Source organism: Henckelia pumila, chromosome 1 (genome assembly GCF_033568475.1).
Source record: "Henckelia pumila isolate YLH828 chromosome 1, ASM3356847v2, whole genome shotgun sequence".
NCBI lineage: Eukaryota > Viridiplantae > Streptophyta > Magnoliopsida > Lamiales > Gesneriaceae > Henckelia > Henckelia pumila.
In genome coordinates this window covers 161,823,736-161,967,914 of record NC_133120.1, presented here as the reverse complement: position 1 = coordinate 161,967,914, position 144,179 = coordinate 161,823,736, and the positions used below count along the sequence as shown (strand labels likewise).

General features: G+C 37.5%; 7 protein-coding genes across 10 annotated transcripts; 2 read left to right on the top strand and 5 right to left on the bottom strand.

The window, feature by feature from the left end:
• Positions 1 to 9,856: 9,856 nt before the first annotated feature.
• Positions 9,857 to 15,994, top strand: LOC140874345 (uncharacterized). The gene is made up of 12 exons (XM_073277630.1): positions 9,857 to 9,983; positions 10,077 to 10,273; positions 10,345 to 10,566; positions 10,614 to 11,213; positions 11,296 to 11,410; positions 11,474 to 11,577; positions 11,891 to 12,077; positions 12,169 to 12,245; positions 14,269 to 14,659; positions 14,834 to 14,998; positions 15,191 to 15,761; positions 15,883 to 15,994. The coding sequence occupies exons 1-12, from the start codon at positions 9,857 to 9,859 to the stop codon at positions 15,992 to 15,994; spliced, it is 2,868 nt and encodes a 955-aa protein (XP_073133731.1).
• A 2,207-nt stretch (positions 15,995 to 18,201) lies between these two features.
• Positions 18,202 to 20,944, bottom strand: LOC140875171 (3-dehydrosphinganine reductase TSC10A). Its single transcript, XM_073278763.1, has 3 exons — positions 20,353 to 20,944; positions 19,371 to 19,518; positions 18,202 to 18,801 (listed from the first exon to the last, which is right to left on the bottom strand). Exons 1-3 carry the CDS (start codon positions 20,887 to 20,889, stop codon positions 18,515 to 18,517), a joined length of 972 nt encoding a protein of 323 aa, XP_073134864.1. The 5' UTR covers positions 20,890 to 20,944; the 3' UTR covers positions 18,202 to 18,514.
• Positions 20,945 to 39,276: 18,332 nt separating this feature from the next.
• On the bottom strand, positions 39,277 to 50,203 carry LOC140874343 (uncharacterized). Its single transcript, XM_073277629.1, has 3 exons — positions 50,041 to 50,203; positions 49,370 to 49,926; positions 39,277 to 39,933 (listed from the first exon to the last, which is right to left on the bottom strand). Exons 1-3 carry the CDS (start codon positions 50,201 to 50,203, stop codon positions 39,277 to 39,279), a joined length of 1,377 nt encoding a protein of 458 aa, XP_073133730.1.
• Positions 50,204 to 58,340: 8,137 nt separating this feature from the next.
• On the bottom strand, positions 58,341 to 59,399 carry LOC140875916 (uncharacterized). Its single transcript, XM_073279748.1, has 2 exons — positions 59,142 to 59,399; positions 58,341 to 59,005 (listed from the first exon to the last, which is right to left on the bottom strand). The coding sequence occupies exons 1-2, from the start codon at positions 59,262 to 59,264 to the stop codon at positions 58,703 to 58,705; spliced, it is 426 nt and encodes a 141-aa protein (XP_073135849.1). The 5' UTR covers positions 59,265 to 59,399; the 3' UTR covers positions 58,341 to 58,702.
• A 6,359-nt stretch (positions 59,400 to 65,758) lies between these two features.
• LOC140883655 (NEDD8-activating enzyme E1 catalytic subunit) lies at positions 65,759 to 70,672 on the bottom strand. The gene is made up of 9 exons (XM_073290215.1): positions 70,513 to 70,672; positions 70,211 to 70,374; positions 69,678 to 69,880; positions 68,015 to 68,247; positions 67,863 to 67,925; positions 67,708 to 67,764; positions 67,384 to 67,505; positions 67,076 to 67,193; positions 65,759 to 66,330 (listed from the first exon to the last, which is right to left on the bottom strand). Exons 1-9 carry the CDS (start codon positions 70,606 to 70,608, stop codon positions 66,043 to 66,045), a joined length of 1,344 nt encoding a protein of 447 aa, XP_073146316.1. The 5' UTR covers positions 70,609 to 70,672; the 3' UTR covers positions 65,759 to 66,042.
• Positions 70,673 to 79,183: 8,511 nt separating this feature from the next.
• Positions 79,184 to 90,363, top strand: LOC140882596 (ATP-dependent (S)-NAD(P)H-hydrate dehydratase). Of its 4 annotated transcripts, XR_012150248.1 has the most exons (14): positions 79,559 to 79,865; positions 80,661 to 80,737; positions 80,899 to 81,008; positions 81,111 to 81,225; positions 81,577 to 81,639; positions 81,735 to 81,898; positions 82,158 to 82,219; positions 83,484 to 83,550; positions 83,995 to 84,174; positions 84,270 to 84,366; positions 84,637 to 84,738; positions 84,882 to 89,087; positions 89,184 to 89,265; positions 89,801 to 90,363. XR_012150248.1 is itself a non-coding variant. In XM_073288698.1 (11 exons), exons 2-11 carry the CDS (start codon positions 79,646 to 79,648, stop codon positions 84,298 to 84,300), a joined length of 1,089 nt encoding a protein of 362 aa, XP_073144799.1. In that variant the 5' UTR covers positions 79,184 to 79,267; positions 79,631 to 79,645; the 3' UTR covers positions 84,301 to 84,526. The 4 variants fall into 4 exon arrangements, 2 of the variants coding, with proteins under 2 accessions (XP_073144799.1, XP_073144791.1); XR_012150249.1 differs by lacking the exons at positions 84,637 to 84,738; positions 84,882 to 89,087; XM_073288698.1 differs by lacking the exons at positions 84,637 to 84,738; positions 84,882 to 89,087; positions 89,184 to 89,265; positions 89,801 to 90,363 and adding an exon at positions 79,184 to 79,267 and having other exon boundaries at positions 79,631 to 79,865; positions 84,270 to 84,526.
• A 1,517-nt stretch (positions 90,364 to 91,880) lies between these two features.
• On the bottom strand, positions 91,881 to 100,431 carry LOC140874342 (zinc finger BED domain-containing protein RICESLEEPER 2-like). The gene is made up of 4 exons (XM_073277628.1): positions 99,123 to 100,431; positions 98,291 to 99,039; positions 97,646 to 97,730; positions 91,881 to 92,062 (listed from the first exon to the last, which is right to left on the bottom strand). The coding sequence occupies exons 1-4, from the start codon at positions 100,429 to 100,431 to the stop codon at positions 91,881 to 91,883; spliced, it is 2,325 nt and encodes a 774-aa protein (XP_073133729.1).
• Positions 100,432 to 144,179: the final 43,748 nt, after the last annotated feature.

Sequence of the window (144,179 nt, the reverse complement as noted above, 5' to 3'; positions counted from 1 at the left end):
AACAACAATAGTATATCACAATATAACAATATGAAGAAAGATAAAGTCATTGCCATTAATAAAAGTGTAAATTATATTAAACAAAAGATTATTTATACAAAGAGTCATCAAAACCCTTAGCCACAAGTTGGCTCACCGGGCACCCACTCTTTCAATCTTCCACTTGCCCTATAGCCAACTAGTCATACTACGTAGACCCATTGCTTCGCGATGTTTGTCAAATAATGGTCCTGGCAAGGGCTTAATAAGTGGATCAGCGATATTGTCTGCAGAGGCCACTCTTTCGACAATGATGTCTCCTCTTTCCACAATCTCCCGGATGATGTGGTATTTCCTCAGTACGTGTTTGGATCTTTGATGAGACCTTGGTTCCTTTGCCTGAGCAATGGCACCCGTATTGTCACAGTACACCGGGACTGGACCAACAACTTCAGGAATGACGCCCAACTCTTGGACGAAATTCCTCATCCAAACGGCCTCTTTAGCAGCAGCTGATGCTGCAATGTATTCTGCCTCAGTGGTGGAATCCGCTGTGGTGTCCTGCTTGGAACTCTTCCAAGAGACAGCACCGCCATTGAGCATGAACACAAATCCAGAGGTTGACTTCGAGTCATCCACGTCTCTTTGGAAGCTAGAGTCGGTATAGCCTTCCAATTTTAGTTCTCTTCCTCCATATACCATGAACATATTCTTAGTCCTTTGTAAGTACTTAAGAATGTCCTTCACGGCTTTCCAATGCATTTTACCGGGATTAGCTTGATATCTGCTCGTGACACTCAGAGCAAATGCTACATCCGGTCTGGTAGATATCATCTCATACATGATACTACCTATGGCTGACGCATATGGTACATGTGTCATTTTCTCTATCTCTTCATCAGTCTTGGGACACATAGACTTGGATAGAGAAACTCCATGACACATAGGTAGATGTCCTCTCTTGGACCCATCCATTGAAAACCTTTTCAATATGGTTTCGATGTAAGTAGCTTGAGTAAGTCCTATCATTCTCTTAGATCTATCTCTATAGATCTGTATCCCTAGAATATAGGATGCCTCACCCAAATTCTTCATCAAGAATCTACCTGATAACCATATCTTTGTTGACTGCAACATCCCTACATCATTCCCAATGAGTAGGATGTCATCAACATAAAGTACTAAGAATGTCACAGCATCCTTAACTACTTTCTTGTACATGCATGGTTCCTCCGGGTTCTTGATGAAACCAAAATCCTTTATTGTTTCATCAAATTTTTGGTTCCAACTTCTTGATGCTTGTTTTAGACCATAGATTGATCTCTGAAGCTTGCATACCTTATGCTCGCTTCCCATGGATGTGTATCCCTCAGGTTGCGTCATATAGATCTCTTCCTTAATGTTTCCATTAAGAAATGCAGTCTTCACATCCATTTTTCATATCTCATAGTCATACCAAGCAGCTATGGCAATAAGAATTCTTATGGACTTGAACATTGCAACTGGTGAAAAGGTTTCATCATAGTCAACTCCTTGTCTTTGAGTATAACCTTTCGCCACCAATCGTTCCTTGTAGGTCAATACCTTACCATCAGGCCCAAGCTTTCTCTTGTAGATCCATTTACACCGTATTGGAACAATTCCATCGGAAGGATCTACTAAAGACCAAACTTGGTTTGTATGCATCGAATCTATTTCCGACTGCATAGCTTCAAGCCATAAATTTGAATCCGCATCAGAAATTGCTTCCTTGAAGTTTCTTGGATCACATCCAACGTCGGGTTCATCTTGATCCCCTTCAAGAAGAAGACCATATCGAATATGAGGTCTAGAAGTCCTCTCGGATCTTCTAGGTATAGGCGTGTCCATCAATGGTTCCTGAGGTGTAGGATCATTATTTTGTATTTCGGGTTCTTCTCAAATTTCTTCGAGTTCCATCATCTCGCCTTTCTTATCCAATAAGAACTCCTTCTCCAAGAAGGTGGCATTCCTTGAAACAAACATCTTTGTTTTAGCAGGATGATAGAAATAATATCCGATTGAATTCTTCGGATACCCTACAAAATAACATAAGGTGGATCGACTATCCAACTTATCTCCCACTGTCTGCTTCACGTAAGCAGGACATCCCCAAATCCTCAAGTACGAATACTTAGGAGCTTTGCCATTCCATAACTCGTATGGTGTTTTGTCCACTGCTTTGGTGTGGACGTTGTTCAACAACAACACCGCCATTTCAAGCGCGTAGCCCCAAAACGAAGGTGGAAGCTTAGTGAAGCTCATCATAGATCGAACCATGTCCAACAAAGTTCGATTACGACACTCCGATACACCATTTAGCTGAGGTGTCATAGGAGGAGTCCACTGAGAGAGAATCCCATTCTCTTTCAGATAGTCCAAAAACTCGGTACTTAAGTATTCTCCACCTCGATCCGATCGAAGTGCTTTAATACTTTTACCTAGCTTGTTTTCTACTTCAGCCTTGAATTCTTTGAACTTTTCAAATGCTTCAGACTTATATTTCATTAAATATAAATACCCATACCTTGAATAATCATCAGTAAAGGTAATGAAGTAGGTGTGGCCATATTGAGTACCAATTCTAAATGGACCACAAACGTCTGTATGGATCAAATCCAACAGATTTTGAATACGCTCAGGTTTCCCCTTAAAAGGAGATTTAGTCATTTTTCCTTTCAGCAGGACTCACAAGTAGGTAGAGAGTTAATATCAGACATATCAAACATGCCCTCTCCCACTAGCTTGTTCATCCTCCTTGAGGAAATATGACCTAGCCTAGCATGCCAAAGGTTTGCCGGGTTTTGACTATCGATTTTCCTTTTGTTTGTTGTTGCCGGTTTATCAACATAATTTATTGTAACGTCTCTCAATTTTAAGTTATATAGATCGTTTTCAAGTTGTCCATTTCCAATCAAACATTCATTCTTGTAAATATTGCAAATCTCATTCACAAAATTGCAAGAAAAACCATCTCTATCAAGCATAGAAACAGAAATAATGTTTTTAATCAAATCTGGAACAAATAAAACGTCTCTCAAAAGTAACTTAAAACCGTTCTGCAAAATTAAATAAACATCTCCCACAGCTTTAGCTTCAACTCTGGAACCATTTCCGAGCCTCAGCTGGGTCTCACCCATTCTAAGCCTGCGACTTCTTGTCATCACCTGCAAATCATTGCAAATGTGAGATCCACATCCGGTATCCAATACCCAAGAAGTAGTATTAAGTGAAACATTTATTTCAATATAGAACATACCCTTCGCAGTTCGCAACTGCTCTAGATATTCCTTACAGTTACGTTTCCAATGACCGGGCTTCTTGCAGTAATGGCAAACATCCTTGGACTTTTCCATGTTTGAAGCCTTTGTCTTCTACTTCTTCTCGGGTTCGGTTTTCTTTGGTGGGGCAGAACGTTTCTTACCCTTTGCACTTGGCCCCTTCTTAGCAGAAGAAGAGGAGCCCACCAAGAAAGCCGGTTTATCCTTCTTTAAAGTGGATTCATATGTTACAAGCATATTGACCATCTCTTCAAGGGAGGCCTCTATCTTGTTCATATTGAAATTCACCACAAATCCGTCAAACGAAGAAGGAAGAGATAGAAGTAATAAGTCCACGTTGACTTCATGCTCCAACACCAAATCAAGCGTTACCAACTTCTGTATGAGCCAAATCACTCGTACCCCATGATCACGGACCGAAGTCCCTTCACGCATGCGACACGTCATTAGCTCTTTTACAGTAGCGAACCTTTCAGCTCTCGATTGAGCCCCAAAAAGTTCCTTGAGTTGTACGTGAATGTCAGCAGCATTCACGGTATCCTCAAATCGCCTCTGGAGTTCATCAGACATCGAGGCTTGCATATAGCATTTGGCCTTGATATCATGGTCCCACCATGTATCAAGTTTGGCCAACTCTTCTGGACTTATATCAGCTGGTGCTTCCTTCGGAGGAGATTTTTCTAACACGTAGAGCATCTTCTCCAAGGTCAAGACAATCTTCAACTTACGGAACCATTCCGTATAGTTTGCGCCAGTCAGTTTATTTTGTTCGAGGATAGAGAAAAGTGGATTACGCGAATTCATCTTTATGAAATACTGAAAAGAAACAGACAAATATCAGTGATTCTTTAATTAATTTACTAAGACATAAAATAGGCGAAATTTATTTTATGAATCTCACTCCCACTATTTTAACGATTTCACTACCCTCTAGTGAAAACGGGAAACTGTTTTCCTTAGTGAGAACATGGAGTCCAATTGACAAACTATGGTCCCGAATAATATCAGCCAACCATAATTTTCAAAAGGTAGAGCCCAATTGCTTCCAAAGCAACCTCCACGTTTTTACCTCATGTCCAATAAGGGCCCAATAATATGACGCCGTTTATTGTGACATGTCAAGATGACCCATCAATATTAAGTTGTGATGGACGGTCGCCATGTGGATCCCCCAATAATATGAGCCGATCCCATGAGAGTTCCACCCAACTTACAACATGTGTCGATCCAATGTACAGCTTTCCGACGAACGGGCCCCCCCAATAATATGAGCCGGACCGTATCCGCGGGTAGCATCTCATACATTGATCGTTGATGGAAGGTAGGAATATTTAAACAATTTTAAATTTCCTTTATTTATCTTGATATTAATTTTAAATCATATTTAAAATGAGGGATTTTAATTTTGAAAATTTGTCTCATCATTTATAATTTGTATGCTTGCGGGATTCATACAATTTTGTCTAAAACATGCATACAACTATAATATCATATATTATATAGGATGATCGATTCCATTTCTAATCGACCCGTGGTTGCCAATCACGAGTCTTAGTCCAATCCTAGGTAATATGCAGTATGCAATGCAATCCTATTACATTGAGCTTCCAATTTACATTTCTTCTGTCTTTATTGTCTGCTGGGCCCACCTCCATCTTCAAATCTTCATCTCCCACTAAGTCTAATGTATTTACAATAAATAACCATGACAAGTAGGGGATACATTTCAAGGGGTGGGAACGGGCCATAAACCAGGCCCACTTTTATTACATATGACAATTCATATTGGGCCATAAACCAGGCCCATTAATAAATCCAACAACAATAAAAACAAATGTAAATTCCTAACATACACCTACAAAATTGGTCATGGAAATCGATCATCCTTATCCAATAATATTTAATTCAAAATTAATTTATTGGATAACATGCAATGGCAATTTAAATTAAAAGGATAAAATCATATTCCATATATAAAATCTTATTTTACATACAAAATCATATTTTATCTTTTTATCAAATAAAATCATATTTTACATATAAAATCCAATTTTATACATAAAATCATATTTTACTCAATATTTCCATAAGATCATATCTTATCATCAATTGTACCAAAAATAATTAATTTCATAAAATCTGATTTAACGGATAAAATATATAAATTTTCCAAAAATTCAAATTTATCCAAAAATCAATTTTAAAATTTTCGGACTCGAACAATTCGATCCGACGCCTCGTGGACCAATCAAAAACGATTTTCGATCGGACCAAAAATAGAATTTTAACATATTAAAATTTTAATTTTAAAAATTAAAAATTAATTTTTCGCGGGCCGCCCGGGACGCTCCCGGGCTGCCCGCGCCCCAAAAGGGCTCGGGCCGGGTAGCCCGGCTGCCCCTAGGGCAGCGACGATCCCTGCCCCCGGGCAGCGATCCAATCGCTGCCCGTGTTTTTGCCCGAAAAATTTTTAATTTAAAAAAAAAAAAATTATTTTGTTTCAAAAACCGAGGCTAAAAATTTTTTGTACAATCGATTAATTTAATCGCTTGATCTGAGCAACCTGGCTCTGATACCACTGTTGGAGAACGGCGATCAGATCAATTGAATTGATACCCGGTGCAGCGGAAGTTTAAAAATTTTATATGGAACGATTCCATAATGGGTATCAAAACTTTACGATTAAATTGTGTGTGTAAAAATTAAATAACAATTATAAATTTTTACCTTCAATCTCGAATCGAGATTATGGACACCAACAGATTGCTCTGCTCTTGTTGTATATCCCTGGAACTGATGGACGAACTGTTCTTCAATCAGGTCCACGAACAGAGATTTAATCCCTCTGATAGATTGCACTAGAAAATCTATCAGAAGTTTCTACGAAGAGAATTAACGAATTTGATCCGTTAAACCAGACTGTAATTCAAAATTCACAGGCTGGATTTTTCCCGAGCAGAGGGGAGGGGGGCGGCCACTTTTAGAGAGAAAACTAGGGTTTTTCGAAAATTGTGACATGTTGTATGTAATTTCTGTACTGCAATAACTTATTTATAATGTAGGCCGCTAACAGCTTAGGGCCCATTAGTCATAAGTTCAAGCCTGACAAGCAAAGCCCGCGTGTTCAGAAATTAATATAAAATTCATCGTGACTCTGATTGATAAACTGATTTTACCAATGTTCACAGAAACCATTTCTGCACCTTTTAAAGTCAAGATAAATTTTTCTGAATCCGAATTCAGTGATTTCCAAAAATGCCCATCCCTATGTCATTTTAGGAAATCTTACTCCTCTACTCTTAAATAAGAAGTCCCACTTCTTTGTTCATTAAATTTAACTCTTTAAATTTAACTATCTCAACGGGGATTAAAAATCCATTACTCTGTGTGACCCTCAATGGTTCAGGGATACAGCTAGCCGTGGGCTCACAACTCCTTGTGACTCGGAACAACAATTTCCGACTTGCCCATCGAATCATGGTAAGAGCGCCTAGCAACATCGCCCCATGATTCCCTAGGTATCACTGATAGTGCCTACAAGAACCAATAGATTTTGGTTAGCGTACAGTACGGTCCCTTCATCTATATATCCCGATCGAATCAACAACCATTGGTAAATCGAGAGTCGTTCGAGATTCGATAACTATGCAATACATCTTGAAGATCAAATAGTGACATCGCATGTGCTACTAAGAAACCATTTCTTAAAACACATCATGTACTCTGGCCAGAGATTCGTCACACTAATATCTCCTCAGATCGCATAGGATATCCACACTCGCAAGTATGTGGTGAATCCTTGACAACAAAGCATCGACTCCTATATGTGTTATAACTGTACCCAATCCCGACACCTGATGACCCCAATAGAGTCAGTAAATGAGTCAAAGCACAGAACTAGCATATAGAGTCTCAATGATGTTTCAAGTAGTAAGGACTAATGGTGTACAACCAAAACCGCACACTTTATCCACTCAATAAGTGATAACCACTTGGAAAGTCCGAATAGGGTAGTTCGATCATTCATCGTATGAATATCCATTTGCATGCTTCGAACATCTCTATGTTCCTTACCAACGAAACGTGGTACTCTGCATCGCAAATGCTAGTCTCAAACTCGAGCGATCCTTATCCTTATTAACGGACGGCTCAATCGACTAGGAACAGTTTAGAATATACAGTGACTATAAGATGTGTTTCATGATAGCCATCCCCATGTGCTACCACATCTTACATACACTATAGTATATTCAAGGTCTTTATCAAAACAACAATAGTATATCACAATATAACAATATGAAGAAAGATAAAGTCATTGCCATTAATAAAAGTGTAAATTATATTAAACAAAAGATTGTTTATACAAAGAGTCATCAAAACCCTTAGCCCATCTGATAATCAAAGGTTAGGACACAGGATATCTCAATCGCTGCAATTCGATGCCCTTGCAACCTCTCAGAATTCCGGATACAGGTTAAATACAGTTCATATCTCAAATAATTCATGCTTTACAATTCAAATCACAAATCATGTTATTCAAATAATTCTCAATTAATAAAGCATGCTCGCATGATATTTAAACAATCAATTTAAATAACTCAATCACATGCGAGAAATCAATTCATGCGGACTCGATCTACCCCGCTCACTTCTAATTTCAGTCCAAGAATCTTATTCTCTGATACCACTTAATGTGAGACCTCGATTCTAATCGGCTAATAACGAATAATCAATAAATAAACATCATTAATCAAAGCCAAAAGAAAAGGAAGGAAGAATTTTTTTTTTAAGTGAACAGTACTGCGCTCGATCCTAGGAAAATCCAGGATCGAGCGCACCATAATTATAAATTCTCTGCCGAGAAAAATAAAAATGTCGCGCTCGATCCTATAAAATTCCAGGATCGAGCGCACCCTGGGATAAGAAAAAAAAAATCAGAAACAGGGCAAGCTTTCCAACTTCCAACAACAATTCAACTCAATCTAACATGCTCAAATCCGAATCCAACAACATGTAATCAACATACAAAGGTAGTTCTAGAGTTATACAATCTCAAACTAATAGAACATGCATCAATCTAAGTTCCATAACCGATACAAAATGAGTTCGAATAAAATCTACTTTCGATTACAAATTCGACTTCTACAACAACTAGGCCTCACTCTATCAACTCTTCCACCTAGCCATGCGATCTCTGACTCGGTCCTGCCCCACCTGTTGCCAAGTACACATACAAACAAAGACAACAGCCGGATAATCCGGTGAGAATATAATTCCCAGTAAAAGAGACAAACATGCATATCATAAAAACATCTCAAACAAAATGCGTCAACTTCCAGATATTCAATTAACAACCATGCAATTCCAAAAGCATATATAAACTCAATTCAGATGCATAAATGCAATGCATGTCTTTAAATCTGGGATTATCAAGTCGGATAATCAAAAGAGTTGCTGCTTTTGCTTTTGGGATCCCGAGGACGAGATCACGTAAAAAACTCACCGACTCTCCCGATCGAGGTGGTGCTACGTATCTCCATCCTCTAGACTTTGGTGCGACTATAAGGAGTATGCTAGAACTAGGTGAAACGGCTACACCCTGGCCACTCACAATACAATCCCCAAAACGTCTATCATAAAAGGGCCATCCTGCCCGATGCTCAAATCAAGGATTCTTCGCTCAATATGAATGCAATGCAAAACATAACTCAAATAATCAAATAACATGCAAGTATGTGATTTTTCCGGAACACTCGAATCAAGTCGGATTCGAGTCACACGTTCCATTCCAGTCTAAGTCATCTTATACCTCTTTCAAATGTCGATGCTCCAACCTGGAAACAACCACAACACTCATTCAAGATTCAACCAAACTTCCTCAATCGATAATAAAAAATCGATACTATACCGGCTACAATCTTCAAAGCGATTCAACTCCTAAAATCTCACAACTCAAGGCCTTCAACGAATCTGCAAAAGAAGTAGTAAAGACTCGAGATAAATATCGATATTCAAACTCGACTGAAAACGGCTCAATACAATCCAAACCAAACTATAGCCCAAAATTCAAACCGACGGCATAACGGCTATAATATGATCAAACCGGAAATGCAGACATCATAATATCAATCCATTAGACTCAAATCAACCAACATTCCACCGTAACAATCCAATTCCAACAAATCATAAAACTCAACTTTCGAAAATCCCTTCAAAAATTCATAACAAATCCGAATGTCGTTGTAATTCAAACCCGACAGAGAATAAACGATCAGAACTCTGTCAAGAACAAATACTCGAATCTCGAACGATTCTAAAAACATCCAAAAACTAGAATGTATCCGATCGTAGAAAAACTTACGATATAACGGAGCTCTTGAACTTATAAATATCTAACAAATCCAATATTTGCATTTTAGTCCCTGAAATTTCTAAAATTTGCAAAAAGGACCCTGATCAAAATCAAGTCGGCTCTTGAACTCTGAAATCTCCGATTATCTGAAATAAAGTCAATTAAGATAATTTTGGGGCGTTACAAGTACTTTCAGGCAGAGTGATTTGGAGCAGTTATATGAAGCATGGGAGAGATACAAAGATTTGCTGAGGCGGTTACTAATCACAATTTAGCAGATTGGGAGCAAATTGAGTTGTTCTATAATAGGTTGAATGTGCGTACATGGATGTCGGTGGACTTTGCTACTGGAGGTACCATATTTTCGAAGGATCCTATTCAGGCCCATGATATGCTGGATCAAATGAAAATCAATAGTTTTCAATGACCGTCTGAACGTATGGGAGTCAAGAAATCTGTCGGAGTATATGCTGGTGATCCTCTCACATCTATATCTGTCCACTTATCTGCCTTGACTACACAAGTGGCTGCATTGAACAAAGTGAGAGTAGCGGATTCAGAAGGTGTATCAGAGGCCATTGAAGAATCTCATCCCCTAAGAAAGCTCAGTATATCAATCCTAATGGCTACAGAGGATATCGAGGTAATCATATTCCTAATACTTATCACTTTGGCTTGCATAATCATGAGAATTTTTCATATTACAATAATAAGAATGTCTTGAATCCTTCTCCGGGATTCAATACAAACAAGGGTGAGGGAAAACCGTCATTGGAAGAGGTCATGAGCATGTTTGTCACGAAATCTGGTAAGAGGATGGCGAGAACTGAGACTCGTCTTGATAGTATGGAGACGCACATGTGTAATATGGGTGTCATGATGAAATCCATGGAGACTCAAATAGGGAAGCTGGCGAATGCTTTGAAGGATCAAGAGGCCATTTTCCAAAAAATACTGAGGTAAATCCAAAAGAGAAATGCAAGGTTATTACCTTGAGGAGTGGAAAAGAAATAGGGGCTAAAGGAAGCAACTTAGATAGTGAAAAGTCAACAAAAATTGAGAATTCTATGGTTAATGAGAAAACTATTGAGGAAAAGAAGAGTGGAGTTGAGGAAAGGCCAATGTTTAATCCAAATCTTCCATACCCACAAAGGTTCAAGAAGAAGGCTTTGGATGAGCAATTCAACAAGTTTCTAGAGATTTTCAAAAAGATGCACATCAACATTCCCTTTGTTGATAACTTGGAGCAAATGCCGAATTATGCCAAATTTATCAAAGATGTAATGTCTAATAATAGAAAGTTGCAAGAGAATGAGGTTGTTAACTTGACTGAAAAGTGCAGCGCTATTCTACAGAAAAAGTTGCCACAAAAGCTCAAGGATTCAGGGAGTTTTACTATACCTTGTTATATTGGTGGTGACAAGGTAAATAAGGTTTTATGTGATTTAGGAGCAAGTATTAATTTGATGCATTTTTCTATTTACAGGGACTTGGAGCTTGGCAAAGTGAAGCCAACCACTATCACTTTACAGCTGGCATATAGAAGTATTACATATCCACGTGGAATTGGTGAAGATGTTTTGGTAAAGATGGATAAATTTATTTTTCTAGCTAATTTTGTAATTTTGGACATGGAAGAAGATCAAGATGCTCCCTTGATTTTAGAAACCCTTTTTAGCTACTGCAAGGGCATTGATAGATGTACATAAAGGAGAGCTGACCCTTCGAGTTGGTGGAGAAGCTGTAATTTTTAACATCTACCATGCCATGAGGGGACCAAGTGAGGTAAGTATTTGTAAAAACATTGAAGTTATTGATTCTTATATTCCTTTTTAATGTGCAGGAATTCATGACCCATTGGAGAGATGTTTGGTTGGGGATAAGGAAGCTGAAAAAGAAGATGAGTTTGAGCTTTGTGAACAAGAGGCGTTTCTTGATGAGGCTCCGGTAGAAAAGGCGATGAGTTCAAAGGAAAAAAGAAGTGCTGGAAAATAATGCAACTGAGGTATCTGTTGAAACTCATGATCTCAAGGAATTACCTGCACATTTATGTTATGCATTCCTAGGTGAAAATTCAACTTGTCCGGTAATTATTTCTTCTCATCTTACTGTAGCTGAAAAGGATAAATTATTGAGAGTTTTGAGAAAATTTAAAACTGCTTTAGGATGGTCGATTTCTGATATTAAGGGTATTAGTCCCACTATATGAATGCATAAAATTTTGATGGAGGAGTCATATACTCCTTATGTGTATCATCAGACGCGGTTGAATCCATCCATGAAAGAGGTAGTGAAAAAAAAGGTTTTAAAATTGTTGAATGCGGGAATTATTTATGCAATATCTGATAGTAGTTGGGTTTCTTCTGTTCAAGTGGTGCCTAAGAAAGATGGGATTACTGTAGTAAAGAATGAAAAGAATGAGTTAATTTCCACACGTACAGTGACTGGTTGGCGAGTATGTATAGATTATAGGAAGTTGAATAAGGTTACTCATAAGGATCATTTTCCACTTCTTTTTATTGATCAAATGTTTGATAGAATTGCAAGCTATTGTTTTGACTTTTGACAATGAATTGATAGCTATTGTTATTACTGTTTCTTATATGGTTATTCAGGTTATAACCAAATTGCTATAGCGCCAGAAGATCAGAAGAAGGCCACTTTTATGTGTCCTTATGGCACGTTTTCTTTCACGTGAATGCCTTTTGTTCTTTGTAATGCACCACTTATGATAAGTGCAATTTATGCACTTAATTTATATATGATTTTACTTGGCTTTTTTCATGTATCGAGTGGATCTTATGCATATTTATTGTTGTTTTTTTAAGATGAAAGGATTAGAAGAAAAGTAGCGAGAAGAAGGGGAATGATGAATTATGGAGCAGCAACTTCAGAAAATTACTGGGCATTTTTGAGACATTGAAATCCAATCTCCACCATTCATAATAAAGTTTAGGATGTTTTAAAGCTGCTGTAAAAATTTTAGCTCGATCCGACGGCTATAACTCTGGATACGATTTTTGAAATAATGCTGCGCACTAGAGACAAGCTGCAGCGCCCTACGTTTTTTCCGAGAATTTTTTATGCCGAGCAGCGCCCCAGCGCCTGAAATTGGCGCTCCAGCTCTGCTGCTGCGAGATATAAAGTGCAGAATTTTGGAAATTTAAAAGACTTTATCGTCGGGATTTATTTGACGGGCTTAGAGGAGCAATAAAAGGGGAAAGAGCTGCACACATCAGAGATAGACAACACGCAAAGGAAGCCGCACAAGAAACCACACACTTTAGAGAGAATCGAGAGGATAAGAAGCGGAAAACAAGAGAACCACACACAACTACGCATTCAAGTAGGCTTGGAACACGAATTTGAGACGTGAGAGCGAACAACAAGGGATAATCGAATCACGCGACAGAGAAAATTCATCTGGGGATGGACTGTGATTTTTATTATCTGTCTTGATTTATTATGAGATTTTTGAATATGTCTATGTGTTTAATTATTTCATTATAAAATTATTGGTTGTTTCTAGAGATTGACGGATCTTGATTTGATTTTCATGTTTTGAATATTATTTTTCCTACTATTATTTGTTCTTAACAATTTATTTGTGTGTTCTTGATTTGATTGCCTTTCAATTTACTGGTCATAGATTGAATGTTAAATTTATTTGAAATCTAGCACTCGAGAGAAGCGATTTTGAATAGGATCATAGGAAAACACAACTTAGGATTTTTGTAGAGTTCGAGAGGCTTACAAGTTCTTTTGAGGTCATTGAAAGAGAAACATAGAACTTGATTAAATTATTTTGTTGTTTGATTTCTGATAGGGATATTGAAATTAGCATTAGAATAATAACATTTACTCGGCAATCGAGAGAGGCAGTAAATAACAATTAAGGGTTCTTGGCCTATAAATTTGAATAGATGATATAATCAATTGATATGATTTGCATGAATGAAAATCGAGTGATATCTTGTATCTAAAATCCATCTCAGATCGTGTACCCAAATCCATCCTTAAAATTCTGGATTCTTTATTTTATTTTATTTTAGTTTATTGAATTTTAAACTTTGATTTTCTAAACAAAGTTGAGATTATTTTAATTACAGTATTTAGTGTGAATATAAATTTTAAATCCTCGTGGGAACGATACTCTATGCATCATATATTAAAACTTGACATCGTGCACTTGCGGGCACAAAATTATGCAACAACTACTTTTCAGCGGTGTATAATGGCAATTTTTGAGATATGTTAGAGGAGATTATAGAAGTCTTCATGGATGACTTTTCGGTATTTGGCTCTTCCTTTGATCATTGTTTACATAACCTTTCCTTTGTTTTGCAGAGATGTCAAGAAAAAAATGTGGTTTTTAATTGGGAAAAGTGTCACTTCATGGTCCAAGAAAGTATTGTCCTTGGACATAAAGTGTCCTCACAAGGATTAGAGGTGGATAGAGCTAAAGTTGTTGCAATTGAGAAGCTTTTACTACCAAAGAATATCAAGGGCATCCGAAGTTTCTTAGGCCATGCGGGGTTTTATCGTCGATTCATTAAAGATTTTTCTAAGATCACTAAAACCCTGTGTAATTTTCTTGAAAAAAACTTCACTTTTATTTTTGATGATGATTGTTTGCAGGCCTTTGAGAAGATCAAGAGGGCATTGATCATAGCACCTATCATGATAGTTCCGGATTGGAAAAAGCCATTCGGGTTGATGTGTGTCGCTAGTGATTATGCAATTGGAGCGGTTTTGGGCCAACACAAAGATAAATTATTTAGAGCAATTTATTATGTCAGTCGTACTATGGATGCAGCACAGCAAAACTATACCACAATTGAAAATGAGATGCTTGCAGTAGTTTTTTCTTTTGATAAGTTTAGGCCATATTTAATTGGTACTAAAGTGGTTGTTTACACTGACCATGCAGCTATTCGCTACCTGTTCGCCAAGAAATATGCTAAGCCACGCTTGATTACGTGGATTTTACTCCTACAAGAGTTTGATTTTGAAGTGAAGGATAAAAAAGGTAGTGAAAATCAAGTAGCGGACCATTTGTCTAGACTTGAGTTGGAGAATATCAAAGAAAAGGATGTTATCAAAGAAGAGTTTCCTGATGAACAAAAATTTTGAGGTAAATTCTTCTCTTTCATAGTTTGCTGATATTGCTAATTTTTTTTGTCTTGTGGTGCTTTACCTCTAGATTTGAACTGCCATCAAAAGAAGAAATTCTTTCATAATATCAAGTTCTTTCTATGGGATGACCCTTATGTGTTCAAAAGATGCGCTGATCAAGTGATCAAGCGATGTGTGGCGGGTCACGAAGCACAGGAACTTTTGGAGCAATGTCATTCAGCACCATATGGAGGTCACTTCGGAGCATCACGGACTGCGGCTAAGGTATTACAATCCGGTTTTTATTGGCCTACTATATTTAAAAATAGTTATACATTGGTGAAATCATGTGATAAGTGTCAAAGGACTTGAAATATTTCTCGCAAACATGAATTGACTCTCACCAATATTTTAGAAGTTGAATTTTTTGATGTGTGGGGTATAGATTTCATAGTTCCTTTTCCTCCATCCTTTGGTTATACTTATATTTTACTAGCTGTGGATTATGTTTCAAAATGGTTGGAAGCAATTTCCACCTCTACTAATGATGCTCGTGTTGTAGTGAAATTTTTGCAAAAGAATATTTTCACCCAATTTGGCACTCCACGAGCTATAATCAGTGACGAAGGTACGCACTTTTGTAATGAGATTTTTAATGCCTTGCTCAGTAAGTATGGTTTCAAACACAAGGTGGTATACGCCTATCATCCACAAACAAATGGCCAAGCGAAAGTCTCTAACTGGGAAGTCAAGCAGATATTGGAGAAAACCATCAAAACAAATCGAAAAGATTGGACTCTTAAGTTGGATGATGCATTGTGGGCATATCAAACCGCATTCAAGACACCAATTGGGATGTCCCCATATCGGTTGGTGTTTGGCAAAGCTTGTCACTTGTCATTGGAAGTGGAGTATAATGCGTTTTGGGTTGTGAAGAAGCTAAATTTGGATCTTGAAACCTCCGGAGATTTGAGAAAGCTACAGTTGAATGAGTTAGAGGAATTTTGCAATGAGGCGTATGAGAATGCCAAGATCTACTAATATGTCGAAACATATCATTATACATCTACTTTGTAACCTTGAAATAGCAATTAACTTGTCTTTTTTCTTGTGTGATTTTTGTGATTTTTCATTCAGTTATGTTTATGAATGGGGCTATTCATTGGATATAGTTCACTACAATGATGACAATGATGACACAGTTTGGGGTGTGGTCGCGCAAAGCTTGGCAACGAAAGATGTTTCTTAGAGTGTCGCACTTCCGTTGCAAAGTCGAGTCCCGCGGGCCTCTCTGCAAGTTTTGGGGGGCGTTTTTGTGTGTGTTTTAAATGTTTTTTTTTCAAATCAAGGTCTGGGTGATGAAAAAGTGTGGTGTGTAGGAATCATGGAGCAAAGTGTTTTGCTTGGATGAATCCAGGTTTAGGAGGGAACCTTTATTAGTCACGAAAGAAAGGGTTGTTACGACCAGAGTTTATAAAAGATTGACATCATTAATAATTTTTGAAATTGGGACATTGTTCCATTTTTATAGTGTGAATATGTTAACGGATACTACATATGCTGAGACCTTTGTGAATTCGATTATTAAACCATCGTGGAGAAATCGAGTAGGATTGAAAGAACTTCTTCAAGCCAAAAATAAATTTTTGTAGAAGTAGAGAGAACAATAATTGGAGTAAGTTGGATTCAAAGAACTTATGTGGGCATAAATAAATAGATAAAATATGTTTTCTTCCCAAGCACACATTCAGCTGCCACAATTATAAACACAAAGAACAATTATAAACACAAAGAAGAAGTCAAAGCAATAAGCATGCAACATTGACCACTGACCAGTCATGCACACTCATTAAATTAAAAGCAAACAAAAGATTCAATGGGCATGAATACGCTTATACAAAATATCAAGGGTATGAGGAAAACAATGGAGTAAATAAAATAATCGAAATGATCCGGAACACCAAAAAAAGTAATATCAATCATCAATGGAAAATATCGGTAATTAAAAAATGTCAAGGAGACAAAAGTGAAAACACAATTGAGATTTTATTCATTCTTTTATATTCACAGAATCTATTTTTTTATGAAATATATAATAAGAGAATCTTGGGATACGTATAAAACAGTTTTTCTATGATATATATGAGATTTCTATGAGATAGGATGACATAAGAGTTATATATATATATATATATATCGTTATCATTTATCATAAAAACATCATTCAAGAATTGTTTGTTATTTTAAGCCACAACTTTAATAATATAGTTTAAATATGTTTTTTAATTAGATGAAATTTTATATTTAAACAAACCTAAAACTCTTATGTCATCCTATCTCATAGAAATCTCATATATATCTATATATATATATATATATATATATATACATATTTCGTTATCATTTATCATAAAAACATCATTCAAGAATTGTTTGTTATTTTAAGCCACAACTTTAATAATATAGTTTAAATATGTTTTTTAATTAGATGAAATTTTATATTTAAACAAACCTAAAACTCTTATGTCATCCTATCTCATAGAAATCTCATATATATATATATATATATATATATATATATATATATCCATACTCAAATTACATTACCATGCAGTTTTTTTAATGAGAAATCATAAATAAAAAAAAAACTATTTTAATAAAAAATGTATCTTATCTAAACTATCATATTCTAATAAATTATATTTTATCTTCATCTATATTTTTGAATTTTAAAGAAATAATGAAACCGTAAAATTTAAAAAAAAAATAAAAATCATTACCAATAGTACTTCAAAGAAAACATTCGACCACTACTTCAATTTTCACAACACCAGAAATTATTGCTAGCAATTGGATTTTGTGTTCCCGTTTCTTGAAAAACAACGGGAACCCAAGAATCGAACCGTTTCGGAAACATTGCACATGACCTGATAATCGAAATTTTATTGAGACTCCTTGTGAAAATCTCTTCTCGGGTGGTTCATATGTGTTTCGAAATCATGGCATTCCCACATCTCCACCCCCAGAATTCAAAACCACATATCTCCAAGTTTCGACTACTCGCCCAAGACTCCTCTTCGACTCTGCCACTGCACTTTATACTTGCTCACTAAGCAATATCTTTGATGAACATCCTGCAGTAGATGATGTGCCGCTCGATTTCGCTTGGCATGTTTATCACTGATATGATAAGATTTAGATTGCGGGTTCTTGTAACAGGTTGGTCTGTTTAGTTTTTCTGGATTTTAATTATGGCGCATCTTCAGATTATTATAAAGTCGTACACGTTCATGAGCCACACATATCATATTCTAGAACTTATAGCTTAAGAAATAATTCGTGGAAGTCCTCATCTTGGTCTCATAGATGGGACCATCGCCATTTCCATTCAGGTATGATTATGAATGGAGCTATTCATTAGATAGTTCACTATAATAGTGACAATGACACCACGGTTCGGAGACATGTTATTCCCCTTTTTTCTGATATCATTCCCATCAAAACCAAAAGAAACAAATCTATCCCGATGAAAAAAAAAAGAAAGAAAGAAAAAAGGTTACATTTAAGCTAAGAATGTATACCAAGTGAGCCTTGAGCCGGGGACACAAATTGTGTACGAAATATGGCAAAAGAGAGAATTTCCTCGCTAACAAGATGTCACTCTATCCTTTATTTTTCTTTAGCTACTACAACCATTAGTCACCACAGAACGTCAAATACAACTGCTACAAGAGAACTTCAAAGCAAGATACCAATCTTCATATAAACGTTACTTCTTGGCATGTTTTTTAATGCTCTCGAACCAATTCCATTGAAAAAATAGGCCAGCGAGACGCACTATACCAGCGGTCATTACCTCCACAAACGCCATCAGATACGATCTCTGAGGCGATAGACCAGCGGTTGCTATAGAAAGCAAGAATCCCTCAAAGTTGCAGGGAACGATGAAGGTAGCCGACTTAATACCATTCAAAGATTTTCTGGCAACTTCATCAGCTTTCATCGCACCAGATGAAGCAGCTATTATACTCGTAAGTTGTGGCCTTCTTTTGGTCTCTGTAATTATCATATAAAAATTTCAATACCCCACAGGACAGGGAAATGCATACTATATATAAGGGTGAAACGGATGCGATTTTTTCACTTCTAGAATAGAACTCAGAAAAGAGACTTCAGGGCAATAAAAAGAACTCTCAAAGGGGTCATTATATCCTGACTACGGCTAATTCCAGAAAAAAAGTTGAAATGATAGTTGAAAGCTGCATTTCCTCGTATCACATAATATAATCATCCTGAATTTTAGGAACACAAATCATATGATTTATGAAATAACATCAAAACAAGATGACAGAAGAAGAAGCTAATATACTCATAAGTTGTGGCCTTCTTCTGGTCTCTGCTATTAGCGGATAACATTTCAATATAAAACAATGGAAATAGAAATTCCTACTATAAGGGCAAAGAAAAAGATGCAATTTTTTCCTCTTCTATGAGGAGGTGTAGAATAGATCTCAGAAAAGAGATTTTAATGCAAAAGAACTCCCAAAGGTATCATCATGCTTGAATTCCCTGTTGCATGCTACTAGAAAAAAATCTCATGAGATAACATTAAAACAGATATGGACCTTCCGCAAAACCAGGTGTTTCAGTGTCTGGAGGGAAGATCAAAGAGACATGAATGTTGTCTGCAATAACCTCTTGTTGCAATGCTTCTGCCAAACCCTTGAGGCCAAACTTACTGGCTGAATAGGCTGTGTAACCGTATATACCAACCTGACCAAAAATTAACGAAGCATAAGACAAGGGAAGATCAGAAAATGAAGCATCAAGAAGAACTTGCAATAACATCCATAACATCCTCCGTATTGTCATAGAAAATCAGCAAAATATAAGACAAGGGAATGCCAAAAAAGGAAACTGAAGAAGAACTTGCAACATCATCCATAACATCATAATTGTTGTCTCAGAAAATTAAACCCAAACCCCTTATAAAAAGCCTGGGGAAGATATTATCGCACGTCAATTCCATCACCTTTTCTTTCCGTATTTTTTAGGGCGTATACAGCAATGTTTGGGCAGAGCCAATATTGGTTTACAGAACATGGTAAATGTGTTGAAAATGCAAGTGTCTTGGATGTCCACGAAAACAAAATCGAACTTCTTGCTTAAGACAACCTGCATAAGCATGCTAGAATCCCAATAATGTCGAACATAATCATATTTCATTTGTTGTACTGGTAGAGCACCAGCTGATCCATACATCCCCTTTACACTCCTAAGCTAACATACAGACCTATAGATGCTAATCAAAAGCAATCATAAAAAATTGAATGCAGTGAAACCTCACAGATTAATTGAATCTGAAATGATAACATAAATCGGTGATACAAGAAGATGGGCACAGCATTAAGTTGGTGAAATACCTCACACACACAAAGAAACAGTCTTTGCGAGAAAAACTTCAAAACTAGGATTCTACAAATATAACTGACATTTCTAAAATTTCCTTGAATTGAAATCAGAAACCCGTCAATTAATTCAATGTTTGAGGTCCTATGATCAATCATAATTCCAAAACTGATAGTGATATCGATCTAGAGTTTATACCTGACCGGCCTGCGACGACATTATAGCAATCGAGCCGGGACCCTTCTCCGCCCGATTCTTCTTCATACCGGGCAAAGCCGCTTTAATCAAATGAAAAGTACCGGTCAGATTCACATCGATCATGAACCTAATCTCCTCCAGTTCCTGCTCCGCCAATTCTTGCGGCACGTACACTCCATGGTTGCACACAAGCACGTCGATTGGAGCCACCTCATCCACCACCCGCTTCACAGCCTCGTAGTCCCTGACGTCAGCGCTGAAGACTCTGACGTCGCGACCCGTGGCGAGTTTGATGGATTGCTTCGCCTCCTCGAGCTTGGAGACGCTGCGGGCTAGGAGTGTGACTTCAGCGCCATCCTGGGCGCACTGGTGCGCGAGGGCGAGGCCGATGCCGCTGGAGCCTCCGGTGATGAAGACGTGGCGGTTCTTGATTGGGACGCGGACCGGATTGGGGCGGCATATGAAGTAGAGGATTACGAGGAGACAGATGGGGATTACGAGGAAGAGGGAGAAGAAGGAGAAATACACTTCCGCCATTCGAGAAGAGCTGATGTTGGATCCCAGGTCAAACTAGACCGGAAATTGGGCTTCAGTAACCCCACTCTATTTTCTTTTCTTTTTCTTTTTTTTTAAATTTTATAAATTAATTTATCATTTTGCTTTTTTTTTAATAAATTAATATTATTAATTACTTATACCACTTTTTTTTCAATGAAAATATTTTCACATGTATTATGAAAATACTAAAAAGATAAATTTTATAAATTAATTTATCATTTTGCCTTTATTGAATGAATATTTTCATATGAAAAAAAAAAATTTATAAGTAACTAATAATATTAATTTATTGACAACGTGTCAATTTTAATCATTATGTATTAGTGTATGATATTTTTAGTAATGTATATTTCAATGAATCAAAAATAATCTTGTAATTATGTTCTTTTGATCAATTTTAATTTTTTTGAACCTAAAAATTTGTAATTAAATGACCAATATTATTGTTAATTTTTTGTAAATGCGCGGTTAAAAAAATTCTCGAGATATAGAAGTGTGTTTGAAAACATAGTTATAAATTTTAACAATAATATTATCCATTTTTTTACATGATTTTGATGATAAGGGCTAAAATTGATTTTAAAAAAATACACAGTTATAAGACTATAATTGATTCATTAAAACATATAGAACTAAAAATATCATACATTAATACATACATTGATATTTTTCCTAATTCATAGGGAGTGATGGTAAAATAGTAGGGAAAATAATATTAAATATCGAAACCGAATTATATAATTGAGGAAGATAAAAAAAGAAATTCAATTTATATAAGTAGGACAAATGGAATATTATAACCGAAATCATAATCGTTATTCTTTGATTTTATTTCGCAAAGGTCATCAAACAATTCTCAATCATGATTCTTGCGATGCAATCATCAATATAATATACAAAAATAAAGTCCAGATATTTGATATTTTTTCTTTTCGATAAGATCTTCATGCGTTCAGGTAAACTAAATGAGTATTTGCAATACATTGTGCTTTTGTAGAAGTGATTAATTTATAGATTATAAAAATGTTAAAAAAAATCAAAAGTTGGTAGTGTTTGGAAACAAATGTGAAAATCTAAAAAATATCAAAGTTGGGTAGTGTTTGATAAATAAGTGATTAGAATTATTTTAGCAATGACCTTCTTATTAGAATCACTTTTGGAGAATCATAATCACCACATGACTAGCTTTTGGATTTCAATTAAGTTAAGCATAAGCTAACACATAATCTAGGTTTAAGAAACACACAAAAATGATTTTTTTAAGCCAAAAACTAACAATCATTTTTTTTAATTTAGTGGTTGCAAACACTCCCTAAGAAATTGGAATTATTTTCTTAAAAAAATGTGTTTATTTAATAAAAAAAAGGCCATTAAGAAAAAATAAAATCTTTATTTTTGGAACCATGTGCATTAGTGATTAATTGCTTCTCATAATTTGTTTATTTGAGTATCGAATTGAGTTAAAGGATACATGTTTTTCGATCTTATGATGCCATTTTTTGTCATTTATATATGATATATCTCAATAAAGAGATCTCTTTAGATGAGCTAATTAGCCACACTAATAAAACTCCTCCAATAAGTGATGAGTTGTTGCTGACCTGAAATCACAAACAAGCGTGTTAAAGGGGGCCGAAAGATGTTCCGGCGTATCCCCTCCGACGCTCAAGCCAGATGCTAGGATAGCGAAATATGGAGAGTGGTGTCTGAGCACAAGTGAAGATTCAGATCCCAATAATGAAAGTAAACCTGGTATTTATAGGAGAGGCCTCCGGATCTCACGTTTACCTTCCTTACCAGGAATCCGAGAATCCCGGGATTAAGATCCCGAATATATAGGCGAAGATCTCGTCTAAATCTAACTTGACAACGGAAATATTGATATGTACATTTTATCCGAGCCGACCTGTCATCACTAAGATTTTACATTGCTGCTCTCCCTGGGGTCATATGGAAAGGGGCGAGTGAATTATTACTGAACCCTTGAACTCACCCCAAACACTGATCCTAACATCTTAGCTAGCTCACTAAGGTTGTCGAACACATTTACTAAGCTAACTCCCTACTAATATTGGGGCTAAGCTGAGCTTCCGAGCTCCCGAGCTGAGCTCCCGACCCGAGCTGGAAATCATGGTAGGGGAGCTTGGCCGATCTCCGAGCTCCCGAGCTGGAAATCATGGTAGGGAGCTTGACCGAGCTTCGAGCTCCCGAGCTGAGCTCCCGATGGGTGATTAGGGATGTTCTTCTTATCTTAGGGTCGTCGACGAGCTAAGGTGATTTCCTCCTCCGGATATCACAACTCCCTCCCATAAAAGTCGAATTGAGGTCAAAAACTCGAAATTCGTTTTTATTCTGAGATGACCCTAAGAGAATGCCGAGCTGAGGTGTCCCGCCGAGCCCAGCTGTCATTCTGACAAGCATTAGGTAACGGTAACTTTTTGAATTCCAAAAAATCTGAGCCGTACACCTGTTTAAATTCAACGGTTCGATTTAACCCGATCTCTCTATAAATAGCCCCTTGCTGTGAAAATTTCATTTTCACTTTTTTCACTTCTTACTTTTGTAAATTCTCTCTCGAATTCCTTTTTCCAAATTTTCTCGCTTTCTTTCCGAGCTTCTTAAGTAAGTATTCCTTTCATGGCTACTTCTTCCCGAGCTCACTCTGGAAGCTCAGATGAAGTATTCCGTGAGGTGGATCAATTTGATTCCCTCGCTCTTACTCCCGCAGGATAGCCTTCAGGCTAGGACCCTGCTCATGCTTCAACCTCTGCTCGGGACGATGACCTGGGCAATGACTCAGAAATTCCCGCGGTGTCATGGTTTGAGCAATACCCATCTGAGCTAGATGCTTCGGATGAGGACAGGATGAGAGCTCTCTCTCATGCCCCGGAGAATTATGAGTTCATCATTCCTGACCCTGAGGCCCGAGCTAACTGTCCTCCGGAGGGGTATTATACCTTTTATTTAGATCAGCTGGAGGTCGGTCTTAGGTTTCCTACAGTAGCCCGGTTCCATTTTACAAGATTAAGTGATTTTAAACATGTTAGAAAATGACATATAATTTTAAAAGTGTCAAAACATGTTTAAGGAGTCCTTATTTGGTTAAAATAAGTGGAAAATCAGATCCGAAACGTTCGAAAATGGTGGGGTAGGTCCTGCGGGTCCCGGAGGACCAAAACCAATTCGAAAGCATGAGAAACAGTTTGGAGCTACCGGGCAGATCGGAGCTTCCGATCTCAACCAGAAACAGGTGTCAAGGAGATTGAAACACGTGGCCAGATGCAGGAGATCGGAGCTTCCGATCTTGGCCATCCAAAACGTGGCAAACATGCACCGATCAGAGCTTCCGATCGTGGCCTATAAATAGGGGTCCGAATCCCTCATTTTTAAGTGCAATTTTTCCTCTCCTCTCCCGGTAATCGCTCTATTTAAGGGCTTTGGGACTCTTTCTTTAAGAGTTGGAGTAGTAAATAGTTTATTTTATAGCGGACAGTGTTCGCAGTAGCAGCCAGGCGGCAGAGCTCTGGCGAGGCGTCTAGGAGTCGTAGCTAGGCTATGCCCAGGCTCTGGGGCATGCGACATCAGCGGGCTGACGACGGACGAAGGTATGGCTTTGGTTCCCTATAGTAAATAGGGAGTAGGCTATAGTTTAATTAAGGCTTTTAGAGCCTAGTAGGTGATGTTTGGCATGCTAGGTAATGCATGGTTATTTATGCTGTAGTGCTGCATGATAGGCTTGGACCTAGAGGGGGAGCTTCTAGGATCTGCCTTAGTAAGGTACGGAAGTATTATTCGAGATATCCAGATTGAGTATGCATGTATTATGTGTTTGCATGAATTATGTGATTGCATGTTTTATATTCTTTTATATACAGCATGTCACGACTGTATGTTGCATACATGAACATATTGAGCCTTTACCTTAGAGGTATCCTGTAGTAGGGCGCTCACCCTACGAGTTTGTGGATGGTTGGATACGTAAGTCTTGTGTCAGGTCACCGTGATGGTTGGACACATGTACTAGTATCAGGTCACCATATCCACTGGGTATATGAGCCACCTCCTGATGCGACGACGCAGCGTGCTATATACCTTGGGCCCGGTCTTTGAGCTTGTTTCTTGACCTGAGTGTCTTGGTACCCAGTTCATTTTCATTCATGCACATTTAATAGTGTATACTCATACTCTCGTACTGAGCATGTTAGGCTCACTTCCGGTTATTTTCTGTTGGCTGGATGCCCTATTCCATGGGGCAGATGTAGGTAGTTCTCCCCGAAATAGGGAGGTTAGGTGGTGACCAAGGCTGGATAGCGGGGTTGACCACTAGGTTTTGCTTACCTGGTATTTGACTTACTTTAATTCCGCGGTTACTCTGATTAAGATTATTTCATTAATTAATTTCATGCTTAAGTTCTGATTAGTAGGTGATCACGGTGCGGGTCACTACATTTATAGTATCAGAGCATGCAATAAGATTCTTTGGGACATAGTATTGATTTTGGGTTATCCTTTGTAGGATTACAAGTTGGATTCAACAACGATACCAGTATCAGGAATTGGAATAGCGGGATGTCTAGGATTTTCCAATATCGTCATTGCCAAGGTTGGCAGCGGAGGATTGTATTATGTGGATCCCAGCAGGATGGAGCTGGAAGAGAAAATCCAGTTTTCAACGCCAGGCACTTCTCCAGGTTGAACGAAATGTGTGACATGTAGTCATCCATTCTAAGTCGACCAAGGAAGCCACCCCGGAAGACTCTTCACTACTAGTTGGAGAGATTGACGGGAAAATCTTGTCTCATCTACCAGATAAGGAACCCAACAATATTGGAAGGATCCGGTAGATTAGAAATATTTTATTCTTTGAGATCTTGTGAGGTAGAAGTTCTGCTGACATGAGTAGCAGACGGGAAACTTCACGTTCAAGATCAATAGACGGAATGAAAGACTTCCGCATGAATTTAAATACTGTATTTGGTTGTAAACAGTATTTCAATTGTAATCAGATTTATTAAAGATTTCAGTATTTGATGTACTCAGTTATTGTTGTATTGTACATCTTTCAGTGTAATCTTTTGATTAAGTTATGTATTACATGGGATTGTAATAAAGATTGTATTAGAACCTGGATTTGTGGTTCAAGTGTTGTAATCTTTGAGATTAACTTGGTTATTTTGAATAAAAGGCTGATCATTGTTTTAATGAGTACTTGGGATTTTGCATGTTTTCAGAGATGATGTGATCCATCAGGATGCATGAATGTTTGTTCTAGACGGATTTATTTAGAACAGTTGGTTGTTTTGATCTTTTTAGGTTGTTACCTAGTGGTAATGGATTTTCATCAGGATGACAGATTAACTAATACCAAGAGTTGTGGATTGTGACCAGTACTAGACATGAGGGGGCGCCACCCTTAGTCGATATTCCTCTGGAAGTTTATATACTTCGGAGATTGTTTGGAGGCCTTGGTGCTCCAGGGACTATATAGGGAAGACTACTCAGTTTAGAAATTTGGCAACAGTCACAACAGGGTATGACTTTGGATAGGACAGATACCAGGTATGGTATTAAGGTTTAGTTATCGTTTATTTGAGATAAAGATATTCCGTTGTCATAACAGTCTTGGAATGGATTTTTCCTTGACAAGTAATTGTTCTGAGTAGATAAGTTTTTTATCTTGATTTGTGATATCGGGATTTAATCCAGGAGATTATTTGAATTGATATTCAACAGGATTTAATTATCAGATGCTTGCAGACTCGGGATTTAAGTTGTGCCTCTACAGAGAATTTTCCTTGACCAATGATTTTGGTCCAGAAAGGAATGATTGCATAATATCAGAGACTCAGGGATGAGTTATGCCAGGGTGCTCTTGACTATCGGGTTCCGAGATGGTATAGTAAGTGCGAACTTATGCCGGTGTACTCTGGAAGGATTCTTTTGTTCCAGTTTGGCATTATAGGAAGACTTACCTCAGTCTCATTGTTTGTATAGTCATAGCAATAGGTATAATTATCAGGAGAATATTCAGGATTTATTTGAGTCTTTTGGAGTTATACTTGATACTGGATTAGTTCCAAGGGATTTGAGTTATCGTCTGACTTCATCAGAGATACAGACTTTCGTTTCCGTGGACATAATAGTATTGGAAACGATTCCTTGACAAGTGAATATTCTGGACGGGTAGTTCTTGCACGTGATACTGGGGGAGAACCAGGAGGTTTTACCAGTATTGTCTGATTCTATCAGAGGTATTTTAGTGATCAGGATCTTGATTACGAGATGAACAGGAAATTCTAAGTTATGAGTTTACTTAGGTAAATTTTCCTGTAAGAATTGGAATTCGATCGATGGATTGTCAAGCAAAGAAGAATTTTATCAGGGCACTGTGATGACTTATACTAGGAGACGTGAACTGTGATCAACGATAGACATGGGAGAGTATATTTCCATTGATATTCTGGAAGTCTTTTGTACTTCAGGAAAGGATGGAAAATTTACTCAGTCTAGAGATCATTGCAATAGTTACGTTAAAAATATAGTTTGGTGTCAGTTTGATAACCTTGAAAAGATACTCGATTCTATTGACAGATGTCATGAGCCTGCTAAGTTACAGCATGGATTCATCAGTATGAGAATTCACTTGGTTAGTGAAAGCTGGGCACTTAGGTGTTCATGTATGCTTTGAAATGGTCAGTTAAACTGGTGCAAGTTTGGTGCCCAGTGACTATTTGCAATTATTTGTCTGAGGTTGATACAGATGTTATAACCCGTGATGGGGGAGCTAAATATTTTTTTGCATAAAAAATGATTAGAATTATTCACTTTTTGATAGACTGAAAAGATGAGTAGAGTACTCAGATATTCAGTTCTCAGGAATGATTTGAAGTAATTCTCGGACTTCAGTGACAGAAATTGATCTAGCAAGCATTTGAATTTTAATGAATACTAACAGGATAACATCAAGTGTTTAGACATGGAAAAAGGACATCAGCTGAGATCTAAGGTTATCAGATCCAGCGATATTGTTGTCACTGATTTTTCAGGATGTCTAATGGATGCATTGATAAGTCTGATTCGATGAGATCGATTCAGGGGTTTTTGCTAGGTTGTATTGTTTTTAGGACTTTGCCTAAGAGGGATGAAATGGTTTTGTTCATCCAGTAGTGCAAGTCAGGATTCAACAAGAAATGATTATCCGTGAGAGGATAAACAATATTCTCATTTTCAGGTGTTATATGAAGTTATGAGATGGATGTCAATATAAATTGGCACTAGAGATTGCACTATCGATTTGTTAATCAACAGAATAATTGTATTGATTTTTTCCAAGAAGAGAACCTGAGAGGTTCAAGAAATCAAGAATTGTGTACAACGACGTTGTCACAGTTGTTATGACAAGTGTTAGTCATAAAGTATGTGAATCCTTTCGGTGTAGAAAAATTTGCATCTGAGGTTCTTTCTGGTGGAAAGGAATGAAGAAAAATGTGTATTAGTATGCTTCTATATGTTTGGTGTATCAGTAGGTCAAGGCAGAACACTGACAACTTGGAGGATTGATTCACAGTTTATCCATTCCTGAGTGAAAATAGGAGTTGATCATGATGGACTTCGTGACCCATTTACCGATGAGCTCAAGGAATTGTGATGCTATCTGGGTTGTCGTGGACCGACTCACCAAGTCAGCACATTTCATTCCTTATAACCGAGACTTCAATTTTGATAGGATGGCACGATTGTACATCCAGGATATTGTTCCATTGCACGGAGTGCCTGTGAGCATAGTCAGCAATCGAGATCCCAGGTTTACTTCCAGGTTCTGGGGGAGTCTTCAGCGCGCTATGGGTACTACTCTTAGTTTGAGTACAGCATATCACCCAGAGACTGACGGGCAGTCAGAGCGCACGATTTGTACTCTTGAAGACGTGTTGCGAGCATGTTCTATGGATTTTGGTCCAGCATGGCAAGATCAGTTGCCATTGATTGAGTTCGCGTACAACAACAGTTACCATCGCAGTATTGGGATGGCACCGTTTGAGATGTTGTACAGGCGATGATGTCGTACTCCACTGTTTTGGGAGGAAGTGGGGGAGCGACAGGTTGAGGGACCAGAGTTAGTCCAGCAAGCTGTTGATATTTTTGGACAGATCAAGAAGAGAATTAAGGTTGCGCAGGATCGACAAGCTAGTTATGCGAATGTCAAGCGTAGACCTTTACAGTTTGAGGTGGGTGAGAAAGTATTCCTGAAAGTCTCACCATTTCGCAGGATTTTTGATATTTGGTTAAGCTATCTCCTATGTTTATTGGTCCATTTGAAATATTGGAAAGTGTTGGAGATCTGGTTTACAGGTTGGCTTTACCCCCGTATTTGTCTAAGTATCCACGACGTGTTCCATGTTTCACTGTTACGACGGTATGTGACGGATGAGTCTCATATCTTACAGCCGTCTGAGGTACAGTTGGACTCGAATTTGACATAAGTGGAGAGACCTTTGCGTATCATAGGTCACAAGGAAAAGGTGTTACGCAACAAGACCATTCCTCTTGTTCTAGTTCAGTGGCAGCGCCGAGGCACTAAGGAGGCCACTTGGGAACTTGAGAGTCGTATGCGTACTGCTTATCCAGAGCAATTTTGAATTGTTGTATTTTCAGGTTGTAACTTGTAAAATGAATCAGTTTGAATAAAAGATGTTTATTCAATATTTTACTGCATTCAGTACTTAAGATTGTTCGAGGATGAAATATCTTAAGTAGGGGGAGAATGTAGTAGCCCGGCTCCATTTTACAAGATTAAGTGATTTTAAACATGTTAGAAAATGACATATAATTTTAAAAGTGTTAAAACATGTTTAAGGAGTCCTTATTTGGTTAAAATAAGTGGAAAATCAGATCCGGAACGTCCGAAAATGGTGGGGTAGGTCCCGGGGGTCCCGGAGGACCAAAACCAGTTCGGAAGCATGAGAAACAGTTCGGAGCTACCGGGCAGATCGGAGCTTCCGATCCGAGAACGGAGCTTCCGATCTCAACCAGAAACAAGTGTCAAGGAGATTGAAACACGTGGCCAGATGCAAGAGATCGGAGCTTCCGATCCTGCGATCAGAGCTTCCGATCTCGGCCGTCCAAAACGTGGCAAACATGCACCGATCGGAGCTTCCGATCAGGAGATCGGAGCTTCCGATCGTGGCCTATAAATAGGGGTCCGAATCCCTCATTTTTAAGTGCAATTTTCCCTCTCCTCTCCCGGTAATCGCTCTATTTAAGGGCTTCGGGACTCTTTCTTTAAGAGTTGGAGTAGGAAATAGTTTATTTTATAGCGGACAGTGTCCGCAGTAGCAGCCAAGAGGCGGAGCTCTGGCGAGGCATCTAGGAGTCGTAGCTAGGCTATGCCCAGGCTCTGGGGCATGCGACATCAGCGGGCTGACGATGGACGAAGGTATGGCTTTGGTTCCCTATAGTAAATAGGGAGTAGGCTATAGTTTAATTAAGGCTTTTAGAGCCTAGTAGGTGATGTTTGGCATGCTAGGTAATGCATGGTTATTTATGCTGTAGTGCTGCATGGTAGGCTTGGACCTAGAGGGAGAGCTTCTAGGATCTGCCTTAGTAAGGTACGGAAGTATTATTCGAGATATCCAGATTGAGTATGCATGTATTATGTGTTTGCATGAATTATGTGATTGCATGTTTTATATTCCTTTATATACAGCATGTCACGACTGTATGTTGCATACATGAACATATTGAGCCTTTACCTTAGAGGTATCCTGTAGTAGGGCGCTCACCCTACGAGTTTGTGGATGGTTGGATACGTAAGTCTTGTGTCAGGTCACCGTGATGGTTGGACACATGTACTAGTATCAGGTCACCATTATCCACTGGGTATATGAGCCACCTCCTGATGCGATGGCGCAGCGTGCTATATACCCTGGGCCCGGTCTTTGAGCTTATTTCTTGACCTGAGTGTCTTGGTACCCAGTTCATTTTCATTCATGCACATTTAATAGTGTATACTCATACTCTCGTACTGATCATGTTAGGCTCATTTCCGGTTATTTTCTGTTGGCTGGATGCCCTATTCCATGGGGCAGATGCAGGTAGTTCTCCCAGAGATAGGGAGGTTAGGTGGTGACCAAGGCTGGATAGCGGGGTTGACCACTAGGTTTTGCTTACCTGGTATTTGACTTACTTTAATTCCACAGTTACTCTGATTAAAATTATTTTATTAATTAATTGCATGCTTAAGTTCTGATTAGTAGGTGATCACGGTGCGGGTCACTACATTTCCTCTCCCCCTCCTCTTTCAACAGCTCAGCCATTACTATGAGCTTTACTTGGGGCAGTTCACTCCCAATTCCTTTCGCACACTATGTAGTTTTGTTGTCCTCTTTAGGACTTTAGGCTATGATGTAACTTGTTTTACTATTTGTAATTTTTTGCTTCCCAAACGTTCTGAGGAGGGCCCCTTCTACTTTTCCTGCCGACCTAATTGCAAGTTTTTCAAGGGCTCTCCCAGTTCTAACAAAAATTGGAAAAACTCTTTCTTTTTTGTTCATCCCTCCAATGATTGGGATATATGCTCAACTTGGAGGGATGCTCTCCCCCTCTTACCTGTTCCTGTCCCGGGATTCCGGCAAGGGTAATTGTTTACTGGAGCCCAAAGGACTATAGGGGGAAGGTGCTTTGATACCTCTGCCCTTCTGGCAAAAGATCTGCTCTGCCACCATGGGCTCAGCTCGGCCGATGTCTTGGTCCGAGGAAATTTACTTATGGCCCTTCCCCCACCCTTGCTCCAACTTATTAGCTATATTACTATCATTATTTCCTGAACTGACCTTCCTTCTTTCTTGTATAGAAAAAAGAATCATGGACGCTGCCATGAAAAGAATGCTGGAGAAGAAGAAAACGGCTGCCCTATCTGGGGGCAGGACTTTAGGGAGCTCAGCCAAATCTAAAGCCTCTTTGCCCCGGGCTGCTAGCAATCCTGAGCCTTCTATAACCCAGTCCAAAGGCTCAAAAAGGCGGGCAACTTCAAGCCCTCACCTTGAGGTGGTGGAGCTGGACTCCGGGAGGTCTTCTATCCCAGAGGTGGCACCCTTCCGTCAGTTCAGGGCGGAGAAACCTCAGACTACTGTGGTCCGGTGCAGGACCAATTTCTTTGAGATGTACCACGATGCCCTGTGTATCGTGGGGGTTGGGCCTACTCCAACGGCCGGGTCAGTCCTCCGGGATATGATCTCCCAGGCTGATGCCGATTATGTGCAGAGCCTTGGATGGGCTGAGCTGATGCAACGTTCTAACACTGCCTCAGCTGAGGTAACTTTCCCTTTGCCATTATTTTATGTTCCTTATTTATGTTCACATTTACTTATTCCTTTCTTAAGCCGCCGTCCCGAACGCCGAAATATCCCTCCGAGCTTCCATGGCTCGAAAGCAACTTTCTAAAGAGACCCGAAGTTATGAAACTCATCTTGCTGAGCTTAATTAGGAACCGGAGAACGCGAAGCTTGCTCACGAAAATGAGGTGGCCAATCTCCGAGCCCAAATGGAGGAGATGCGGATGGGCTCCCAAGCTGAGAGGCAGAAGTTGCAAAATGACCTCCGGGTTTCTGAGGTGCAGAAGGAGGCTTTGCAGGGGGAGCTCAAAGGCTCTCAAGATCAGCTTGCTCAAGCCCTCCAAGAGCTAGAGTCATCCCGAACCAAGCTGGTTAAGGGAGCTGAATGCTTCAAGGAGGCATTCCTGAAATCCGATGAATTCATGGATTAGGTGGCGTCCCAAGCCTATGGTTATCTAGCCAAAGGGTTCGAAGGTTGCACTCAGCAGTTCAGGGCGGCAGGTTACCCACCTGAAGGGATCTCCTTAGACTTTCTAGACCTAGATGGGTTTGCACTCTCCCTCACCTCAGGAGAGGCAGCCAAGGAGGGCAAGAGCAAGGCCGAAGGGGGCAAGGCCGAGGGAGGCGAGGGTGAAGGAGAGAATGAAAATTAATTTTTGTAAGCTGCGGATGTAAACACTTAGAATTTTGTCATACTATTCAAGTTCAGTTATGTTATTATTCTTTTATGTTATCATAATTTGAGTGACGATTACTGACGCCCTAAAGTGAGCTGAACTGAACTTTAGGTGACCGAGCTGATCTCCCTGAAGGGAGACAAAATTAACATTTCTAAATAAGTTAACACCCAAAGGTGAGCTGAACTGAGCTCCCTGAAGGGAGGCCAAATTAACAGTTAAAAATAAACTAACACCCGAAGGTGAACTGAGTTGATCTCCCTGAAGGAAGGCAAAATTAACACTTAAAAATAAACTAACATCCGAAGGTGAACTGAGCTGAGCTCCCTGAAGAGAGGCAAAATTAACACTTAAAAATAAACTAACACCCGAAGGTGAACTGAGCTGAGCTCCCTGAAGGGAGGAAAATTAACATTTAAAAATAAAGTAACACCCGAAGATGAGATAAGCTGAACCGTCGGGGCCGAGCTGAGCTTCTGGAGCCGAGCTGAGCTGCCGAGTCGAGCCAAGCTGAGCTCCCGATCTGACCTGACATATGTTCTCAGATCGCCTAAATGGACTCCCGAGCTCCCGAGCTCCCAAACCAAGTTGCCTTGACTACCAACTTATCTAAATGAGAGCAATATGAAGTGACCCCTCATAATTACCAAGTATATGTTGAATTGAGCTGCCAATACCATTTGTACTTGATTTTCTAAAATGAGCTAAGGGCTGAAATCAAGGTGTTGTAACTAGCTGATCCCAAAATCAAGGTCGAGGTGATGGCCTAAGAGGCGTGACTAAGGTGATGAGCTGAACCAAAGTCAGGGGCCTAAGAGGCGTGACTAAGGTGATGAGCTGAACCGAATTCAGGGGCCTAAGAGGCGTGACTAAGGTGATGAGCTGAACCAAAGTCAGGGGCCTAAGAGGCGTGCTAAGGTGATGATTTGAACCAAAGTCAGGGACCTAAGAGGCGTGACTAAGGTGATGAGCTGAACCGAAGTCAGGGGCCTAAGAGGCGTGACTAAGGTGATGAGCTGAACCAAAGTCAGGGGCTTAAGATGCGTGACTAAGGTGATTAGCTGAACCAAATTTAGGGGCCTAAGAGGCGTGACTAAGGTGATGAGCTGAACCAAAGTCAGGGGCCTAAGAGGCGTGACTAAGGTGATGAGCTGAATCCTGTTTACATCAATATTTCTGAAAGAGTAACTGTGTATAGATAAAAGTAAAATGTAAATTGCATGAATTACAACTTAAAGAAAAATTGTTCTGGCAACATTTAAGAATAATATTTGCGTAAATGGTAAGCACTCCAAGGTCTCTTCAGCATCTTCCCCTTTGAATCTTCCAAGTAATAAGCATCCGAACTGAGCCTCATCACCACCTTGTACTGTCCTTCCCATTTAGGGTCAAGCTTCCCTACAGCTTCCTCTTGAACTCTTCTGAGCACCAAATCTCCTACCTAGAATCCCTTCCTGCGCACCCTACGATTATAGGACCGAGTTATCCTGTTCTTGTACGCCTCCATTCTGATGGCAGCAGCTTCTCTATTTTCATCCAAAAAGTCTAAGTCCCTCATTCTATTCTCTCCATTTTCCTCATCATAATAAATGATCCTAGCTGACTCTTCTCCAATCTCTGCTGGCAATACTGCCTTATTTCCATACACTAAACTAAACGGAGTCTCTCCAGTCCCCATTTTTGGTGTAGTACGATACGACCATAACACACTAGGGAGCTCTTTCACCCAACTTCCTTGAGCTTTTCCCAAGCGTGTATTCAAGCTTTGCACCAAAGACTTGTTAGTCACCTCCACTTGACCATTTCTTTGAGGATAATGGATAGATGTGAAGTGTTGTTGAATTTTCATCTCTTTGCACCAGGCTTGTATCCGAGCTCCCTGAAATTGCCTTCCATTGTCAGAGATGAGCCTTCTTGGCACTCCAAATCTGCACATGATATTATTCCATAGAAATTTCAAGACTTCCCCTTCGGTGATTCGAGCTAAGGCCTCTGCCTCCACCCATTTAGAAAAATAATCAACAGCAACCAATAAGAAATTCTTTTGAGCTGGAGCAGGAGAAAAAGGACCCACAATGTCAATCCCCCACTGATCAAAGGGACATGTTTCCACTATCCCTTTCATTAATTCCGCTGGCTGGTGCTGAAGTCTGCTATGTCGCTGACAACTATCACAAGAGACCACCAAGGATAGAGCCTCTTATAGAATAGTAGGCCAAAAATATCCTGCTAAGAGTACTTTACGGGCTAAAGAATAAGAACCCAAGTGATTGCCGCAACATCCCTCGTGTATTTCTTTCAGGACATAATGAGCTTCCTTAGGGCCCAAACATTTGAGAAGAGGTCCAGAAAATGACCTCTTATAAAGAACTCCCTCCACCATCACAAAGCGGAGACTCTTCTGCTTCAACTGGTAGACCTTCTTTGGATCCTTTGGTAACTCACCCTTCTCCATGTATTCCAAGAACTCTTTTCTCCAATCACTCTCCTCCTGAGCTAATGGTGTGAGCTTAGTAGAGGGTGTTAATTCTACTTGCACGACTACCTCTCTGTTTTCCCAGTTATGAAGTGAGCTAGCCATCTTGGCAAGAGAATCTGTTTTTTCATTACTTTCCCTCGGAATTTGTTCAAACATTACCTCATCAAAGAGACCCCGAGCTTCCTCTATCGCCCTCATGTATTCCTTCAAGTTTTCATTTTTGACTTCATACGTTCCATTCACCTGCTGAGCTACTAACTGCGAATCAGAGTAGAGGTGCACCCGAGCTGCCCCAGCTTGCTTGGCTGCTCGGAGACCGATTAACATAGCCTCATACTCTGCCTCGTTATTAGAAGCTCGAAAGTCCAACCTAACTGTCAATCTGATCTCATCTCCATGGGGGGAATTCAAAAACACCCCCACTCCACATCCTTCACTATTAGAAGAGCCATCAACATATACTTTCCATAAATCCTCTGCTTCCATATGTCTTGTTTCGGCCAGGAAATCAGCCAACGCTTGAGCTTTGATGGCTGACCTTGGTTCATACTGGATGTCATACTCACTGAGCTCCGTAGTCCATTTCACCAATCTTCCAGAAATATCAACTCGAGTCAATATCCTCCCAATAGGGTTGTTGGTCAGTACCACAATAGGATGTGATACAAAGTAAGGTCTGAGCTTCCTTGCTGTCATAACCAAGGCCAACGCTAACTTTTCCACCTCCGAATATCGGAGTTCAGCCCCCTTAAGGGCGTGTGAGAAGAAATAGATAGGGTGTTGAGCTGCTCCCTCCTGCCTAATAAGTACTGAACTGACCGCCCCTTCCAAAGCTGACAAGTAGATGTACAACGTTTCACCTGGAATTGCCTTAGCCAACACAGGGAGTTCAGCTAAATAGTTTTTAGGTCATCAAAAGCCTTCTCACATTCATCATCCCATTCAAATTTCTTGGCTTTGCGAAGCACTTTGAAAAAAGGTAAACTTCTATGGGCTGACCTTGATATAAATCGAGACAAGGTTGCTATCCTTCCTGCCAACCTCTGAACTTCTTGCAGATTGCGAGGAGCAGACATGGATTGAATAGCCTGCACCTTCTCAGGATTAGCCTCTATGCCTTTCTCAATAATCATGTACCCCAAAACTTACCTCCCCTAACTCCAAATAAACACTTCTCCGGATTGAGTTTCACCCGATAAGCCCTCAAAGTCGAGAAAGTCTCCTCAAGGTCAGCCAGCAATCCCACATCATCCTGAGACTTCACCAGGATATCATCCACATAAAATTCCATATTTCTGCCAATTTGGGAGGCGAACACTCTGTCCATGAGCCTCTGATAAGTGGCCCCTGAATTCTTCAAACCAAAAGGCATCACTCTGTAACAAAAAGTTCTATGAGAGGTAGTGAAACTTACTTTGTCCTGATCTTCCTCCGCCAAGGGGATTTGGTGATACCCTTGATATGCATCCATGAAACATAAGTATTGATTACTTGCTGTAGAGTCAACCAGCTGATCAATTCAAGGTAGTGTATAGCAATCCTTAGGGAATGCTTTATTCAAATCTCTGAAATCAACACACATCCTCCATTTGCCTGAGCTCTTAGGGACCAAGACCACATTTGATAACCAAGTAGGGAACTGCACTTCCCTAATGTGTCCTTCATTAAGGAGCTCATCCACCTCTTTCTTAATAACCTTATCCTTTTCTGGTCCAAAGTGTCTCTTCTTCTGTTTTATCGGCCTCACTCCCACGAGAGTGTTGAGTCGATGAACCATAATTTCTTCGCTGACCCCTGTGAGCTCTGATATAGATGATAAGTGCATTTTGTATGCATTAGTTCATGATATTTTTATGTTTATTTTGTGTGCATTTATATTTATTGTGTGTTTTTATGTGTTTTATTGCATTCATGTGTATTTCATTCTCCGGGTTTTATTTGTAGGAACAATGGAAATTAAAAGAGTTTTGAAGGCAAGAAAAGAGAAAAGAAAAAAAAATAAAAAAAAATAATTGAAGCGCTAAAGAAAATTTAGCACAACATCTTGTGTTATCGCTCTAAAAGTTAGCACTACTTCTAGTGCTATCGCTCTAAAAGTTAGAACTAGATTTAGTGCTATCGCGCTAAAACAAGCGCTATAAACCTGAATAAAGAAGATGAAGATCATGCGCTGTTGGTGGTGGTTGGCGCAACAGATGTGCGCTATCGCACAGCAGGGTTCAAGGATGGCGCTGAACAAGGTGCTAACGCGCAAGAAGCTGATCTTTAGTGCAAAAGAAGTTGTGAACCGCGCAAGATGATGCGCTATCGCGCATGGAGGAAAATAAAGAATGCGCGCAGGCGAGATCCCTTCTCGCGCGCGCGCAGAAAGAAATTCCAGAGAATCAAAGGTGGGTCGCACGCGGGCGAGCTCCTACCTCGCGTGTTTATGAAGTTACTATTTTGTTGAATTGCGCGCGAGAGAGATACCTCCCAGGCGCGCGCGTGTTGCGAAGTCAGAATTTTCCGAGAAATTATATTTCGAGAAGGAATTTAATTGTACGGGATCCGGGCACTATAAATAGAAGTTTTTAATTATTTTTTAGGGTTCCGGAGATCCAGTTCGAGAATTTCAGACGCAGAGAACGTGGGAGGCGGCTACTGCTTGGGAGAAGATTTCTTCCTTTTTTATTATTTTCTTTTGATTATTCATGATTAAAAACTTTGTTTGAATTATGAATTTATTTCTTGAGTAGTTTTTCTCTTTCGATCAAGGCCACGTGATTGGGCCAGACAATTTATGTAGAAACTCGTTTGTTTATTTGAGATTTTCAGACATGATTTGATTTTATTGTTTATCGAATTTATATTTGTCTTGTGAATTTCCTGACGAGTTATTTGCTTGCATGTTAATTGATTCCAATTCTTCAGAGGAGGTTTTGATTTTGATCACTTTGATATTCAATATAGTGTAAAACTGACTAGAAATAGAATTCGATTTCATTATGCGGTTTGGGTGTAAACTGAATTTTCACATCTATTCATGCATTTAAATTTGATTAGAATTAAGAAAGATTAATCCGTCAAATTTGAATAGGTTTGATTGTTCTAGAAATAGTCCTTTGAACAAATTAGGAAAATTTCCGTGAATTAAAATTAAGTCTGATGCCTTAGATCGACTGCTTGTTACATGAATTGTCTGGTACCTACGTGAGTCCCTTGATCGAACTTTTCCCTAATTTGAGTTAAATCTAAATTTTTCAGCTGCATTTTAATTAATTTTATTTTAATTTCAATTTTTAATTATTAGTTTAAAATCTGAAATCCATCTTTTTGATTGGTCTAGATTAAGTAGGAATAAATATATTTTGGTATTCATATTTATACAGTCCCTGTGGGTTCGACATCTGGAATTTTGTCCACTATATTATAACTTGACCTGGTACGCTTTCCAGTTGATTTTTAATCATACCGATTTAGCCGGTCAATAGACCAAGCAAAAACGTCTTTGTTATTCTTCAAGCAATCAATCAAGCTCTGTTTCACAGGTGGGCTGAGATCAGCAGCTAAGCTAACGACCTGAGCTCCTCGGCTTAACTCCATCCTCTCATTACCTTCTTCTGACATCAGAAGTACCTTGTGACCAGACACCCTCGTTGCCCGACCTACTGAAACCATTCCTACCTCCCTTTTACTCATCTTTGCATCAACCTTTACCTCATTCACATAGCACAACCGAGCTGCCTTCTGATCACCCCTAACGATCCCCACTTCTCTCCCACTCGGGAACTTCAATTTTTGGTGATAGGTGGATGCCACAGCCCGAAAGTCACTCAGAGCAGGACGACCCAAAATCCCGTTAAAAGAAGATGGTGCATCCACCACCGTAAAACATGTCATTTTAGTGACTCGTTGTCCCCCCCCCCCCTCCAAGAGATAATGAGAGCACTATTTGTCCCAAGGGTTGCAAAGCATGACCCGTGAATCCATAAAATACTGTAGTGATGGGGTCCAGCTCAAAACCTTCTAATTTCATCTGGTCTAGAGTTTTTTTGAAGATAATGTTTACTGAGCTCCCCGTGTCCACAAAGATACGAGCCATATCATAATTAGTTATGGTCAAGGTGACCAATAAAGGATCATTATGAGGTACCACCACATCCTTTAGATCCTCACTTCCAAAACTGATATTTGGATCAACAGGAGAGCTGAACTGAAAATTCACTTCAAAATTTTTCAACCTTCGCCCGTGAGCCTTGCGATCTCTTCCTGAATCCCCATCTGTAGTGCCACCAGAGATCATATGAATTACACCCCTATGAGGGTGATTTGCAGTTTTTTCAACCCTCTCTTCACGACCATTCTGAGGGGCTCTCCCCTGGTGATCAACGTAATTTCCTCTGTCCTCATTCCCCTTATTCCTCCATTGTGAAGCTCGGCCTTGACGGGGAGGGTTTGCTCTTCGAGTTAGCTCAGCTCTGATTCGAGGATCTTCATACATGATCCTCTGAACCTCCTCGCCTAACCTCTGGCAATCATTGGTGACATGCCTATATTCCTGATGAAAATCACAAAACTTTTCAGACGGAGGTAACCGCGGGCCCTTCTCAGCATTCCGAGGTTCTCAAGTACCCGTATTTCCTCATATATTTGCATTGACTTTTCCAGGCTTACTGAAAGTGGCACATAGGGTTAAGGTCCCTTAACCCTGCTCACATCTTTTGTTGTCCTCTTTCTCCCTACCTCTGCCTTCCAATCTGTAAGGCCCGGGATTATTTAATTTTAATCCGAGAATATTTAATTTGGGAATATTTAGAGTTTAGAATTAAATTCTAATATTCTTAAATGAATAAGGATTGAAATTGAATTAAATCGCTTTTCCGGGGACTGAATTGCAAATAGCCAAAATTTCAGGGACTAAACTGCAAATATGCTTATATTTATCTCCTCTTCACGTGTATAATCAGAAGAAAGAAAGGAAAAGGCAGAGAACTTGATATCAAACTTCTGGATGCCATTTTCAGATTTTCATTCCGCAAAAGCTTCGATATCTTGCGATCCGGTAGTCAGAAATTCGAAAGAAATATCTATCTGCGATCACCGCTCCGAGAGCTTCGTTTTGGTACAAGTTTCATTCACTTTTCTCAGATTTTATTTTTATGTTGAAGATGGAAATTCATGATTTTAAGATATATGTGTATATGAGCTGTACCGATTGTATATTCGCAGACGATTCGGAAAAAGACTGTCGTTCGGATTTTATACGATTTTAGCAAGCAAAATTCAAACCCTATCCTATCTGATTATGATGATTTTGATGGTATTGAGATGATATTATGAGTTATCTTGCTTGTTGGATTGCTTGTGATATTGTTTGGATTGCCGGTTTTTAGCCGTTATGCCGTCGATTCGAAAAATTTCAAGACTTTGATAGTATTGATTGAAAGAAGCAAGGTTTGAGTTGCATCTGATCTTGTTAGTTATTCGATATGTTATTTCTCAGCTTTATATCGAAGTTTCCGAACTCGAAATCTCCGATTCGAATCGAGAAGAATTTGAAGCAAGGTTTGCTAGCATTTGCACTTGAGATTGAGTTGAGAAGTTGAGCAGCCTTTTGATATGAATTCTCATTGATGTCATTGTAGATTTGAAGTACTTTCAGACGTGTCATTGAAAGGTATAAATGACAGCTAATCTAGATGGGATAGAACACTCGAAATAGCTATTGTTTCGAGTATTCCCTTGTCAATCACATACTTGATTGCTTATGCACCTTATGTGATTACATGATTGTGTTGCTTTGTTTGCTTATGTGATGAGATGTTCAAGTTGTTTTATAGCATTTAGTGCATACAGAACATGTTGCATTCATCTTAAACTCCAGCCTGAAAAGCACAGAGGGTTGAAAGGCCTAGAGTGCATATGACGTTTGGAGGGCTGTAGTTGAGTGGCACGGATTGTAGACTTACTTCCGGAGTCAAAAGACTCACTATAGTTGCACCAAAGTCAGAGGAAATAAAGTATTTGACATCACCTCGATTGGGTGAGTTGGTGTTTGTTGAAGATTTTATTTCCTCGGGATCCCAAGAACTTATATTCGATTGATATCAGCTTGATAGCCTCTTTTGATATATGCATTGCTTTTACATTTATTATACCGCGCTTTATGTTGTTTATACTGGGATTTTATTCTCACCGGAGGTATCCGGCAATTGCTTTGTTTTGTATTTGTGCATGGCAATAGGTGGGGCAGGAGCTGGTCAGAAACGACAAGAATAGCTCGAGAGAGAGATTAGCAAGTGGTGATTTCGGGTATAAGAAGTAGAATTGATGTCAAACTTGTATCTTGAACTTGAGTTTGTTTAGTACTTGGAACATATAGACATGTATGTTGGTCAAGAACAAGAGGATGTAATGTCTAGTGAGTTGTATATCAAGTCTATGTTTTGTTACTTGATTAACTCATGGTTATGCATGCTTATGCTTATATTTTGAAGCATGATTCATGTTTGTAATGTTAGAGGATGTTTGAGATTCAAAACAGGGGAAAAACCTTCATTTTCCAGCTATTTTGGTGTGGAACCCGATTCCTAGGCGCGCCCGCCCAGCCAGGAGGCGCGCCCGGCCGCGCCTAACCAAGGCACCTTGGGTGCCTTGGCCTGAGCCTTAGGCACGCCCGCGCCTAGTTTCTTAAAAAATAAAATAAAATAAAATTTGTCGATCTTTGTGCGACGCGTTTTTGCATCGCCAAATGTAAGGTTATGCGTCGCCAAATGTCCGGTAGTGCAGATTAGCTATTTTTAGTTATTAATCGCCCTATAAGATTTGATTAGCACCCGAGGTCCCCACAACAGGTGGTATCAGAGCATAAATTTCTGGATTTAGATAGAAGTTGATGAGCGGGGTAGATTGAGTCTGTCTGATTGATTGATATCACATGAGATGACATGTAGTATCTCATTATGTGCATTATATGCTAGCATGTTTTATATTGCAATAATTATGTGATTGCATGATTATGTGCTTTTATTGCTACTGCATGCTATATATGCAATTGTATTCTAGATTATCCTCAGTCAGAACCTGAATTCTCATGAGAATGCATGAGAATCCTTATCAGAGAAGGATGGAATAAATTGCTGCATATGATATTGTTTATGCACTAATCTGTTTGACAATCAGATATGCCTCCCCATAAAGCACCGGCCACTAGATATCCATTAGCGGTTCTTCAGGCTGAACCAGCACCAGTACCACCATCAGTTGCTGAATTTCAAAATGCACAGGGTAGTACATAGGCCTACCCTATGGATCCTACTGCTACTCCAATGGAGACTTTGTTGAAGCGATTTCAGTCATTCAAACCGCCAAAATTGAAACGAACAGAAAACTCAGTTGATTGTGAAAATTGGCTTGAAGATATAGAACAGCTGTTTGAATCACTTGATTATACCGATGATCATCGTATCAGATTGGTAATACATCAACTTCATGACGTTGCCAAAAGTTGGTGGATTACAACAAAATGGGCGTTAGAACATCGAGGTACGATTATCACCTGAACTGTCTTTAAAACTGAGTTCTATCAACGTTTCTTTCCAGTCTCCTACAGGAAGGATAAGGGTGCCGAATTTGCCAATCTGAGGCAAGACAACTTGAATATTGAAGAATATGTGGCCAAATTTTCAAGTCTTTTGAAGTTTGCTCCACATATAGCAGCGACTGACGAAGCAATGGCAGATCAGTTTATCAATGGCCTCAATCCAGATGTGTTTACTTTGGTGAATAGTGGATGACCCAATACTTTTGCTGACGCCTTGAATAAAGCTAAGGGAGCAGAAGTGGGGTTATTGCGACAAAGAGGAGCACCGTTCATTTCACAGCCAGCCCCACAGCTTGTATCAGCATCAGTTCCACAGAATCCTCCACAGTTTCAGCAACCATCTCCCAGATTTGAGGGAGGAAGCAGTGGCAGAAAGGATTCTAGATTCAGGCCAAAAGGTAAATAGTTCAAGAGGACAGGCAGTATTTCTTACAGTTATAGTGGACATAGATAGTGTGGTATAGGTCAGAGAACTGGTGAGTCAGGGGTATTTTGTGGAAAATGTGGGGGACGACATGCTATTGAACAGTGTAGAGGTGTATTAGGGAATTGTAATATTTGTCGTCAACCAGGTCACTATGCCAAAGTATGTCCCCAACGAGCTATTGGTGCAAGTTCTTCTCGACAAGCACCTCAGGTAGAAAGACAATCAGTACATTCATTCCAGCCTCAACAACAGACCAAAGCAGGAGGAAGTCAGACTGTTACTCAACCTCCTAGACAACAGGCTCGAGTATTTGCACTTACTGAGGAACAGGCTCAGGCATCACCTAACGATGTCATAGCAGGTAACTGCTCTATTTATGGTTATCCTGCCTATGTTTTGATAGATACAGGTGCATCACATACATTCATATCTGAAAAATTTGTTCTGATGCATTCTTTATCGTCTGAGCCATTGCCTACTGTTGTTTCTATTTCTTCACCTTTGGGTGAAGGTATTATCTTTGTTCGAATGATTCAAAATTGTACTTTGCAATATGAAGGGAATGTGATTGATATAGATTGTATAGTACTTGGATTATCAGATTTCGATTGTATTGTCGGTATAGACATGTTAACCAAGTACAGGGCGACTGTAGATTGTTTCCAGAAAGTGGTCAGATTTAGACCAGAAATGGCATCTGAATGGAAATTCTATGGTAAGGGTTCTCGAGCTAAGATCTCTTTGATATCTGTGTTATCTATGACCCGTTTATTGCAGAGAGGGGCGGAAGGATTTTTTATTTATGCAGTCGATGTATTGAAATCCAGTCCAGCAGTAACAGATATTCCAGTTGTGCATGAATTTGCTGATGTATTTCCTTATGAAATTCCTGGTTTACCTCCAGTTCGAGAGATAGATTTCAGCATTGATTTAATGCCAGGTACACAACCAATATCCAAAGCTCCTTACAGAATGGCACCTATTGAATTGAAGGAGTTGAAAGATCAGCTGGAAGATTTGTTGGCCAAGGGGTACATTAGGCCGAGCGTTTCACCTTGGGGCGCTCCGGTACTATTTGTACGAAAGAAAGATGGTTCAATGCGCTTATGTTTGATTATCATCAATTGAACAAGGTAACCATCAAGAATAAATATCCATTGCCTAGAATAGATGATTTGTTTGATCAGCTATAAGGTTCGATTATCTATTCTAAGATTGATTTGCGATCCGGATATCATCAGCTGAGGGTACGAGATGAAAATATCCCTAAAACTGCTTTCAGAACAAGGTATGGACATTATGAATTTATCGTCATGCCTTTTGGTTTAACCAATGCTCCTGCAGTATTTATGGGATTAATGAATCGGATATTTTAGAAATATTTGGATGATTTTGTTATTATTTTTATCGATGATATCTTGATATATTCCAAGAATGTACATGATCATGCTGAACATCTCAGAATCATTTTACAGACTTTGCGAAATGAGAAATTATATGCCAAGTTATCGAAATGTGAATTTTGGTTGCAGAAAGTTGTGTTTCTTGGGCAAATTATTTTAGGTGATGGGATTTCAGTGGATCCAAGCAAGGTCAAGGCTGTCCTGAATTGGCCTAGACCTACATTAGTGCCATTAATATGGAGTTTTATGGGCTTGGCAGGGTATTATAGACGCTTTATCAGAGATTTCTCCAGCATTGCGAAGCCTATTACGCAATTGACTCAGAAAAATATGTCGTATGTCTGGACTGAAGCATGTGAAACTAGTTTCTTGGAGTTGAAGAAAAGGCTTACAAGTGCACCTGTCTTGACGATTCCATCAGGTACGGGTGATTTTGTTGTATATTGTGATGCTTCTCACAAGGGTCTGGGTTGTGTGCTTATGCAGAGAGATCATGTTATCGCTTATGCTTCGAGACAGTTAAAGCCACACGAGACTCGATATCCTATCCATGATTTGTAGCTTGCCGCTATTGTCTTTGCATTGAAAATATGGCGACATTATCTTTATGGTGAGAAGTTTGAAATCTTTTCTGATCATAAAAGTTTGAAATATCTGTTTTCTCAATCAGAATTGAATATGAGACAGCGTAGATGGCTTGATTTACTAAAAGATTTCGATTGTGAGATCAAATATTATCCAGGAAAATCTAATGCAGCTGCAGACGCCTTGAGTAGAAAGGTATATTCCTTATCCTTGTCTACGATAGGTGTATCTCAATTGGTGGAAGATTATTGTATTTCTGGATTAGTATTTGAAACAGATATACAGCCCATTCGTGTTTGTGCTATAAAAGCTGAGCCAGAACTGTTAATGAGAATCAAAGAAGCACAGAAAGAGGATCCGAATATTCAGAATTCGATTGCTATGGTCAGATCTGGACATCAATCTGAATATCAAGTCAGTGCTGATGATGTGTTATATGTGAATAACAGACTTGTTGTTCCAGATATTTCAGCTTTGAAACAGCAGATATTGAAAGAGGCTCACAGCAGTCGATTTAGTATTCATCCTGGTGGCAGAAAAATGTATAATGATCTGAAGACACAGTATTGGTGGAAACAGATGAAAGAAAATGTCACAGATTTTGTGTCTAAATGTTTGAATTGCCAACAGGTAAAATAAAAAAGAAAGAAATCAAGTGGTCTATTGCAGAGTCTATCAGTTCCAGAATGGAAATGAGATCACATTTCCATGGATTTCGTTACACAGCTACCACGTTCATCCAGAGGGTGCGATGCCATTTGGGTGATTATTGATCGTTTGACGAAATCAGCATGTTTCATTCCGTACAGAATGACGTACAGACATGATCAGATGGCAGATATTTACGTCAGAGAATTGGTAAGATTACATGGTATGCCTAAATCTATTGTTTCAGATCGAGACCCTAGATTTACATCACACTTTTGGTATAGCTTGCAACAAGCTCTTGGTACTCAATTGCATCTGAGTACAGCTTATCATCCTCAAAAAGACGGACAGTCAGAGCGGACTATCCAAACACTTGAGGATATGTTGAGAGCTGTAGTACTAGATTTTGGTACTCGTTGGCAAGATTCATCACCACATGCAGAATTCTCTTATAATAATAGCTATCAGACGAGCATTGAGATGGCTCCTTTTGAAGCACTGTACGGGAAAAAATGCAGATCACCGTTATATTGGGATGATATCTCAGAAGTTCCTGATGTTGGGCCAGATATGATCAGAGAAATGACTGAAAAGGTAAAGCTTATACAGAAAAGAATGAAAATAGCTCAAGACAGACAAGCAAAGTATGCAAATATCATACGACGACCTCTATCTTTTGATCAGGGAGACAGAGTTTTCTTGAAGATTTCTCCGTTTACAGGTACAGTCAGATTTGGCAAGAGAGGAAAGTTATCTCCGCGTTTTATCGGTCCGTATGAGATTATCGAGAAGATAGGCGATCTTGCTTATCGACTCGCTCTTCCTCCATCTTTGTCTGGTATTCATGACGTATTTCATGTCTCTATGCTTCGGAAGTATCAGCCTGATTCTTCCCATATTCTTCAGCCTGATGAAGCTGAACTTGACGAGACTCTTAGTTATTTTGAGCAGCCTATTCAGATTCTTAATCATAAAGACAAACAGCTCAAAAACAAGATTATTCAGCTAGTCAAGGTTCAGTGGAGTCGACATGGCACAGAAGAAGCGACTTGGGAGACTGAGTCAGACATGAGACAGAGATTTCCAGAGTTGTTTCATTGATGTGAGTTCTTATTCTGTTTTCTGTTATTTCATTATCTTATGTGTATACAGATTGTCTATACAGCTTACTTATGATTTCGAGGACGAACTCATGTCTTAGTGGGGGAGAAATGTAAGGCCCGGGATTATTTAATTTTAATCCGAGAATATTTAATTTGGGAATATTTAGAGTTTAGAATTAAATTCTAATATTCATAAATGAATAAGGATTGAAATTGAATTAAATCGCTTTTCCGGGGACAGAATTTCAAATAGCCAAAAGTTCAGGGACTAAACTGCAAATATGCTTATATTTATCTCCTCTTCACGTGTATAATCAGAAGAAAGAAAGGAAAAGGCAGCGAACTTGATATCAACCTTCTGGACGCCATTTTCAGATTTTCATTCCGCAAAAGCTTCGATATCTTGCGATCCGGTAGTCAGAAATTCGAAAGAAATATCTATCTGCAATCACCGCTCCGAGAGCTTCGTTTTGGTACAAGTTTCATTCACTTTTCTCAGATTTTATTTTTATGTTGAAGATGGAAATTCATGATTTTAAGATATATGTGTATATGAGCAGTACCGATTGTATATTCGCAGACGGTTCGGAAAAAGACTGTCGTTCAGATTTTATACGATTTTAGCAAGAAAAATTCGAACCCTATCCTATTTGATTATGATGATTTTGATGGTATTGAGATGATATTATGAGTTATCTTGCTTGTTGGATTGCTTGTGATATTGTTTGGATTGCCGGTTTTTAGCCGTTATGCCGTCGATTCGAAAAATGTCAAGACTTTGAAGTATTGATTGAAAGAAGCAAGGTTTGAGTTGCATCTGATCTTGTTAGTTATTCGATATGTTATTTCTCAGCTTTATATCGAAGTTGCCGAACTCGAGATCTCCGATTCGAATCGAGAAGGATTTGAAGCAAGGTTTGCTAGCATTTGCACTTGAGATTGAGTTGAGAAGTTGAGCAGCCTTTTGATATGAATTCTCATTGATGTCATTGCAGATTTGAAGTACTTTCAGACGTGTCATTGAAAGGTATAAATGACAGCTAATATAGATGGGATAGAACACTCGAAATAGCTATTGTTTCGAGTATTCCCTTGTCAATCACATACTTGATTGCTTATGTACCTTATGTGATTACATGATTGTGTTGCTTTGTTTGCTTATGTGATGAGATGTTCAAGTTGTTTTATAGCATTTAATGCATACAGAACATGTTGCATTCATCTTGAACTCCAGCCTGAACAGCACAGAGGGTTGAAAGGCCTAGAGTGCATATGACGTTTGGAGGGCTATAGTTGAGTGGCATGGATTGTAGACTTACTTCCAGAGCCAGAAGACTCACTATAGTTGCACCAAAGTCAGAGGAAATAAAGTATTTGACATCACCTCGATTGGGTGAGTTGGTGTTTGTTGAAGATTTTATTTCCTCGGGATCCCAAGAACTTATATTCGATTGATATCAGCTTGATAGCCTCTTTTGACATATGCATTGCATTTACGTTTATTATACCACGCTTTATGTTGTTTATACTGGGATTTTATTCTCACCGGAGGTATCTGGCTATTGCTTTGTTTTGTATGTGTGCATGGCAATAGGTGGGGCAGGAGCTGGTCAGAAACGACAAGAATAGCTCGAGAGAGAGATTAGCATGTGGTGATTTCGGGTATAAGAAGTAGAGTTGATGTCAAACTTGTATCTTGAACTTGAGTTTGTTTAGTACTTGGAACATATAGACATGTATGTTGGTCAAGAACAAGAGGATGTAACGTCTAGTGAGTTGTATATCAAGTCTATGTTTTGTTACTTGATTAACTCATGGTGATGCATGCTTATGCTTATATTTTGAAGCATGATTCATGTTTGTAATGTTAGAGGATGTTTGAGATTCAAAACAGGGGCAAAACCTTCATTTTCCAGCTATTTTGGTGTGGAACCCGAGTCCTAGGCGCGCTCGCCCAGCTAGGAGGCGTGGCCACACCTAACCAAGGCACCTTGGGTGCCTTGGCCCGAGCCTTAGGCGCGCCCGCGTCAAAGGTGGCGCGCCCGCGCCTAGTTTCTTAAAAAAAAAAAAAATTGTCGATCTTTTTGCGACGCGTTTTTGCGTCTCCAAATGTAAGGTTATGCATCGCCAAATGTCCGGTAGTGCAGATTAGCTATTTTTAGTTATTAATCGCCCTATAAGATTTGATTAGCACCCGAGGTCCCCACATCATCTATCTTTGTTACTGATTTATTGCTAGACTTACTTTCCGACGTTCCTTCATGTCTTCTTTGCCTCCGCGCATCCTCAAGATTCACATACTTCTCATCTCGACTAAGAAGCTCATCATAAGTCAATGGAGGCTTCTTGACCAAGGATTTAAAAAACTCTCCTCCCCTCAATCCCTGAGTGAAAGAGTTTACCAAAGTGTCAGCAGTGGCAGCAGGCACTTCCAGAGTTGCTGTATTGAAGCGCTGAACATATTCTCTCAAAGGTTCGACTTCAGATTGCTTCAGATTAAACAAGCTGAGAGAAGTTTTCAAATATTTCTTGCTACTCGCATATTGGTATAGAAAAGCTAAACTGAAATCATTGAAGCTCCGGATGCTACCAGGCTGTAAGAGGTTGAACCATTGTTGAGCTAACCTCACCAGAGTAGTGAGAAAAACCCGACACTTGATTGCATCTGAATATCTATGCAACAGAGCTGCATTTTCAAATCTTCCCAAATGCTCTTCCGGATCTGAGCTCCCATCATACTCCCCTAAAGTAGGCTGCTTAAAATTTGCAGGGAGTTCTTCATCTAAAATAGCCCGAAAAAAGGGGCTTTCCCTCTGTATAGGACCAGGCCGACCTCCAACTTACCGACCCAAACTCCGGATCTCCTCCCACATCACATCCATTTGATTTGGCTGACCTCCGGGTGGGGGAGGAGGAAGTGGCTGTTGATTCTGACCCATGGCCGCTAGTACCGTTTGAGTGATGAATTGACTGAGTTGATCTACAGTCATGTCCGCCACATTCCCTACTCCTCCTCCTCTTCCTCTTCCTTTTCCTCTTCCTCTTCCTCTTCCTGACATATCTACTCCTTAGCTCAGAATTCCCACAGACGGCGCCAATTGATATACCTCAATAAAGTTATCTCCTTGGATGAGCTAATTAGCCACACTAACAAAACTCCTCCAATAAGTGATGAGCTGTTGCTGACCTGAAATCACGAACAAGAGTGTTAAAGGGGGCCGAAAGATGTTCCAACGTATCCCCTCCGACGCTCAAGTGAAATGCTAGGATAGCAAAATATAGGGAGTGGTGTGTGTGCACAAGTGAAGATTCAGATCCCAATAATGAAAGTAAACCTGGTATTTATAGGAGGGGCCTCCGGATCTCATGTTTACCTTCCTTACCAGGAATCCGAGAATCCCGGGATTATGATCCCGAATATATAGGCGAAGATCTCGTCTAAATCTAACGTGACAACGGAAATATTGATATGTACATTTTATCCGAGCCGACATGTCATCACTAAGATTTTACATTTCTGCTCTCCCTGGGGTCATATGGAAAGGGGCGAGTGAATTATTACTGAACTCTTGAACTCACCCCAAACACTGATCCTAAAATCTTAGCTAGCTCACTAAGGTTGTCGAACCCATTTACTAAGCTAGCTCCCTACTAATATTGGGGCTGAGTTGAGCTTCCGAGCTCCCGAGCTGAGCTCCCGACCCGAGCTGGAAATCATGGTAGGGGAGCTTGGCCGATCTCCGAGATCCCGAGCTGAGCTCCCGACCCGAGCTGGAAATCATGGTAGGGGAGCTTGGCCGAGCTCCGAGCTCCCGAGCTGAGCTCCCGATGGGTGATTAGGGATGTTCTTCTTATCTTAGGGTCATCGACGAACTAAGGTGATTTCTTCCTCCGGGGATCAATATATATTTATATTTATTAGTTAAATATACTACTCCAACTTTGATATTCCCAATCAATTTTAACCTTCGGAACCATGAGGCTGCGTTTTTTCCCCCTAAACAACACTTTGGTATTTTTTTCCCACATAAATAAACATACTTGAGTTTGCTGTTCAAAAGCGTGGAAAACAAACCCACGTCACCACCCAATACTAGAATTCATTTATTAATCATACACGTTGATTCACGGAATGCCCATTACCCAAGGGTCAAAAAGGCCCAACAATAAGCACTCTAAGGGTGTTCATTCGGTTAAAATTGTCCGAATCGAACCGATTTTCGGTTAAACCAAAATTTCGGTTCTTTGAAATTTCGAATCGAATTGAGCAGTTAGGTTTGGTTTTTAACCGAAATTACTTCGATTTTTCGGTTCAATTTTTCGGTTAACCGGTTTTTTTAAAAAAAAATTTAAACTTTTTTTAATAAAAAACTAAATATTTTAAGTTATTCTGTTAATGAATAAATTTTTGAAAAGAAATAACAATTGATTCAATCAAATATGTATGATTTACTGCTTCAAAAAATGTATTTGAAAATAACTATACTGAAAACAAAGAAATTGCGCTAACATTTTAAATTTCAATAATAATAATTTATGAATTTATAAAAATAGTATAATATATAATACAAATGCGTATATAATGCAACACTGATCCATACCAAATATTAATTGATTGATAATAAATACAAATACAAAAAAAAATGATTTTTCGGTTCAGTTCGATTAACCGCGGAAAAAACCGAACCAAATCGAAAACCAAAAATCCGAAAATCAAACCGAATTTTCGGTTCGGTTCAGGCGGTTATACGAACCATGAATACCCCTACCCAACATTAGAGCACACGTTAGAGTAGTTATAACTAGAGAAGTCGATTTGGCTAACTCCATCCGGTTGGTCTGTTCCACCATATAATTTAAGTTGATTGAGTTGAAATTTGTGAGTCTATAATATATAAAGATGGGCCTAAATGGGTCAGTTCATGCGGGTCAATGTGTGTCGGTCCGCGGCGGGCTTGGGTTGGCTCACGGGCTTGAAAGTGATTTTTTTTATATATTATGGATTTATGGTGATATATGTTTTTTTAAGAGTTATTTGCACTAAACACCCCTATGAAATATTGAAAATGCACATTTTCTCCTGTGAAATTTTAATAGGCATCTTCAACCCTAATCTTTTAAAAAAATAGCATACTCATCCCTTCAGATGAGTGATTGTTGCGCACGCGCCCCTCATGCGACTGGGCAAATATTGTGATATTTTTTTGCACCAAATACCCCTGTGAAATATTAAAAATGCATATTTGACCCCTGTGAAAATACTTTTTAAATTTATTCAACTCATAATAGACAATTTTTATTAAAATCTAATTATAAAATATTTAGCAAACATTTTTTGTTTTATTAATTTTATTTTTAATTTTAAATTTATTATGATTATATAATTATTTTCTAAAAAATATACTTATTTTATCTTGTTATCATTATTTTATTAAACTTTCTTCTTGTTTTCAATTTTTCCATTAAACATCCATTCATAAAAAATATTTAAATAATTTCAAGTACCAAAATATTAAACTAAACCGATAAGTTTAAACATATTACTTTTTCGATTTAGGACTATATATTATTGAACCAAAATTTAAATTTTTCAAGAATATGCATTGCACAATTTGTAATAAATAATAAAAAAAAATAGCATGCTTATATAATTCTAAATCGAAAAAGTAACATTCGTGAACTTATCATTTGGTTCAATATTTTGGTATTTTTAGATATTTAAATCCTTATTTATGAATCATGTTTAATGGAAAAGTTGAAAACACGAAGTGATTTGATAAAATAATGATAACGAGATAAAGTAATAATTTTTTTAGAAATAAATTAATTATAAATTTAAATTAAAATTTAAAAATAAATAAAATTAAAAATGTTTGAAAAATATTTTATAATTAGATCTTAATAAATATTGTGTATTATTATTTAATGCAAATTCTGCAATGCATTCTAAAAAAATTTAGATTTTGGTTCAAAAATCTATAATCCTAAATTGAATAGTAATACGCATGAAATTATCATTTTGATTTAATATTTTGGTACTTTTAGGTATTTAAATCTTGTTTATGAATGCATTTTTAATTGCAAATTCTGCAATGCATTCTAAAAAATTTAGATTTTGGTTCAAAAATCTATAATCCTAAATTGAATAGTAATACGCATGAAATTATCATTTTGATTTAATATTTTGGTACTTTTAGGTATTTAAATCTTGTTTATGAATGCATTTTTAATTGAGAAGTTGGAAACAAGAAGAAAGTTTAATAAAATAATGTTAACAAGATAAAATAATAATATTTTTTAGAAAATAATTATATAATCATAATAAATTAAAAATTAAAAATAAAATTAATAAAACAAAAGTGTTTGCTAAATATTAAAAATTGTGTATATAGTTTGAATAGATTTAAAAATTATTTTCACAGGAATCAAATATGCATTTTTAATATTTCACAGGGGTATTTGGTGCAAAAAAAATATCAAAATCTTTGGTCAGTCGCATGAGGGGCGCGTGCGCAACAATCACTCATCGAAAGGGGCGAGTGTGCTAATTTTTTAAAAGGTTAGGGTTGAAGATGCCTATTAAAATTTCACAGGGGAGAAGTGTGCATTTTCAAAACATGCAAAGGTTACTAGGTTAAGGTAGCAACAAGCCAACAAGAACAATATATTCTGTGCCTGAAAAACATATGACACCAATTTATTATACACGCCATAAATCAAATTTCATCAATGCAAAAACTTAAACGTACACAAATCCTCCTTTCAAGGAGCATTCAACAGCTCTAACATTCAACACTGTATAGATAAATCTACCATCAAACTAACATTTGTATAATATTTAACTAACAAAGAATATATCACGATATCTCAACCTCAATGTTCTATAATAATTTGAGTTCGAAGAAGATCAAATCCAAATTAAATCTTCTTCAGAGATTTATGTGTATCACAATATTTATATTCTGATTAAATCAAAGATGTGAGAGTTTTACTTGATCAGAAATGTCTGATGAAAATAAAATATTTTGATGTTTAAACAGTTCTAACATGCATGGCAAACACTCGTACTATTTTTAGTTGAAAATACATGAGGCTGCTTAAATAATACGTTGTTGTAATTGGAGACTTGGAGTGATTAGAGACGTTAAACCAAGATCGGAAATTGTCAATATATTTCCATTATAATTGTTGGATGAACTTAAGGCTTAAGCTATTAGGATGCAACAATTGCATGTATATATCAAGAAAGTTGTTGACATATGATATTTGAGTTGTTATCAAGTTTAATATTATGAACTTCTTAATTGTTTCTACTTGATAATTTGAAGAAATAATCGAATCTAATATTTAAAACTATGGAAAAAATTAAAATTATTCTATAAATTATAAACTGAAAATTCTAATATTTAAAAATATGGAAAAAAATTAAATTATTATATATATAAATTATAAAATGAAAGAGTGGAGAGAATTCGAGAATCGAGAGACTCTATTCCAAATTTCCAATTGCTATACTAGCTCCATTATAAAGGGTTTTAGTATTTGTAATGTAACCTAGATTTACAAATAGGGGTGCAAACGAACCGAACATGTTCGTGAGTTTTACGAGTCCGCTCGATAAATATTTGATTCGTATTCGAGCTTATCGAACTCGAGCCGAATTCGAACATGTTCGAACATTTTTTCGAGCCGAGCTCGAGCCGAAATTACTCTGTTCGATAGTTCGCGAATAGTTCGCGAGCCTTAATATTTAATTAATATAATATAATTATATAATAATATATATACATTTCGAGCTTTTGAACCATAATATCCGAATAGTTCACGAATAGGTTCGAATATTTCGAACCAAACTCGAACTCGAACTTCAATTCGAGCCGAACTCGAGCCAAAATATTTGAAATTATCGAACTTCGAATCGAGCTCGAACTCGAATATACTCTTATCGAGCCAAATTCGAATCTTAAAATTTTACCATTATTTAACTCGATTCGGTTCGTTTGCACCCTAGACTTCCAAATCATATGAGTTTAAAATTTTTAATATGTTATAGTGAAAACAATTAGAAAAATTATATAAAATATGTGCATTGCACGAGTAGAATATTAGTTAAATAAACATAAATCAATGTTTTAGTTTACTTTTTTTAAAAATATATATTTGATATAATAAATTATAAAAAAAACACAGGAAACATGGCCAGACATACGATAAAGATAAATTCCCGTGTTAATTTATTAAGTTTTAGATCCAAATTTATGTTTTGTTAATTTAAAAAGCTTAAATTTTTTTATGCTTTTTGGTGATAGGACAGCGTGTGTGCATACTGCATCGTCAGCTATTAAATATTCGATGGGGTCATTCACCATTGAATCTATATTATTTATTTTGGCGGACAACAGGAAACAAATGGCTGTCACACCAAATAGTATAGAAATAATTATATATATCTATACCTATATATTAACTAAAAAGGCATTATGGTCTTTTAATATGGGCCAATAAATTAAAAATAAAAAAATTTGTTCCCTCCATTATTTTAATTTTTTTCCCACCATTATGATTTAATTTTTTTAATTTAATTATTTCTTTTATTTTTATCTCAATTTTTTTATTTAATATATAATACAATCATTTTAATTTAAATATAATTTTATTATAAAAATAAATTATTTAGCACGCATTGCGTGCAACAATTTCGCTTGTATATATTAAATCAGAGAGTAATAGTTGTCTCTTGATAGCTTAAACTTAAATTATAAAACAAACTCAAAATTAAAAAAAATCGTCAAAAAACTAAAAAAATCAAAAAATAGTTCTAGTTTTGGGAACAATACTTCCAAAATATTTAATTTTTAATCTTCAAAAAATATTTAGTTTTTAGCATCTATTTTTCATTAAAACTTTATGGAAAAAATTATTAAAAATCAGAAAATTTCATTTAATTTTTTTAAAAAAAATTAACTTGACATGCACGCTATACGTATAAACATGGTCTAGAGAAAATCGAAAAATGAACTTAACTAACTGATATTTTTTTAAAAAAAATAAATCTAATTTCCAAATGAACTTTTTTTTAATTAAAAATCGATACTCAACCAATTTAACTGATATTTTTTAAAATTAAAATCTAATTTTCAAATAATTAACCGAAACGAATTTTTGAAATAATTAGATTTGATCGAACCGAATTAATGTTCATCCCTAGCTACATCCCAACATATCATCCATATATTTTAAAATACATAATTATCAATTCGTAGAATAAAGTACGTACCATAGGCTGAAATCTGAATTATATATAACGTTTGTGATGAAAAGGGAGGAAAAGAGAAGGGTGATTTTTATTCCTACGATTAATGGGGCAACTCATGATGTTGATTTTGAAACCAAATAGATCGGTTTATGTTTTTGTTTTCTCTAATACAATCTCTTTAAGTTTGTTTAGTTTTATTGTTCACGTTAAAATAAAGAGTAATATTTTTGTGAGACGGATTAACCCTACCCATATTTATAATAATAAGTAATACTTTTGACATAAAATGTAATAGCGGATAATTCATATAAGAGACTCGTCTAAAAAAAATGACCCTTGAGACCGTCTCATAAGAGTTTTTGTCTAAAAGAATATATCGAATCTTAATTAATCTATATATTAATTTTTTCATCAATACTATAAATTAAATCTCAAATAATACAATTATTGATTGAACTTAAAGCCCATCCTAATGTATACGAAATATCTTATAAGTACAGTAAGAGGTGAATTTGAAGTTTATAGAATTAATTTTTTAAACAACAAAAATATATAAAAATATATTTGAATCATTAATGAATTTGAAATTCATCAATTCAAGCGAAAAGTTAATTAACTAAACAATAATAACATCAAAATTTTCTTAATCAATAATGGTAAGATCACATGCAAATCAAATAAAATTGGCTCTCATTTAGGTTATATTCCCCGATTGAGATTCGAAATTGCAAGTGACACTCACTCACGTTATCCTCCAAATACTTTACTATTACGTCGTGTCGATGGGACAGCCAGCTTGCCGGTTAATATCGTTATGTATAATAAGGGTTTGTATTAACTTTTAACAATTAATTTCGACCTATTTTGAGCAATGTACACTTCAACAGGAAAGAAGGTGACAAACAAGGATTCCATCGCTAATATATATATATTCTTTTGTAGCCCCAATTAAACACTGTGTGTGTCCCACCCCACCGGCCTTCATCCAAAACTTTAGTACCATTTATTTATATATTCATAAGCATTAAATTAAACACCAAATATAATATTTTTTATACAATATTTTTAAATCAATAAAGTGAATCTCAAATCAAGTGTCACCGATGCATAGCTATCTTTCCAACTCCAAATGGCCCCAAAAACACCCATTGCTGACAAGATCAGTCCCTACTTTTTTAGTTGATCTTTATCGTATTCACATAACGCATAATGTACATTTAACTAATATCATGCTCGTAGTAGAGTGGTCAGACTTATCAATTCATGGCGGGACGAAACGATTTATCAGAAACTCATATCGTTTTGACGGATTAAAAATCTTCAACTCAACCCAACCCAATTTAAAATGGGTTGCGGGTTAGGCATGTCAGCCACTTCACGACAAATAAAAATAATTAATAAGAACAAAAATCATTATAGTTAATTATAAATTTCATTTCATAAATAAATATTAATAGAAACATATTAATAAATTTTTCATTATTGATTTCACACGTATAAATTTTATATAAAACAATTAATACAAAAAAAATTCACAATTTTCATTAAAAAAAATACATATATAATATAAAGTAAAAAAATAAAAATAAAAAATTATTCTCCAGGCCCGCCAAGCGATCCGCGCGGGAATTGGTCTGATTTAGTTAAACTCACTTAAATTATGTGGTGAGACGGAACGAGCCGATCCAGCAAACCAAACCAAACCCAAATTGACGGCTCTACTCGTAACACTGTGTTTAGATTGATATATACAATTAATCATCGTAGATGCATTAATATACACTGTAATTATCGAAATCTATTGACTTGATCATCAGTAGAATTGTAGAAATAAGATCTACTTGAATATTATTGATGTGAGCAAGTCAAAGAATTTGAAAACCATCTATCCAAACAAAATCGTAATATATTTAGTTACCCAGAATAAATTTGGGCAAGAATAAGTATAATACCGATATTTTGCATTAAAATCATGAAAATTACAAGGTAGCTAATTAATAATACTACAACATATATAATTGTACGTACCCTCTAAAATTAACAGGAAACAACACAACCTCCAATATGTATCACAGATATTTAGAGGCACTCATCATCACCTTAGGTGAAAGTTGAAACACCCCTCTAGCCTCTAGCCAATTATATATAACAATTATTACACAGATCTTTAATTATAATCAATTCCTTAGCTTGCACATAAATAATCTATGTACATACACTTTCTGAATTATTCAAGGTAGTAAATAATCGATAATTAAATCATTGCATCACATGATAATGATATTCTCTTGCAACATGATGATCATACTCCAAATCTTCTTGGGTTAATCGCATCATACGTCGACGGGTTAACGTTGTTATTATCGTACTTCAAATGAGGAACTATCCCTCTCGAGTTGTGGTAATCAAGATTAGGCCTTTGGTACTTGTAATTGGCATTGAATCTTCCTTGCTTGGAATTGACGTTGTTCCTCCTCGCATTCGACATCGAACGGGGGATGAAAACTCCGGTCCCTTTACTCATTTCTCTTCTGATTTGTGACTGCTGATCTTGGCCAAGAAGCGTCGCTTGTGTTGAGGGTCTGATTGCTTGGGTAAAAGCTGCCTGAAAAGTTTCAAGAGAAAGTCACAAAGTGAGTGAACATCACGCCCACAAACGAAGCTAGCTAGTCATGTAGTGCGCGCAGTCTGTAGCAGCTCAAACGTCTATGTTTCGAATGTATACAAGACGTGGCTATTACCTGTAGATTTACGGAAGGACAGTGGACCAAGGATTCTTCGTCATCATCCATGATGAGTAGAGAGATTTGTTTGCTCAAATCTGCAAAGAACACATCGTCCTCTACTTCGAAAGACGCCTCCATGTGTGTGTGCGTGTGCGCGCACTAAAGATTAAAGCTCGAAGAAGTTGCTCAAGTGGTTCACTTTGTACATTGAAAAACAGAGATAATATATGAGGGAATTCTCTAGCTACCACACCCTTTCTTGTTTGTGTATTGAATGGGATGCTTGAGTGTTTTAAATAGACGAGAAAAGGCTAAGAGATGAGATTAAAATAGAGTAGTGTATGGGGCGGGGCATGTGGGTTGGTGGGGTCATCAAATTCAGTTGGCCATTCTGTCCCAAAGTTCATAACTCGCTTTGGGAGGATCCCAAAATGGGTGATGCTGCATGTATACGGAGGGTTACACGTTGGGTTACACGTTGCACTTGAAATTACATGTATTTTGGAAAGATTTTTTTCAAATCAAGTAGAGGGATAATTTTGTAATTTCATGTGTAGTGTGTAATCCAATGTGTAAATCAATGTGTACATGTAGCATTTTCCTCCCAAAATTCACATAATCTGATTGTTGGATAAATAAAATAACACAAAAACTCTCGTGATATCCTCTCACATAAAAATCTATTGAGATAAAAAAAAAATTTCTCAATGATTAGAATCTGGAAAAGCTTATTAATTTGAAACTGTCAAAAGTGATAGACCCGTTTTACAAATAAATATATTTGAGATCGTTTCACAAGATATCTTTGCATTGACACAAAAACTCCTACGAAGATCATCTTACATGTAAATTTTGTGAGACAGATCTATGACCCAACTAAACTCATGAAAAATCTTACTTCTCACCGCATATGTAGATCGGTCGATCCGTCTCACGAATAAAAATCCATAAGAGTACGTCCAAGGTTGGATATTTAACAATAGAAGTGTACTCCAAAATCTACATGAATCGATAAATGTACACCATTGGATGTACCTTTAGGATACTACCCTAAAGATAACATCTCATTACCTCTCACAAAAAACCTAATCATTTGTTAATGGGAAAATAATTTTTTTGTCCATTAACTTGTCCATGTTTTGGTTTTGATCCATTAACTTTTTCGATGTGGGTTTTGGTATACTAACTTTTTATTTTCAGTCATTTTTGGTCCAACTGCATATGTGTCAACTTCTGATTGGTCCAGAATGATGACGTGGACCAATCATAAGCTGACACGTATGCAGTTGGACCAAAAATAACTGAAAATGAAAAGTTAGTGTATCAAAACCCACGTCGAAAAAATTTAATGAACAAAAATCAAAACATGGACAAGTTAATGGACAAAAAAAATATTTTTTATTTGTTAAATGACGTAAAAATTATATTTAATTTTTTTAATTTAATGAAGCAATCAACGTCCCTCTCCTTCACTATATGCTCCACCCCGACCCCACATAGTATGTGCATACATGAATACACACACATGCAAGTGTATGAATTGGTAACATGATAATATTATTGTTATTATTATCTTACTTGTGGGGATATGAGAAGGGGCTAGCAAAGAAAATGACCCACGATCCAGATATCTCATCCAAAAGATAGATTACATTATATGTACACTTGGTTGTGAATTTGCTAGCACTTTTTTTCTTTCTTTCTTTCTTTCTTTCTTTCATTCTTTCTTTTTTTTTTTCCTTTCCTTTTTAATTATCACATCCACTAGTTTCACTATTCATTGGAATAAAAAAACGGAAATTTCGGCGCACATTATCGTATTAAAATCAAATTTAGAAAAGGGTACTTATAAAGAGAAGTTTTAAGCTGCCCAACAATTTTTGCACATCTTGTTTCCTACTATTAAAACTCGATACCGGGTTTTAATTATTTTTTTTATTTTTCACATCACTAAAACACGATACTGAATTTTAATGATCGGAACGAGTTGAGCATCATTGGTTGAACACATGAAATTTTCTATACTTATAAAATAGTTTAATTATATATATATATATATATATATATATATATTTCAAGTATATTTTTGAGTCATCATATTATAATTTTGACTCGGCCACTTGAAAACTTGAGGACAACAACACATGGGGACAAAGAAGCTGACGAGTTGTTTATGTCTTAATCTTGCAGTTGGGTGGGTCAGTTTGGGGTATCATTAATCATTTCATCTTTAGACCAAATTTAATGATACGTTTATTTACTCAAATTAAATTACTTAATTGAGTACAGCTAGTTAAATTTCTCTTACATAGATTTTTTTTTCTACTATATAAGTTTTTATTATATTTAACAATGTTTTTTGTATATTTTATTAATATATTTTTATTAACTATGTCTAGTAAAATGTGCAACTATTTTTTGAATATATTTAAATAAAATGAGAAATTTGAATATCTAATTTTATTTTTTAATGATTTTTCTTCGTATGTGGAAAAAAAAACAAACCTATATAATTAGGATGAAGTATAATATATATACTCCTTGTTGTAATTAAGCTGGGTTTTTAGCAGTTAGCACACATATAAAGAAAAATCATTAAAAAATTAATTTAAATACTAACTTCATATTTATCTCCATTTAACTTGTTCAGAAAATGATTAAACATTTTCAAGACTTAACTAATATTGTTAAACGTGATACAAGCATATACATATTATAGACAAACGAAAAAAAAAAAAAAGAAAGAAAAAGAGAGTGAATCATACATAATTGAGACGGAGGTAGAATTTGGTAACTATAAATAGACTAGAAACATAAGTTGTAATCAACTTGTTTTTGTTAAAAAAAAATGTTATAGGTTAGTGGTAACTAGACTCGGGAACCAAAATCAAAACCGTATTTCATATCCAAACTCATTTCTCTCTTTTGAATTGAGGATATAATAATTTTTCTTGGATCTGTCAGTCTAAGGAGGAAATTCTATGCCATCTTTCGGGGTAGTGCCCGGAGGGTGATTTAACGGTCCCGGGCCGTGACACATCACCATGATGTGATGTGCAAAATGGCCCGAGGCCACTGGATCTGGCAGATCGGGAAGTACCAGTCTGCCAGCATAGAATTCTTCGTATTTCAAAAACCAAAAAAAAAACAGAAAAAAAGTCTGATTTTGGTTTAAAAAACAAACGGCGGAACCGTAACAAAAACCGTAAATTACTATTAAGGAAGTGTTTGGTAGAACTTCTACAAAGTGCTTCTTAGCTTCTAGCTGCATAGAAGTGATTTTGAGTGTTTATTAATTTTAAATTCTACTTTAACTTCTACAACTTTTACCCAAAAGCAAAAAGCTAAAATTTGATGCTTTTTTTTACTTCAACTTTTTTGTTTAAGGTATAACATTACAAATTGACATATATACCCTTAATAAACTTATCATATTACATATGCTTTTATAATTATTTTTAAATATTTTTTTAATTTTACATTATTATTACAAATATTTTTTAAAAAAATATTTTTAAAATTTTACATTATTATTACAAGCATTTTTTTAAAAAATATTTTTTAATATTTTACATTATTATTACAAGAATTTATTTAAATATATATATTTCATTTTCATACATTTTTGTACATATCTTGTATATTTATACAATTTTTTTTTATTTTTTATGTTTATTAATCTTATATATTTTTTCAAATATTCATCTTATAAAAAATAAAATATTTTTGATACAAAATTCATAATGTAAAATAATATATAAACTCATTTTTTATAGTGTGAGTATCAAAAATTAAATAATCAAATAAGGGTATGGTTGTCATTTAGATAAAAAAAAAATTAAGTTTGAAAGCAATTATTCTCCAAACACTAAATTTTACCTTGTATTAGTTTTCAACTTTTATTTTCAAACATTCCCTACTTTAGCTTCTCACCAAGTTCAAAATAATCTCTATTAGAATCATTTTTAAATAATTAAAAGCTTTCCAAAATACTCCCTATATTTTAAAATTTTGTTGTATACATATATACGTTGACTTATGCAATTAAAATATTTCATCTATATTAATTAAATTTAACCTCTAATTTTTATTTAATTTTAGATGAAAACTAAATATTAATATTATTTTATAATATAATGATTGAACGATTAGTTTAACTCAAGTGTCCCACCTATTGTGACATTATTTTTCTTTCTTGATTTTAACTTTAAAAGAATAAATTTTACTTTAAATGGAGCTCAATTCGTAACCCAGACATTAAAAAAATAGGGGTTACTGTATCCAAAGAGGGATTGTTCGGTCCTACCCCATGAATTTTACCTCGTGGGATACGTGTAGGCATGTGATTGGCCAATTCATGTGGCCCACATGAATTGGCCAATCACATGCCTACACGTACCTCATGGAATAAAACCCATGGGGTAGGGTCGAACGAACCTCCAAACAGTTTGATGCTAGTCTCAATTGCCTAGTCTATGCTGTTGTTGATAACCACCGGGCACTGCCCTGTTTGGTAGCAAAGACTGCTCCTTCAATTGCATTAGAACCAGAATCGTGAGTTTTGGAACAGTGGTCGGACCACCACCAACTTTAGTATTATATTGTAATAATTCGACCTAATTGTGCGGATGATTGAATAAGAATCTAGTCACGTGATATCTATCTACACAAATAGCCTAACACCGGCCTAAATTCAGATAATATTTCGTCCATCAAATTTCCCAAACCAAATTAGTACAAAATCGAAGTTATGGTTTCTTTTGGATATTTACTTTAAAATATTTTTAGTGTGTTATAAGTGGAAAAAAAAAATTAAATATGTGTTTAGATAAAAGTTTTGAAAAACATTTTTAAAAAGTGTTCTCCAAGTATAGTTTTTAAATAACACGCGAAATATGTTTTTAATGAAACTATAGAAGCAAAAAATGAACAACATTACATTTCAAATATTAAACTGTTTTTTATAGAATAGGTGTTCAAACACATATTTATTCTTAAAACAACTTTAAAACATTTCATAAAAAGTTTTTTAAAAACACTTTTATAAAAACGTTTTATAAGTACATGCATGTCCAAACGGATTGATGTTTTGGGATGATTTTTTTTTATATTTGAATTCTTTCATATTTTTGGTGAGAAAATGGACAAAGCTTTGGTTTTTGAGGATATAAACTTGATTGACCAACAAAATGACCCGCAGAATTGTTGAGTGTATGGGTGGGGTTAGTCTATGCTACACCGAGAGTGTTTTTTCCTTTATTTTAATACCATTAAATCACGTGGGACCCATATATTTTTATGGAAAATGATATATGTATTGATGATCCAATGATTGATATTTGACCACATCATGAGAGAAAAATTACTCCATGTGTAGCATAAAATAATCCGTATGGATGGAACTGTGGAAGTGGTTAAAATTTGCCTAGAACACAAAATCTCGTATGAAATCGTTTTTCGGATCAAATTTGTGAAACAAATGTCTAATCTATAAGATGAATAAAAAAATATTACTTTATATCCAAAAGTATTATTTTTCCTACTCTGCGTAAAATAGGAGGCATGTGGAGGTGACAAATGAGGGGATGAGCAGTAGAATCAATAGGCTCCACTCCATTTGGATAGAGTAGAGAGTCATGGGAATCCCTTCGTATGGATTGAGGATCACCGCCAGATTCAGCCCTGGTTCTCAAGATTTGGAGGGTCCTCTTCCTTTTCACAAAAAAATCTAAATTTCAAGATTAAAAACATGATTTTTACGATATTTTGAAGGGATTAAAAAATAAACAAACATAATAGTAAAGAATTTCTACTTTCACTTTTTTTTTTAAATGAAGCTGAATTTTTTAACTTTGATTTTCTTGAAATTAAGATCCGAACCCCAATATTGAAAGGAAAAAAGAGAGGATTTTGAAGTATATATAATATCTCAATTCAAGTAGTTTTTTAATTTCTCTATATAGACTGAATTTATTAAAAAAAAAAAAAGAAGCATCAACCAAGTTCTGACAGACATTATTGCTCAATCTTAACGTGACCGTCGTATTCTTTGCTGACTCTTTGCATCATAATAATCGCTACAATACCTTTTATTGTGATTGAAAGCTAATCATATGCTTTATTAGGGAACATACGACCCACATTCACACACAATATCAAACTCATGACCATAATTAAATGAACCCAAGGATATATACATATACTTCACCATTCGGTACGAAAGCAACTTGTACAATCTCGTGTTTGACTTAAGTTTGACCATAATTGGAATGAGAGAAAAAACTATATTGTACTTACTTTTCAATTTATCATTTCTTCTCACGAAGTAAACGATTATATTTCAATGTTTCATCTAAAAAAACTTCGAACATCTTCTTCCTAGAAGTCTAGAACTGATGGTACAGAAGCCACAGGGGTGCTTGCAGGTTTACTGCAGAAGGAAGATCATGGGGCTGTTATCTCCAACATTTTCACAGAGATGGGAAAAAAAAAACCATCACAGCAACTCGGATTGAACACACTGGTGATTTCACAAAGGGTTTCGAGTTCAAGAACTTGCGGGTATGATTCATTTGGCTTTAGCCCTGGGACCATGTTGATGGTAACATACAAAGGTATTATAACACTGTATCATAAATAGATAATAGCAAACCCGTGACCATGTTTAATTAGTGTCACAAGTGGAGTGGAGAAAAAAATCAGTTTCATTGACAAGATATACCAAATTCACAGGCCTCCAACACAGAGACGAGAAAAATAAAGGTACAAAGACAAGCCATGTCTCTATCTCACTGATTCCTCTGGCTCCTGAGGATGGACTATACGTGCAAAAGATCTGAGATTAAGTAGTATGTATGCACCGGGTTAAACAATTCTGGGGTCAATTAACATTGAAGTGTCAATGTGGTTTTGAGAGCTATGCACCACCAGCCATATCGATATCTGCAACTCCATCGACCCCTTTGAACACGATACGTAATTTCCTCAAGCATGACTGTTTCTTGTCGCCTTTTCCAGACAAACCATTAACATGGATAACATCTTTGGAGATTTCACCCATTAGTTCAAATAAGGGCAAATCTAGGTTTGATCTGGTCATCTCTTCCAGTACAGGAGGCGCTTGCATGTACAAATTCTTCCCTCTATGAGTTACACTTACTCTAGTGAGTAGAAGTCGAGGATGGTCTTCGAGTTGATCAATGAACTGTTGCAACACACGAAGAGAATCAACTTAGGAGCTAAAAAAATGTGGTGTCTTAGAAGATCAGAGAAGTTTGGCAGACAAACAAATTTTCAGTCTATACCGACTAGATTTGCTTAATGTTCCACACGAAGAGTGGGAAAAAAATTTATTTAGCAAGTTTGGACTGCATATAAAATAATACTAGATGTCATGTAGCCAAAATCATACCGGTGGATCAACATCTTCTAAGCAATATATAACAGGAAAACTAGTGTTTTTTTAATGATGTGAATATTATAACGAGTCTTGGCCGAGAAATGCTTTTGCCATGGAGTATTCATTTTGGAGAGGAATGTTGGAAACGTGTTGACAAAAATAGGGTCTCAAAAATTCACAAGGCTGGGCACATCATTGTTGCAGTCTGCAGGTCAAGAAGATGTAAACAACAAAACAAAAACATAACTGTAATAATCAGGACCTGGCAGCTAGGCTACCAATTAAGCATTTAGATCCAATATAATGTTCAAAACATGACATGGAATGAACTGAATTTAGCCTAGCTGGGGACACAATGGGTTTAGAATAAGCTATAACAGAAAGAAGATGCATGACTTAAAGTGGGTTGAGCAATTTCTTGGGCGCCTTAAAACATGCAGCATCAGTTTTATCGAACAAGCTTAATCGCAAAATGAATTAATGTGACACGTACAACCATCATCATTAAGATAAATGTAATTAAGCAGGCCAGAAGCTACAGAAGGCCCACCTTTTTTAGAGTAATAGACCTCTCCAACTCAATAAGAACACCAGGACCACAAACAAGACAGTCTTTGTCCTTCACAAACTCCGTAACTTTGGTATGGAGACCTTCAACTCCATTATACCTATGACAAACATAGTTACCAATTAATAGGTCTCAACAATGAAACCAGATCAATTCAAAGAAAATAACAAAAAACCACGTCATAGCCAATGGACATTGGTGGATCCGGTTAACTTGTAGAAGGCATTTCAAGCACTATAATAAATTGTCACTTTAACTAGAACAGAATCCTGAAGTCAAAGATGTCATACGTCAAGTAATTTGACAATGTTTTGCTACATCCCGAAACAATCTTTAAGGTTTCCAAGGCACATGCAGCAGAGATAATAGCATTTGTAGAAGCTATGGCTGGAATTATATTCTTCACCACACCCTGTAAGAAAAATAAATAACTAAAGAACTGATATAACCTAAATAGCTGAAAACACATAAGAATTAGAACATTATATGCAAGACAATAATAAATCATTTTCTCACAAGCTAAAAAAATGATTCGAACTATGCAAGTAACCCTAATAGCATTTAAAACATGAAAACGTGCAGCTAATGTAAAGGATGTAAATCAAAGTGCTCACCTGAGTCAAAGAATAGGTAACCCCAGGAATTCCAAAAAGCTCCGCCCTCTTGACAGCCTGTGAGATTGGATTATGCGAGTCAAAGGAGCAGGGGAAGGAAATCACGAAAAACAATTTTCAATTTTGCTAGTCAAAAGATATGCACCGATTTTTACCTCTGAATAGACCCACTGCATGTGTTCAGGATTATCTGGATCAAAACTATTCCCACTATGAACCTGATTGATAGTAAAATATATGCTCACAATGTGATGCAAAGGTATACACAATAATGACTAAGATGAAAATACATCGCCAATATGCTCACCTCATCCCATTTTATCAAATGAGCATATTCGATACAATGTGCAGCAGTTCTAGGCGTTTCTGCTAGAGTACACAAAGGAAATTTGACTTGAGGCGGAAACAGCCATATGGTACACTCAAAACAAGGTGTAGCTCCAGGGATTATAATCCTGGCATGACCCTTGAATCCTTCAGTTCCACCATCTACCATAGGTTTGACAGTTTCTTCGACGGGTTCATCATCCGAGTTATACTCTTGGCAATTAAATAAGAACAAATTCAAGTTCAGTCCAACAGGAAAGGTAGCTTTCCTTTTGTGCACAACATATTTTGCAAACAGGTAATATACTCCTAGGAAACATCAAATACCCTACATGACAACCAAATTTAGTGGAATATAAGAGTGGAAAATTATCTGGTGCCCATGTCTGAGAGTGAATTTCCGTATCAGTAGTACCAAGTATACCAGGGATACAGGGAGAAGGTAGGCGTGATTCAATGGGGCTAGAATGCATTGAGACCCCAATTTTGCTATAAATTAAGTTCAAATTTCATAAATATGCCATAAAATTATTGTTCAGAGTTATATTATAAAGGTAGGAGAACCACAGTTGTTGCGGATTGCCTGGAGAATGTAATTGCTTAGAAATCGCAAAGATGGATCACCATGGAACCCATGTCCATCAATAAAAAGCACTAAGACGAGCCTCAGACTAGTCCAAGTGTCAGCAAATTCATATTTCTCATTTCCAGCATTGTTTCCTTGACTATTTGCTACATATCTCGTTATTTGAATAGAATAGAAAATGTATGGTAACTAAAGGAGAAAAACAACAAAAGCAATATAAAAAAATAATGGCATCTGAAAAAACCATGGTATTCTAATTCTGAAAGATTGCATGCAATATTTTGCCTCAACCAAACAAGGACTTACTTTATCCATGAATGGAAAACTTCAGCCCAAAAACACATGGATTTTACTTAGTAACCCCAAAATTGCACATCTATTTAGCCTCTAACGAACCTAAAATACCAAATTCACTTAAAATCAATGCCACCGGAGCTAATCACAATCATCGTTATCCACAAGCCTTAGTTCCAAACTAGTTGAAGTTGGCTACATTGATCTCTTCTCAAGCATCACAAGTCACTTAGTTCATACTTAACACATACGAAATTACGCGCACTGAAGTCATCAAAGACAGTTAAGACTTAACATGCTAGGAAAATATGCTCGTCGTAGTTCATCCAATGCTAGACAACGACAGTCCTAAAGAGGAAATACCTTTTGGACCTACGTCACTTTGTTCTAGATATTGCATATTCTCTTTCTGGATTTTAGTGGATAACACTTTACCAAACATGGACTACCAGATTAACCTTGCAAATTGATAATAACAGGAGGCCTAGATTCCAATTCTAAGAAGGGCAAAACATTTCTCACCCACTCATAGATTCCATCAAAGTATGAATTTTTAACAATCAATAATTAAAAATGAGAGGATGAAGATTGAAGACATTGGCAGAATGAGCAAAATAGGGAAAGGAATGAGTTTAGAAGATAGAGTACCCCTGAAGCTTCTCATTTTATAATGCAACTTTAAGGAAACAGCGTGAACATAAATGTTCACAGCTCCTAATGTCTATGAGTACAAGTATAGCTGAATGTACGAATAGAGTCAAACCAAGAAAGCCGCAGGCCACCGAATTGATATAACTACGAGCCTCGATTGAATCAAGACCTAAGACAATTATGCTGAAATCACTATAGAAGTCCAATGGTTTATCCTCAATGCGACAGAAATGTGGTGTGATATTTACGTCACCAACCCTTTCCATGACTCGTTTTGCAGCAACTTCAGCCTTTGGCTTTCCCACATCTTCAAGCCTACATAAAAAATAACAAAACTGTCGAATAATTTTCACCAAAATGAACTTAACAACATAAACTCAATTGAATATTGCTACTTAAGAATGAACTCAATATTTCAGAAGTCAAAATAAGTTCCCCAATATACACTTAACAGTTTATATCACCTGTCCAACTAACACATAATCACTAACAAAACAATATTTACATCCCTCAATCAAACAAACAACTGAAACATAACATCTTCAGTTGACAAACTTCACATTAGTTTCTTGCCATGCTTGACCAGTTAAGTCCACGCCACAATACTACAACAAGCTTTTGCAATTAAACTAACATCAAATGCACCTGAAGAGGAACTGGCGATTCAGGTTAGTGACCTCGATACGGTCCATATCAATCACGTCCAGATTACGAAACCCAGTCAAAGCCAAGTCCTTCAACAACTCGCAGCCCAGCCCACCTGCGCCAACTACTAAAACTTTCACATACTCTTTTATGTCATCTCTTAACTGCACCCATTTAACAAAAAAACATGAAATCACAAACCATCAGATAGATATTACATTTGAAAAACTAAACACACACCAAATGTTTGTGAAATTACGCAAGAGGAAAAAAACACAAGAAGAGGCTAGAAAGAGATTTACTTCAGAGCCGGGCTCAAAGGTGGAGCCAACAAGATGTCCGGGCCGGAGGAGGAGCTTATCCAGATCTCTTGATCGGCTGGGCTGCGACACTGCCATTTTTGTTCAGTGTGTGAAGCTTAATGCGCTTTCTTCCTTTGGTTTTGATGAAATCAAATGTCTCCAAAATAATTTACCCATTTAATTTTTTTTCCTGCGAGTTTAATAGTTGTTAATATGTCGCGCAATAATCATAATAATTTAATTATTGTTATTTAAGAGAACAAAGCGCATGTATAATTTCGATTATAATTTTATTTTAATCAATGAACAATATATCGAATTTTAAATTCATATATTCTTTGTTTTATTAATTAGTTATATATATAATGTAAAATAGATTTTAAATGATATAAGAAGAACTTGAAACTCATCATAATTAATGTTAAAAATAATTTTGTAACCAAACACAATAATTTTTAAGAAACATGTTTTTTTTAAATAAAAAATGTTTTTATCCTCCGAGTTCTCTAATCAAACGAATTTTAAGGAATAACAAAAATTCATTTTTATATTCTAATACATTAAGGAAAAACGAAAAGTTCAAAAACTATACCTTTTTTTTCTGAAAGAATATTCTTTTTTTTTTTTCAAAACATTTTTTGCAATTTTCTTTGGTACAGATGTAAATGTAATTTGTAGTTACTAACAGATATAGTATGTATTAAAGTATATGAAAGAATGCTATTTGTTTTGGGAAAGAAAAAAAAACAGGAAAAAGAAATACACATAAGGATATTCAAAATTTGATTTAAACTACGTCAAAAAAATTGATTTAAATCCAAAAAAAAAATCGAAAATCCAAAATATATCGAAAATCGAATTTTTTATTTTGAATACAAATATTAAAGTCAAAGTTTATATGTTTCAGTTTCGCATTATATATGCCAAACTAAACCTACCAAAAAGATGAAATTTAATTAGATTAGTAATTTTATTTTAATTTTTAATATAGATTATATATTTTATATAAAATTATATTTAGAATTAAGTATAAGTGATTGATATTTATTTAATTCATTTTACTTTACTATATTTAAAAGGTTTTATAAAAAAATAATAAAATATACATTTGATCACAGATTTAAATCATTATCGAAACCGAATAAAATGAGCTTAAATAACCGAGACGAAGTATAACAATTCAGATCGATTTATATATTTTTAAAATCATAAACCCACATAAATTGAGTCGAGCCGAACCGACCTAAGAATACCCCTAAGCACGGTAAAAGACCTTTTATACGAAGACGGTTTTTTGATGGAGATTCCTAAGTTAATTGGAATCGCACAAGGATCACAACGGGAGAAGAAACAAGAAGCCTTTAAAGCTGAGGGTGGCTTGAAATTTACGCTGCATACAACACTAGTACCTTTTTTTTTTCTCTCTTTTCATTTATTTATTTATTTAAATTGCACATGATAATAATTTGAGTTCAATTTATCAATAATTAGCCATTAGCTTGCAAGTCTCAAACCCGGTCTGAAAAAGGCCACTCTCAAGAATTTGATCAAGCACTCTCCTACATTCACAACTCATCAAACTGCAGCTTTCTTCAGATTCCAAAACTTTTTATACAGGCAATGTAACATTTTTTCGCTGAGAGACGTAATCGTGTAATCGACTCACCAGAGTTGAAATGTCAAGCAGGTCCAATCACGCATTGCATGATGGTTCAGCCAATATTTGCTGAGGTGTAACAGAAGCAATCCAGTGATCATTTCCATAAACTGGGAGAATATGACAACTCAAATTGTCCTCCAGTTCAAGTTCTTGATCCATGTAAACGCGATATATCTGGCTTTGCTGTCGTTTTTAGAGCAGTCCAGCCTCCAGGTCATGTATGGAACATTTCACAGAAGATGTGGCCACAATTCTAAAAGCAGGCAGTTAAAATATCACAAAATTTGCCGTCTAACTGCTCTAATTATTGAAAATCATCTACAACTCCAGCATGATATGAGATGGATAATCACGCCAGTGAAGTGCCTTTGTGTTACAATATCTCACGTTGAAATACCAAACTAATAAAGAGTTGGTTATAAACCCTTGAGGCAACCCCACCCAATAAGCAAGCCTTTTGGGATTGACACCTCATTTGTTTATAACCTAACACTTAGGATGATTATATTTCATGATAGAAGCATTAATGGTCACTTAAGTGGCTAAAGCAATCAGCAAAATCATTGGAAGTACTAAACTATAGATGCTAAAGTCCAAATTGTTGAAACAGTTAAGGGCTTTCTCAAGTCTGGCTTAGAACTTAGAACATTGTGGCAATATTTCCAGAAAATTCGGCTATAAAGGAGCTAAAATTCAAAGTTACTTGAATATATGGACAGATATTGATGCTTTCGTTGGAGAACTCCACAGCTAAATCAATAACAGGAGAAGGAGCAATTATCGGTTTAGTATCGACGTTGATGCTCATATTCACATTACAAAGTTGGTTTAACATGCATTCACCGGCACTGTATACTACAGGATTAAGGTGACTAATGAGCTTGGAAGTCTTTTCCACCTAAAAAAACTAACCATTGGCGATTCAAATCTACTCCATGACATGTATAACAGGACACAGTTCATCATCAACTACTATATCAATATATCATCAACATAAAGGTATCAACTCCTTCCACCAAAGCGGTGTTGCATTTATATAAAAGAACTAATATCCCGAATCTGAACATTAGCATATCACTACTCCTTAATCATTTTTACAATGAAATGCACTGACACAATGCTCATTGGAGCTAATGTTGAAAGCTTTGTTGAACAAACTCTTCATTTGGATTTATAGCTTTCCTCTTTCACATTAATGGCCATCTTTTGCACATCAAAATGGGATCCAAAACTCATAGCTAAAATGCCCAAACACTCTTCCTGGATATGCCTCAATCAAGAAATCTTTAGTAAATCCAATCAGCATAAAACAGATATCACTTCGCAAACGTCTTGATCAAGTCGAGTAAAAGGAATCACAAAGATTGTTAAGCTAAAACAGTGAGAGTAAATGTTAACCATTTGAAAAACCCATAACAGATCCTAAAAAACATGAGAAGAAAACTGCATTTACATAGCTAATCATCGGGGTTGTCTTTGGTCGTGGAGGGAGGGAGGAGGGGTTGGCGGGGATCTCCTTCACTCTGTTGCTTTAAAAAGTGCTGGCTTCCGTACACCAGAGTCAGGTAACCGAATGAAAGAGCTCCGGCGACTACCACCGCCGATCTCATGGCGTTATTCATTGCCGTTCCGGCCATTTTCTTCTCCTCTGGAATCCTCTTTCTGTGGTTAGTTTGACCCTTGGGAGAAGGCCAAAGTTTTCGGGATATTTAGGGAGAAGGGAGTGAAATCTGTTCAATTTAAAAAAAAGGATTGGACATGTAATTTATTTGTATGTCCCTCTGTTTACTTAATAAAAAATAAAAAAAAATTAATAAATTTTAAAAACCAAAGTTTCGTAAGGTGACCCAAGATTGCTTATGCTTGTGTCGACCCAACTTGTGCTGCGGAGCGCGCTGCAGAAAGAAGCATTGTGTGCCGCAAAAAAATCATATTTTATTAAATTCAGTATGCGATACATAAGAGACTATGCTAATTATCAATACCATAATACATTTTTGTTTGTAACCCATTTATTTGTATTTTTAACATTTCTGTTTGTAAAAAAAATTAGGCAGTTAAATAATTTTTTCGTTGCTAATTTTACAATTTTGATCAAAATTTACATAATTTTGACATATAATCGTATATGTTGCAACATATTGATCCACTAATTTCACAAGTTTGTTCAATAATCGTACAAATTTTAACATATGAATTCATTAATTTCACAAGTATTTTGACATATAATCGTATATGTTTTAACATATGAATTCATTAATTTCTCAAATATGTATAATCGTACATGTTTTAACATATGAATCCGCTAATGTCACAAATATATTATATAATCATACATGTTTTAATATACGAATCCAGTTATTTCACAAACTATAACATTAGTTAGTATAATATATATATATATATATCCATTATTTTTCAAGATTATGTTGTATGATTATAAATATTGTAACATATTAATCGATCAATTTTACGATTATGTTATATTATTATACATATTGTAAAATATTAATCGACTGATTTACGATTATGTTATATGATTATACATAATGTAACGTATCAATCAATATTTTCACGATTATGTTATATGATTGTACATATTTTAAGATAAGAATCAACTGATTTCACGGTTATGTTATATGATTATACATATTGTAAAATATTAATCGACTGATTCACGATTATGTTATATGATTATATATATTGTAACGTATCAATCAATAATTTCACGATTATGTTATATGATTGTACATATTTTAATATTAGAATCAACTGATTTCACGGTTATGTTATATGATTACATATATAAGAATCAACTGATTTCACGGTCATTGATAATTGTACATGTTTTAACAATATATCCACTAATGTCACGAGTATGTTCTATAATCGTACATGTTTTAACACATGAATTCGCTAATTTCACAAATATGTTCTTAAATCGTATATATTTTACTATATGAATTTGTTAATGTCACAAGTATGTTGACCTATAATCGTGTATATTTTAACATATGAATCCGTTAATTTCACAAATATGTTATATAATCGTACAAGTTATAATTTATGTACTTAAATGTTATAATAATCATTTCATCTGTAATATATAATTATTAAACTTAAAACTTACAACATCCTCTCCGTGGATCGATCTCGTACTTACGGATATATTACTTGCAGACAACCTACACTTGGGTGAATTACAATTTAAGTTGTAGCATATGTTGACCTAGAATCGTATATATTTTAACATATGAATCCGTTAATTTCACAAATATGTTATATAATCGTACATGTGTTTAACATATAATCTGCTAATATCACAAGTATGTTCTATAATGATACATTTTTAAATATATGAATCCAATTATTTCACAACTATATTATATAATCGTACATGTATTAACATATGAATCCGCTAATTTGACAAGTATGTGATATAATCGTACGTGTTTTAACACATTAATCCGCTAAATTCACAAATATATTCTATAATGATATATGTTTTTACATAAGAATCCGTTAACTTCACGATTATGTTCTACAATGATACATGTTTTAACATATGAATCCAATAATTTAACAAGTATGTTATATAATCGTAAATGTTTAACATATGAATCCAATAATATCACAAGTATGTTATATAATTATACATATATTAAAATATGAATCCGCTAATTTCACAAGACCCAGACTTAGATCAACCCAAATATCAATTGTGTTTGGTCGACCCAGCATAAACTTGGGTCAACCCAACTAACTTGTCTTGGGTCGACCCAAAAAAAATTGTTTGGGTCGACCAAGCATATGCTTGGGTCAACTCAAAATGCTTGGTTTGACCCAAGCATACCAGAAACCTTGAATGCTTGGGTCAAACCAAGCATATCCATATGCTTGGATCGACCATAAACTTTGAGTTTATGGTCGACCCAAGCACTTAAATGCTTGGGTCAACCCAAGCATATTTATATGCTTAGGTCGACCATAAACCCAAATCATATGCTTGGGTGACCCAAGCACAATGTGGGCTTGGGTCGACCAAGCAATTTTTTTAAGTTTGGGTCGACCAACTTTTATGTTTTGGTTAGTCGACCTAAATTTTTGTTGGTTTATTATTTTTTGTTTTGGAAAAAGTGTACAGGACAGTCAACTCCCTTTTTCTTAAAAAAATAAGTCAAGATCCTTATTTTTTAAAATATACCCATGAGAGTCCTATTTTTTTAACCAACCCAAAGTTTTCGAACTAGGGTAAACTCGCGTTTCGTCATTTTAACGACTTTAAGAAACGTGTGTACGCATGAAATGTTTCCCGAAGAATCGCTCTCTAATACACGACTTCCGCCGGCCAAACATACATTGGGCATGGATCAGTTAAAAAAATAGGAGTGAAGTAGAAAAGATTTAAAAATAAAGGATCTTGACTTTTTTTTAAAAAAAAAAAGGAGTTAACTGTACCTTTACCTTACCCTTATCTGATAAAAAAAAACTTGGGTCGACCATCTAAAAAACAAAACTTGTCGACCCAAAAGTATGGTCGACCAAGCTTAAAAATGCTTGTGGGTCGACCATGCAAAGTGAACCCAAGCATATCACTTTGCATGGTCGACCCAAGCATAATATATGTTGGGTCGTGTTTGGGTCGACCCAAGCATAGCAATTATAATTGCTTTGGTCGACCCATGCTTTGGTCGACCCAAGCATTAAATGCTTGGGTCTACCCAAGCATATAGACCCAAGCATAATATATGCTTGGGTCGACCAAGAATTATATTATGCTTGGTAGACCCAAGCATATATTATGCTTGGGTTGACCCAAGCTTTTGTTGGGTCGACCAAGCACAATTGATTGCTTGGCTCGACCCAAAAAGCTTGGTCAATCAAGCTTGAAAATGTTTGGTCGACCCAAGCTTGATATTGGATTGACCAAGCACAATTGATGTATAATTATATAACATAACTGAGATATTAATGGATTCATATGTTAAAACATTTATGATTATATAACATATTTGTTAAATTATTGGATTCATATTTCATTACATGTATCATTGAAAAACATAATCGTGAAATTAGCTGATTCATATTATAAACCATATATCATTATAGAATATATTTGTGACATTGACATATTCATATACTAAAACATGTATCATTATAGAACATACTTGTGACATTAGCAGATTCATATGTTAAAATGTGTACGATTATATAACATATTTGTGAAATTAACGGATTCATATGTTAAAATATATACGATTATAGGTCAACATACTTGTGACATTAGCGGATTCATGTGGTAAAAGATATACGATTTTAGAACATATTTGTGAAATTAGCGAATTTATGTGTTAAAACATGTACGATTATAGAACATACTCGTGACATTAGTGGATACATTGTTAAAACATGTACAATTATCAATGACCGTAAAATCAGTTGATTCTTATATGTATAATCGTATAACATAACCGTGAAATCAGTTGATTCTTATATTAAAATATGTACAATCATATAACATAATCGTGAAATTAGTTTATTAATATTTTACAATATGTATAATCATATAACATAATCGTGAAATTGATCGATTGATATGTTGCAATATTTATAATCATACAACATAATCTTGAAAAATAATGGATATATATATTATACTAACTAATGTTATAGTTTGTGAAATAACTGGATTCATATATTAAAACATGTATGATTATATAATATATTTGTGACATTAGCGGATTCATATGTTAAAACATGTACGATTATACATATTTGTGAAATTAGTGAATTCATATGTTAAAACATGTACGATTATAGTTCAAAATACTTGTGAAATTATCGGATTCATGTGCTAAAACATGTACGATTATAGAACATACATGTAAAATTAGTGGGTTCATATGTTAAAACATGTACGATTATCGTCAACATTAGTGGATAAAAACATGCATGTGAAATTTGCGGTTTCATACGTTAATATGTACGAATATAAAACATACTCATGAATAGGGGTGAGTTTTCGGTATACCGTATAAAAAATATTGGCATGAAAAAAATTCATACCGGTACCGATATCAAAATTTTGAAATGTTGGTATGGAAAAATCCATATTGGTACCATATAGATACCGAAAAAAAATTCAATATACCAAAAAAATGTCTATATTTCGAAAAACGTTCGGTACGATGTCACGAAAAATCGGTATTTTAGCTCGATATCCCAGCCCTACTCGTGAAATTAGTGGAAAAATTGTAAAAAAATGTACAATTGTCAATAAACATTAAACAAAATTGTGTAATTACATGTCAAAATTATGTAATTATCGGTCAAACTTGTGAAATTAATGAATTCATATGTTAAAATGTGTACGGTTATAGAACAAACTTGTGAAATTAATGGATCAATATGTTGCAACATATACGATTATAAGTCAAAATTATGTAGATTTTGATCAAAATTGTAAAATTAGCAACGAAAAAATTATTTAACTGCCTAATTTTTTTTACAAACAGAAATGTTAAAAATACAAATAAATGTGTTACAAACAAAATGTATTATGGAATTGATAATCAACATAGTCCCTTATGTATCGCATCCCGAATTTAATGAAACATGATTTTTTCGCGGCACGCAATGCTTCTTTCCGCAGCGTGCAAGTTTTCCACAGAGCGCAACGCGCTGCGAAAACATCTTTTCGCAGCACAAGTTGGGTCGACCCAAGCATGAGCAATCTTGGGTCGACCCCAAGCAGGTCGACCCAAGATTGCTCTGGGTCAACCCAAGTAAGATCTTGGGTCGACCCAAACATAAAGAAAATTTGATTTTTAAAATTTGTTAAACTTTTTTTTATTTTTTATTAAGTAAACACGAGGGCATACATGTAAATTAAATATCCAATCTTTTTTTTAAATATGATAGATTTCACTCCCTTCTCCCTAAATATCCCCATTGACATCTGTCTATATGTTTTGATCACTTTCTCGTTTCTTCCCCGTTTGGTTTGGTTTGGTTTGATTTGATGCAAGACACATTGCACAAAAATGCATTTTTTATTCTTAATTAACGCAAAACGCAAACATTTTATTTGAAAAAGTACGTGTCAGCTATTTGTTTTGGGCTAATTGCATCCACTACCCCGTGAAAAGTCTAAAAGACATAAAATCCCTTAAGAAATATTAATAGGCTAATGCATCCCTCAATTTTTTAAAATGTAGCACATTTCACCCTATGTTATACAAACTCGGACACATTTATACCCTCTCATAGGGGTTTTATACTAATTTTTTTAAAACATAGGGTCTAACATGCTATTAATTTTACGGGTTTTATACCTTTTAGACGTGGATGCAATTAGCCCATTTGTTTTCCCTGTTTTCTACTTGGTCTTGCACTAGTTCTATATTTGTCAAGGTTGAGCCTTTTTGTTTTCTTGACTCTCTCAGTCTCACTCTGCAGTTTTGAGGGAAATATATGGTGGGTTTGTTGGATGCTGTATTAAGGAGGCAACAGTTATTGATAAGGTGTTTAGGACAATATACCAACACAAGCAACAATAAGGATATTCGCAGTACCACCGTAAAAATGCAATCTTTATTGAGTGGCGGCGTCCCTCTATCGGAGTCTGATGCTATTCTTATTCTGAGATCAATTACTCCGTCTCTTGAATCTTCTAGGCATAAAGGCCAAGCTGGTGATGCTACCAATTTTTCGCATTATTTATTCTGTTGAGATATTTGGTGCTTCGTTTTTTGCCCTTGAATTGTTTTTAGTTTCGTTGTGATTTTTGGGTAGAGCTTAAATTTTTTGCGAGTCATGTTTTGGTTATTAGGCGTCTCTTATCATCAACACGAGCTTTATAGAATTTATTGGATTGTACGAGGGCAAGAAAAAGGAAGTACAGTGGAAAAGTTTCTATTTCAAACAATGTGCCTTGATGTTGACAGTGACCTTGTTCTTCAGTTTTTTTTCCCTGTTTTTCAACTTAAAACAAATTCATCCCACGCTTTAAGCGCTTGGGTTGTTTTGGAGAGGAGATGAACTATCCAATTTTTGTGGGCTTTAAATTCTTTAGCCATGATGTAACATTAGAAAAATTAACAAGTTGTTTGAGTCTCAATGAACCTGTATAAATCGTAAATTAATCCAGCAGATGCCATATGTCATAATTAAGCCAGCTCAAATTGTGATGTTAAGACTACGATTTAGTGCTATGCCATGATCTGGCACCGTTTGCACCTGGTTTATTTTTTGGGGTGCCAGACAGTTTTTACTGATTTGAGGTGCAGTATGATCTCTAAGACTTGGTGAAAACTTATTTCCTCTGAGCTGATTTGGTACTCTAGAGTTTATTCTTTTCTATTTACTTCGTAAAATTGAACAGACAACAGAGTATGTATGACAACTCACATTTCACACTATACTTGGATGATGTTATCTGGGTAACTGAATACTGACTCATACCATGAATTCCTTAACTGCTTACCAGGAAAGATAGCAGTGGTCGGTGGTTGTCGTGAATACACTGGTGCCCCATATTTTTCTGCTATTTCAGCTCTAAAAATTGTTAGTCCATCCTCATGGTGCTTTGTCTTCTCTACTTTTCTTCATTTTCCTAACCTCTGAAAGTTCAGTTACTTCTGTAGTTTAGGGAATTGAATATTTTCGTTTTTGTATACAACATTTATATTCCGTATTTTCGAACCAAGTATGTTTACGTTTTGCAGGGTGCAGATTTGTCCCATGTATTCTGTACACAGGATGCTGCTGCAGTTATTAAAATTTACAGCCCTGAGTTAATTGTCCACCCGATACTTGAGGAATCATACAACGTTAGGTGAGCCTGATAACAACAATAATTTTTAGTTTAGTTTATACATGTTTTTTTTCCCTTGTCTTTTTTCTGAGTGGCCTCAAGGTTATGAAATGCTTTACTCAGGGACGAGGATCGGAGAGCAACATCAGCCAAAGTTGTTGCAGAGGTTGATAAGTGGATCGAAAGATTTGATTGTCTCGTTATTGGTCCAGGCCTTGGGAGGGACCCGTTTCTCTTGGTGTGTCACTTTAGAGAAAAATACTTTGCGCATAATATAACTCCAGGATGCTAATTGAACAATCTGCTGATATATTTTAATCCTTAACCCTTAATTTAGAGATTGCTTCTGTTCAATTTCTTGACTTTCAGTGTGGCAGAGAATATGATGAAATTTTTAAATCAACAGAGTTCTCTAGCTCAATGTCTTTGAGTCAGGCCCATTATACTGTCTCAGTGTTCTTGGAAATAAAAGATTTGCTTTCCTTTTCCTTTCTCTTTGACCATTTCTTGCTTCATGTTTCCTCCTTTCAGTCATCACATCAAACTTTCTCTGCACGACCAATAAAAATGGTATCACGTCTGTTTGCAGGATTGTGTGAGTGATATAATGAAGCATGCTAAGGAATCCAATATCCCAATGGTTATAGACGGAGTACGTGTTAAAAAAAGACTAAATCACTTCTTTGAAATACTCATTTTCAAATCTTTACTATTTTAACCTGCCCTTGTTTCCTTTGGTTTCCATAGGATGGACTTTTTCTTGTAACTAATTGTCTTGATCTGGTCAATGGTTTTCCCTTGGCTGTCCTGACCCCGAATGTTAATGAGTACAAGCGCCTAGTTCAGAAGGTTTTACAATGTGAAGTAAATGATGAAAATGGAACTCAACAATTACATTCTCTCGCAAAAGGGTCAGTAATAAGCTCCCATTTTTTTCTTGTTGTTGGTCGTTCTGTAGTATTGTTAATATTAGGATAGCACATAGAACATGGGGTAAGAGATAAATTATCATGCCTATTTACAAACCTTTTATTTGTCCCTCCCTCAAGATTTATTATGCATATGCATCATCTATAATTGAACAAATACAGGATATAGTTTTAGTGAGTGATTTTAGGAGATGAGAAGTGGCATATCACTAACAAAGAAACAGAAACTCTTCTTGTTCAGAATAGGTGGTGTGACGATTTTGAGGAAAGGAGGATCTGACTACATCAGCAATGGCCAAACAGGTAATGTCAACAAATAATTCTATCCTGAACAAAGAAGAAAATGATGCCGCTATTCCCAATATTTCAACACTGCTATTTTAGATAACACTAGAGGATTCTCTTGGTAAGTGTAAATTGGCAAATTTATGGGGCCTTAATTGGCTTCAGAAGCTAAATCATTATAATCCAGGTTATTTTGGTATTACGGGCTTGTTAAACTCCAATCGGCTTCATGATACTTCGTTATTGCCCTTTCTCCTGATAATCAAACGGTAAATTTGACTAAATCCACCACATTCGCACCTCCTTCCCATTTTCCTCTACTTCATCTTTTCTGTGCGCTACTCAAGCGTCTCGTATGTTGCGGTCCTTTCTCTTCCATTTGTGTTCAACTTCTCATTTTTTGACTCTCTAATAACTTATTGAGTGCTCTCTCGTGCTTAAATTTCTTCGCTGTATAGCTTTTGCTGCATGTCCTCATTGTTTTGTAAGAATGGGTAGCGTAATCATCATTATCCATGCCTCTGTCTCAAACTTGTATTGGTTGGCTGGATGTCTTTTCTACTTACATCTCGGGTTAGCCCCCAAACCTGTTGTGCCATAGAAGTGGTACAAATCATGGGATCCTATCGGAGGTGGGACCCAAAAGATTTCTGTTATTTGAGTTTACTATTAGTTTAGTGCCTCTAGTATTTCTTAAATGCACGATGATGGTTCTTGAGCTATGAAATTTTATGTTTGTGATACATATTGTGATTGAAAATTATAATGAACAAATTGTAGTAATATTTGTGCTGGACAGATTATTATAGTTAGATAAAATTGGTAGAAACAGTGGTTTGTTATGATGTTAGAGAATACGACTATATCAGTGTTAAATTGTTACATTTGCAGGGCACCGAATATTTGCGAGTTCCCCTTTCCCCAAGCTTTCTTCCCTCTTATGCTGTTTCCCCACCTTGTTCTTCTTCAGTCTCCTCTTCTACATTTTCTGAGAGTTGAACACTCAATTGAAGTTGTGTCTATTGTTACGATTTCAGGTCCTGTCAGTTTCTTTATTTTTTCATGACTCGTGTTGCTAACATTCTTCGGTAACCATTATGTAAACATGTCTGCTTCAGTTTAGCCCCCAGTCTTAACATTTTTGAGTATCGGGTTTGGTCAAATTTTGTATGGCCTAATCTTTTTTAACTTGTTAGATCCATTCCTGTGCTACTGTCTGTGTTATGGTGGAAATCAAAATTCTCTAGTACAAGGGATTTTAATTCTGTTGTCATCTGTACAGTTAGTGCCGTTGACTTGTATGGTTCTCCCCGACGCTGTGGTGGCCAAGGTGATATACTTTCCGGCAGGTAAGCGTCTGTCATCATCTCTAGCATTCTCATATTAACGTATTGTAATTTCCTAGGTTTTCCATTTTCCTAGTATATTCATTCATAAAATCTTGCAGTAGTGTAAATTGGCTATATTTACCTTTATCATTCTTTTTTTTACTATTATTGTTTTTTTTTTTTTTAGGTTCGATTGATAAAACTGATTCTCATTCTCCCTTCTTGCAAGTTTTGCTCATCACCTTTACATCCCTTTTGAAAACCATATTTTTAACTGCATTAGTTGTAAAAAATCATACTTCCCCTTTTTTCACATGAAGAAATCAATCCGGAAGTGAAAACTTGACACAACGGTTGGCCAGCGTATACACGTATAGCTTCCTCATCTAATGCTTGAGAAGTTCAAAATTTTCCCCCGGAGTTACCGTCGAAAGAGTTCACAATCATGTTTGGTTTTGTTTCCAGTGTTGCAGTATTTCTTTCATGGGCACGGCAGTCTGCGGCCGTAGAGAAGCTGGGCGACAGTCCGATGATACTGGGGTGTATTGCTGGTTCTGTTCTAGTAAGAAAAGCTGCTTCACTCGCATTTGAGAGTAAAAGAAGATCTACTCTGACTACTGATATAATCGAACACTTGGGGACAAGGTAACCTTCCGCTGAAATGATCGTAAAAACTTTTCGAAACCACTGAGTAACTGAATGCACGAGCTGATTATCTTCATGAACTTTCTGTTCTGCAGTTTGGAGGGAATCTGTCCGGTGGCTCGATGAGCTCACCGTGGAGTTTCTGCGACGTTCCTTGATCCTCTTTCTTCAATGTGGGACTGGAAAAGAGAGGTTTGGACATAGTTACTGTAGAAAGTTCTTGTAATAAATTCGAATTTGAACACTTGGGATACAAAAACACTTTGGGACAATAATTCAACGGACAAATTATAATGGTAATATGAGACGTTGTGGCTCAGCTTGTTTGGAGCTTTGTTATCCATTTCCCTTTCCCGGCTCTTGTTACTACATCAAAATATTATGGGACTACTGCATTTCTTTATTTGTGATATGTACTAGTTTAAAATAATTAAATTTAGTAGGATGGCCATATTAAATTAGGGGCAAATTCATTTGGAGCCCAAGAGAGAGACCCATATTTTAGGAGGTCCATGACCCATTCAAAGATGTCTATAAATAGAAGACTCACTTTCATTCTTGAAGGTACACTCTCACGTTATCTTAATTTATGCTCTAAAAGCTTTTTAGTTTTTCTGAGTACATATTTTAGGTAGATCGCTGACTTGAGCGTCGGAGGCTTTTCGTCGGGCATCTTCCGACGCCTCTAACCTCATTTTGTGACGCAGGTGACCACCCTAGTTTTGATGGATTGGATACGTATGGAGCGCTTGACTTCCTAAAGTTGTGGTTTACTCTAATTGATTGGAGCACGCGGAAGACCCTCTTCAGGGTAGCAAGGTTTCGTGTAGCATCAGTTTGGCGCCGTCTGTGGGAACAGTCACCTCATCACTGAGAATGCAAACGGGATCGCAAGCAACCCGCAACACTCGAGAGGAGCAACCCCCTCCAGCCCCTCAGCAGAACCAAGAGTTCTTAATCACCCCGGAGGGTCTGAAGGATTTGTTGGAAGAAGCAGCAGCCAAGGCTGTAGCAGAAGCTGTGACACTGTACTTGGCAGCTCAGCAACAGGGTGGCAGGAAGTCGGGTACGCCCGACAGAGGGGTGCATTCGCATCACTTGGAGAGGGTTCCACGAGAAAAAAAAGTTTTCGAAACTAACGATGAACCGCTTGTGAACATGAAGAAGGGAACAAAACTTCGAGAGGATGAGGCGAATAGTCACGCACCACCCCACCGCCAGGACTTGCGCTGCACCAAGGGAGATGAGGGCCTTGTAGCCATTTTGCCCGCCCGTCGCAGTCCGTTCACCACAGGTATCTTGGCAGAGGTACTGCCTATAGGGGTCAAAATAGCAAACCTGCTGGAGTTTAATGGGACAGGGGATCCGCAAGATCACCTGGACAGGTTCTACGCAAATGCTGACCTCCATGACATCAGCGACGTAGCATATTGCAAAATCTTCCGAACTATCCTGTCAGGACAAACACTCACATGGTTCAACAAGCTACCCCCTAGGACAATAGGAAGCCTTGAGGTACTAACCAAACGTTTCCTTCACCAATTTTCCATGAATGGGAAATATCCAAAAATTGTGGCATACTTGTTCTCGATAGTTCAGAAAGATGGAGAAAGTCCAAGGGAATTTGTATAGCGATTCACTCAGGCCGTTCATGAGGTCCCGCACGTTAATCATGACTTACTGGCAGGGATCATGCAGCAAAATCTCCGTCACAAGAAATTCAGAGAGTCAATAGAAGGAAGACCTCCAAACACTTTGGAGGAATTGCTAGAAAGAGCGGAAAAAGTACATCAGAATAGAAGATGTTATAGAACCGCGTTAACTTATAAAGAGAAAACGAGAGGATGAAAAACTAGGCAGAGGTAAGAGAGAGGAGAAGCGAGTGGCGCATAGCCCTCGTCCCCAGAGCATCCTGCTCAACGCTCGTCTGACAGACATACTAGCGGTAGCTGAGCAGCAAGGGTTGCTACAACCCCCTCGCCCTATAAAAGAAACCCGAAAAGGCAGCAATCTGAAAAATACTGCAGGTTTCACAAAGACAAAGGACATGCCACAGAAGATTGTTTTAGCCTACGAGCGGAGATAGAAAGACTAATCAAGCAAGGGAACTTGGGCAATTTTTAGACAAATCTCGGTATCAAAGGAATAACAACAAGCGTCCAGAGCACCAACGCGAAACGGACTAGCAGAAAGAACGAAATGATCGAGGAAAAAGACCAGAAATGAACTTACCTACCGGAGGTGTAACCGCCGTAATATTTGGAGACCCGGCATGCGATGACTCGAACAGGGCAAGAGAAACCTTGATCCGTGCGGCTGCGCAGGATTTTCCTTCCGCCTATAGAGCCCAGACGCACACCGTATTTGAGGCAAGTGCACCAAAGGAAAAGGTGGCGTTCGGAAACCTTGACCTCGAGGCCCATCGTGGAAAACACAATGACGCCATGGTCATTTCTGCCACAGTTTCTAATTTCTGGGTAAAGAAGATATTGGTGGATTCAGGAAGTTCCGCAGATATCATATTTCATAACGCTTTTGTCAAATTGGGATTGACAATGCTTCATTGACTTCAGTGAACACCCTGTTAGTCGGATTCGCGGGAGAAGTCATCAAAACATTAGGAGAAGTCACTCTCTTACTTTCGTTGGGTTCTTACCTACGAAGGGTTACCAAAATGGTGAAGTTTCTTGTTATGAAATCTCCATTTGCATACAACATTATTTTAGAGCGTTCTAGCTTGAATCTGTTTAGAGCAGTGGGTTCTACATAGCATCTGAAACTCAAGTTCCCCACGCCTGAAGGAGTTGGTGAGGCTACGGGCGACACTAGCTTGGCAAGGGAATGCCATGCCATCACTTTGCAAGCAACTGCAAGTGATCGAAAAAGACAAGCTGCTACAGAAAACTCTTCACAGAAAACAAATCAAGAAATAGAACATCGTCCAGATCACAACGAAGTTCATGTAGTCGAAAACGAGTGCGGAGAGAATGAAAGAATTAAGGCCACCGAAATTCTCAAGAATATAGTAGTGTTACCCGGAGATCCTCAGAAGTTGGTCAAAATCGGGTCGGATCTGCCAACCTTATTAGAAGAATCCCTAACAACTTTTCTGACCTGCCAACCTCATTAGAAAAAGCCCCCAACAACTTTCTGAAAGAAAACACGGATCTGTTTGCTTGGAAAGATGAAGCATTACATGGTATACCGTCGGATTATGCACTTCACCACCTCAAAGCAGATCCAAAGAGTAAACCGGTGAAGCAGAAGAAAAGAACATTCGGACAGGAGAAGAGCAGACACATCACTGAAGAAGTAGAAAAACTATTGATAACTAAGTATATTCGATCAGTCGTGTACCTAGAATGACTATCAAATGTAGTACTGGTTTCAAAACCTGGTGGGAAGTGGTGCTTGTGCATAGACTTTACTGATTTAAACGAAGCGTGTCCTATAGACCCATTTCCACTACCTAGAATTGATGTGTTGGTCAACTCAACATCTGGATTTGAGATGCTCAGCTTCTTGGATGCCTACCAAGGCTATAATCAAATACAGTTGGCACCTGAAGATCAAGAAAATATGTTGCGTATTTATGTGTCCGTAAGTGCACAATGTCAAGTTTTAATAAAGTGATTAATATAGTATCGATCTCACGAGGAGTAATATTGAAAATTATTAAGTACTTGTAATTAAAATGATCTAAACTTTATCTTGAAAATTAATTATTGAGAGGTTTGCAGAAAAATAAAATAAGCAATGAATTTTTGTAGCACGCACACAATTTTCAGAAATTGTCAATCAAAGGAAAAATGATATAGAGATTTAGATTTCACCTGGTTTCAACAACAATCACTCCTAATTAATTTATTTTCATGAATTCCTTTTAATTAATAGCCAAGAACACTTAGATTATTCTATTTCCCTCTCCCGAGTGCCAAATAGAGTGTATCAACTGCAGTTCAATTCCAATATCCATATTAAGAATCTAATTGTAGTGATATGTGTAAAACGATGTTCTTTCTAAGACTCTATTAAAGTTATATACTCTCCCGAGCTATATAAACAATCAACAGTGTTATTTCTATCAGTCCTATTCAAAATCCCCTTTTCTGAGTGTTGGATTCAAAATAAATATAACAAATCAATTATTGATCAAGTAATTGAAACAATAATCAATACTAGAAAAACAATTAATCTAAAAAAATTCAATTCAATAAAATTAAGAATTTGTAAAAGTGTCTACACCAGGTTCCATCCAATCCCTAAACTAAGAAATTTAGTTCATAATAAAATTCTGATAACAATACTTTATGTTCAGAAAAGTAGACATCAATTCAGAATTTAATAAATATAAAAGAAAGAAACAAAGTCAAATATGCGATGCCGTGTCCGAAAAACGCAATCTTGAAACTCTGTTCTTTACGTTAAGTGCATATTTTCCCTTCAAAATTTCACGATCAATCTCCTCCCAAATTATGTTTGAGTTATGCGGCGGCTTCCTCCAATTATCACTCTCAAATTCCTTTTATACGTTGCAAGAAAAGCCCAATAAGCAGCCCAAGAACTCTAAAATTTCCTTCGCGAGAAATAAAAACTCGTAGGGTCCGCTTGGTTCGTGTGATGAGATGAAAGAATGATGTATTATCCTAGTGATTAAAAGAGAGAATATATTGATATGTTATATGATGAGATAAATTATACCGTGTTTGATTTGTTGGGATTGAAATCATAATTTAATATTAAATTAATGTCCATTACCGAAAATACCCTTTGCAATTGGGAGAGAAGGACGCAAAAGTTAGTCAGCATCATTCACGCATATCCACTACCACAACTGCATCTTCCTACCTACCACCATCAACAATTATCTTCCTCTCGTCAAAATCACTCCGATTAATTTAGAACAAAATCCGGTGAGTTTATTTTTTGATCTGCAAAATATTTTAGGGTTTGCATTTTTTAGATTTGTCCGCCCCTGCTTCATATTTTTGATTCATCCTCATTTTCAGGTTTAAAATGTTTTAGCTTCGGACTCATCTGAAAAAAATTCAAAATTCAGCGTTCTTATCATTACCTTCCTCAAATCTGCAGGTAATGTGTTTGATTTTTCATTTTTTCGTTTTTTACATAATATTTTATGAGTTTTGGGTTACGACTGTGCGTTCATCAAGATCAATATGGTTTATCGAAATTTGCATTCATCTTTGAATATCGTTAATATTTTTTAAATTCATGGCAAATTTTCATAAAATTACAAGATTTAGAAGTGCATAATATTGCTTAAGGAATATTGTGTTACACCATTCTCAGTAAACAAACAATTTCTGACAGTGTAAAGTATATATTTTGTTAACACTTTGACGAATCTTTGATTGTTATGTTAGTGATGAAAGCTTTATTTGTTGTCAAGGTTGCAGCAAGAACCAAGATTTGTAGTTAAAAATTGGAGATAAACAGATGGTTCTTAATGATAACATGAGTTGTGTTCAATTTATTCCCACCGTCTATGTGGTTTTTTTTTTCATATTATTTTTTCACGCAAAATATAATTTTCTTGATTGGATAAAACTCATTGTTCCTCTATTATATTTTAATGTCTCTAAGTAACCTACTTTTAACATTGCAGTTGATATGAACTCGCTACATCCACCAAAATGTGAATGTGGAAATGGTTTAATGGTTTTACGACAAGCTGGACAATTTTCTACTCAACCTGAAAAATATTACTACATATGTCCAGCCTCTCTTAACCATCCAAAGAAGTTTTTGTGGCAGACGAATACCATCGACTGAATGAGGTATCAAATTTCCAAACAATGTACAATGAAAGTGTATCGGTCGGTGGACCGACGACCAATTGTGTTAATAGAAAAACAGTAAACAATGAACCACGCTACGAGGAATCATCAAACAATGTCGAGAAATCCACTGCCACATCTGAGCACAATTCAGTCCCGCCCTTGGACATACCCATACCCATCCGTCCAACTCCAACGCTTACCGGAGAGGAAATATGTTGTTGCTTCGGTTGCATTTCCATAATTCTTTGCCTCATGCTGCTACTAATCTTACTGATTGTTATCTTGTTCAAGTAATGGTAGAATCTAATGGTAATGATTTGTGTAATGCTAGTATGCAGTATTAGTTGTGTGTAAGATTGCCTATAATGTCATAAACTAAGTTTGCTTTCGGCCGGGTCCTCGTTTGTATGTTAAACAGGGTGATTGTTAAATGTCCCTGTTTTTGTTTTAGATGTCCACTGTATTTATTTTGGTATTATATATGTAAGTGGACAAGTGTTTCCATGTACGAAGTAAGGTAATAATATATGTTTGCATTTATGTTCTCCAACCACCTGCTTGGTATTAATTTTTAATTTCATGCATTGAATAGAAAACTCAAATTACTGTTTCTGTTGTCACTGTGCATGCTTCCCATCAGTCTAACTCAAAAGTTGATGGGATATGCACTGTAGTATAAAATTAATGAGGTAGTTGTAGAATGTGATGGAGGTTGTAAATACTACATTTATTAATCTCCAATCTCAAACGTTCTATATAAGGCAACTTGGCATCCCTGTCGTTGCTCAAGTGAATATTAAAAACATTCTCTTGTGTTTAGAAATATAGCTTTCGCATTATTTTAAGCTGCAGGCATGAGTGACTCGGAGAAACTATCTGATGATGCTTCTGTCGACTCTAGTTGGGGTTTCGTTCTTCCAATGGACTCCAAGAGAAATTTGGAGTATGTTTACTTGACTTCGGATGATGAAATAGAGGTTCTGGAATCACCTCCTAAACGAAAGACTGTTAGCAATTTTAAAGCTGCAGGGACAGGTCATGCAACAGGGAATCTGGCAATTACCCCAGCCTCAGCTGGGGTACTCCTGGCAGAAGAAAAGGAAGCAGAAGAAAAGAAAGATGTGAGAAAACTTCATTGTCATGTTGATGGTAAGAGGTCGGTGGGAAATACTTCAACCATGGAAAGTGAAACTAAGGAATATGCAGTCAAGGAATACCAGATTGAGAGCTCACAGTCAAGCTCTTCACCGAAAACAGAAAGTGGCTAAAGTTTTTGGATGTGGTATGTAATTGTGTAGGGGACCTCACTTTTGCTGGATGTAATCTAAATATGAACTTTTTTGTTGGTTTTTGGTAATTTCTATGCATTAGGTTGGTCGAATGTATAAAATAGGCTTATGTAAAGGTTTAGTTAAAATCTTCATCATCAAGTATTTGTCAAGAAGGTCCCGCTACACCATATCAATGATAATGTTTATATATGTATTGTTATCTAATTTTAGTTTCATTTTCGTAACATGATGCGCAATAATATATATAATAACAACCACCATATTTGTGAATAATAATATATATATATATATATATATTATTGATATATAATACTACTACTACTACTACTAATAATAATAATAAGTGATCGTGTCACTTTCAAAATAACTAAGTGATCGTGTTACTTTCAAAATAAAAATAACTAAGTGATCGAAATTTAGGTACATGAAAAATGGATTTTTTACTCATAATTTTATATCATAATAAGTGATCCAATATATCTGCTTTCAAATTATCACATCTATTATGACAATGTAAAATTGAATTTAATGATCTTCATATATCCACAAAAGAAAAGGTTTGGAGTTAAAAATCTGCTGTGAAATGATTGAAGACAAATGGAGTTTTACAAATTCATTTTGTGGTGCAAAACAAGCAAGCTATGACTGTAATAGCGTGGAAAGCCAAGGAATGAGCGGCCATCAGGTATTCAGCATACTGGACATCTGATATCACCCCGAAAGAAACCAGTGGTTGCCTCCCTTGAGCGCTTACTACTCCATTTGCATAACCCATTGAGCAGGAAGAAAAGAATCCTGGACAATGAAAATGATGATTAAATTATTTACAAACGTTCTATTTAAAACCAAAGTGGTAAACCATGAACAAGGACCTGGAATTCCATATTTTGCCCAAACACTCTTGTTACGCCTTAAACGCATATAAATCTCGATTGTGAGATTAATGTTTTTAATGCATTAACAAGGCCCTTTTGTTTATGTTTTGATGATTAACAAATCTAGGTTTAAATGTTATTAATGTTTACAATGAGCTTATTACAGAGTTAAAATTTTCAAAGCTCAATTTCGTACAAGTTTATTCAAGATCAGAAACAAATTTCAAAGACTTATACTACTACGAGTTCGGAAGTTCCGATTCGAGTTCGGAACCTCCGATCAGGATCAGAAGGATCTTCGGAAGCTAAGGGACGATCGGACGTTCCGATCATGGTTCGGAAGCTCCGATCTATTTTCAAGGAATTTTATATTGTTCGGAAACAGAACGGAAGCTACGAAGTGACGAGATCGGAAGCACCGATCATAGATCGGAAGTTCCGATCTACTACGGCAGCCTGATAATCTTGTCCGGAAGACTTTTGCCCGACAACATATTTAATGCGCCGATCGGAAGCTCCGAAGTGGGATCGGAAGTTCCGATCCTGTACAAACCGCGTGACTCAGAATTCAAATTTCAGAAGCTCCGATGCTGGGAACGGAAGTTCCGATCGATGCCGAATTTTCAACTATAAATAGAGGCATTCCGAGACCATTTCAAGCATCCCAACATCTTCAAGTCTCTCAATCCTTTTAATCATTATTTGAGCTATTTGTTGAGCAATTTGTAGCCCCTTTGAGCTTTCAAAATATATTCATATATCGAGTTGTATCCGGGGTTGTGAAAATCGTTGGTGTAAACACTTGAGTGTGAAACCAAGTGTTGTGTGATTGTTGAGGCTATCCTTGGAGCCCTTAAGGCCAAGTGTTGAGTTGTATCGTTGAGGTGATCGTGTCAAGTTGTAAGGCTATCCTTGGAGCCATCAAAGCCAAGTCGTTCGAAGTGCTAGTGGATCCTTGGTTAATCGATCTTAACCAAGAAGGGGAGACGTAGACGATTTATCGTCAAACTTCCATAAACATCTCTTATCCCTTTTACTGCTTTATTTACATTACGCATTTATTTACCGCACTTATTATTAATTGCTTTAAGTCTTCCGCTTGCGTATTTGCATAATCGCTTTAAATTGCTAAAGTTGCCAATAGAACCTAAATCCCCCCCATTAGGTTCTTACAAGTGGTATCAGAGCCACCTTTTTCAAAATATTTTCAAAAAGGTTCTTATGGCAAATCTAGCGAGCGACTATGCTCAAGGGCAATCAACAAATCGTCCTCCTCTTTTCAATGGCATAAACTACGGATACTGGAAAACCGAATGTCCCTATATATCCAATCCATAGATTATGACCTTTGGAAGGTTACTGTGAAAGGTCCCTACATACCTACTAAAGAGGTTGAGGGTGTCAAAATTCCTAAGGGAATGGACGACTTTTCTAAGGAGGATATGAAACTTATATCTCAAAATGCTAAAGCCATGAATATTCTTCATTGTTCCTTAGATATGAATGAGTACAACCAGATCTCAATGTGCTCATCCGATAAAGAGATATGGAACAAGTTGGAGATATGCCATGAAGGGACTAATCAAGTCAAAGAAACGAAGATCGATCTACTCCAACTCAAATACGAAACATTCGAGATGGAATCAAATGAAGATGTAGATACTATGTTCCGAAGGCTTACTCAAATTATCAATGAGCTAGCCCAACTCGGGGAACAATATCCAACCAAACAAGTGTGGAGGAGAGCTCTACGCGCCTTACCCTAGGAGTGGGATGCCAAGAGTACGGCTATCATAGAATCCAACAAAGGCGACACCGCTTCCTATGACCTTGATCAACTTCATGGGACTCTAAAAACCCATGAGTTGGAACTATCAACAAGGAAGGAAATAAAGAAAGAAGATATCAAGGCAAAGGGGATTGCTCTATCTAGCCAATCCAAAGAAGATGAAGATGATGATATGACACTCTTTGCAAGAAAATTCAAAAGATTTCTGCGAGGAAACAACTTCAAAAAGAAGACGGACAAAGAAGTTACCTGCTACAACTGTCAACAACAAGGTCATTATGCAAATGAGTGCCCTCTCAAGAAAAAATCTGACAAAGGAAAGAAGAAAGCACTTCTAGCCACTTGGAGCGATAGCGACGATGACGAGGAGGAAGCTAACATTTGCCTCATGGCTAAAAGTGATGACATCGTCTCCGACGACGATGACGAGGTATATTCCTATGACGAACTACTACATGCATATAAACAAATTTTTGATATGGCTAAGTCACTTAGAAAGGAAAATAAAAACTTTAAAAGTGAATTAGAAACTAAGGGGCATGAAAACGTAAGATTAAAGGATGACATAGCCCACTTAGAAAAATCTTTTAATAAGTTCAATGTCAGTAGTAATAAATTGAATAATCTACTTAGCATGCAGAAATGTAGTTTTGATAAGGGTGGACTAGGGTATGGTAAAAAATCAATTGACTTTACTAGCCTAATTGCTAAAGCAAAAATGAGATTACCCCCTATATGTTCTTATTGTTGTAAAATAGGTCATGTTAGACATAAATGTAGATCTTTAAAATTTCAATATGATCAAAAGAGCTATATGAAATGGAGGCCTAAGAGTACTTAACAACTCATCAGTTGGCATTATGAGATCATGATCTAAGGGAGTTCATCATAGACCGGTTTAAACTGCCTTGACTTGCGACTGGTCTTCCTGATGAACGCTGCTCTGTCCAAGAAAATAGGTTTTTAAAGAGGCCATAGCCCTACCTACTACTGGGATCACTCTTAGAAAGTCGCGATGATGTTGCTATGAGAGACTGAACTCTTAGAAGTCTATTTTGTATCTCTCTTTTCTAACATTGTGGACCCAAAAGAACTAAAGGGTACCAAAACCAATTTTTGCAGGGAAATAGGAAAACTGTTCTCCCTAGCATATGGTATCTAGACAGTGGATGTTCTAGACATATGACGGGAAACAAAGATCTACTCCAATCCGTCAAACCAAAGGAGAAGGAAACTGTCACCTTTGGAGACAACAGCAAAGGAGTAATTGAAGGAATCGGCTTAATAGGTATATCTAAATCCTGCTTGATTGATGATGTACTCCTAGTGAAAGGGCTTAAACATAATCTACTAAGCATAAGTCAATTGTGCGATAGAGGTTATGAAGTCAAATTCACTCCCCAACACTGCACTATATCACTCATGACTGACAAATCCATAAATTTCAAAGGATATAGAAGTAAAAATGTATACAAGGTTTCTTTAAACAATTTATCTTTATCAAATATTAAAATCCTTGTATCCTTGAATGTTGATGACAACATTCTTTGGCATAGACGACTAGGTCATGTTGGTCCTAGTACCATAGAAAAACTTTTTAAACTTGATTTAGTTGTTGGTATGCCAAAACTCAATTTAAAATTAGATTCTGTTTGTGATGCATGTAAACTTGGCAAACATACAAGAGAATCTTTTAAAAGCAAAAATTTTTATATCTACTTCTATGCCCCTTGAACTTCTTCACCTAGATCTATGTGGTCCCTCGAGGAACGCTAGCCTAGGAGGGAAGCTTTATGCATTTGTCATTGTGGATGATTTCTCACGTTACACGTGGACATTGTTTTTAGCCCACAAAAATGATGCCTTTGATTATTTTAAAACTTTTGTCAAACGATTTGAGAATGAGAAAAATCTTTCTATAAAACAGATCCGTATTGACCAAGGAACTGAATTTCAAAATGAGAGTTTTACAATTTTTTGTGATGAGAAAGGCATCGGTCACAATTTTTCTTGTCCTAGAACTCCTCAACAAAACGGGGTCGTTGAGAGGAAAAATAGAACACTTGAATTATGGAGAGGGAGAAAGCCTAACATTTTATACTTTCGAGCTTTCGGTTTCAAATGCTATATTCATAATAACGGTAAGGACAACCTTGGCAAATTTGATACCAAATCTGACAAAGGTATTTTTCTCGGATATTCTACCACAAGTAAGGCTTTTTGAGTATTTAATAAACGCACTTTACTTGTTGAAGAATCAATGCATGTAATATTTGATGAATCTATGTCTATAGTTCCTTGTACTACTAACTATGATGTAGAATTACTCGAAGAAGAGATGGCCTCCTCAAGCTTAAATGATATAGATGTTTCTGTTGAGGAAACACCACTTTCGAAGGATTGGACGCTTCACAAAGATCATCCTATGGATCTTATCATTGGAAGTCCTTCGAAGGGAGTAACCACACGCTCTTCAATTAATAATATTTGCAATCATCTTGCTTTTGTTTTACATGTTGAACCTAAGTGCATTGATGATGCTTTATTAGATGATTCTTGGATTATTGCTATGCAAGATGAATTGAATGAGTTTAAACGTAATGATGTTTGGAATCTTGTTCCTAGGCCGCATGATAGATCTATTATTGGAACTAAATGGGTGTTTAGGAATAAACTTGATGAGCATGGCACTATCACTAGAAATAAAGCTAGGCTTGTAGCTAAAGGATATAGTCAAGAAGAAGGTAGGGATGTAAACGAGCCGAGCCGAGCCGAACAGTATCAGGCTCGGGCTCGGCTCGTTTGGTATATTTGGAGGCTCGGGCTCGGCTCGAGCTTCAGCCGAGCTTTTGTAATAAAGCTCGGCTCGGCTCGTTCACTGAATATGTAAGCTCGGGCTTGGCTCGGGCTCGGCTCGGGCTCGGCTCATTTATCATATGGAACGAGCCTGGCTCGAGTTTGGCTCGTTAAACAAGCTCGTTTTCAAGCTCGCTGGCTCGTTTAACAGGCTCGTTAAGCAAGCTCGTATTATGGCTCGTTAAGTGGGCTTGGGCTTGGGCTTGGGCTTGGGCTTGGGCTCGGGCTCGGGCTCGGGCTCGTTTTCGAGCTCGTGAAACTTAAATACAAAATATAAATCTCTATATAAACTAAAATTAATTTTTTCTTAAAAAAATAAAATGAAAAACATAAATAAAACCGTAAAATTAATTATCAAATATATGTCATATGCAACAGTCCACTACAACGATACGCAAGAACAATATAACATCATTACATTGTATATAAACAACCCAAATTAGAAAAACCATTAGAAAAGTGCAAACTGCATCTCAAATAAAAATTAAATCCATCCTGCAACCACCATTCTTCGCAACATCATCTCTAATAAAAATTAAAAATCATTATGCAATATAAAAAATAAAGTCACTATCACAAAGTAATATAAGCAAGCAAAAAATTGAATGCAATCACCATTCTATGTCATCATAATTTCATAATTGGGTATATGGAACCAGGTAATTCAAATTAATTTAAGTATCATGTTATTCAAATTAATTTGTTCCATTTCGATCCACCTCTACTACTTTCTTGCCTCAAGTAGCATTGTTAAGGATTAGTGTTCCATATTGTTGAGATGGAATATATCGTTGCCACCACTGCCAAATGAATACTTAAAATTAACCAAACAAAAGAATCAAAGAAACTATGCATCACCTAGGAAAACTGATATGGTGCACGTGTCACCAAAATTGCTCATACAGTCATACTTATATTTTGAACTCATTATCTTATTTTGTGCCTACAGATTATTTTAAAATTCAGTATGGAAACTTTGAAGCAAAATCTGCATTTGTTTGTGCAAATTTACCATTTTGTTCAGCTCATTTCTATTGGAAGCAATCAGAAACATAAGACCAACTCCAACTCCAATATTGAAAGAGGCCCTCTTTTCCAATTCCTTCAATTTTTGATGATTTTCATGACTTTTTTAAGATTTTAATACTCAGTACTGACCACACATGTATATATATTACATGCTATACTTTTACATACATGATTATATATGTCAACAATACACTCAAAAAAATTAATTAAGGGTTTCTAAATTCATAAAAAAGCGTATAAAATAAATAAATTCAAAAAACAAATGAACTTCACCTCTCAAAGACAATGAGCATTGTGAGCTTATCGCAGTTGATGATAATGTCATTAAGTGAAATGAATCTCTTTAAGTCCTGAATTTTCCTTTTGCATACAAGTACAAAAATTCAAAATGTTAGACATGAATAATATAATTTAATAGAGCATAACAAATAATTAATAAAAATACACAATAAAATTAGAGATTGATCTACTCACCTTTTCTTTTCTCTTGATTTGGTAGCGGGCACGTAACCAATCTTCTGCACAAAGCAACATTTGAACCGTCTCTACTCCCAAATTGGCACGATATGTATCAATCACTCTACCACCCGCACTGAACGCTGATTCAGAAGCTACAGAAGTTACTGGAATTGATAGTACCTCACACGCCATCCTTGACAAAATCCTAAACTTTAAGTTGTTCAACTTCCACCATGACAATGCATCAAATTCATCATCTTCACAAAATACAACTCCTTCCTCAAAATACACTTCAAGTTCAGATTTCACTTGCTCCACACTATCAACATTCTTAATATAGTTTGCAAATTGAGTCCTCACTTTACCCTTTCCTTTTCCACTAACAATACTTAGACCACTAGAAATTTCTTTTTGAGTACCACTTGAGACATCATTTTCAGTGATATTTGTTTTGTGAGCCTCAACATATTCACTATATAGTGAACGCAATGTCTCACGAACTGTAATGATGTTCTCAATTGCATCAACTTCAGAATATATCTCTGGAAAACACCATTCAATCAACTTCATCTTATTCCTTGGATCTAATACAGCTGCTATAGATATTAACAAGTTACACTCACCCCAATACTTATCGAATTTCCTCTTCATCTTATTTCTCATATCATTCATGAAACTGCCTTCACCCACATTTTTCTCGTTCAACAGCTTTTTTATGTTATAAAGTTCAGGAAGAAACAAATTCGAAGTTGGATATTTTGAACCTGACAAATGTAGATAATTATATTAGACTTTCAAACAATAATTTTTTTTTATTAAGAAACAAGTTTCAAGTTGAAAATATTACCTGAAATGATGTGGGTAACTTCATTAAATTCTTCAAGAAAAGAACAAACGACACGAACTTTCTCCCAATCATCCTCACTTGGCAAAGAGTTATAACTAGCATCCCTTTGTTGATATCTTGGAAAGATATCTTTGAACTCTAGAGCAGTAGACAACATGCAATATGTCGCATTCCACCTAGTGCAACAATCCATCACTAGTTTCTTTGAAGATAATTGCAACTGCTTTGCAATGTCACTGAAAATATTAATACGGGACTCCGAGGCAGATATGTGTTTCACACTCTCACGCACATTGGAAATTATATTTTGGATCTCCGAAAGTCCATCTTGTACCAAAAGATTCAAGATATGCGCACAACATCTGACGTGAAACAATTTTCCACCAAGAGGAAGACTGTTTTTGTAAGAGAGATTCTCTTTGAGCATTCGAACAGCTACATCATTGTACGCAGCATTATCAACTGTGACTGTCCACACCTTGTTTTCAAGTCCCCATTCAACCAAACACTTGTGTAACACATCACAAACAACAATTCCTGTATGAGGTGGAGGGACTTCACAAAAATTCAAATTTCGTTTCTGCAAATTCCAACTTGAATCCACATAATGACAAGTGACGACCATATATGAAATTTTTTGATCAGACCTCCATAAATCAGTAGTCACACTAACCCTGTTTACATCCTTTAGTTCTGCCAGTAATTTTTTCTTCTCTATTTCATAAGAACTGATAACATCTTTTTTGGTTGTGGCACGACTGATCTTTTGATAATGTGGACTAGCATTTTTCATCAATAAGTTGAACAATTCATATTCTGCAAAGGCGAATGGTAATTCATGAACAATAATCATGTGAGATACAATTTCTCTGATTTTTGCTTGATCATATTTGAAGTTATGCACCGCACTAATAGATTCTGTCTCCGATATGGTTGTCACTATACTTAGATTTTTCTGCCCTTTCTCACTAAGTTTCTTCTGCAAACAACCTTTACCATGCCTAAGTAAATGTGATGTAGGACCAGCCTTAGAATATGACATTTGACGTTTGCAATAAATACATTCAACCTTCAGCGACCCATCTGGAAGAACAATCTCTTTAAAATTAGTCCATACCGTAGATGTGCGTTTCCTTTTCTTTGGTCCATATGGACCGTCGTCCCCATCTTCCCCATCTTCATTATTTTCAAGTTCAATCACATCCTTGCTTTTGGAAGTTTCATTGGCATCATTTGTACTTGGTTGAGCTCCTCCCACCACTGGAGTTGTGCTAGATTCTTGAGCAGATAATGTGTTTGGATTTGACATGTTTGGAGCTGATCAACAAAAATAACAGGGACTGGTGTTATCTACACATTTGCATAAACAAGGAAAGTCTATTCTAATTCCAACTGAAAATGGAGAAGAAATGCAGGAGTTTGTTACAGATCAAGCTCGCATGCGTCCCTGGCAACAATTTGAAAATATAAGATTTGAAAAATTAAAAAATCAAATATAAATTTATAAAAAGTGAAAATTAAAAGTTGATTTTTAAAACCGGTACATCGGAATGTCTACTGTTTTGCATATTCATGGAATAATAATGTAGTTATTAGATAAATCAAATTTGTACAGGAGGTTTTGGAAGCTATATATTTGGGATGAGTGAAGAAATTACCAAAACATCTACTGAAGCTAATGATTAGTTGCCAAGTATGTTGCAAGGATACGATAATACCTCAAAATTTGAAAATATAAGATGACGCTACTCAAGGATACAACAATTATTAATGACTGAAAATTTTAAATTTCTGCTAAAAAAACCACAGTTAAGAAAATACGATTCCCAAAAGCAAAAACAAATTCAGAGAAGTGATTTAAGACGAAAAAGGAAAAAAAAAAAACTTGCCAGAAACCGGAGAGAAAGGAATGAGTACGACTGAAAGAACAACCAATTTAATGCTTTTAGCCCAATTTATTTATCAATTAGTCCTCCGTGCACTTTACTAAAAACGATATAAAGAACATAAGATGGAAACCAAGAAAAGCCAGAAATAGCTCAAACATCGCAAAGAACAGGGGGCGACGATTTGAGCTTTGGGCCTAGATTCCTTAATATTTTTGTATTACAATGAAACCAAGGACAAGCTCTCACCTCTTATAGCTTCAGTCGATAGCTTTCTTGCTAATAAAGGTGGCGAATCGTGGCATTGAGAGGTTGTTAGGGTTTGGGGGAAAGGGGATCGCGTGAATTGGCTGGGAATAAGTTGAGAGAAAAGAAACTTACATGTGTGTCAATGTACGTATCTATGTATAGATATATTGATATGTATATATTTTCATAAATCAAATCTTTTGTATTTATTGTAGCTCTAATAATTATTTTATATTCTTAAAATTTTGATATTCAAAAATACGATTTTTTAAAATACGTTTGTAATGTTAACTAGTTGTTATAATTATCGGTAATTTTAAAATACATTAAAATATGTTTGTAATTTTGTACGTATTTAATATATCGGTAATTATTATAATTATGTGAAACAATTTCTGAAAATAAGTTGTTGTTTTTGAAGATTTATTCCACTCGCAAATGATATATTAAGTCGTTGTCTGCAACTAAATTTTTGAAAATATTAAATTAAGTTTTGAAAATATTTTAACAAAAACTTCAGCCTACCACAAATTTATGGACACCTATATGGTGACTTAGTTTTAAAACATCATTCGACATAATAATTTTAATGATCACATAATAAACATCATATTATTTAACAAGACTGAATTCATATTTTTAACTTTTAAGTTTTAATCATAATAAAATATGATTTTATAATTTGTTTGATCATTGATAAGCTTATTTTTATTAACTATACCAATGAAATGATATTATTATTCCACAAATTCTTTTAATTATATATAATGATTTAATTACCAATGTGTGATAAGATTTATATCATAATATTTTCATCTCAATTATATATACCTAATTTTTTCTTCATATAGATAAATAATATCATTAAAAGAAAATGTATAAAATTAATGAAAAAAATTGTTCCTATATTTTCATGGCTATATACATGCATGTATTTGTGTAAAAAAAAAAATACTAAATACAATATAAGTTATAAACCTATATACCTTACATTTGATTAGGGTTGTTTTATTTTGTTAATATAACCCGAAGTATGTCATAAAATTAAAATCTAAAATAAAAAATATTATTTAATATTAAAATTTAACATTTTTGTGTTTTACCTTAAAGTTTTACTTGACAATCATGGACACCTAGTTGGTTAACAACTCATGTGGCAATAACCGATTGAATGTACAAAGTGTTACATTCATGTAAGTGCTTAAGATTGTTGTCCGTACGATACCTAATTTATATATATATATATATATATATATATATAGAATTATTACTAAAACGTAATTACCAATAAAAGAAATAAACATAATCAAATATATGTTTTTTGGTTCAAAATTTCATATAATATTATCACTATTTTTTTATTTTAACTACTTTTTGTGTGCAAAAATATTCACAAACGGTATAGATGCATGATAATGTATCTATTTTTTCTATAAAATTTTTTAATTTGATTAAATGTTATCATTATTTTTTAATTACACTTAATTTTTTTGTATCCATATATATGTGAAAATATCCATAAATTATATCTGTAATGAAATTATGAATTTTGGTTCACAATTTGAAATTTGATCGAATATTATAATAATATAAAAATTTTATTTTTATATTTGATTAGATGTTATCACTTATCAGTAATTTTCTATTTATTACAATATACTAATTTTTGTTTTAAATTGAAAATTTGATATGATGTTATCACAATTTTATAATTTCAAACAAATGTTTCGTGTGCATATATATGTAAAAAATATTAATAATTTTTACAATAATATTTTAAAAGCAAATAAATTTATTATATCATATCAATTCTTTTATATAAAATTTCAAATACAAATCAAAATTTTATTATTTAAAAAACATAATTTTTTTCAAGGAATAATTAATTTAATTTTTAAAATATTATAAATTTAAATTTACTCAATGAGCATATAAATTACTAAACCAGCCGAGTTCGAGAAACTATATAAATTAATATATTTTCACAAGCCAACAAAATGAGTCGAGCCCGATCCAGAACCCGAGCTCAAGCTGACGAGCCACTAAACGATTCAATCCCAAGCCCAAGACCGAGCTGGCAAGCCACTAAACGAGCCGAGCTCGAGCCCGATCTGACGAGCCACTAAACGAGCCGAGCTAACAAGCCATTAAACGAGCCGAGCTAACGAGCCATTAAACGAGCCGAGCCCAAGCCCGAGCTAACGAGCCACCTTACGAGCCGAGCTCGAGCTCGAGCTTCCGAGCCTATTAACGAACATGTTCGCGAGCTAACGAGCCAAACATCATTAATCTCGGGCTCGGCTCGTTAAAATTTTCGAGCTCAAAATTCAGCTCGGGCTCGGCTCAATAAGCTTAACGAACGAGTCCGAACGAGCTTTTTCACGAGCCGAGCTCCGAATAGCTCGCGAACAGTTCGGTTCATTTACATCCCTAGAAGAAGGCATTGATTATGATGAGACATATGCGCCTGTTGCTAGACTAGAATCCATTCGCATGCTACTTGCTTTTGCTTGCTCTAGAAATTTTAAGTTATTTCAAATGGATGTTAAGAGTGCTTTCCTGAATGGTGAATTGAAAGAAGAAGTTTATATTGAACAACATGATGGCTTTGTTGATGCTTTACTGCCTGATCATGTGTATATATTAAACAAAGCTTTGTATGGATTGAAACAAGCTCCTAGAGCTTGGTATGATAAACTGTCTACTTTCTTGCTTTCAAATGGTTTTTCAAGAGGAAAGATCGACATTACTTTATTCACCAAGAATGTCAAAAATGATCTTTTGATTGTGCAAATTTATGTTGATGATATAATTTTTGGTTCTACTAATAAAACTCTTTGTCAAGAATTCTCTAAGTTGATGCAGGAACACTTAGAGATGAGTATGATGGGGGAACTTAACTATTTTCTCGGATTACAAATCAAACAGTGCAAGGATGAGTTTTTTGTGAACCAAAGCAAATACATCAAGGAGATTCTAAAGAAGTTTGGGATGGAGAACACAAAATTATCATCCACACCGATGAGCACAGCAATCAGACTCGACAAGGATGAAAATGGTAAAACTGTAGATCAATCTTCCTTTCGTAGTATGATTGGCTCCTTATTATATGCTACTGCTAGTAGACTGGACATTATGTTTAGTGTTTGCTTGTGTGCACGATTTCAATCATGTCCAAAGGAATCACATTTGTTTGCCTTAAAACGCATTTTCAAATATCTTTAAAATACTCCAAATCTCGGCTTGTGGTATTCGAAAAATTCTTTCTTTTATTTAAAAGCTTACTGTGATGCCGACTTTGGTGGATATAAGGTGGACAGGAAAAGCACTAGTGGAACCTGTTTCTCTTTAGGAAACTGTTTAGTTTCTTGGTTTTCCAAAAAGCAAAACCGTGTTGCGTTGTCAACGACCGAAGCCGAATATATGGCTGCCGGTAGTTGTTGTGCGCAAATTCTTTGGATGAAGCATCAATTGCTCGACTATGGCGTCTCTTTTTCAAAAATCCCTATTTTCTGTGACAACACTAGCGCCATTTGTTTTACAAAGAATCCGATTCAACATTCGCGCACCAAACATATTGACATTCGTCATCATTTTATTCGTGACCACATCGAACGAAATGAAGTTGAACTTCAATATGTTGACACGTCAAATCAAATTGCCGATATTTTTACAAAACCACTAGATGAAAATAATTTTATTCGTTTGCGTGGTGAACTTGGCATGATTGAGTTGTAATCGCTTGTAGACATAAGTTAAAATTAATGTCATATTAAGAGGGAGCTTAATATTAAAAAATCGAGCAAATTAATGTTGGAGAATACAAATTAATTGTATTTTTCAATACTATAAAGCTCACATTTTTATATGGTTTATCTGTTTAAAGATTAATTTGCAAAATTTAAAATTAAAGAGTCAAAAATCGCATTTTTTACCTCAGGTGGATCGGAACCACCGATTCCGGATCGGAAACACCGATTGAGAATCGGAACTTCCGATCCATATCCCGCCATTTCCTATTCTACGCGGTAATTTTCCCTCCAAGACATAGATCGGAACCTCCGATCACAAATCGGAACTTCCGATCCACATCTTATCCGGCTTTTTGAATTATTTTCACCGCCTTAAAATTAATTACCGCTTCAGGATCGGAACGTCCGAAGAACGTTCGGAGCTTCTGATCGACACGTGTCTTGATTTAAGTCGACCGCACGATCGGAACGTCCGATCGCAGATCGGAGCTTCCGATCGATTCCGTCCCTATAAATATCAGATCGCTCATTCCGATTTTTCACACCTAAAAATCATCTTCTTTTCTCCCTTTAATCCGATCCAAACCTCTCTAAATGGCATCCAAACGCCGTCGTGCTTTCGCCACTACAAGCCAAGCCCAATCCCATGATCCGACCCAGCCTGCCATCTCTAGGCCCATTCCCGAAGACTATCAGGACCGTACTATTCATCCTGGTCGTATCTTAGATTCCGCCTATTTGGCCCAGTCTCATCTCCTTCTGTTGGACCTTATCAAGGCTCAACAGTGGGAATCTTTCTTTCTTCCATCTGTCCCTGACTCCATCTACATTTCTCTCATTCACGAGTTCTATGCCAATCTTGAACTCGAATTAGGTCATGGTGAGATCACCATTGCCACGATTGTTCAAGGAAGGCATATTCGTTTTTCTTCTGATGATTTGTCCTCCTGGTTTGATCTTCCCAGGAATGGACCCGGTGAATACTTCTCGCAAAACTGGCCTCAAAATGATTATACTTTTGATCGCGAGTTGTTACTTTCTACCATTCTTGGTCGTCCAGCTACTGCTGCTGATGATCGTATCCACCTCAAGAGTCTTTGTCCTGATTTTCAAATCATTCAAAAACTCATTACCACTTCTATCGTTCCTCGCAGTGGAGACCTCTCCACTTGCAAATATTTAGATTTATACATTCTATTTCATATCATTTCATCTCGACCTTTTAACCTTCCACGCCTTGTTATGCAGACTATGCATCACACGACAAAGACGGTGAAAAAGGTTTCTTTCCTTATGCCCGGTTTATCAACCGGATTTTGAGTCGTTTCGATGTTGAATTTGAGGGGATACCTTCTATTGAAATCCCACCAAGTCACATCTTCAACCATCAGTCTATCACCAGGATGGATTTATCCTGGAATCCTGTGTACTCTCGATGGGTTGAAGATCGAGGAAGAGTATTTTCTAGATTTTCACCTATTTCTGCCTTTCATTTACCATATTCCTCTCTTCCCCACTCTATCCAAATCAAAGGTTTTCCGACTGGTCCTCCTAACTCTGATATTCCATCATCTTCCGGTTTTGAGGCCTTTGCGGCAAACCTTGAAGATGTTCCATTCCAAACTCCAGAGGTCCCTGCAACCCCAGCAAACCAATTCCCTAGCGACCGTCTATTCGAGACACTTCATCGTATGGAGACGAGCATGCACACTCACTTTTCCGAGTTGACTGTTAGAGTTGCTTCTTTGGAGACCCGATTTGATGAGTTCACCTCTCGCTATCCTCCGCCGACTCGCGATGATGACTCTTAGATTTTTATTTTGCATTTTAAGTTGTATTTGGTCTTATGTAAAATTTAAATTCTATTGAAATAAAATAGTTTATATTCATTCTCTTTTATTCATTTATTATTACTTTTTGCTTATCACAAAAAGGGGGAGAATTAATTGGTTTAACAGTTAAATTGAGTAAAAACTATTTATTTGTTAAAAACTTTGTTGCTTATTTCAGGGGGAGTTTTTACATGCAATTTAAATACTTATATGCTTTTTACTGTCTATTTTTATTTTTTATTTTTAACCAAGTTTTGTGATCATCAAAAAGGGAGAGATTGTTACGCCTTAAACGCATATAAATCTCGATTGTGAGATTAATATTTTTAATGCATTAACAAGGCCCTTTTGTTTATGTTTTGATGATTAACAAATCTAGGTTAAAATGTTACTAATGTTTACAATGAGCTTATTACAGAGTTAAAATTTTCAAAGCTCAATTTCGTACAAGTTTATTCAAGATCAGAAACAAATTTCAAAGACTTATACTACTACGAGTTCGGAAGTTCCGATTCGAGTTCGGAACCTCCGATCAGGATCAGAAGGATCTTTGGAAGCTAAGGGATGATCGGAAGTTCCGATCATGGTTCGAAAGCTCCGATCTATTTTCAAGGAATTTTATATTGTTCGAAAACAGAACGGAAGCTACGAAGTGACGAGATCGGAAGCACCGATCATAGATCGGAAGTTCCGATATACTACGGCGGCCTGATAATCTTGTCTGGAAGACTTTTGCCCGACAACATATTTAATGCGCCGATCGAAAGCTCCGAAGTGGGATCGGAAGTTCCGATCCTATACAAACCGCGTGACTCAGAATTCAAATTTCGGAAGCTCCGATGCTGGGAACGGAAATTCCGATCGATGCCGAATTTTCAACTATAAATAGAGGCATTCCGAGACCATTTCAAGCATCCAAACATCTTCAAGTCTCTCAATCCTCTTAATCATTATTTGAGCTATTTGTTGAGCAATTTGTTGGAGAACCCGTCGATCAGATCAATTAGGATTGATACCCGGTGCAGCGGAAGTTTAAAAATTTTGTATGGAACGATTCCATAATAGGTATCAACCTTACGATTAAATTGTGTGTGTAAAAATTAAATAACAATTATAAAATTTTTACCTTTAATCTCGAATCGAGATTTTGGACACCAACAGATTTCTCTGCTCTTGTTGTATATCCCTGGAACTGATGGACGAACTGTTCTTCAATCAGGTCCACGAACGGATATTTAATCCCTCTGATAGATTGCACTAGAAAATCTATCAGAAGTTTCTACGAAGAGATTAACGAATTTGATCCGTTAAACCAGACTGTAATTCAAAATCACAGACTGGATTTTTCTCGAGTAGACAGGGAAGGGGGCGGCCACTCTTGTTAGAAAAATACTTAGGTTTTCGAAAATTGTGACCTTGTTCTGTGTAATTTTTGTACTGCAATAACTTATTTATAATGTAGGCCACTAACAGCTTAGGGCCCATTAGTCATAAGTTCAAGCCCGACAAGCAAAGCCCGCATGTTCAGAAATTAATATAAAATTCATCGTGACTCCGATTGATAAACCGATTTCACCAATGTGCACAGAAACCATTTCTGCACCTTTTAAAGTCAAGATAAATTTTTCTGAATCCGAATTCAGTGATTTCCAAAAATGGCCATCCCTATGTCATTTTAGGAAATCTTACTCCTCTACTCTTAAATAAGAAGTCCAACTTCTTCGTTCATTAAATTTAACTCTTTAAATTTAACTATCTCAACGGGGATTAAAAATCCATTACACTGTGTGACCCTCAATGGTTCAGGGATACAGCTAGCCGTGGGCTCACAACTCCTTGTGACTCGGAACAACAATTTCCGACTTGCCCATCGAATCATGGTATGAGCGCCTAGCAACATCTCCCCATGATTCCCTAGGTATCACTGATAGTGCCTACAAGAACCAGTAGATTTTGGTTAGCGTACAGTACGGTCCCTTCATCCATATATCCCGATCGAATCAACAACCATTGGTATATCGAGAGTCGCTCGAGATTCGATAACTATGCAAGGCATCTTGAAGATCAAATAGTGACATCGCATGTGCTACTAAGAAACCATTTCTTAAATCACATCATGTACTCTGGCCAGAGATTCGTCACACTAATATCTCCTCAGATCGCATAGGATATCCACACTCGCAAGTATGTGGTGAATCCTTGACAACAAAGCATCGACTCCTATATGTGTTGTAACTGTACCCAATCCCGACACCTGATGACCCCAATAGAGTCGGTAAACGAGTCAAAGCACAGCACTAGCATATAGAGTCTCAATGATGTTTCAAGCAGTAAGGACTAATGGTGTACAACCAAAACCGTGGACTATATCCACTCGATAAGTGACAACCACTTGGAAAGTCCGGATAGGGTAGTTCGATCATTCATCATATGAATATCCATTTGTATGCTTCGAACATCTCCATGTTCCTTACCAATGAAACGTGGTACTCGGCATCAAAAATGCTAGTCTCAAGCTCGAGCGATCCTTATCCTTATTATCAGACGGCTCAATCGACTAGGAACAGTTTAGAATATACAGTGACTATAAGATGTGTTTCATGATAGACATCTCCATGTTCTACCACATCTTACATACACTATAGTATATTCAAGGTCTTTATCAAAACAACAATAGTATATCACAATATCACAATATGAAGAAAGATAAAGTCATTGCCATTAATAAAAGTGTAAATAATATTAAACAAAAGATTGTTTATACAAAGAGTCATCAAAGCCCTTAGCCACAAGTTGGCTCACCGGGCACCCACTCTTTCAATCTCCCACTTGCCCTATAGCCAACTAGTCATACTACGTAGACCCATTGCTTCGCGATGTTTGTCAAATAATGGTCCTGGCAAGGGCTTAGTAAGTGGATCAGCGATATTGTCTGCAGAGGCCACTCTTTCGACAGTGATGTCTCCTCTTTCCACAATCTCCCGGATGATGTGGTATTTCCTCAGTACGTGTTTGGATCTTTGATGAGACCTTGGTTCCTTTGCCTGAGCAAGGGCACCCGTGTTGTCACAGTACACCGGGACTGGACCAACAACTTCAGGAATGACGCCCAACTCTTGGACGAAATTCCTCATCCAAACGGCCTCTTTAGCAGCAGCTGATGCTGCAATGTATTCTGCTTCAGTGGTGGAATCCGCTGTGGTGTCCTGCTTGGAACTCTTCCAAGAGACAGCACCGCCATTGAGCATGAACACAAATCCAGAGGTTGACTTCGAGTCATCCACGTCACTTTGGAAGCTAGAGTCGGTATAGCCTTCCAATTTTAGTTCTCTTCCTCCATATACCATGAACATATTCTTAGTCCTTCGTAAGTACTTAAGAATGTCCTTCACGGCTTTCCAATGCATTTGACCGGGATTAGCTTGATATCTGCTCGTGACACTCAGAGCAAATGCTACATCCGGTCTGGTAGATATCATCCCATACATGATACTACCTATGGCTGACGCATATGGTACATGTGTCATTTTCTCTATCTCTTCATCAGTATTGGGACACATAGACTTGGATAGAGAAACTCCATGACACATGGGTAGATGTCCTCTCTTGGACCCATCTATTGAAAACCGTTTCAATATGGTGTCGATGTAGGTTGATTGAGTGAGTCCTATCATTCTCTTAGATCTATCTCTATAGATCTGTATCCCAAGAATATAGGATGCCTCACCCAAATCCTTCATCGAGAATCTACCTGATAACCATATCTTTGTTGACTGCAACATCCCTACATCATTCCCAATGAGTAAGATGTCATCAACATAAAGTACTAAGAATGTCACAGCATCCTTAACTACTTTCTTGTACACGCATGGTTCCTCCGGGTTCTTGATGAAACCAAAATCCTTTATTGTTTCATCAAATTTCTGGTTCCAACTTCTTGATGCTTGTTTTAGACCATAAATTGATCTCTGAAGCTTGCATACCTTATGCTCGCTTCCCATGGATGTGAACCCCTCAGGCTGCTTCATATAGATTTCTTCCTTAATGTCTCCATTAAGAAAAGCAGTCTTCACATCCATTTGCCATATCTCATAGTCATACCATGCAGCTATAGCAATAAGGATTCTTATGGACTTGAACATTGCAACTGGCGAAAAGGTTTCATCATAGTCAACTCCTTGTCTTTGAGTATAATCTTTTGCCACCAATCGCTCCTTGTAGGTCAATACCTTACCATCAGGCCCAAGCTTTCTCTTGTAGATCCATTTACACCCTATTGGAACAATTCCATCGGGAGGATCTACTAAAGACCAAACTTGGTTTGTATGCATCGAATCTATTTCCGACTGCATAGCTTCAAGCCATAAATTTGAATCCGCATCAGAAATTGCTTCCTTGAAGTTTCTTGGATCACATCCAACATCGGGTTCATCTTGATCCTCTTCAAGAAGAAGACCATATCGAATAGGAGGTCTAGAAGTCCTCTCGGATCTTCTAGGTATAGGCGTGTCCAGCAATGGTTCCTGAGGTGTAGGATTGTTATTTTGTATTTCGGGTTCTTCTCGAATTTCTTCGAGTTCCATCATCTCGCCTTTCTTATCCAATAAGAACTCCTTCTCCAAGAAGGTGGCATTCCTTGAAACAAACACCTTTGTTTTAGCAGGATAATAGAAATAATATCCGATTGAATTCTTCGGATACCCTACAAAATAACATAAGCTGGATCGACTATCCAACTTATCTCCCACTGTCCGCTTCACGTAAGCAGGACATCCCCAAATCCTCAAGTACGAATACTTAGGAGCTTTGCCATTCCATAACTCGTATGGTGTTTTGTCCACTGCTTTAGTGTGGACGTTGTTCAACAACAATACCGCCGTTTCAAGCGCATAGCCCCAAAACGAAGGTGGAAGCTCAGTGAAGCTCATCATGGACCGAACCATGTCCAACAAAGTTCGATTACGACGCTCCGATACACCATTAAGCTGTGGTGTCATAGGAGGAGTCCACTGAGAGAGAATCCCATTCTCTCTTAGATAGTCCAAAAACTCGGTACTCAAGTATTCTTCACCTCGATCCGATCGAAGTGCTTTAATACTTTTACCTAGCTTGTTTTCTACTTCAGCCTTGAATTCTTTGAACTTTTCAAATGCTTCAGACTTATATTTCATTAAATATAAATACCCATACCTTGAATAATCATCAGTAAAGGTAATGAAGTAGGTGTGGCCATATTGAGTCCCAACTCTAAATGGACCACAAACATCTGTATGGATCAAATCCAATAGATTTTGACTACGTTCAGGTTTCCCCTTAAAAGGAGATTTAGTCATTTTTCCTTTTAGGCAGGATTCACAAGTAGGTAGAGAGTTAATATCAGACATATCAAACATGCCCTCTCCCACTAGCTTGTTCATCCTCTTTGAGGAAATATGACCTAGCCTAGCGTGCCAAAGGTTTGCCGGGTTTTGGCTATCGATTTTCCTTTTGTTTGTTGTTGCCGGTTTATCAACATAATTTATTGGAACGTCTTTTAGTTTTAAGTTGTATAGATCGTTTTCAAGTTGTCCATTTCCAATTAAACATTCATTCTTGTAAATATTGCAAATCCCATTCACAAAATTGCAAGAATAACCATCTCTATCAAGCATAGAAACAGAAATAATGTTTTTAATCAAATCCGGAACAAATAAAATATCTCTTAAAAGTAACTTAAAACCATTCTGCAAAATTAAATAAACATCTCCCACGGCTTTTGCTTCAACTCTGGAACCATTTCCGAGCCTCAGCTGGGTCTCACCCATCCTAAGCCTGCGACTTCTTGTCATCACCTGCAAATCATTGCAAATGTGAGATCCACATCCGGTATCCAATACCCAAGAAGTAGTATTAAGTGAAACATTTATTTCAATATAGAACATACCCTTCGCAGTTCGCAACTGCTCTAGATATTCCTTGCAGTTACGCTTCCAATGACCGGGCTTCTTGCAGTAATGGCAAACATCCTTGGATTTTTCCATGTTTGAAGCCTTTGTCTTGTACTTCTTCTCGGGTTCGATTTTCTTGGGTGGGGCAGAACGTTTCTTGCCCTTTGTACTTGGCCCCTTCTTAGCAGAAGAAGAGGAGCCCACCAAGAAAGCCGGTTTATCCTTCTTTAATGTGGATTCATATGTCACAAGCATATTGACCATCTCTTCAAGGGAGGCCTCTATCTTGTTCATATTGAAATTCAGCACAAATCCGTCAAACGAAGAAGGAAGAGACAGAAGTAGTAAGTCCACGTTCAGTTCATGCTCCAACACCAAATCAAGGGTTACCAACTTCTGTATGAGCCAAATCACTCGTACCCCATGATCACGGACCGAAGTCCCTTCACGCATGCGACACGTCATTAGCTCCTTTGTAGTAGCGAACCTTTCAGCCCTCGATTGTGCCCCAAAAAGTTCCTTGAGTTGAACGTGAATGTCAGCAGCATTCACGGTGTCCTCAAATCGCCTCTGGAGTTCATCAGACATCGAGGCTTGCATATAGCATTTGGTCTTGATATCATGGTCCCACCATGTATCAAGCTTGGCTAACTCCTCCGGACTTACGTCAGCTGGTGCTTCCTTCGGAGGAGATTTTTCTAACACGTAGAGCATCTTCTCCGAAATCAAGACAATCTTCAACTTACGGAACCATTCCGTATAGTTTGCGCCAGTCAACTTATTTTGTTCGAGGATCGAGAAAAGTGGATTACGCGAATTCATCGTATGAAATACTGAAAAGAAACAGACAAATATCAGTGATTGTTTAAGCAATTTACTAAGACATAAAATAGGCGAAATTTATTTTATGAATCTCACTCCCACTATTTTATCGATTTCACTACCCTCTAGTGAAAACGGGAAACTGTTTTCCTTAGTGAGAACATGGAGTCCAATTGACAAACTTATAGTCCCGAATAATATCAGCCAACCATAATTTTCAAAAGGTAGAGCCCAATTGCTTCCAAAGCAACCTCCACGTTTTTTACCTCATGTCCAATAAGGGCCCAATAATATGACGCCGATTATTGTGACATGTCAAGATGACCCATCAATATTAAGTTGTGATGGACGGTCGCCATGTGGATCCCCCAATAATATGAGCCGACCCCATGGGAGTTCCACCCAACTTACAACATGTGTCGATCCAATGTACAGCTTTCCGACGAACGGGCCCTCCCAATAATATGAGCCGGACCGTATCCGCGGGTAGCATCTCATACATTGATCGTTGATGGAAGGTAGGAACATTTAAACAAATTTAAATTTCCTTTATTTATCTTGATATCAATTTTAAATCATATTTAAAATGAGGGATTTTTAATTATAAAAATTTGTCTCATCATTTTTAAAATTTTGTATGCTTGTCGGATTCACACAATTTTGTATAAAACATGCATACAACTATAATATCACATATTATATAGGATGACCGATTCCATTTCTAATCGACCCGTGGTTGCCAATCACGAGTCTTAGTCCAATCCTAGGTAATATGCAGTATGCAATGCAATCCTATTACATTTGCTTCCAATTTACATTTCTTCTGTCTTTATTGTCTGCTGGGCCCACCACCGTCTTCAAATCTTGATCTCCCACTAAATCTAATGTATTTACAATAAATAACAATGACAAGTAGGGGATACATTTTTAAGGGGTGGGAACGGGCCATAAACCAAGCCCACTTTTATTACATATAACATTCATATTGGGCCATAAACCAGGCCCATTAATAAAACCAACAACAATAAAAACAAATGTAAATTCCTAACATACACCTACAAAATTGGTCATGGCAATCGATCATCCTTATCCAATAACATTTAATTCAAAATTAATTTATTGGATAACATGCAATGACATTTAAATTTAAAAGGATAAAATCATATTTCATACATAAAATCTTATTTTACATACAAAATCATATTTTATCTTTTTATCAAATAAAATCATATTTTATCTATAAAATCCAATTTTATACATAAAATCATATTTTATCAATTTATCCATAAGATCATATCTTATCATCAATTGTACCAAAAATAATTAATTTCAAAATTCAATTTAAGGATAAAATATTAAAATTTTCCAAAAATTCAAATTTATCCAAAAATCAATTTTAAAATTTTCGGACTCGAACAAATCGATCCGACGCCTCGTGGACCAATCAAAACAATTTTCAATCGGACCAAAAATAGATTTTTAACATATTAAAATTTAATTTAAAAATTAAAAATTAATTTTTTTTCGCGGGCCGCCCGGGACATTCCCGGGCAGCCCGCGCCCCGTAGGGCTCGGGCCGGGCAGCGACGATCGCTGCCCTACGCAGCGCCCAGCGCTGCCCCGGGCAGCGCACGGCGCTGCCCTGTGCAGCGCCCAATGCTGCGCCGGGCAGCGCCCAGCGCTGCACAGGGCAGCGCGGCAGCGACGGTCGCTGCCCCTGCCCCGGGCAGCGATCCAATCGCTGCCCGGGTTTTTGCCCGAAAAAATATTTTTATTTTTAAAATATTTATTTTGTTTCAAAAAACCGAGGCCTAAAAAATTTTTGTACAATCGATTAATTTAATCGCTTGATCTGAGCAACCTGGCTTTGATACCAATGTTGGAGAACCCGACGATCAGATCAATTAGGATTGATACCCGGTGCAGCGGAAGTTTAAAAATTTTGTATGGAACGATTCCATAATAGGTATCAACCTTACGATTAAATTGTGTGTGTAAAAATTAAATAACAATTATAAAATTTTTACCTTTAATCTCGAATCGAGATTTTGGACACCAACAGATTTCTCTGCTCTTGTTGTATATCCCTGGAACTGATGGACGAACTGTTCTTCAATCAGGTCCACGAACGGATATTTAATCCCTCTGATAGATTGCACTAGAAAATCTATCAGAAGTTTCTACGAAGAGATTAACGAATTTGATCCGTTAAACCAGACTGTAATTCAAAATCACAGGCTGGATTTTTCTCGAGTAGACAGGGAAGGGGGCGGCCACTCTTGTTAGAAAAATACTTAGGTTTTCGAAAATTGTGACCTTGTTCTGTGTAATTCTGTACTGCAATAACTTATTTATAATGTAGGCCACTAACAGCTTAGGGCCCATTAGTCATAAGTTCAAGCCCGACAAGCAAAGCCCGCATGTTCAGAAATTAATATAAAATTCATCGTGACTCCGATTGATAAACCGATTTCACCAATGTGCACAGAAACCATTTCTGCACCTTTTAAAGTCAAGATAAATTTTTCTGAATCCGAATTCAGTGATTTCCAAAAATGGCCATCCCTATGTCATTTTAGGAAATCTTACTCCTCTACTCTTAAATAAGAAGTCCAACTTCTTCGTTCATTAAATTTAACTCTTTAAATTTAACTATCTCAACGGGGATTAAAAATCCATTACACTGTGTGACCCTCAATGGTTCAGGGATACAGCTAGCCGTGGGCTCACAACTCCTTGTGACTCGAAACAACAATTTCCGACTTGCCCATCGAATCATGGTATGAGCGCCTAGCAACATCGCCCCATGATTCCCTAGGTATCACTGATAGTGCCTACAAGAACCAGTAGATTTTGGTTAGCGTACAGTACGGTCCCTTCATCCATATATCCCGATCGAATCAACAACCATTGGTATATCGAGAGTCGCTCGAGATTCGATAACTATGCAATGCATCTTGAAGATCAAATAGTGACATCGCATGTGCTACTAAGAAACCATTTCTTAAATCACATCATGTACTCTGGCCAGAGATTCGTCACACTAATATCTCCTCAGATCGCATAGGATATCCACACTCGCAAGTATGTGGTGAATCCTTGACAACAAAGCATCGACTCCTATATGTGTTGTAACTGTACCCAATCCCGACACCTGATGACCCCAATAGAGTCGGTAAACGAGTCAAAGCACAGTACTAGCATATAGAGTCTCAATGATGTTTCAAGCAGTAAGGACTAATGGTGTACAACCAAAACCGCGGACTATATCCACTCGATAAGTGATAACCACTTGGAAAGTCCGGATAGGGTAGTTCGATCATTCATCATATGAATATCCATTTGCATGCTTCGAACATCTCCATGTTCCTTACCAATGAAACGTGGTACTCGGCATCACAAATGCTAGTCTCAAGCTCGAGCGATCCTTATCCTTATTATCGGACGGCTCAATCGACTAGGAACAGTTTAGAATATACAGTGACTATAAGATGTGTTTCATGATAGACATCTCCATGTTCTACCACATCTTACATACACTATAGTATATTCAAGGTCTTTATCAAAACAACAATAGTATATCACAATATGAAGAAAGATAAAGTCATTGCCATTAATAAAAGTGTAAATAATATTAAACAAAAGATTGTTTATACAAAGAGTCATCAAAGCCCTTAGCCACAAGTTGTCTCACCGGGCACCCACTCTTTCACAATTTGTAGCCCCTTTGAACTTTCAAAATATATTCATATATCGAGTTGTATCCGGGGTTGTGAAAATCGTTGGTGTAAACACTTGAGTGTGAAACCAAGTGTTGTGTGATTGTTGAGGCTATCCTTGGAGCCCTTAAGGCCAAGTGTTGAGTTGTATCGGCGCGGTGATCGTGTCAAGTTGTAAGTCTATCCTTGGAGCCATCAAAGCCAATTCGTTCGAAGTGCTAGTGGATCCTTGGTTAATCGATCTTAACCAAGAAGGGGAGACGTAGACGATTTATCGTCGAACTTCCATAAACATCTCTTATCCCTTTTACTGCTTTATTTCTATTACGCATTTATTTACCGCACTTATTATTAATTGCTTTAAGTCTTCCGCTTGCGTATTTGCATAATCTCTTTAAATTGCTAAAGTTTTCAATAGAACCTAAATCCCCCCACATTAGGTTCTAACAACTCTCTTTCTCTCATATTTGGTAAAATAAAATAAGACAAGCAAACAAGAACTTTTCAATAGTTTACTGATATATAGCACCATTTCAATTTGTAAAATGCAAATATATGATTGTACGAACAAGAGTAGCCACAACCGAAAAACCGATCACGATTTGTCAAGGAATATCTGTACCCGGAAATCGCCTGACAAACTTAGCAATCAAATCATATGAAAATTTATCTAAATACGCAAACCAACCATTAAGAAAAATAACAGAAATAACTCTAAATAGATTGGATCCGAGAAAGCATACCAACACTACAGCTAGCATTACAAAACAGATATACTAAATCTCAAATTTCAATCAGAGAATAACTGTCACCATCGCACCATCTTCAAGGAAAAAAATTACCAACAAAATAACATGCAGGGGACGTGCGGTTTTGAAAAGGAAGAAAACATTCGCACACATGATAAGGAAAAAAAAACTCAATTATCAATCACATTCACACACCCCAACACCCTTGAATTGTATTGCATCCCTTTGCAATCAGGGACCAGAAACGCAAAGCTGCGCACAATTCCAAAACTGGAGCTTTTTGGGGAAAAAAAAATCAAGTTGCCCAATTCAGAGAGCATAAACATTACAGCAAATTAGCATAAATTAAAATTGAAAATCACAATCAAAACCAAAATAAAAAATTAACTAATTACGAACCCAAATACAAAATGAACTAATTACGATCAAAACCAAAATGCAAAATACAAAACCCAAATTAAATATAAAGATAACATTGAATAAGTTTCTTTCCCACCACAAAATGCACCGTGTAAGGGGTTAATACCGGATAAGGAATACATGTTTACATCATAATTGCTGCTTGGATTATCTCCATTGTAATAACACAAAAACCAGGCTAATACTTGTTTCATACAAAAAGTGGAGTAGAATATGACAAAAACCAAAGCAGCCACAATGTTAACCTTATAGCTTCGTAATCCTCTTGACAAACGACAGTTTTTTGTCATCTTCAAGGTTGAAAAACAAAGCTAACTTCTTCGGTTTTTTAACCAAAATCTCAGCAGCAATTTGTTTCTCATCTCGTGTTAGGCCAGGAATAGTTTGTAGCACAGTTAAAACATCTTTGGAAACAGGCATAGCTATTTTGTAGTCTTGACTCAGACTCTTACCTAGATCAGCAATAGCTTCTGTTGTCTTTACAGTGAATTCCTTGATATCATCAACAAATAATTCTTCCACTTCACTAGGCTGCTTCCGTTTCTTTGAAGTGGATTTCTTACTAGACGATGTAGTGAATGATGGTGTATTAGCAACCGAATGAGAATCACTTTCCCCCTCAAGTTCAGTTAACAAGTGCTCGAATCCAACATTCATTTCAGTTACAACTTCATCAGGAACGTGTAGAACTTGTTGCACAGCAGCAGTAAAACTTGATAGACGTTTTCCATTTGCTCGATCGAAGCCAAATATTTCACACCAATCTGCGAAATATGGCCAGGACTTGTAACGCCATGTATGCACGCTAGGATCAGTCTGAAAAAATATGAACAAACTATGAAATAAAATAGACAATTCAAAATACAAAGATATTCTAATTCCAAGTCGTTTAAAACAGAAACTCAATAATGTATTCAATGATTTTTCCTTAACCTTTACAAAGCCTTCCCATGCTTCATTAGATGACTCTATCATATTTTGTGTTTTGTTCCACCCTATTCCACTTCTACTTAGCATTGTTGCAAGTGTGCCGTGAGTTTTCTTCCACACATGAATCTTGGAGTTGATGTGTGGGCAGCCACGTAAATCCGTACCTGGGAATATTCTCATTAACCGTTTCTCTAAGAAATTCAAGTAACCAAATTTGAATCCATTTTCACTCTTCCAACCTCCAGTAATTGCTTCCTTCAACGACTGTATCAATACTTCTTCCTCACGTGAACTCCATACTCACCTACCTTTATCAGATTTCATACCCTTGTCTCCAATTGTATTGCTTGATGCTCCGAATTCCATAAGTACTGCGTTTGTTTTCTGCAGAAGCTTAAAAAAAAAGGTAATGTATACTGCAGCAAACATTATGCATTAAACAAATTAGTGACAAGTAAAAACATATATGATCAACAAAATAAAATAATGATAAAGTGAAAAAGAATTCATAAATGAAAGATTCATACTAGAAAATCAACTGCATCAGCATATGTTTCCATGTGAATGCAGTTTACTCACACAAAACATGTAGTTCAAATACGTTACAATACGTCATCGACACAATGATATTTAAATTATTGAACTAATTATTATACATCGACAAGGCAAGGTTTTCTCTCCACAAATCCCAAGTTGAGGACGACTCGATATTATCAATAAAGTCATCCTCAACATCATGTACCACACCATTAATTGTTTCATCAACTCCCTCTAGTGGGTCTTCCTGCATTTTGGACCGAATGAAATTATGTAAAAAGCATACACGCCAATATGATGTGATTCTGGACATCCAATGGGTAAATTTGGACTCCTAAGTACTGCCCGGGGGTCTTGGGGGCCCAAAACCAATTCGAAATCATGAGAAACAGTTCGGAGCTTCCGGGCAGATCGGAGCTTCCGATCCTGAGATCGGAGCTTCCGATCTCAACCAAAAATAAGTGTCAAGGAGATTTAAACACGTGGCCAGATGCAGGAGATCGGAGCTTCCGATCCTGCGATCGGAGCTTCCGATCTTGGCCGTCAAAAACTTGGAAAACATGCACCGATCGGAGCTTCCGATCCTACGATCGGAGCTTCCGATCGTGGCCTATAAATAGGCCATCTGAGAGCCTCATTTTTCACACCAAATCATATTATTTCTATCTCGATTTTAGAGCATTCTAGGAGCTTTTTGGGGTGTTTTCGGCCTTCCTAGGCTTGGTCCGGAGGTTGGCGAGGCGCTCCAGGGTTACGGTGGAGTGGTGCCCAAGTTCTGGGGCAATCGTCATCAGTGGGCTGGCGACGGACGCAGGTATAGCTCTGGCTCCTTATAGTAAATAGGGAGTATGCTATAGCGTAGTTAAGACTTTTAGAATAAAGTGGTAATGCATGAGTACTTTGCATTGTAGTGCGGACTGTAGGCTTGGACATAGTGCTGGTCTAGCTTGCCTAGTGTATGAGGTACGGAAGTATTATTCGAGATATCCAGATTGAGTATGCATGTATTATGTGTTTGCATGGATTATGTGATTGCATGTTTTATATGCCTTTATATATACAGCATGTCATGACTATATGTTGCATACATGAGCATATTGAGCTTTTACCTTAGAGGTATCCTGTAGTAGGGCGCTCACCCTACGAGTTTATGGATGGTTGGATACGTAAGTCTTGTGTCAGGTCACCTTATGGTTGGACACATGTACTAGTATCAGGTCACCATTATCCACTGGGTATATGAGCCACCTCATGATGCGACGGCGCAGCGTGCTATATACCCTGGGCCCGATCTATGAGCTTGTTTCTTGACCTGAGAGTCTTGGTACCCAGTTCACTTGCATACATGCACACATAACACCGTATACTCATATTCTCGTACTGAGCTTATCATGCTCACGTCCCGTACTTTTTTGTATCTGGACACCATATTCCATGGGGCAGGTCTGCGGCTGGACGATGCGGGTGGTTCCAGGAGAGCTTAGGCGATGGAGGACCAGCAGGGTTATTGTCTAAGCTTTTGTTTCAGTTGTATTTGGGTTAATACACTGGTTTTATTCGATATGGTTGTAAACAATATTTTTATTATTGTTTAAGTTTTCGATGTTATTTCTGATATTTTATTTGATTAAGTTAAATGCATGCTTAAGCTTCTGATTAGTAGGTGATCACGGTGCGAGTCACTACATTTATGGTATCAGAGCATGCATAGTAATCTTGGGATCTAGATTGTTGAAATTGGGATTAACTTTTAATCAACGTGTAGATGGCGGGTCATGGTGACGAGAGTAGTCACGGAAGCATAGGTGGACGCTGGGGTGATCAGGAAGATCGAGAGCATCGTCGGGGCCGTCATCACCATCGCCATGATGATCACAGGCGTTTCAGCATGCATAGGTTTATGCAGATGAGTCCGAAGCCTTTAGTTGGAGGAGAGTCACCGGAGGATGCGGGAAACTGGCTAGACGTATGGAAGTTTGTTTCCGGGAGTTTCGATGCACTGAGGAGCAGCGGATGGAGACTCTTGATTTCCTGGTCGAAGGACGAGCTCGGAAGTGGTGGGATTCTACTTCTGCGCCTTTTATTGCAGCCCGAGGAGTTGCTACCTGGGATGAGTTCCGCACGGCTTTTCATAAGCTGTATTTTCCTCCTGCTCTCCGACAGGCGAAGACAAGTGAGTTGCTGGGTTTGCGGCAAGGATCGATGTCGATCGAGGAATACCAGTTGAAGTTCTTTGAGTTACTGCCCTATTGCCCCCAGATTTCTGATAGCACGGAGGCGAAGTATAATCTGTTCCTGCAAGGTCTTAATCCGGAGATTCATGACCGAGTTGCTGTGGGAGATGACATGACTTACGAGGGATTAGTGATCCGATGTCACCAGGCAGAGGACAGCATCCGCCGTAACAGATCCTTCTACTCATCTAGACCCGCGAGTTCCTTGGGTCCCCGTGCTCAGTCATTCAAGAAGTCTAGTTCTACTTCTTCTTCCTCAGGATCCGGGGAGGTGATGCATTTCGGCACAAAGAATCAAGGTCCTTGCAAGCATTGTGGTGGGAATCATCCTGCCAACAAGTGCCAGAAGGTTTCAGGGGCATGCTTTCGATGTGGAGAAATTGGCCACCTGAAGAAGGATTGTCCATAGGCCGGGGGAGCTGGTTCTGGCTCAAGTTCTGGTTCTCAGGCTTCAGTGCAGCAGAGGCCACAGGGACAGTCGACAGGGGGTTCTAATTTGAAACTTCGTGCTTCCATTCAAGTATTCGCCTTGAGACATGATCAGGCGGTGGATGAGAATGAGAAAGTTATAGCGGGTACGTTCTTGTTATTTGATATACCTGCTTTTGCACTCATTGACACTGGTGCATCTCATTCTTTCATATCTGCACGTTTTGTTAAGAAATATAAGTTGCCATATATTTCACTAGACACAGTGGTTGTTGTTTCTACCCCGATGGGTCAGTCTGCGTCGGCTAAGTGTCTAGTGATGAGTTGCCCTTTAGAGTTCAAAGGGAATGTCTTGATGGTGAATCTCATGATATTAGCAATGGAGGATTTCGATTGCATTTTGGGAATTGATGTGTTAACTACATACCGAGCTTCATTGGATTGTTACCAGAGATTGGTAAAATTTCATCCGGTTGGCAATGATAGCTGGTTCTTTTACGGTGAGGGAGCGCGACCTCAGATGCCATTGGTATCAGCTTTGAAAGCTTGTCGAGCTTTGGAATCTGGAGCGGAAGGCTACCTCATCTATGCAGTTGATACATTCGCTGGAAGTATTGGTATAGAAGCTATTCCTGTTGTGAACGAATTCCCAGATGTATTTCCAGAAGAAATTCCAGGATTTCCTCCAGTACGCGAATTTGAGTTCGGTATAGATCTGATGCCAGGGACTTCGCCTATTTCTCGAGCACTGTATCGTCTGGCTCCGTCAGAGATGCGTGAGTTGAAGCAGCAGATTCAAGATCTGTTGGACAAGGGTTATATTCGTCCAAGTGTTTCTGTAACGCCTCGTTTTTATCTTAAATGAGTTTATTTGAGTTTATCAGAGATTACAGAGTTCTCGAGCCGGTTTGATTTTGATCAGGGTCCTTTTTGCAAATTTTGGAAATTTCAGGGACTAAAACGCAAATAGTTGATTTTATATATTATCTACACTTGATATTTATTTCACAAGTCACCTCCTTCCTCCTCCCAACCGTGAGCCTCCATTGAAGACGCCTCTTGGAGCTTTTGAGCTTTCAAAATCCAGTCCGAGCTCGATCCGTCCGTTAGAAATTAATTCTGAAGGCAGATTATCGATCACTGCAGCGAGAGCTCCGTTATATCGTAAGTTTTTCTACGATCGGATACATTCTAGTTTTTGGATGTTGTTAGAATCGTTTGAGATTCGAGTATGTTGTTCTCTACAGAGTTCTGATCGTTTATTATCTGTCGGTTTTGAATTAGAGCGACGTCCGGATTTGTTATGATTTTTGGAAGCCATTTTCGAAAATGTGGATTTTGAGATTGATGGGTTTGCTTTGTTATTGTTGTTTTGGGCATTGAATTGAGTTGTTATCAGTATTGAACTGCTGTCTGCGTTGCCGGTTTGTTCAGTTTATAGCCGTTATGCCGTCGGTTTGAGTTTTGGGTTTTCGAATCGTTTTTGTATTGATTGAAGTCTTGGTGTGTGAGTGATCGTGGTTGTTGATCATCTCTTGTATCTGAACAGATTCGTTTGGAGTTGTCAAGCCCTGAGTTAGCAGCTGATTGATCGTTTCAGAGTTGGACGAAGATCGGTAATGAGATTTACCTTGATCCGTAGTTGTTGTTTAGATTGTATAGTTGTTGATACAATCTTTTGTTGTAGCTTTCCTGGAGTTGGAACTACTGCATTGAAAGGTAAAAGCAGTCATCGTAGCGGGATAGCATACTCGGGACTGTTGGTTCTCGAGTTTCCCTTTTTAAATCACATATTGCATTGATACTTGTTCTAGCACGTGGAACTTGTAATTGTTGATTGATTGAGTTTTTGTTATGTGGCTTATGTTTATGTTTCTGTTATGCATTCATCTTGAGCCTACTTTGATTTCAGCGGGCAGAACCGCCCTTTTTGTTAGACGTTTGGGAACTATGATTGAGTGGCCTAGGTTGTAGTATTTCGCCTAGTGCTAGCATACTCATTATGGTTGCTCAAAGTCTATAGGAGTGGGATACGTGGCACCACCTCGATTGGGAGAGTCGGTGAGTCGTTACGTGATCTCATCCTCGGGATCCCAAAAGCAGAGCAATACTCCCGTGTTTATCAGAATCGATATCCTGGTTTTAAAGACATGCATATCATTAACTTCGACTTGAATATGTGGTTTGATAGCATGTTGTATATTCATTACTTGATATGTTGCTTTTACTGGGATTATCATTCTCACCGGTTATCCGGCTGTTGCTTTGTTTTGTATGTGTACTTGGCAACAGGTGGGGCAGGAACAAGTCAGAAGAGGCATGGTTAGCTTCGAGGGCAAGTAGTAGAAGTGAGACTCGGTTTAGAAGTAGAATTAGCATGTTTATCTAGTTTAAGATTGAAGCATGTTAGAACTCGAACTTGATATGTTTTGTTATTCGAATTAGTTTGTATTCGGATTGTAATCTGAAATCGAAGTATGTTGTTGTTGTATCGATTTAGACTTCTGGTTGTTTTTAGGCCTTCTGAAAGCATGACTTGTTATGGCATGTTTCCCTACACCCTGTTATTGTAATTGTATTTGAAGGCATGTCGGACCAAGCGCGGAATCCCTTTTCCTTTTTCTGCAGCCTGAGCTTTTCTGCCCAGGCCTTCTGCGCGCGGGCGAGGCGTGCCTCGCGCGCGCGCGAGGCCTCTGTTGGGCCTCGGGATCGTTTGCCCGCGCGCGCGCGAGCTTGGTTCCTCGCGCGGGCGCGGGCGTTTTTTTTTTTTTAAAAAAAAAAAACTTTTGAATTGTTTTACTCTTGGATTCTTGTTCGCTTACTTGTTGTTTAATCCGAGATTAGTGGTTTAGAATCGAGGTCTCACATTAAGTGGTATCAGAGCGTTAAGATTCTTGGTCGAACTAGAGTGAGCGGGGTAGATCGAGTCTGTGTGTAATGACTCCTCGCATGTGTTTGAATTATTTAATTGTGTACTTAATTCCATGCGAGCATGCTTTATTGTTTGAGCATTATTTGAATTACATGGTTGTGTGATTTAAATTAATAAAGCATGATCTACTTGAGATATAACTGTTTCTGTTCTCGACTGGTATTCGGTATTCCAAGCGGTTGTAAGGGCACTGATGGTAGCGATTGAGATATCTCGTGTGCTAACCTTTGATTATCAGATGGGTCCTCGTCGAGTGATAAACAGAAACACACCACCAGTTATCCCTGCGACTGAGCAAGCTAGCACTGAGGTTGATCAGTTGGATGCTTCAGCAACTCCTATGGAAACCTTGCTGAAGAGGTTTCAGTCGTTCAATCCGCCATTGTTGATGGGTTCAGAAAATCCAGTTGACTGTGAGAGTTGGTTGGATGATATGGATTAGTTGTTTGATTCCATTGACTACACAGATGACCGCCGAATCAGGTTAGTAATTCATCAGCTGCGTGGTGGTGCTAAGAACTGGTGGATCATGACAAAGAAAGCATTTGAGAGTAGAGGTACAGAGGTTACTTGGACTCTTTTCAAATCTGAGTTTTATAAGCGGTTTTTCCCTATCTCGTATCGTAAGGATAAGGGAGCAGAGTTTGCAAATCTGAGACAAGGGAATCTGAACATTGAAGAGTACGTGGCTAAGTTCGATAGTCTGTTGCGTTTTGCACCGCTAATTGCCGGAGATGAAGAAGCTAAGGCAGATCAGTTCATCAACGGGTTGAACCCCGATGTCTTCACGTTGGTTAACACCAACAGGCCTAGCAACTTTGCGGATGCCATGAATTACGCAAAGGGAGCAGAAGCAGGCTTGTGGAGGCAAAGAGGTAATCAGGGGGCACCTCAGCAGCAGAGGCAGTATCAGAACCAACCATCTCAGTACCAGAATCAGCCACCTCAACATCAGAACCAGCAGCAGAGGTATGAAGGTGGAAACAGTGGGGGAAACAGAAAGGATCAGTACAAGGCAAGAGGTAAACAGTTCAAGAGACAGGGGAACAGTTCGTCCAGTTCCAGTGGTTCGAAGCAATTCGGTTCAGGACCGAGTTCTGGGTCATCATCCTTGTACTGCAGCAAGTGTGGAGGAAGACACTCACCGGATCAGTGTGTGGGAGTCTTCGGCAATTGTAACACATGTCAGCAACCGGGACACTTCTCTAAAGTGTGCCCTCAACGTAATAGAGATAGAGCTCAGAGTGGGAGTTCGTCTAGACCTGCAGCTCAGCCGGAAAGGCAGTCGTCTGCAGTACACTCTTTCCAACCCCAGCAACAGCAGAACAGACAATGAGGTAGCTCTAGTGCAAATCAGCCTCCGAGACAGCAAGCACGAGTCTTTGCATTGACAGAGGATCAAGCTCAGGCAGCACCTGACGATGTCATAGCAGGTAACTGTTCGATTTTCGGTCATTCTGCTCTTGTCTTGATAGATACAGGTGCTTCCCATTCCTTTATCTCTGAGAAATATGTGTTATTGCATGCTTTGCCAACTGAATTGTTGCCTACAGTAGTAGCTGTTACTTCACCTTTGGGTGGAGGAATTGTTTCTGTCCGACTAGTCAGGAACTGTGAATTTTGTTTCGAGGGGAATTTGTTAGAATTCGACTGTATTGTGCTTGGGTTGTCATATTTTGATTGTATTGTCGGGATAGATGCTTTAACCAAGTACAGGGCGACAGTTGATTGTTTTCTGAAGGTTGTCAGGTTCAGACCTGAAATGGCAGACGAGTGGAAATTCTTTGGTAAGGGTTCTCGATCTAGAATTCCTTTGATTTCAGTGTTATCTATGACTCGTTTGTTACAGAGAGGTGCAGAAGGATTTTTGGTTTATGCGGTTGATGTACTTAAATCTAGCCCAGCTTTGGTTGACTTACCAGTGGTTAGAGATTTTGCTGATGTGTTTTCGGAAGATGTTCCTGGATTGCCACCCATTCGAGAGGTTGAATTCAGCATTGACTTAGTGCCAGGTACTCAACCTATTTCAAAAGCTCCTTATCGTATGGCACTTGTTGAATTGAGAGAGTTGAAGGAGCAGCTTGAGGATTTGATTGCCAAGGGATACATCAGACCTAGTGTATCGCCTTGGGGTGCTCCTGTTCTATTCGTTCGGAAGAAGGATGGTTCTATGCGGCTTTGTATCGACTACCGTCAATTGAATCAGGCTACAGTTAAGAACATGTATCCTTTACCCCGAATAGATGACTTGTTCGATCAACTGCAGGGTTCTTCTGTCTACTCTAAGATTGATCTGAGGTCAGGCTACCATCAGCTGAGAGTGCGAGAGGAAGATGTTCCTAAGACCGCATTTAGAACGAGGTATGGTCACTTTGAGTTTATAGTCATGCCGTTCAGTTTGACTAACGCTCCAGCTGTTTTTATGGGTTTAATGAACCGTATCTTTCAGCGTTATTTAGATGAGTTCGTCATTATTTTCATCGATGATATTCTTATCTACTCGAAGAACCGTACTGACCATGCAGAGCACTTGAGAATCGTCTTGCAGATTTTACGAGTTGAGCAGTTGTTTGCCAAGCTATCGAAATGCGAATTCTGGTTAGATCGAGTTGTCTTTCTCGGTCATATTATTTCTGAAGATGGGATTTCTGTCGATCCCAGCAAAATCGAAGCGGTTATGAATTGGCCTAGACCGACATCAGTACCTGAGATCCGAAGCTTCATGGGTTTAGCTGGTTATTACCTTCGTTTCATCGAGGGTTTCTCGTCTATTGCCAAGCCTATTACCCAGCTGACTCAGAAGAACGCGCCTTTTGTCTGGACTTCAGATTGTGAGGCTAGCTTTGTTGATTTGAAGAGGAGACTGACCAGTGCTCCAATTCTCTCTATTCCGAAGGGTACTGGAGGTTTCACAGTGTATTGTGATGCTTCTAACCGAGGTTTGGGTTGTGTTCTTATGCAGCATAAGCATGTGATAGCGTATGCATCGAGGCAGCTGAAACCGCACGAGACTCGTTATCCGGTTCATGATCTTGAACTTGCAGCAATTGTATTTGCTTTGAAGATCTGGCGTCACTATCTTTATGGTGAGTCTTTCGAGATCTTTTCTGATCATAAGAGTCTTAAGTACTTGTTTTCACAGGCAGAGCTGAATATGAGACAGAGAAGATGGTTAGATCTGTTGAAGGATTTCGACTGTGAGATCAAGTATTATCCAGGGAAGTCGAATGCAGTTGCAGATGCCTTGAGCCGAAAGCTTTGTTCTCTATCTCTTTCAACTATCGGTGTTTCTCAGTTGGTCGATGATTGTTGCACTTCTGGTTTAGAGTTTGAAACAGATAGGGAGACTATCAGAGTGTTTGCTATTCAAGCCGAGCCGGAGTTGTTTGTTGCAATCAGAGAAGCACAGAAGTCTGAGCCGAGCATTCAGGTTTCGGTAGAGAAAGTCAGAACTGGGCATCAGTCAGAATTCCAGGTTAGAGATGACGTTTTGTTTATGAATAACCGTATTGTTGTGCCTGATATTTCGAAGTTGAGACAGCGTATTCTCCGAGAGGCTCATTGCAGTCGGTTTAGCGTTCATCCTGGAGGTCGTAAGATGTACAACGATCTGAAGAGTCAGTTCTGGTGGAAGAGAATGAAGGACGATGTTGCGAGATTTGTATCTCGGTGTTTGAATTGTCAGCAAGTGAAAGCAGAGCGGAAGCGACCAGGTGGTCTTTTGCACAGCCTATCTGTTCCTGAATGTAAATGGGATCACATTTCTATGGATTTTGTCACGAAGCTACCACGATCCGTTCGAGGATGCGATGCTATTTGGGTAGTGATCGACCGATTGACGAAGTCTGCGTGTTTTATTCCGTACAGGATGACGTATCGTCATGATCAGATGGCTGAGTTGTATGTTAGCAATGTTGTGAGATTGCATGGTGTGCCGAAGTCGATCGTTTCAGACAGAGATCCTAGATTCACTTCTCACTTCTGGCACAGTCTTCAGGGGGCACTTGGTACTCGATTGCATCTGAGTACAGCTTATCATCCTCAGACAGATGGACAGTCAGAGCGGACTATCCAGACGTTGGAGGATATGCTGCGAGCGGTAGTGCTAGACTTTGGCACTAGTTGGCAGGATTCTTTACCTCTTGTCGAGTTTTCTTACAACAACAGCTTCCAAGCGAGTATCGGTATGGCGCCTTTTGAGGCTTTGTATGGTAGAAAATGCCGATCTCCGTTGTTTTGGGATGAATTGTCCGAGTCACCAGATTTGGGACCGGAGATGCTTAGAGATATGGCAGAGCAGGTTAAGATCATTCAGACCAGAATGAAGTCAGCTCAAGATAGACAGGCAAAGTATGCGAATGTCAGACGTCGACCTCTGAGTTTTGATCAGGGAGACCGTGTATTCCTTAAGATTTCTCCGTTCAGAGGCACCGTCAGATTCGGTAAGAGAGGAAAGTTATCTCCGAGATTCATCGGTCCGTACGAGATTCTCGAGAAGATAGGCGATCTTGCCTACAGACTTGCACTTCCTCCGTCTTTATCTGGTATTCACGACGTTTTTCACGTCTCTATGCTGCGAAAGTACCAACCAGATATTTCTCATATCCTTCAGCCTGACGAAGCCGAGTTAGATGAGACCCTGAGCTATTTTGAGCGACCGATTCAGATCCTTGATCGGAAAGAAAAGCAACTCAGAACCAAGTTGATTCCATTGGTGAAAGTGCAGTGGAGCCGTCACGGCGTTGAGGAAGCGACTTGGGAGACAGAGTCTGACATGAGACAGCATTTTCCAGAGCTATTCGGATGACGTGAGTTCTTCTTACTGTCTTTTGATTCTTTATTCTATCTTTGAGTTGTGGTTCTCGTTGATTTCGAGGACGAAATCTCTTCTTAGTGGGGGAGAATTGTAACGCCCCGTTTTTATCTTAAATGAGTTTATTTGAGTTTATCAGAGATTACAGAGTTCTCGAGCCGGTTTGATTTTGATCAGGGTCCTTTTTGCAAATTTTGGAAATTTCAGGGACTAAAACGCAAATAGTTGATTTTATATATTATCTACACTTGATATTTATTTCACAAGTCACCTCCTTCCTCCTCCCAACCGTGAGCCTCCATTGAAGACGCCTCTTGGAGCTTTTGAGCTTTCAAAATCCAGTCCGAGCTCGATCCGTCCGTTAGAAATTAATTCTGAAGGCAGATTATCGATCACTGCAGCGAGAGCTCCGTTATATCGTAAGTTTTTCTACGATCGGATACATTCTAGTTTTTGGATGTTGTTAGAATCGTTTGAGATTCGAGTATGTTGTTCTCTACAGAGTTCTGATCGTTTATTATCTGTCGGTTTTGAATTAGAGCGACGTCCGGATTTGTTATGATTTTTGGAAGCCATTTTCGAAAATGTGGATTTTGAAATTGATGGGTTTGCTTTGTTATTGTTGTTTTGGGCATTGAATTGAGTTGTTATCAGTATTGAACTGTTGTCTGCGTTGCCGGTTTGTTCAGTTTATAGCCGTTATGCCGTCGGTTTGAGTTTTGGGTTTTCGAATCGTTTTTGTATTGATTGAAGTCTTGGTGTGTGAGTGATCGTGGTTGTTGATCATCTCTTGTATCTGAACAGATTCGTTTGGAGTTGTCAAGCCCTGAGTTAGCAGCTGATTGATCGTTTCAGAGTTGGACGAAGATCGGTAATGAGATTTACCTTGATCCGTAGTTGTTGTTTAGATTGTATAGTTATTGATACAATCTTTTGTTGTAGCTTTCCTGGAGTTGGAACTATTGCATTGAAAGGTAAAAGCAGTCATCGTAGCGGGATAGCATACTCGGGACTGTTGGTTCTCGAGTTTCCCTTTTTAAATCACATATTGCATTGATACTTGTTCTAGCACGTGGAACTTGTAATTGTTGATTGATTGAGTTTTTGTTATGTGGCTTATGTTTATGTTTCTGTTATGCATTCATCTTGAGCCTACTTTGATTTCAGCGGGCAGAACCGCCCTTTTTGTTAGACGTTTGGGAACTATGATTGAGTGGCCTAGGTTGTAGTATTTCGCCTAGTGCTAGCATACTCATTATGGTTGCTCAAAGTCTAGAGGAGTGGGATACGTGGCACCACCTCGATTGGGAGAGTCGGTGAGTTGTTACGTGATCTCATCCTCGGGATCCCAAAAGCAGAGCAATACTCCCGTGTTTATCAGAATCAATATCCTAGTTTTAAAGACATGCATATCATTAACTTCGACTTGAATATGTGGTTTGATAGCATGTTGTATATTCATTACTTGATATGTTGCTTTTACTGGGTTTATCATTCTCACCGGTTATCCGGCTGTTGCTTTGTTTTGTATGTGTACTTGGCAACAGGTGGGGCAGGAACAAGTCAGAAGAGGCATGGTTAGCTTCGAGGGCAAGTAGTAGAAGTGAGACTCGGTTTAGAAGTCGAATTAGCATGTTTATCTAGTTTAAGATTGAAGCATGTTAGAACTCAAACTTGATATGTTTTGTTATTCGAATTAGTTTGTATTCGGATTGTAATCTGAAATCGAAGTATGTTGTTGTTGTATCGATTTAGACTTCTGGTTGTTTTTAGGCCTTCTGAAAGCATGACTTGTTATGGCATGTTTCCCTACACCCTGTTATTGTAATTGTATTTGAAGGCATGTCGGACCAAGCGCGGAATCCCTTTTCCTTTTTCTGCAGCCTGAGCTTTTCTGCCCAGGCCTTCTGCGCGCGGGCGAGGCGTGCCTCGCGCGCACGCGAGGCCTCCGTTGGGCCTCGGGATCGTTTGCCCGCGCGCGCGCGAGCTTGGTTCCTCGCGCGGGCGCGGGCGTTTTTTTTTTTTAAAAAAAAAAAAACTTTTGAATTGTTTTACTCTTGGATTCTTGTTCGCTTACTTGTTGTTTAATCCGAGATTAGTGGTTTAGAATCGAGGTCTCACAGTTTCTCCTTGGGGAGCACCTGTTCTATTCGTGAAGAAAAAGGATGGGTCTATGCGTTTGTGCATTGATTATCGCCAGTTGAACAGGGTAACGGTCAAGAATCAGTATCCTTTGCCTCGTATAGATGATCTGTTTGATCAATTGCAGGGTACTTCGGTCTACTCGAAGATTTATTTGAGATCTGGATATCATCAGATGCGAGTTCGAGATCAAGATATAGCCAAGACAACATTCAGGACCAGGTATGGGCATTATGAGTTCCTAGTAATGCCATTTGGGTTGACTAATGCACCGGCTGTATTTATGGATCTAATGAATCGTGTATTCAGAGAATTTCTGGACAAGTTTGTCGTTGTATTTATTGATGATATCTTGGTGTATTCACATGATGTAAATGAACACGCTTACCATTTGAGGCTGGTATTGCAAACTCTGAGGGATAGACAGTTGTACGCCAAATTGAGTAACTGTGATTTCTGGCTGGATCGGGTGGTGTTTCTTGGCCACATTATATCCAAAGATGGAGTTTCTATGGATCCGAGCAAGATTGAGGCTGTAATGAACTGGTCGCGTCTGATGACGGTAGCTGAGATCCGTAGTTTTTTGGGTCTAGTAGGATATTATCGTCGCTTTATCGCGAATTTCTCGCAGCTCGCTCGACCTTTGACACAACTTACTCGGAAGGGCGTGAATTTTGAGTGGTCCTCAGAATGTGAGGAGAATTTCTGTAAACTTCGTAGACAGTTGACTTTTGCGCCTGTGTTGGCTTTGCCGTCTGGATCTGGAGGGTATGTAGTGTACACGGATGCTTCTCTTCAGGGACTGGGATGTGTCCTGACTCAAAATGGGCATGTGATTGCATACGCCTCTAGACAGTTAAAAGTTCACAAAAATAACTACCCAGTGCATGATCTTGAGTTAGCAGCTATTGTATTTGCATTGAAGATCTGGCGTCATTATCTTTATGGAGAAAGATTTGAGATCTTCACAGACCACAAAAGTCTCAAGTATTTGTTTACTCAGACATAATTGAACATGAGACAGAGACGTTGGATGGATTTGCTTAAGGATTATGACTGTGAAATCAAGTATCATCCAGGAGCTGCTAATCTCACTGCTGATGCCTTGAGCCGCAAGGTGCGACTGTCTGCACTACAGACTTGTTCTGTGGCAAGTTCAATTGAAGATTGTTGTTCTTAAGGGTATACCTTCAAGCATAAGAAAGGTATGCAGAGTATCCAGATGTTTGCGATCTTATCTGAGCCTGCTTTGTATTCTCGGATTCGAGATGCTCAGATGGCTGATCCGAAGACCCAGCGTTTGGCTCGTTTAGCCAGGGATGATAGTTCGTTTGGATTCCATTATCAGTCAGATGGTTTTCTTTGTTTATCTGGCCGTATTGTTGTTCCGAAGGATGATACTCTGAGGGAGGAGATTTTATCCCAGGCTCATCGTTCTAAATTGAGTATTCATCCGGGGAGAAACAAGATGTACAAGGATTTGTGTACCAGGTTCTGGTGGAAAGGAATGAAAAGGAGTGTGTATCTATATGTTTCTAGATGTTTGGTGTGTCAGCAGGTCAAGGCAGAGCACCGACGACCTGGAGGGTTGCTTCACAGTTTACCTATTCCTGAGAGGAAATGGGAGTTGATCACGATGGACTTCGTGACCCATTTACCTGTAAGCTCGAGGAATTGTGATGCTATCTGGGTTGTGGTGGACCGACTCACCAAGTCAGCACATTTCATTCCTTATAACCGAGACTTTAGTTTTGATAGGATGACACGATTGTACATCCAGGATATTGTTCGATTGCACGGAGTGCCTGTGAGCATCGTCAGCGATCGAGATCCCAGGTTTACTTCCAGGTTCTGGGGGAGTCTTCAGCGCGCTATGGGTACTACTCTTAGTTTGAGTACAACATATCACCCAGAGACTGACGGGCAGTCAGAGCGCACGATTCGTACTCTTGAAGACATGTTGCGAGCATGTTCTATGGATTTTGGTCCAGCATGGCAAGATCAGTTGCCATTGATTGAGTTCGCGTACAACAACAGTTACCATCGCAGGGATGGCTCCGTTTGAGGCGTTGTACGGGCGACGATGTCGTACTCCACTATTCTGGGAGGAAGTGGGGGAGCGACAGGTTGAGGGACCAGAGTTAGTCCAGCAGGCTGTTGATATTGTTGGACAGATCAAGAAGAGAATTAAGGTTGCGCAGGATCGACAAGCTAGTTATGCGAATGTCAAGCGCAGACCTTTACAGTTTGAGGTGGGTGAGAAAGTGTTGGAAATCGGTGTTCAGATCAATTAGAATTGATACCCGGTGCAGAGGAAGTTTAAAAATTTTATTTTTTTAATATGGAACGATTCCATATCTGGGTATCAAAACTTTTTCGATTAAATTTGTGTAAGTAAAATAAATAATCACAATTAAATATTTTACCTTAAAATCTCGAAGCGAGATTATGGACACCAACAGAATTTAATCTGCTCTTGTTGTATATCCCCGAAACTAATGAACGAACGTTTCTTCAATCAGGTCCACGAATAGAAAACAAAACCCTCTGATTGACTGCACTAGAAATCAATCAGAAGTTTGCGTAGAGAATAAACAGATATGATCTGTTAATTTAGATTGTAATTTTTCATAAAAATCACAAGCCGAATTTCCTCCGAAAGGGACAAGGATTTTCGAAAAACCCTTAGAAAATAATATGTGTGTGTTCGAAAATTTGATGAATGAATTGCATGCAATTTTCGAACCCACTACATGTATTTATAGATAATTTCTAGATTAGGTTAAGTTATAATTGTGTTAGGACTCTAACTCCTTAAAGCCCACAATCCATAACTTAAGCCCAACAATCCAAGCCCGTTGTTATAAAAATTAATATAAAATTCATCGTGACTCCGATTGATAAACTGATTTTACCAATGTGCACAGAAACCATTTCTGCATCTTTTAGAGTCAAGATAATTTTTCTGAATCCGAATTCAGTGATTTCCAAAAAATGTCAATCCCTATGTCATCTTAGGAAATTCCACTCCCTTTAGTTAAGAAGTCCAACTTCTCTTTCATTAAATTTAACTCTTTAAATTTAACTATCTCTACGGGGTTTTAGTAATCCATTACTTGTGTAATCCTCAATGGTTCAAGAATACAACTAGCCGTGGGCTCACAACTCCTTGTGACTCGGAACAACAATTTTCGACTTACCCATCGAATCATGGTAAGAGCGCCTAGCAACATCGCCCCATGATTCCCTAGGTATTACTGATAGTGCCTGCAAGAACCAGTAGATTTTGGTTAGCGTACAGTACGGTCCCTTCAACCATATATCCCGATCGAATCAACAACCATTGGTATATCGAGAGTCGTTCGAGATTCGATAACTATGCATAACATCTTGGAGATCTATTAGTGACATCGCATGTGTTACTAGGATAACCCATTAACCTAAAACACATCATGTACTCTGGCCAGAGATTCGTCACACTAATATCTCCTCAGATCGCATAGGATATCCACACTCGCAAGTATGTGGTGAATCCTTGACAACAAAGCATCGACTCCTATATGTGTCGTAACTGTACCCAATCCCGACACCTGATGACCCCAATAGAGTCGGTAAACGAGTCAAAGTACAGTACTAGCATATAGAGTCTCAATGATGTTTCAAGTAATAAGGACTAATGGTGTACAACCAAAACCGCGGGCTTTATCCACTCGATAAGTGATAACCACTTGGAAAGTCTGAATAGGGTAGTTCGATCATTCATCATATGAATATCCATTTGCATGCTTTGAACATCTCTATGTTCCATACCAATGAAATGTGGTACTCGGCATCGCAAATGCTAGTCTCAATCTCGAGCGATCCTTATCCTTATTTGCGGACGGCTCAATTGACTAGGAACTGTTTAGAATATACAGTGACTATAAGATGTGTTTCATGATAGCCATCCCCATGTGCTACCACATCTTACATACACTATAGTATATTCAAGGTCTTTATCAAAACAAAAATAGTATATCATAATATAACAATATGAAGAAAGATAAAGTCAATGCCATTATAGAAGTATAAATTATATTAAACAAAAAATTGTTTTACATAGAGTCATAAAAGCCCTTAGCCACAAGTTGGCTAACCGGGCACCCACTCTTTCAATCTCCCACTTGCCCTAAAGCCAACTAGTCATACTACGTAATCCCATTGCTTCGCGATGTTTGTCAAACAATGGTCCTGGCAAGGGCTTAGTAAGCGGATCAGCGATATTGTCTGTAGAGGCCACTCTCTCGACACTGATGTCTCCTCTTTCCACAATCTCCCGGATGATGTGGTATTTCCTTAGTACGTGTTTGGACTTCTGATGAGACCTTAGCTCCTTTGCCTGAGCAACGGCACCCGTGTTGTCACAGTACATCGGGACTGGACCAACAGCTTCAGGAATTACACCCAACTCTTGGATGAATTTCCTTATCCAAACCGCCTCTTTAGCAGTAGCTGATGCTGCAATGTATTCTGCCTCAGTGGTGGAATCCGCTGTGGTGTCCTGCTTGGAACTCTTTCAAGAGACAGCACCGCCATTGAGCACGAATACAAATCCAAAGGTTGATTTCGAGTCTTCCACGTCACATTGGAAGCTAGAGTCGGTATAGCCTTCCAACTTCAATTCTCTCCCTCCATAAACCATGAATAAATTCTTAGTCCTTCGCAAGTACTTAAGAATATCCTTCACGGCTTTCCAATGCATTTGACTGGGATTGGCTTGGTATCTGATCGTGACGCTCAGAGCATAGGCCACATCCGGTCTGGTAGATATCATCCCATACATGATACTACCTATGGCTGACGCATATGGCACGTGTGTCATCTTCTCTATCTCTTCGTCAGTCTTGGGACACATAGACTTGGATAGAGAAACTCCATGACACATAGGTAGATGTCCTCTCTTGGACTCATCCATAAAAAACCTTTTCAATATGGTGTCGATGTAGGTTGATTGAGTGAGTCCTATCATTCTTTTAGATCTATCTCTATAGATCTGAATTCCTAGAATATAAGATGCCTCAACTAAATCCTTCATCGAGAATCTACCTGATAACCATATCTTTGTTGACTGCAACATCCCTACATCATTCCCCATGATTAGGATGTCATCAACATAAAGTACTAAGAATGTTACCGCATTCTTAACTACTTTCTTGTACACGCATGGTTCCTCGGGGTTCTTGATGAAACCAAAATCCTTTATCGTTTCATCAAATTTCTGGTTCCAACTTCTTGATGCTTGTTTGAGACCATAGATTGATCTCTGAAGCTTGCATACCTTATGCTCGCTTCCCATGGATGTGTATCCCTCAGGCTGCATCATATAGATCTCTTCCTTAATGTTTCCATTAAGAAATGCAGTCTTTACATCCATTTGTCATATCTCATAGTCATACCATGCTGCTATGGCAATAAGGATTCTTATGGACTTGAACATTGCGACTGGTGAAAAGGTTTCATCATAGTCAACTCCTTGTCTTTGAGTATAACCTTTTGCCACCAATCGTGCCTTGTAGGTCAATACCTTTCCATCAGGCCTAAGCTTTCTCTTGTAGATCCATTTGCACCCAATTGGAACAATTCCATCGGGAGGATCTACTAAAGACCAAACTTGGTTAGAATGCATCGAGTCTATTTCCGATTGCATAGCTTCAAGCCATAAATTCGAATCCGCATCAGAAATTGCTTTCTTGAAGTTTCTTGGATCACATCCAATGTCGGGTTCACTTTGATCCCCTTCAAGAAGAAGACCATATCTAATAGGAGGCCTAGAAGTCCTCTCGGATCTCCTAGTAATAGGCGTGTCTTGTGATGATTCTTGAGGTGTAGGATCGCTATTTTGTATCTCGGGTTCTTCTCGAATTTCTTCGAGTTCCATCATCTTGCCTTTCTTATCCAATAAGAACTCATTCTCCAAGAAGGTGGCATTTCTTGAAACAAACACTTTTGTTTCTGCAGGATGATAGAAATAATATCCGATTGAATTATTCAGATACCCTACAAAATAACATAAAGTGGATCGACTATCCAACTTATCTCCCACTATCTGCTTCACGTAAGCAGGACATCCCCAAATCCTCAAGTACGAATACTTAGGAGCTTTGCCATTCCATAACTCGTATGGTGTTTTATTTACTGCTTTAGTGTGGACGTTGTTTAACAACAATACCACTGTTTCAAGCGCGTAGCCCCAAAACGAAGGTGGGAGCTCAGTGAAGCTCATCATGGATCGAACCATGTCCAACAAAGTTCGATTGCGATGCTCCGAAACACCATTAAGCTGAGGTGTCATAGGAGGAGTCCACTGAGAGATAATCCCATTCTCTTTTAGATAGTCCAAAAACTCGGTACTTAAGTATTCTCCACCTCGATCCGATCGAAGTGCCTTAATACTTTTATCTAGTTTGTTTTCTACTTCAACCTTGAATTCTTTGAACCTTTCAAATGCTTCAGACTTATATTTCATTAAATATAAATACCCATACCTAGAATGATCATCAGTAAAGGTAATGAAGTAGGTGTTGCCACATTTAGTACCAATCCTAAATGGACCGCAAACATCTGTATGGATCAAATCCAACAGATTTTGACTACGCTCAGGTTTACCTTTGAAAGGAGATTTAGTCATTTTTCCCTTTAGGCAGGACTCACAAGTAGGTAAAGAGTTAATATCAGACATATCAAACATGCCCTCTCCCACTAGCTTGTTCATCCTCCTTGAGGAAATATGACCTAGCCTAGCATGCCAAAGGTTTGCCGGGTTTTGACTATCGTCCTTCCTTTTAATTGTTGTTACCGGTTTATCAACATAATTAATTGGAACATCTTTTAATTCTAAGCTATATAGATCGTTTTCAAGTTGTCCATTTCCAATCAAACATTCATTCTTGTAAATATTGCAAATCCCATTCACAAAATTGCAAGAAAAACCATCTCTATCAAGCATAGAAATAGATATAATGTTTTTGACCAAATCCGGAACATATAAAACATCTCTCAAAAATAACTTAAAATTGTTCTGCAAAACTAAATAAATGTCTCCTATAGCTTTGGCTTCGACTCTAGAACCATTCCCGAGCCTTAGCTGGGTCTCACCCATCCTTAGCTTACAACTTCTTGTCATCACCTGCAAATCATTGCAAATGTGAGATCCACATCCGGTATCCAATACCCAAGAAGAAGTATTAAGCGAAACATTTATTTCAATGTAAAACATACCCTTTGCAGTTCGCAACTGTTCGAGGTATTCCTTGCAGTTACGTTTCCAATGACCGGGTTTCTTGCAGTAATGGCAAACGTTTTCATCTTTTATTCCAATTGAAGCCTTGGCCTTTCCCTTCTTATTTGGTACAATCTTCTTGGGTGGGGCAGAACGTTTCTTACCATTTCCACTTGGTCCTTTCTTAGAGTTAGAAGAGGAGCCAACCAAGAGTACCGGTTTATCCTTCTTTAGTGTGGCTTCATATGTGACAAGCATATTGACCATCTCTTCAAGGGTGGCCTCTATCTTGTTCATATTGAAGTTCATCACAAAACCGCCAAACGATGAAGGAAGTGATAGAAGCAACAAGTCCGCGCTAAGTTCATGCTCCAAAGTCAAGTCGAGTGTTACCAACTTTTCAATGAGCCCAATCATGTGCACCCCATGCTCACGGACCGAAGTCCCATCTCGCATGCGGCTCGTCATGAGCTCTCTGACGGTGGCATACCTCTCCGACCTTGACTGAGCTCCAAAGAGTTCCTTGAGGTTCTTGTGAATGTCAGCAGCATTCACGGCATCCTCGAATCTCCTTTGAAGCTCATCAGACATCGAAGCCTGCATGTAGCATTTGGACTTGATATCATGGTCCCACCATAAATCAAGTTTGGCCAACTCTTCCGGACTTGTATTAGTCGGGGCTTCCTTCGGAGGATTCTTTTCTAACACGTAGAAAATTTTCTCCGAGTTTAGAATAATTTTCAACTTACGAAACCATTCCGTATAGTTTGCGCCAGTCAATTTGTTTTTTTCGAGAATTGAAAACAGTGGATTGCGTGGATTCATCGTAATATAATACTGAAGAGGAAACATACAATAATCAGTGATTTGTTTAATTAATTTACTAAGACATAAAATATGGTGAATTTTATTTTATGAATTACACTCCCACTATTTTAACGATTTCACTACCCTCTAGTGAAAACGGGAAACTGTTTTTCTTAGTGAGAACATGGAGTCCAATTGACAAATCATGATCCCGAATAATATCAGCCAACCATAATTTTCAAAAGGTAGAGCCCAATTACTTCCAAAGTAACCCCCATGTTTTTACCTCATGTCCAATAAGGGCCCACCAATATGACGCCGTTTATTGTGACATGTCAAGATAACCCATCAATATTAAGTTGTGATGGACGGTCGCCATGTGGATCCTCCAATAATATGAGCCGATCCCATGGGAGTTCCACCCAACTTACAACATGTGTCGATCCAATGTACAGCTTTCCGACGAACGGGCCCCCCCAATAATATGAGTCGGACCGTATCCGCGGGTAGCATCTCATACATTGATCGTTGATGGAAGGTAGGAATATTTAAACAATATTTAAATTCCCTTTTTATTAATCTTGATATCAATTTTAAATCATATTTAAAATGAGAGATTTTTAATTTTGAAAATTTGTCTCATCATGCAATTTATGTATGCTTGCGGGATTCATACAATTTTGTCTAAACATGCATACATCAATAATATCATATATTATTTAAGGATGATCGATCCCATTAACTAATCGACCCGTAGTTGCCAATCACGAGTCTAAGTCCAATCCTAGGTGATATGTAAGTATGCAATGCAATCCTATTACATTGTGCTTCCAATTTACATTTTTTCGGTCTTCATTGTCTGTTGGGCCCACCATTTCTTCAAATCTTTGTCTCCCACTAAGTCTAATAAATTTACAATAAATTTCGATGACAAATATGGGATACATTTTAGGGGTGGGAACGGGCCATAAACCAGACCCACTTTTATTACATATGACAATCATATTGGGCTATAAACCAAACCCATTAATAAACACCAACAACAATAAGACAAATGTAAATCACCTAACATACACCTAAAACATTGGTCATGACAATCGATCATCCTTTTATCCAATAATTAATTCAATAATTAAAATAATTGGATAAACATGCAATGACATCATAATTAAAAGATAAAATCATATTTTATCTTATCCATCCATAAGATCATATCTTATCATCAATTGTACCAAAATAATTAATTTTATAAAATCTAATTTAACGGATAAAATTTATAAATTTTCCAAAAATTCAAATTTATCTAAAAATCAATTTTAAAAATTTCGGACTCGAACAATTCGATCCGATGCCTCGTGATCTAATCAAAAACAATTTTCGATCGGATCAAACACTAGAATTTCAAAAATTCAAAATTTTTTCAAAAATTAAAATTTTAATTTTCTGGGCTACCCGGGACAATCCCGGGCAGCCCGTGCCCCGACCGGGGCTTGGGCTGGGCAGCCCGTCGCTGCCCGTGTTTTGCCCGTCAAAAATTTAATTTTTAAAAATTTGTTTTGTTTCAAAAACCGAGGCTTAAAAATTTTGTACAATAGATTAATTTAATCGTTTGATCTGAGCAACCTGTCTTTGATACCACTGTTGGAAATCGGTGTTCAGATCAATTAGAATTGATACCCGGTGCAGCGGAAGTTTAAAAATTTTATTTTATTAATATGGAACGATTCCATATCTGGGTATCAAAACTTTTACGATTAAATTTGTGTAAGTAAAATAAATAATCACAATTAAATATTTTACCTTAAAATCTCGAAGCGAGATTATGGACACCAACAGAATTTAATCTGCTCTTGTTGTATATCCCCGGAACTGATGAACGAACGTTTTTTCAATCAGGTCCACGAATAGAAAACAAAACCCTCTGATTGACTACACTAAAAATCAATCAGAAGTTTGCGTAGAGAATAAATAGATATGATCTGTTAATTCAGATTGTAATTTTTCATAAAAATCACAAGCCGAATTTCCTCCGAAAGGGACAAGGATTTTTGAAAAACACTTAGAAAATAATATGTGTGTGTTCGAAAATTTGATGAATGAATTGCATGCAATTTTCGAACCCACTACATGTATTTATAGATAATTTCTAGATTAGGTTAAGTTATAATTGTGTTAGGACTCTAACTCCTTAAAGCCCACAATCCATAACTTAAGCCCAACAAGCCAAGCCCGTTGTTATAAAAATTAATATAAAATTCATCGTGACTCCGATTGATAAACTGATTTTACCAATGTGCACAGAAACCATTTCTGCATCTTTTAGAGTCAAGATAATTTTTCTGAATCCGAATTCAGTGATTTCCAAAAAATGTCCATCCTTATGTCATCTTAGGAAATTCCACTCTCTTTAGTTAAGAAGTCCAACTTCTCTTTATCAAAGAATTCAGTGACTATAAGATGTGTTTCATGATAGCCATCCCCATGTGCTACCACATCTTACATACACTATAGTATATTCAAGGTCTTTATCAAAACAACAATAGTATATCATAATATAACAATATGAAGAAAGATAAAGTCAATGCCATTATAGAAGTGTAAATTATATTAAACAAAAGATTGTTTTACATAGAGTCATAAAAGCCCTTAGCCACAAGTTGGCTAACCGGGCACCCACTCTTTCAGAAAGTATTCCTGAAAGTATCACCATTTCGCAGGATTTTTAGATTCGGTCACAAAGGTAAGCTATCTCCTAAGTTCATTGGTCCATTTGAAATTCTGGAAAGTGTTGGAGATCTGGCTTACAGGTTGGCGTTACCACCGTATTTGTCAAAAATCCATGACGTGTTCCATGTTTCACTGTTACGACGGTATGTGGCAGATGAGTCTCATATCTTACAGCCGTCTGAGGTACAGTTGGACTCGGATTTGACATAAGTGGAGAGACCTTTGCGTATCATAGGTCATAAGGATAAGGTGTTACGCAACAAGACCATTCCTCTTGTTCTAGTTCAGTGGCAGCGTCGAGGCACTGAGGAGGCCACTTGGGAACTAACTTGAGAGTCGTATGCGTACAGATTATCCAGAGTTATTTTGAATTGTTGTATTTTCAGATTGTAACTTGTAAAATGAATCAGTTTGAATAAAAGATGTTTATTCAGTGTTTTACTGCATTCAGTACTTAAGATTGTTCGAGGACGAAATATCTTAAGTAGGGGGAGAATGTAGTAGCCCGGTTCTATTTTACAAGATTGAGTGATTTTAAACATGTTAGAAAATGACATATAATTTTAAAAGTGTCAAAACATGTTTGAGGATTCTTTATTTGGTAAAAATAAGTGGAAAATTAGATCCGGAACGTCCGAAAATGGTGGGGTAGGTCCCGGGGGTCTTGGGGGCCCAAAACTAGTTCGGAATCATGAGAAACAGTTCGGAGCTTCCGGGCAGATCGGAGCTTCCGATCCGAGATAGGAGCTTCCGATCTCAACCAGAAACAGGTGTCAAGGAGATTTAAACACGTGGCCAGATGCAGGATATCGGAGCTTTCGATCCTGCGATAGGAGCTTCCGATCTCGGCCGTCCAAAACTTGGCAAACATGCACCGATCGGAGCTTCCGAT

Excerpts from the sequence above, each read along its gene's own strand:
- LOC140874345 (XM_073277630.1), top strand. The coding sequence starts at position 9,857 with ATGGGAGAGATACAAAGATTTGCTGAGGCGGTTACTAATCACAATTTA. Across the intron at positions 9,984-10,076 it reads GGTGGACTTTGCTACTGGAG|TCAAGAAATCTGTCGGAGTA; the intron begins GTACCATATTTT and ends AACGTATGGGAG. Across the intron at positions 12,246-14,268 it reads TTTCTTATATGGTTATTCAG|GCCTTTGAGAAGATCAAGAG; the intron begins GTTATAACCAAA and ends GATTGTTTGCAG.
- LOC140875171 (XM_073278763.1), bottom strand. The coding sequence starts at position 20,889 with ATGGCGGAAGTGTATTTCTCCTTCTTCTCCCTCTTCCTCGTAATCCCC. Across the intron at positions 19,519-20,352 it reads TGTCGTCGCAGGCCGGTCAG|GTTGGTATATACGGTTACAC; the intron begins GTATAAACTCTA and ends ATTTTTGGTCAG. Across the intron at positions 18,802-19,370 it reads AACACCTGGTTTTGCGGAAG|AGACCAAAAGAAGGCCACAA; the intron begins GTCCATATCTGT and ends TGATAATTACAG.
- LOC140874343 (XM_073277629.1), bottom strand. The coding sequence starts at position 50,203 with ATGTCAGGAAGAGGAAGAGGAAGAGGAAAAGGAAGAGGAAGAGGAGGA. Across the intron at positions 49,927-50,040 it reads TCCTCCTCCCCCACCCGGAG|ATGAAGAACTCCCTGCAAAT; the intron begins GTCAGCCAAATC and ends GGGCTATTTTAG. Across the intron at positions 39,934-49,369 it reads GTAAGTCTAGCAATAAATCA|GAATATAGGCATGTCACCAA; the intron begins GTAACAAAGATA and ends GATTTTCATCAG.
- LOC140875916 (XM_073279748.1), bottom strand. The coding sequence starts at position 59,264 with ATGGAGGCGTCTTTCGAAGTAGAGGACGATGTGTTCTTTGCAGATTTG. Across the intron at positions 59,006-59,141 it reads GTCCTTCCGTAAATCTACAG|GCAGCTTTTACCCAAGCAAT; the intron begins GTAATAGCCACG and ends GAAACTTTTCAG.
- LOC140883655 (XM_073290215.1), bottom strand. The coding sequence starts at position 70,608 with ATGGCAGTGTCGCAGCCCAGCCGATCAAGAGATCTGGATAAGCTCCTC. Across the intron at positions 69,881-70,210 it reads AATCGCCAGTTCCTCTTCAG|GCTTGAAGATGTGGGAAAGC; the intron begins GTGCATTTGATG and ends TTTTTTATGTAG. Across the intron at positions 67,926-68,014 it reads ATTTGATAAAATGGGATGAG|GTTCATAGTGGGAATAGTTT; the intron begins GTGAGCATATTG and ends ACTATCAATCAG.
- LOC140882596 (XM_073288698.1), top strand. The coding sequence starts at position 79,646 with ATGGTGGGTTTGTTGGATGCTGTATTAAGGAGGCAACAGTTATTGATA. Across the intron at positions 81,009-81,110 it reads GAGGAATCATACAACGTTAG|GGACGAGGATCGGAGAGCAA; the intron begins GTGAGCCTGATA and ends TGCTTTACTCAG. Across the intron at positions 81,226-81,576 it reads GGAGGGACCCGTTTCTCTTG|GATTGTGTGAGTGATATAAT; the intron begins GTGTGTCACTTT and ends GTCTGTTTGCAG.
- LOC140874342 (XM_073277628.1), bottom strand. The coding sequence starts at position 100,431 with ATGTCAAATCCAAACACATTATCTGCTCAAGAATCTAGCACAACTCCA. Across the intron at positions 97,731-98,290 it reads AAATCAAGAGAAAAGAAAAG|GCACAAAATAAGATAATGAG; the intron begins GTGAGTAGATCA and ends AATAATCTGTAG. Across the intron at positions 92,063-97,645 it reads CACCATATCAGTTTTCCTAG|GATTCTTTTCTTCCTGCTCA; the intron begins GTGATGCATAGT and ends TTCATTGTCCAG.